Below are 144,179 nucleotides of genomic sequence, written 5' to 3' on the forward strand. Positions count from 1 at the left end.
ATATCTCATAATAAATTGTTTCAAAAATTCAAACAAAATCTAACATAAAACAAAGGCAATCTGAGTAAACACAAATACAGTTTTTAAATGATAATGTTATTTATTGAAGCAAAAAAGTTATCCAATACCAACTGGGCCTGTGTGAAAAAGTATTTGCTCTTAGTTACTAAATCCATAATGGGGTTCAGCCAGACTACACACACCCAGGCCTGATTACTGCCAGCATTTTTCAATCAAATCAACACCTAAATAGAACTTTTTCAGCAGCATGAAGTTGGCTAAAAGGTCTCACCCAGTAGCACACTATGCCAAGGTTGAAAGAAATTTCAGAAATGAGGGAAAAGGTGACTGAAATACATCAGTCTGGGAAGGGTTACAAATCTATTTCAAAGGCTCTGGGACTCCAAAGAACCACAGTGAGAGCCATCATCTCCAAATGGAGAAAACTTGGCACAGTAGTGAACCTTCCCAGAAGTGGCTGACCTTCCAAAATTCCTCCAAGAGCACAGCGACGACTCATCCAGGAAGTCACAAAAAAGCCAAGGACAACATCCGAGAAATTGCAGGCCTCTCTTGCATCAATAAAGGTCACTGTTCATGACTCCATGGAAAAAAAATGCTATCCACGCAAGAGTGGCGAGGCAAAAACAACTGCTAACCCAGAAGAACATTAAGGCTTGTCTGAATTTTTGCCAAAACACACCTTGATGATCCTCAAACCTTTTGGGAGAATGTTCTGTGGACTGATGAGTCGAAAGTGGAACTGTTTGGAAGACAGGTGTCCCGTTACATCTGGCGTAAATCAAACACAGAATTCCACAAAAAGAACTTCATACCGACGGTCAAGCATGGTGGTGGTAGTGTGATGGTGTGGGGATGCTTTGCTGCTTCAGGGCGACTTGCAATAATTGAGGGAAACATGAATTCCGCTCTCTACCAGAAAATTCTAAAGGAGAACTTCCAGTCATCAGACTGTGAGTTGAAGCTTAAACGAAACTGGATAATGCAGCAAGACAATGATCCAAACCACAGGAGTAAGTCCATCCCTAAATGGCTCAAAAGAAGCTAAATTAAAGTTTTGGAGTGGCCCAGTCAAAGTCCTGACTTGAACCCGATTGAGATGCTGTGGCAGGACCTTAAACGGGCAGTCCATGTTCAAAAACCCTCCAATGTGACTGAACTAAAGTAGTTCTGCAAAGAAGAGTGGGCCAAAATTCCACCACAGCAATGAGAAAGACTGATCTCAGTTATCGGAAGCGTTTGGTTGCAGTTGTTGCTGCTAAAAGTGGCACAACCAGCTATTAAGTTTAAGGGGGCAGTTAGTTTTTCACATGGGTGATGTTGGTGTTGGATAACTTTTTTGCTTCAATATAAAAAAATATATATATATATATTTGAAAACAGTATTTCGTGTTTACTCAGGTTGCCTTTGGTTGCAGAAGATCTAAAACAATTTAGTATGAAAAATACAAAAAAAAACAGAAGAAATAACTGCACTGTAACTTGTGTAGCTAACCACTTTTTTAAAAGAGTAACTACTTTTCATTATGGGTAGCTTGTAGCTTGGGAATCAACAGTTTCAAAGCAGCTTCCCGAATACTGGTGACTATCTTTACATAGAACTGGTAGGGATGGGCGGTATGACCAAAATCGAATCACTGTATGAGTAATCTTACACACAGTGATGGAATATACATCACAGCGCGTGTTATTTTAGCTGGAAATTCACCCCAAAAATGTTTTAAGTATTAAATAACCACGTAGTAATGCCTCTTTAAATAATCCAGTAATTTAATTACTTTGCAAAAGAAAGATACTTCATCTTATAAATTGAAAATAAGACCAGTAATACCAGTAAGAATTGTAATAAATTATAAATCCGACTAGATGACTCAGGTTTCAAGATGTTGTAATATAGCTGTCATCCGACCTACTATAATCAATGAAGCTCTCTACACTGAGTAAGCCCATCTGCGACACACTGTAGTTTGCAGAGTAGACTATAGTTAGAAGACTAATGCCTGAACAGGGTCAAATTAAAGGAATATTTCACCCAAAATTTTAAATTCTCTCATTTACTCACCCTCATGCCATCCCAGATGTGTATGACTTACTTTCTTCTGCAGAACACAAATGAAGTTTTTTTAGAAGAATATCTCAGCTCTGCAGGTTCATACAATACAAGTGAATTCAGGACCTAAACTTTAAAGATACAAAAAACACATAAAAGCTATTTTACCTATACGACTCTAGTAGTTTAATCCATGTCTTCTGAAGCGATCCAATCGGTTTGGGTGAGACCAGACCAAGATGTAACTTTTGTCACTATATATCTTGACATCTTTGGTGATCATGATTTCAAGCTCGATTACTCTGTGCACGCCAAGCACTAGGAAGTGTAATCAACCTTGAAATCATGATCGTGCCTAGAGACTGCAATGGCAAGATGTTCAGTGAAAAAGTTACATTTTGGTCTGTTCTAACCTAAAATCAATTGGATCTCTTCAGAAGACATGGATTAATCCACTGGAGTTTTATGGATTACTTTTATGCTGGCTTTGTGCTTTTTTGGAGAGCTGAAATATTCTTCTTAAAATATTTTATATTTGTGTTCTGCAGAAGAAAGAAAGTCATACACATAAATGAGAGAATTTTTGGGTGAATTATTCCTTTAAGTGACCATATTCCTATGAAATATATGATATCCCTAAGAAAAGAGCCAAACATTCTGATCGAACACCTATTAAAACCAGGCACTGCTAATTCATTTGGATACTACAGCGCATGGAAAAACAAGCTATAAACATCTTTTATATTAATCATTTTCAAACCATTGGATAAATCAGTGTTGCAGATTATGTGTTAAAGAAAATAAGCTTAAAGCCTAACTTGATTTGTGAATGGAAAAATCATTCATTTTCATAACTGGGTCCTGACGCCCTCTACAGTGTATGTTAAATTAAATATAAATAATATTTGTATATTTAAAAAAAAATATATATATATATATAGTCTAAGGTTTCTTAGGCACCAAACACTGCAATGACAAAAATTAAATTGCAATTTTTTGTTTTTGCTGGTTCTCAGGAGGATCTCTAACAGCTGACACATTTCTACAATTGCAGGATGTATACTATCACACCGCCCAGTCCTAGCTATAACTATACAATAATTGAAAACAATAGTAAAACATCCTAAAGCTGCCCCTACCCATGCCAGTTGTCTTTTGAAGAGGTTATCTTGGATTTGGCTCCCTCTGGGCTGCCACGTGAAACCAATCTGGAAGCCAGTGTTTCACAGACACGTACTGTGGTTGTGGAACTGGAACAAAATATATACAATTACCTGGAAGTCAAACAAATCTCTCTGCCAAAATGGTTTGTCATTTGCCATTTTGCCAAACAATACTTAAAAGGAATGTTCAGTCAGTGTTTAATACAAGTTAAGCTCAATCCACAGCATCTGTGGTATAATATTGATTATCGCTAAAATAATTTAGACTTGTCCCTTGTTTATTTTTATTAAAAAAAAAAAAAAAAAACCACTTACAATAAGGCACTTAATGGAAGTGAATGGGGCCAGTCTATAAACGTCTCAGAAATGTAACCACAAGATGTAAACATTATACATGTTAACATGATTTTAGTTTGATGAAAATCACTTACTAACCTTATCAGTGTAAAGTTATATCCAATATTATTAACTTCTTTGCCATGATGACAACACCTGTAACCCTGTAAGCGATTTGATCACTCTAAAAGCATGTAGAAAAGAGATTCTGAAATGGTGTATTTTAATATTCATGAACTGGCCCTCACTGTGACTGATTTTTGCTCTTTTAAAAGTGCACTCAGTAATTTTTTGTTCACATCATCTTAGACTGACACTGACACCTAGTGGTGTGGATGTAGCATCATTCAAACACAATATTTTTCAGTTACTGATGTAATTGTAGAAATTCTCTTTTCACAGTGAGCCATGATTAGTTTAATCCATGAGTTCAAGTATCCAATATCAAGGCAGTTACTGAGATATGATTCAAATATGGCCGCCCCCATGAGGGGACCCTCTCCATATAGAATAAAACAGCATGTAAAATGATCATCTCATACGAGTAGGGCTGTCAAATTAAATACGAATTTTGAATATCTGTCGAATTTAAGGACAAAATGCACATTCAAATGCTAAAACTATATTTGAATTTTGGATTTGTGCCAAGCACTGACGATGACTTAAGATCGATCGCATTCTTGCGCTAATAAAGGCTAGACACAGCAAAATACAGTTTAACAGAAAGCAGATGTCTCAAGATGCTTTTTAAAGTTCTTTTTAATCAGAAACAGCATCTAAAAAAACAGTGCTCCTGCACGAGATGCTGAATAAATAAAAAAGCGAAAGATGTTCGTCTAGCGCGTTTACACAGAAAAACAAATAGATGGTTGCAAAAGCGTTCGGTGTGAACAGCCCCTTACAGTTGGTGGAGGTACTTGGCCGTTGCGTTTTGCTCTCTTAATAAGCATTTCTCAGATAAAGCAATGAGTTTAAATGCTTTGTCAGGAAAGGAGTTCAACTTGGAAATGTTTGTCTCCAGATTCTCGCGTTCGGTTCCATTCTGTTGTGCTCCGTTTGTTTGAACAGCACCTGGCCTGGGCTCATAGTCTGAGCCACTTCACCACCGAGTGCAGCCGAATACCACTGCTCTCTGGGAATACTGCTACCCTACATACAACTGTAATGAATAAAAAAAAACAATGTGATATTTTGCTGTTATTATGAAGTTTGAGTCAGGGGTAGTATACTGTGGTATCAGTAAGTGTAACACCATGTGTACTGTCTATTGAAGCGTATTTATTTTATGCACATTAGTTGAAAATGGACTGCTCTTTTTTTTTAACAGGAATGTTATGTGCAGTAATATAATGGTGTTGTATGGTTTATGTATTTAATGACCTCTTGTGGACTAAGGAAACAACATTAATTTAAAAAAATCAGCTGACTTTAAAATATTTAAGGTAAAAATTCAAACTTATTTTACCTGCCAAGTTGACAGCCCTAGATGTGGGTTGTCATGATTTTTTTACATTTCAAAATTACAATTTCTTTTGAAGTAAAACTTTTTAAATGAGGAAATAATTACTGAGTGCACCTTCTTTTAAAAATAAACCGAGGTGCTACACCATTATGCTACAAATGCTGTTTAAGCTTATCTTGTATTGAACACGGTACATTCCTTTAATGACAATGACCATCCATTCCAACATCCAGACAAACTGTAACGGTTACTATTAAAACATCAACAAACCTTTCAGCATCCACACGCAGTTTCTTAAAAGCGGTCTGTAGTGTCTCCTCCTCGCACTCCTTTCCTTCTTTCTCCACAGCAGCCATAACGCTAGACAGCCTTAAAACAGAAACCAAAACCACAAGGCTAAAGTAATATAAGTCACCAGTGTCAATACTGATGTTTTCCATTGAGTTAATGTGACAGTTGTGCATTCTTATGGCCATACTAACACAATAAATTTCCCAACATAAAAAATACACTTAATACATTTTACCAACATTGACATGCATTTTAAAAAATTTGAGAAATGGATACAAATTAGGAAAAACTGCAATGGCTAAAACTTTACTCATGACAAACACAAAATAACATCTTGTAGTTTCTAGATATTATTACAAAGGTTATAACGCACAAGTTGAGTACCATGTTATAAAATATAGACTCATATTAAATGCAGATTTGTTTTCAAACACATTGCACTTTTTTGGCTGTGTTAATGTCAACCGCATAAATTTAGCCAAAGGTGTGTTTTTTGGGGGGGAATATCGATACTTCAACCTCAGTTCCTATAATACATCTATAATACACTGTGTCCACAAAATAGTTATACTCAGGACCCGGAGCCCTGGCTTCAAAATTTAAATTTGTAATATTTTCCACTAGATGACACCATTTTTCTCATGTTTAGCCTATGGAGCAAATACATGCTTTTCCCTATTTTCTGTTTGCTGTATTATAGAGCACTGCAGGCCAATTAAATAAATGATGCAGCTAAAATTGTGTGGGTGTGTTGGTATGAATGTCAGAGTGTGTTATGTATGTGTGTATTGAGAAATGTGTGTGTGTGTGTGTTTGTAAAAAACAGTGGCATTATATAAACAAACTGGCATTTAAAGGGTTAAAATCCTTAAAATAAATGAATATTTGGTAGTTATGATCAGGTCTGATGTTGGTTAAAAAAATCTAAGTCAGTGAAGGGGAAAATAATATTAATATATAATATTTTTATGGCAGTTTTTTTGACACGGATATTTTTGTCCACCAAAGACCTCTGAGTAACTTTTTTTAAATTGATGCACAGGGGCTAAATACCCCTTATCATTTACGTTTCAATCACAGAGCACTAGTAGTGTGTCATGTTATGAAATAGTGATGACATGAACACTTAGCATCATGAAGCTTAGCATTGTGTCTAGCCAGTTAGCGCTGTTTACATTCTATTTGTAAGTTGGCTAAATAAAATATACAAATAGTAACTGACCACAGCAGAAATATACTTACGGCTACAGGGCCCAAACCAGCGTAAAACCAGGGCATACAGGCGTTTGTGTCCTCTGTTTGAGGATCTGTATGTCGCATAAAAGCTAACAGGCTAACGATGGCCAGTGAGCGTGCACAAACTCCTCGACGTCTTTGAGAAACCCGCTTTAAATCGCCATATGACGGGCTGTCCACGGGCGTAACGTACACTGAAATTATCCCGATGTTATCTTAGTACATTAACTACCCAGAAATGACAACGGAATCAGTAAAACATGTCAAATATTCTAGATTTGTCCCTCGCCAGTCCCTTGTTTACACACCAGACACTCAGAGTGACTCTGCAACAACGCAGATCTTGATGACGTAGTACACAAACATATAAAACGACACCAGATTACGACTCTGTTTTTAAAAGATTCGCGTATTGTGTATCTATTCTACAGAGTTGAAAGGCTTGATAATTGTTTATCCCCTATATGTCCTTTAAGGAATAGTTCACCCAAAATGTAAATTCTCTCATTGATTTTCTCACCCTCATGCCATCCCAAATGTGTATCTGTTTTGCTTGCAGAGCACAAACGAAGATTTTTAGAGAAATATCTCAGCTCTGTAACTCCTCACAATGCAAGTGAATGGTGGGCCAGAACTTTGAAGCTCCAAAAAGCACATAAAGGCAGCATCAAATAAACCATACGACTCCAGTGGTTAAATCCATGTCTTGAGAAGCGATGTGATAAGTGTGGGTGAGAAACAGATCAATATTGAAGTCCCCAGTAGGTGTCAATATGCACGAATAATGCAAGTCAGCAAAAACAAAAGAAGAAGAATGTGAAAGTGGACGTTTAAAGTAAAAAATAAAGAAATATCTAGAATAAGAAAATTCCACGCATGTGAAAAGTGGTACTACAGAAGCCCAAAGAGTCTGGTGGTTTGGCATTGCCTAACTTAGTTTAATGTTACTGGGCAGCTAATTTATACCCTATTCTGAATTGGTTCCAGGTGGATCTCAAACACTTGCCTGCTTGGTGTTCGATGGCGTCTGCTTCTTGTGCCCCAGCTTCACTTCCTGCCTTGATTTCATGCCCTCATATCTCCACTGTACCTTGTCATTGTGAAGTCTACCCCACGGATTTGGACACAATTTCATACAAATTTTGGAATCCAGTCGTTACCTTTGTCCATGCCTCTCTGTAAAAACACTTTGTTCCTTCCTTCCCTACAGCACAGTGCATTTGATGCCTGGTCCCAGAAAGGCATATACACTACCGGTCAAAAGTTTTGAAACACTTGACTGAAATGTTTCTCATAATCTTAAAAATCTTTTGATCTGAAGGCGTATGCTTAAATGTTTGAAATTAGTTTTGTAGACAAAAATATAATTGTGCCACCATATTCATTTATTTCATTATAAAACTAAAATGTAATTAATTTTTATTTTTATTTTTTATTTTTTTTAATTGATGACTTGGACCAAATAATAAAGAAAAGCAGCCAATAAGTGCCCAACATAGATAGGAACTCCTTCAATACTGTTTAAAAAGCATCCCAGGGTGATACCTCAAGAAGTTGGTTGAGAAAATGTCAAGAGTACATGTCTGCAAATTCTAGGCAAAGGGTGACTACTTTGAAGATGCTAAAATATAAAACAGTTTTGATTTATTTTGGATTTTGTTTAGTCACAACATAATTCCCATAGTTTCATTTATGTTATTCCATAGTTTTAATGACTTTACTATTATTCTAAAATGTGAAGAAAAAAAATTATCATAAAGAATGAGTAAGTGTTTCAAAACTTTTGACTGGTAGTGTATGCTATTAAAGATTTATTTATTGATGGTAGTTTTGCATCTTTCCAACAGCTAGCTGAGAAATTTGGCCTCCCTAATACTTTTTTTTTTAAGATATCTCCAGGTAAGAGATATCTCCAGGAAAACATTTAAAAGCTTTCTCTATATCCCAGCAGACACACTCCTTGATAAAATCCTTAAAATTCCCCTTGCACTCAAGGATACGATTTCTTTACTTTATACTACAATATCTTCACTCAGCTTGTCATCTGACCAGACCCTGATGTCACTCTGGGCCCAAGATTTAGGGACAGACTTATCAGATCCGTGGGACTCCATTCTTGCGCGTGTCCATTCTTCATCTGTGCAAAGCACAGGCTAATTCAATGTAAACTCTTACGCCATGTGTATTGGACGAAGTCTAGATTGTCACGTATTTATCCAAACAAGACCCTACAGGTGATAGATGTCGACAGTACCAGGGTATGATATTTCACAGGTTTTGGTCATGTCCCTCTCTTCATTCCTATTGGTCAACTATTTTTTCAACAATTTCAGAAGTGTTAGAAACTATCTTTTACCCATGCCCATTAACAGACTTATTTAGAGCTTTGCCTGACACAATATCACACTATAGTTCGAAATCAGGCTTTGTTGCTTTCCTTAGCCTTTTAACAAGATGTCTAATTTGTATTCATTGGAAGGAACCACTACCTCCTTCTCACAAACAGTGGTAAAGAGACATGTTAAAAAAGGACACTCCGTTAAGGGCTGTGAGAAAAAAACTGATAAAGTTTGGAAGCCCTTCTTCCAGTATATTCATTCTATTACTCTAGAACCACCTTCTTCTACCACGTGAATGTGTGATTACAACACTGCCTCACCTGATTGCTTCCATTTTTTATGTGTTTGGTTTACTGTTTTCTAATTTTACATGTTTATTGTTCTATTTTCTTTTTGTTGTGGTTCCATTGCTACAGTTATCCTTTCAATTAACATTACTCAGTGAGAACGGATTTAGTTTTGATTGTTAAACTGCACTGGGAGTGTAGGATGTCGAAGGATTCAAAATCGTCGGCCTGTGGGGACATTAAAATAGCATTTACCGTCACACGTGTCTGACGCCTCTCAAGAGCAAGATGTCAGGGGGTCCGGATGGGAAAGGCAGCGCTCCTCAGGATGTAGTGTAAGATATTGCAAACATTTATGCAGCGCTAATGAAAATCCCAACCGACACGGAGGGCCTCACGGAAATACTTCGAGGGACCACATCTATGAAGGCGAAACTTTCCGCCCTGATCACAAGAATGGAAGAGGCTAAAAAAGCAAATAGAGTCTCTGGAAGCAGCCGGAAAAGAGCTGCAGACTAACCCACTGGCCACCAAAACTGATATGGATCAGGTGTGGGAAAAATGAGAGGATATGGAAAATCGAAGCAGATGTAATAATGTTTGTTTCGTTGGAATCCCAGAGGGAAAGGAAAGTCAAGATATGGTCAAGTTCCTGGATGGGCTTATTCTGAATTTGTTCGACACAGCAGGCTGTCATCTGGAAAAAGAGCGTATGCCCGCACAGAGCTCTCAGTCGGCTTCCCAGAGTGGGTGACAGAGATTCATGCGGTCGGCGGACAGAGATTTTGTTTTACGTGCAGTGAGGAATAAAGGCAAGTTGTGTTGGGAGGTTTACAACTTTATGTTTTTTCCGGACTTTGCCAGTTACCAAGGGCGTAGATTTGGCTTGAACATTGGGTCGGAAACCTATGGCACACGTGCCAGCATTGGCACGGGTAGGGGTAATCACTGGCACCCCAGCAACGGCGAGTAAGGAGTAGACTATTTATTCATATGAAATTCCACAGCTGCATTCCCATCTACATCTTGATGTTGTTCAGTCATTGACCAGGAAAATAAAAAATGGCACTCCATATCAAAAAGATTGCTCACCCCTGCTGTACGTCAATCCTTCGCAGCCTTTCCATCAAAGATGGTGCCGTAGCTGGTGTGGATAAGGTCTATTTGAAAGTTTATTTCAAATGTAAAAGTGGCCTTAACCCAGGTTAATGATTTTTACCCTGGGAGAGGTGCACAGTGAATAGCCTTATGCTAGGAGTCATTAACAGTGATAGGCACAAATGTAATGAATGTACATGTAAATTTATTTAAAATAAAAATACAAAATACCTCAGTTTAAATGTATCAAAATAAAATACCAAATACTGTGTGGAAAAAAATCTATAAAATAAAATACAGTATTTTGTCTCTTGAAAATACACAAAATACATGTAAAATTGGCCATTCCTTAAAGTATCACTATTAGGCTGAAATCTATCTGGACCTATTCTGAATGCAAAGAACATTTTGGTGTATAATTCTGCCTCTTCTGTTCCCCGGTCCAGTAGGAAATAAGATAATTAGATAATTTAATAATTTAATAATAAGATAATAAAAATAATTTTTTGTATGTGTGTGTGTGTGTGTTTTTGTATGTGTAGGTGTTACCATGCTTTTGGACATAGCACCTGATAAAAACTATGATAATGGTTTATATCAAAAGTACCATCTGATGCCATCACTGTACCATAGCACTGCCACAGTACCTTTTTTGTCAAAGTTAGGTAATGTAAGGCAATCAATTAAAAAACAATGATATATAAACAGGTACATGATTACAAACTTACATAGTGCAGAATGCCAAATAGCAGCCATTTCTATACTTATGTTGCCTTCATGTGCTATCGGAATTATCATAAATATGAGTTTCCCACTCGGAAGTTGCAGATGTACAACCCCTTAAGTCATAATTACGACTGGAAAAGTGTTTGATACCCGAGTTTTCAAAATGGGAGAAGTCTTAAACTTTCAACATGGCGGAGGAGAGTAGCCTACAGTTTCTATTCTGAATGCCATTTTGGTCATATTAATTTCTGTATATCAGCAACCATTCTATGCATATTGTAGATTTTTACACCATGAAAATAACTTGTATTTGAACAAACTAACTGAGTAATATGTATAATGGTGTCAAAATAAAAGTCCTCAAGCGATATGTATGAATGAACCTGGCGTCTTCCATGTTTCCTGTTCTTTCCGACAACAAAGCACTTGAACACGACGTACTCGTAATTACCACTTCAGAAGTGGGAAGTAGGATAATTACGATAGCACATGAAGGCAGCATTATTTCTGTCCATGTTACACTGCAGCCTGCTATTACTTCTGGCGAACCCTATAAAAAAATGATGTGTAATCAGTGGTTACTTTTCTTGCTATCTAGCCAGGAGTAATGATTTACACACTTGACTTGCTAGCTAGTAAATACACAAGCAGTTGCTAACACCAACAACTGATTAGCTAGCAAGACTGACTAGCTAGTGCTAATATACAGTGTTGGTGCTAATGGTATTTTCCCCTTGCCAGTGCTGTTTTATTCCTTCATGTTAACTGAAGGAAAATCTGAATGATGTTCCATTTTAGCTTGCTAGATAGTGATCTAGCTGACGACAGCTAGTGAACTCACTAACAATAGTTAGACTAGCTAGCTAGCTGGCGGCTGACTAGTTTTGATTTTCTCACTGTTGACATGCATTGCATTGGCTGGTCGAAAAATATTATAGCTACTTTAATGGAAATGAAATAACAGTTGCCAGCAATTGTTATGCTTTTATGCAAAAAGTAGAATCGACCATCACACCATCACCTTATTTTATTCCATATTTCCTTTCAGGAACGCAGAAAATTTGTTCACTGAATGCTAGATGGAGCCATTCTCTCTTACAGCTGCAGCTTGCATGCATGAAATTTGGGGTTGGGGGGCATGCCTGAACTAGATGATACAGGAAACCAGCAGCCTAATAAAGAGGTTGACTGGCACAAAGTATCTGATGTATTCTGAAGAGACAACAATCTCTGATTGGTCGAGAAAGTAGAATGTTCAGTAGAAGCCGCACAAAGCAACAGGCTCTGTCCATTGTCATTATAGACCAATTACAAAGCCAACAATGCTTCCTTTCCTATGTGCTGCTCAAACGACTACAGGATCTAGAGAGAGTGAGAGAGAGAGAGGCTTACCTACAAAGGCTGCAGAAATTATCAAATTTGAACACATACACAGGTTAGGTGAAACAGTGGTCTATTTTAATGATGTGCATGTCACGTTAAATTTGGGCACCTTCTAAATGAATTGGCCTCTTCAGTGTTCACTTGAACAACATACAGTTGCAGGAAAAAGTATGTGAACCCTTGGATTTACCAGGATTTCTGTAGAAACTGGCCTTAAAATTTGATCTGATCTTCAACTAAGTCTCTCAATAATACTAGACAAAAACAGTAAGCTTAAACAAATAACAAATTCTCATATCTTTAACACACTTTGAGTTTGTTATCCACAAGAAGCATTGCCTGATGTGGACCTCGCCCTGAACAAAGCCAATCTCAGAACACCTAAGATTAAGATTTGTTGACTTGCATAAAGATGGAAGTGTATAAAAACATCCCAAAAAGCCTTGATGCTTACCAAGTACATATCTATACAGCAAATGGAGAAAGTTCTGCAATGTTGCTGTTCTCGCTAGGAGTGGGCATTGTGCAAAGACTTCATTTTTATATTTTTAGTTATTTTGCTTATACTGTTTCACACACACACACACACACACATATATATATATATATATATATATATATATATATAAATAAAAACTGGCAACTGTGGTTGCCAGAATTATGTTAAAAAAAAACAAAACAAAAAAAAAACAGGAAAAATGTAAACTTTACAAAACAACCTGTAAATTTCACAGTTTAAAACGGTTGTCATGAGCAGCTGCTGAGACAGAGGATCTATTTGCAGGCTTTAATAAAAATGACAGTGACACAAACAAACAGGAACTCAAATAAGAACTGACAAAGGAATGCAAAAAAAAACAAAAAACAAAAAAACTAAAGGGTATTTATACAAACAAGAGCTAATGAGGGAATGGAAAACAGGTGACAACAATAAGGAACAGACAGCAGTAACGAGGGCAGTGTATACTGGGTAACGTAGTCCGGGGGAAACACTTCAAAATAAGAGTCCTAGGAAACATGAGGGAGACAGACTTTGACAACTGTTGTAATTTACATGACCATGCTGGCACTGTAAAAAAAAAAAAAAAAAAAAAAAAAAATTCTGTTAAATTTACAGTGAAAAAAAAAAACATCATAAAGTTGATATTAACCTTCTGAAACTGTAAAAATCTACTTTTTTCTATTGTTAATCACCGTAAACATTACAGAAGAGCACATGATGACATGAAGTTCACCAATAGTGGCTCTTCCAGGAGCAATGACCAATAAACATGTAGAGACAGTGCTCCGTTGCACTCATACAAACACTAAACACCATCAGGGTAACACATGTGTAAACATAATGCAGTAAACATTAACTAAACTACATTAAATATAAAACAGAACACTCCAATGTATGTAACTGAAATATGATGGGTCGTGCATGGAATTGTGGGAATTCCTGATTATTGTTTTTTACTGTAATTTTAACAATAATTTACTGTAAAAAGTACATGTAGTCTTTTGCTAAACATAATGCAAATTTTTACCATTAATTAAACAGGAAAATCATAGTTTTTACATCTAAATGTTTTTTAATTTTCTACAGAATTTTATTGTAAAAACGACTGTATTGTCTTTTATGTACTGTAATCTGATCATTTCAGAAGACACTGATTAAATCACCGGAGTCTTATGTATTACCTTTATACTGGATTTATTTTATTTTTTCAGTGCTTCAAAGGCCTGGGCACCATTCACTTGCGCTGTTTGGACCTTCAGAGCTGAAATATTCTTCTAAAAATCTTAATTTGTGTTCTGCAGAAGAAAGAAAGTCAAACACATCTGGGATGGCATGAGAGTAAGTAAATAATGAGACCATTTAAATAATAATTGTCAAAATAATAAAATTATGCATTATATTATTACAACATTACAATTAAATTGGCTGGGTTCCAAAAATAATGATAAAGAAATGTGCAGAGAACCCATCACAAAGTGCACAGTCTCACGAATTCTTGACTGAATGAACCAGAGATTATTTAGCAGAGATGAGCCACTTTTATTAAAATGAATGGGAGAAATTGGAACGCCCAGCAGTCAACGGATGTAGAAAAGAAGTCCCGCCTTAAAAGAGGCAATCACCTTTTAGATACAGACATCGCCTGTCAATCAACTCCACAACGCATATGCGCATTAGCTATACAAGCCGAGTTTTTTAGCGTAATCTAAGGTAAAGAAGCACAATTTATGATACCAGTGTTTTCAGATTTTACTGCTGAGTTGAAATATGTCCTTAGATCGCAATCTTGACCAACCGTTTTGGAGATTTCGGTCTTTTCTCATTCAGGTAGATAGGAGCTGCACTGGCATGACTTGGAAAAAGCCTCCCGAGAGCGTTCCAAAGATGGCCGACAGTGGACTGACTTGCTAGAAAGACTGAATGAACTCACTGAATCAGTGTTCTTCAATGTTCACATGACAATGTGTAGTGTTAAAAATAAACTTTTGCCATCCATTTTTTGGAGGGTTCTTTTGAGAGAACCAAAACATACCTCAGTAGGTATAATCTCACATCAGAACGAATGATTTAATTATTGAGTCTTTTGAACATTTGAAAATTTTTCCTGACAATATTTCAGTAATCACATTGTATTTAAAAACAGAACTAGCGATGCCAGTTTCATGAATGAATCACTCTTTTGAGTCGGTTCTTTTCTATGAATTGTTCAAACGGGTTTACAAAACTGTCTAAATCAGTTTGCGATTCAGTTTGAATTATTCGAAACGCTCACTCATGAACTGAATTGTTTGGAGTTATTTCTCACTCAAACAGGACACTTTAGAGCAAAGAGAACAAAAAGAGCACTGGACGAAGTGCAGTATTTTCCTACTGTATAATCCAACTAAACAAATCCTGCAAGTGCATCCAACTGTTTGTCAATGTCAAAAATGGTCTTTATAAGGTTGTAAATGACTCTTTACTAGCTAGCCACACTAGCTAGTAAGTCTACCTTTTTAAAAGATAATTTTGAAAAATGTGCTGTGTCATGTGAATAAGTATTCAGAGGCTAATATTGCTAAAGGTGTCAGCAAATGTAGTGGGATGTGCACTTGCGCTAATGAGTAGAAAGTAAACAATCCGCTGGTTGCCATCCGTTCTTGAGTGTAAATAGGCCCTACATGTTTAGGTTACAGTTATAGAGAAAGACTGAACTAATGACATCATATATTTTGTTTTTTGCTCAGTTGAATGTGAGGTTTTTTAGCTGTAATCTTATAGCACTCTGAATTTTAGTCTTATCTGATAAATGATGAATGGTGCTGCAATAGACTATATCAACTCAGCAAAAAAAGAAACATCCCTTTTTCAGGACACTGTATTTTAAAGATAATTTTGTAAATATCCAAATAACTTAACAGATCTTTATTGTAAAGGGTTTAAACAATGTTTTCCATGCTTGTTCAATGAACCATAAACAATTCATGAACATGCACCTGTGGAACGGTCGTTAAGACACTAACAGCTTACAGACGGTAGGCAATTAAGGTCACAGTTATAAAAACTTAGGACACTAAAGAGACCTTTCTACTGACTCTGAAAAACACCAAAAGAAAGATGCCCAGGGTCCCTGCTCATCTGCGTGAATGTGCCTTAGGCATGCTGCATGGAGGCATGAGGACTGCAGATGTGGCCAGGGCAGTAAATTGCAATGTCCGTACTGTGAGACGCCTAAGACAGTGCTACAGGAAGACAGGAAGGACAGCTGATTGTCCTCGCAGTGGCAGACCATGTTTAACAACACCTGCACAGTTTATCGTTGAAGGAATAAACGTTACACCGAGGCATGTGCTCTGGAGCGGGATCGATTTGGAGGGTCCGTCATGTTCTGGGGCGGTGTGTCACAGCATCATTGGACTGAGCTTGTTGTCATTGCAGGCAATCTCAACGCTGTGCATTACAGGGAAGACATCCTCCTCCCTCATGTGGTACCTTTCCTGCAGGCTCATCCTGACATGACCCTCCAGCATGACAATGCCACCAGCCATACTGCTCGTTCTATGCGTGATTTCCTGCAAGACAGGAATGTCAGTGTTCTGTAATGGCCAGTGAAGAGCCCGGATCTCAATCCCATTGAGCACGTCTGGGATCTGTTGGATCGGAGGGCAAAGGCTAGGGCCATTCCCCCCAGAAATGTCCGGGAACTTGCAAGTGCCTTGGCGGAAGAGTGGGGTAACATCTCAAAGCACGAACTGGCAAATGTGGTGCAGTCCATGAGGAGGAGATGCACTAAAGTACTTAATGCAGCTGGTGGCCACACCAGATACTGACTGTTACTTTTGGGACACATTATTCAATTTCTGTTAGTCACATGTCTGTGAAACTTGTTCAGTTTTTGTCTTAGTTGTTGAATCTTTTTGTTCATACAAATATTTACACATGTTAAGTTTGCTGAAAATTAAAGCAGTTGAAAGTGAGAGGACATTTGTTTAGTTCTCAACTGTTAATAGGTTGAGCAAGTAAGACCAAGTAATAGGTTGCAGGTTGTTTTGGGGTGAAAAACTTTGGCAAATGAAAGCAATAAAATGCAAATAACGATATAACAGTGTATTTACTATAGCAAAAAATATAGGCTAATCAATTTTTAAAAGGGATGAGAAAACAGCTGATCTAAAATTGGTCTGTGCTTACTGAAATTCGAAATCCTACCCCCAAAAAGTGGCAAAGTGGTAATTGTTGTTCACCTATAATTTTGGAGCAAAACTACAGGTTAAAAAAAAAAAAGAAAATACCTTAGAAAGGTGACAGTGTAATTATTTTTACACAGAGATTGGTAGGTCTTTTAGTAAAACCACCATTCAACATTATTTGCACTTTCAGACATTTGTTTTGTTGGTCAAAAGAGCTTCCTACCATGTGTCTCAAATTTGGTTTTCAACCATTGAAATGGGTCAAATTTAGCAATTTTCGCATTTGGGGATTTAACCATATAGGACCTTAGAACTGAAGATACAAAAAGGAAAGTTTGTTTTGAACCAGAATCTGAAAAGATATTAAGAAGACCTCTGGACTTATAGGCTCTCCAAATTTGGAAAAATGACAAAGTGGTTTTCCCCATTTTTGGTCTGACACCATTAGCATATAATGCAACAAAGCGTGCTCAAGTCAACTGAATTTAGTAATAGATCTACCTATCTCTGTGTAAAAATAAAATAATGATGCTGCCACTTTTCTAAGGTTGATTTTTTTTTTTTATTTACCTCTAGTTTTGCTCCAAATGTATATGCAAATCGTCATTTATGTATGACTTTACCCAGCAAAAAAATAACAAAAACTAAATTTTGAGCCAGGACCTCCATGGATATGAGTTGGAAGAATGACCCGATAGTAACAGTGATGCTTGCCTTAGCAAGCGCTACCTTCAAACTTAATGAGTACATTAAACCGTATATGATTAGATACTGGATTATTTTTTGCTGTGCTGTGCTAGTGAACAAAGAATTTGATGGAGGAATGTTCCCCAACCCTTCAAACAAGTGGCTCCTAAGAGCCCACACACCCACAGCTGCCGGTCAGACCGACGTGTACATGTTGCTTGCACATGTGAGTGTGCATGCTGGGCTGTGGTGGTAGCAGAAAGGCTTACTGACTCTGAAAGAGGACCTGCTTCCTGAGAGGAAAGAGATTCCCACAGGAATACCAGCATACTGCCGCAAAGAGGAGGTAGAAGGATCCAAAGAGATGAGAATGTAGAAGTTTCTTTCTTGGCATCTCATTTCAACCCATAGGAAAGAAAAACTACAAATAAGACATCTTAAGTAGCTCAGTTCTTCCTCCTAGATACAGAGGCCTCAACATATTTGGACACTAAAGGCACACTTAAAATCTCTTAATCTCTATGCATTAACAACATGAGGTGAGTAGGCCTAAATTATGACAGAATTGGAATGCTGATATTTACATCAGGTACACTGCTCTTTAAAAAATGCTTAATTCTGAGAATGCTGGAAAATGTTCACATTATACAACAAGCAATGCTCTACCACGTTGTGGGCTCTCCGCCCATGTTTTTGATCCAGATGGATTTAAGGCATTCTGACAACACAGAAGATTTGTGGGATTGCTGTACGGAGCCATTCTGTTCCGGCCGACGGAAGGATGTGAGGGTCAGCTGGTTCCCCTTCATGTTAGGCATTATTACAGGCGTCCTGTGGAGGCAGAAGGGCTTTCTAGAAAGGACCACTTCCAGGTTCTCATGTACTCAAAACAGAACAGAGACCAAAGAGCTCGAAACTTGGAACTTGGATACTCTATCTCACCTGGAGAGCAATGTGATGTCAAATGAATGCACTGGATTTAATCAATGTTCACATTTAATCGCATCTTTACGAAAGAACAAGCAAAAATAATGGTGAACACCATTATTTCATTGTCCATCCAAAGCTGTCCTGTAAAATCATCTTAAAAATAATCGCAGGGCTCTAGACAAAAAAACAAAAACAAACAACAACAACAACAACAAAAAAATCTTAAAATGAAACATTTAGTAGCCAAACGGCTGTTCTTGGTTGCCAAATTACAGAACTGCTTGTGGTGATAATTTACAGAGTCACGATGACATGAAGCAGTGGCATGAGGTTAGTTACATTGGACTGATTTTTACTCCAAATAGCACTTAAAATGGGTGTTGTTCTCCATCTGGAACAGTTGTTTCAGTAATTTTACATTAGTTCTTATGGTGACGAGAACCAGAAAATAGTCCAGCGGCAATCAGAATCATCATGGTGCCACACAGTGGTTGGTCAGGATAACTGTGGTTTACACTGCAAAGTAAACATTTCCATATAACAAAATGAGCTGTAATTCATCAAAACGTAAATCACCAAAGATCCCTTGTTATAAATGCCCTGTATACCGGTTATCGTGTATTATTAAAACAGACTTTTTTCTTTTCTCTAGCGACACCGTCCACCTAAATCAACATGAAATCTTTAATCAAAAAAGATTCAATAAAAAAACAAAGTCTCCCAAACAAAGTTATCCCTTCAAGACTCAATAATCATTATGCTATACAATAATAATGATTTTATAACATATTGGAATGTTTTAGAAAACATTACAAGAAAATTCAGAATATTTATCTTAAAGGAATAGTTCACCCAAAAATGAAAATTCTCTCGTCATTTAATCATCCTCATGCCATCCCAGATGTGTTTGACTTTCTTTCTTCAGCAGAACACAAATGAAGATTTTTAGAAGAATATCTCAGCTCTGTAGGTCTATAAAATGCAATTGAATGGTGGCTAGAACTTTAAAGGACCAAAAAGCACATAAATGCAGGATAAAAGTAATCCATAAAACTCCGGTGTATAAATCCATATCTTCAGAAGCGATATGTTAGGTGTGAGAAACAGATCAATATGTAAGTCCTTTTTTACTATAAATCTACTTTCACATAGCCCTCCTATGCACATTCACGAGAGTTCTTCTTCTTCTGTTTTTTGCTGATTTGCATTCTTCGTGCATATCGCCACCTACTGGGCTATTGTGCAAATATGATTTCTTTATTATTTTCCTTTGCTTTATCCCTCCCTTTTTTCTTTCCCTGACCAGTAGGTGGCGATATGCATGAAGAATGCAAAAAAATAAAATAAATAAATAAATAAAGAACTCTTACAAATGCATTTAGGAGGGCTGGTGAAGTGCAGATTTATAGTAAAACAAAGGGCTAAAATATTGATCGGTTTCATACCCACACCTATCATATCACTTCTGAAGACATGGATTACACCTCTGGATTCTTATGAATTACTTTTATGCTTCATTTATGTGCTTTTTTGGACCTTCAAAGTTCTGGGCACCATTCACTTGCAATGTGAGGACCTACAGAGCTGAAATATTCTTCTAAAAATCTTCATGTTTGTGTTCTGCAGAACAAAGAAAGTCATACACATCTGGCATGGCATGAGGGTGACTAAATGATGAGAGAATTTTCATTTTTGGGTGAACTATCCCTTTAAATTACACATTGACACATGAGCAATTAATCAGTAATTAGACTGATGTCTGACAAATCTGAAGTACACATTGGTTCTTGTGGTAGACAAGCCTCTCGTTCATCAGGAAAGGACGAAGCAGGAACCGGATTAACAATCAAAAAGACTTTAATTCAACATTAAACATTGATCTGAAACATAACAAAAGCGCACACACAAATCACTGCTGCGTGCATCTCTTTCTCTCTCTCCCCAGCTCCTCCTTTTATCTCTCTCCCGCTGATTAGGCAACTCAGTGCCGGGCAAGAATCCTCTCGGCCTGGTCACGCCCTCCTCCTTGTCACATACCCCCACCGCCTGATTCAGGCCAGGGAAACCTCCGGTCTGACTTACTCACCCCCCTCACTTCCTGGAAGGGAGGAGTTGCCCCTTCGGCCATTCTGTCACTGGCTGGTCTTCCCTACCTCCTGGGTACCTGGGTAGGATGAGGGGAGGGGAGGAGAGAGAGAAAAAGAGAGAGAGGGAGAGAGAGAGAAAAAAGAAAAGAAAAAAACTCTGGTTCCCGACCACACCGCCATTCGGTCCTCAGCCAGCTGTCCAGCGATCCTCCGTGACGGCGGGCGATGGCACTGGATTCCACCTCCTGGTGGCCAGCAGCAGCTCCTCCGTCCCCTGGCGGACAGCAGCGGTTCCTCCACCTCCCGGGAGATGGCAGTGACTCCTCTGTCCCCTGGCAGACGGCAATGGCTCCTCCATTCCCTAGTGGACGGCAGTGGTTCCTCCGCCTCCCGGCGGATGGCAGCGCTTCCTCCATCCCCTGGCGGATGGCAACAGCTCCTCCACTTCCTGGCGGACACTCAGCGATTCCTCCGGCGGACTGCAGCGACTCCTCTGTCCCCTGGTGGATGGCAACGGCTCCTCCGCTTCCTGGTGGATGGCAGCGTTTCCTCTGTCAGATGACAGTGACTCTTCTGTCCCCTGGTGGACGGCAACGGCTCCTCCACTTCCTGGTGGATGGCAGCGGTTCCTCCGTCTCCTGTCAGATGGCAGTGGTTCCTCCACCTCCCGGTGGATGGCAGTGGTTCCTCTACCTCCCGGCAGATGGCAGTGGTTCCTCCACCTCCCGGCGGTTGGCAGCGGTTCCTCCGCCCTTCCGGTGGACGGCAGTGGCTCCTCCGCTTCCTGGCGGACGGCAGCAGCTCCTCCGTCTCCTGGCAGATCGCTCCAGGACCATTGAAACACTCCTCTCCTCGGCGTCGCGATCCTCCGTCAGCAGCGAGGGCTCTCTGACAGAGTATCTTCCTCCAGTCCTGGGTTTCGCCACCAGTGTGGCAGACAAGCCTCTCGTTCATCAGGAAAGAAGGAAGCAAGAATCAGATTAACATTCAACATAAAACACTGAACTGAAACGTAACAAAAGTGCGCACACAAAACACTGCTACATGCATCTCTCTGTCTCTCTAGCATCCCCGGCTCCTCCTTTTTATCTCTCTCCCACTGACTGGGCAACTCAGTGCCGGGTGTGAATCCTCTAGGCCCGGCCACACCCTCCTCCTCGTCACAGTTCTCTCTTCAAATTGGTCATAAAATGACTCACGGAGTCAGTTGTGAACGAATTATTGGCTGATTCAGTGTATGATTCGCTGAGAAACCTCTAAGTCACTCAAACTGTTTTGTGAATCTTTTCGGCCAATTCATTAAAAAAACCCAGTTCAAAAGAGTAATTTGTTCTTGAATCGGATGTCACGGACCGCGCTGTTTTTGTTGTTGTGTGCAGCAAGCTTATCTAAACAGAAAGGGTGAAAAGAGGCACAAAGACACACTGACTTGCACTTTAAAGATGTAATTCAATAAATCACAAGATGATCTCTGACAATCTCGACTGTCGCAAATGGCGACTAGATTTTAAGTTATTTTCGCAATTATTTTCTGTTGTATTTGTGACCATTTTAGTCGCAGTCTGGAGCCCTGGTACTGTATAGGATATTACAATGGCTTCGAACGTGGCTCATCCAACCAGAATTTAGAGTCAGAATTATCCGTTTCATGATACGTGATTTGTGTGTGTGTGTGTGTGTGTGTTCAGAAATAAGAAAAGTACTGGAAAAACCCTGGATTTATTTGGCAAACATGACAAATCTTTCCAAAAATAATAATAATAATCCATTTCTTACAACAGCAAAGGATTAGATATGTGCAAATAAGAGACAAGTTTGATATCATTACTCTAAAGTCTGTCCACACACTACTGTGGTCCACATTGACACACATTTGGCCCTTGAGAACACATTTTCATACTTCTCTCGTCCTGTGTCAAAACGCTGCTCAGAATTGTTCCAGGCCCCTCGGCCCTTAAAAGGGCCTTCTCTGAGCTGTAAACGAGCTGTCAATCCCGGGCGAGATCCTTTCACTTATTGGAGCAAAAGGAAGATATCAGTGGAATGATGTGAGAGTGGTGATATATTAGACAAAAGACAAGCCAAAATAAAGGAACAGAGGTTCCATTATGTTCAGAGGGAGGAGCTCCCAAAGAGGCCAAAGAGACTATTGATGCACCACGTACACGTGCCGAAATATTTCCCACTTTCTATGAATAGGGAACTTTGGTATCCTATTTCGTTTTTTTTTAAAGCATTAGAGGTACAAGTTATATGTGTTTTTTGAGAGAACCATTAGATATGTTAAACTAATATCTTACAAGAGTAACCTAGCAAGAAAAGTAAAATCACTATTAAAACGGTTCCTTCTGGAATGTATCTAACAATTAAAATCATACGTCATAATTTTGATATAATCCTTTGAATTGATATTCATTTCAATTTCAATTTGAATTCAACATAAACAATTTGAAAATGAATTTTTTAATTATTAACAAATTTTAATGAACAAAATTGTAGTAGTTATCCGTTTCCCAGCGTTTTTTTTTTTTTTTTTTTTTTTTTTTTTTTGTGCAAACCTGTGCAAAACACCCAAGAAATAAATGTTTAGGACCCTTTCTACAGCAGTAATAATTATTCAATTTTCTCAATTTGTACACAAATTGTAGTGCTGAAGTTCGGAAAGCTTAACCAATCAACCCTGTTATCCAAGTTATTACAGAAACAATTATCACAGAAATATCTTTCTTTAATTTATGGGAAAGTTTAGCAATCACTACAAACCAACATTTGATCCCAAACTAGCAAGTCTTCACTGAATAAAGAGTAGTCTTTACTTTTATGAGTTTTATCATTAATGTCTATTTAGAAAATAAGATCAATCACACAAATCAAGGTTTTAAACTGTACTTTGACATGTCCCACATTTTGGTAACAAGGTTGAAAAAATTGCAAACCTCATAAAATGAATAGAAAGTATTTATTTTGACCTCCTAAAGTTGACAGTCTACATCCTTACACAGACCATTTGTTGAAAAAGAAAATCATAAGCCATTCCAAGAGTTTCATTTTCAGTCGGTACTGAAAGAAATGTCCTTTTTATGGTATAAAGACTCCTTCCCGTAACATAAGAGAAGGTGTGAAAAACGAAAACAGATAGAAGAATAGCTTCTTTCATATCTCTTGTGTTCTAGTGGAATGGACTGATGAGAAAATGAATTCCAGGGGCCCGTTGGTGATGGTGGACACATGATAAAGATTAGTTGATGTGTTATGCCAGTCCAATCCCTCTCACGCATGTTTGCTTTAGTAATTAGAGGAGGAAACGAGCCAAAGACTTATAAGACCCCACAAAAATTGTGTACACATACAGTTTCACACTTTTCAACACAATATATGGGGTATGTTCTAAGATTTCGACCTTTGAAGATAATTTTGGATGGGGTATCTTGGCTGTCTAATAGATGCTTTGTGTATGTGTAGTTATGTTATAGCAGTTTCTCTAATGTAAGTTGAGATAGAGGACATAATAACATCAATTAATTACATCAACACATATTAGATACAAGCAATACTGAAAATCTAATTAAAATACAAATGTACTGTGAGCACCACCTTCACAAATTAGTGGATAGTTCAAAATTGCTCAAATGAAAACTGACCCATATGAAAAAAACAAAAGTTATACAAGAATCATATGAGATGGATATATCATTGGCAATATTAGACTACCATATTTTGCCATATTTCATACTTATAGGTTTCATACTATGAAAATAACCCTTTGCACGGTATGAAATGTAAATAAGATTAGATAAATAGAGGGTCTATGTGAATCATATCATATCTATTCTAATAAAAAATGTTGTTATGTAAAGGAAGTCTAGATGAGTGGTGCTTGCCTTTCCAAAGTGCGTTGCCATGATGCTAGTGTTGTGGGTGGTTGCTAAGGTGTTGCTATGCAGTTGCTAAGGTGTTCAGAATTATTTTTAATACGTAGAGGAAAAATGCAAGGGTTTTGAAAGTGTTGCTCAATTATGCGACCAAACGTTGAGAAATTTTTGCCTTCAAAGCACTTGGACATTATCATCCGGTGACCTATGAGACTTTTAGAGGGACCGGTCCAATTGCGCTTACAGTAATCCAATTTGCTGTATTCCTCATGAAAATGTTGCGACTGTGGCAACATTTTTGCAAAATAACATTATGTGGTTTCTTTTGCTTATCACGGCAGCAGATCAAGCTGAAATGTCCACTGTGTGGCGCCAAAGTCCCTTTCAAGGCAAGTCAATCCACTCGGCAGCCATCTTTGAAATGCTGTCAGGCAGGCTGGGCAGCTATTTTTCTATGTAAACAAGTGGCATAAAAGTGCAGCTCCTATGTACTTTAATGGGGAAAGACCGAAATCTCCAAAATGGTTAGTCAAGATTCCGATCAAAAAAAATATTTAAATTCAGTAATACAATCTGAAAACACTGGTATCATAAATTTTACTTTTCTGACAGGCAATGTCTGAATCCAAAAGGTGATTGGCTCTTTTACCTGTAAGGCGGGACATCCTTTTCTACATCAGTTGACCGTTCAAATTTCTCCCATTAATTTTAAAATAAGTGACTGTCTCTGACAATTAGTCTCTGGTGGCACTAAAAGCTAGTTAAATTAACTCCAAAACAGATGAGATTTTGAAGGTTAATGCTCTATCGAGTTTTAAATCATCAAAAGCGACCACCCTACTCTGAACCTTAAGCCTAAACCTAACCAACAGAGTCATAAAACACAAACGTGAGATGAAAAACGCAAATGCTGAAGGAACCACGTCATTTAAAGTTGGTTCTATGGCTCTTTTGGTGACTCGCATGCTCTTTAGGACTCGTACCCCAGTCTTTTATATTGCAAATTGTGCAACACTCTATCAGTTGAGCTACCCAGCAATTTTGATTGCACATAACACACTTATAAATGTCTTTGGTTATGTAATACAAACTTATCTTAACTCAAATGTATCACGTTATAACTCATAAGCTACAGTAAAAGTACTTAGATGTCAAAAGATAGCATTGTAAGTGTTTATGAATTGATAATCTGCCATTTACTCAAGATTTATGCGAAACGGAATAAAAGTCATGGTTGTTTTAGCACCTCTAGAGTTCATTTCACCAGGAAACTGCAGCGATTAGTATAATGAGCCACTTTAAAAATGTAGGTATAGGAATGTGATTCAATGAGACCAGGCTGGAACAGGCTCTTTCCACACTCTCAAAACGCATCTTGCGCATTCCTATTCATCAAACGCTTCGTCACTGTTTTCTCTAGGGTGTTACCACATGCTGTGTGAGTTTTTGCTTTGAACTAGAACTGGACATAATCTGACATGAGTATTTGCCATGATGAACTTCTAGTGTAAGGTGTGTGTGCACAATCTCAGCTCTGCATAAATAGGTGAAAGTTTGTCCTTGTGAACTCCTGGTGTATGGTGTCTATAAGTGCGTCTGAGTCCGCGGCCCTTTCTGCAGTACGGTTTGGTTGAGAGGGGGCGCTGTGTTCTGGTGTGTAAGTGAATGAGAAAGAGCTTCTGAAGATCAGGCCGTCCAATCGGATCAGAGATAGGGGCACTGTGATTGGGCTTCTCATCCATCTCCACTCACCACTCAATATAGACACATCAGGGACGACGCACAGTAGAGACCTGGGCGACCTGACAAGAACAATGATTTTTACATTTTTACACTTCAAGCCAGCAATTGTTAATGGGTAATTCTTCAATAAGGATAACTTTCCTTTGCCCTAGGATAATAATAATAATAATAATTATATATGTATATATATATATATATATATATATATATATATATATATATATATATATATATATATATATATATATATATATATATAACTATTGGAAATATTATGGGCTTGTTCAGACTTCACACAGAATTTAACAAGTGTTAAAATCAGGCAAATTATTTTTTGCATATTTTCCAAAGAACGTAAAAGTCAGGTTTTTAATTCATTAGTTTGAAGAAGTTTTCAACATTTCCAACAGTCAAAGTGCCCCTAATTGAAGAATCACTCATGTAGCCTACTTTGGACTTCTGTTTACAGGAAACATGATATACAGTGTTATATTCGAAAGGCCAGTCCAAATGCTGAAACATCACAACATGGGGATTCACTCTTTAGCTCTATGATTGTAAACATGTAGTAGGCTTGATGAGAGTTTTTCAATTGGTGAGGCCAATAATGATATCTGCACAGCATGCTGCCTGATAGCTTTTATAATGCCAGTATATAATAAATGAACATCTATTTTACACAATTTTACAAAAGTACACCACCAGGCCTCTTTATGGACGGCAAAATCCTATGAATTGCACAAAAACATCTTTTATTACCGTTTTAACTTGCATAACTGTCTCTATGGTTTGGTGCAGAGTGAAGCCACCTCTCTTGAGTTAACGTGTTGTTACTTCGGCCAATGACAAAAAATAGAAAAATACTAAAATTTTTGTGCTATTTTGTGATTGGTTGGGGCAGTCCCTCAAAGTTTGCAACATGCAGTCTGCCCCCAAACTATTTTTAACCAGTGGACAGATCTTAAAAAATAAATTATTTTATTTAATACCGTCTTTGCCTAATGTTTGATCGGGTGGGCAAAACTCACATTTGGCTGGGCTCAGCCTACTCCTGCCCATGCCTCACTGATTCTTGAGATAAACGATAAAACATGTCCAAAAGTCCTCTATGTTAAAAATCAAGAAATTCATAATAAAAATACTGCAAAAGTTCAGTCTAAAGGAAATGTGTATACTCAGGGGATTTATTACTTATATTTGTACATAATTTCATTATATATTTTTAAATGCAAGCTCTGTACTTGAAGCACATAAATTAAACCTGTCCTCAGCAAATGGTCACAATGTTAAACTGCCAAACAAAGTGTTTAAAAATGCAACAAATTCATAAATATAAATATCAAATGAAAGGTAGGGATCTGTAAGATTTCAAACAATACATAAAGTGAACTTTAATTTATATTTTCCATAAAAACAGCCTATCAAAGTTGTGTCCTCATTTTGCATCAAGTCCGTCATATTGTTTTATAATCCTAAATAAATCAGACGATGTCATGCTCAGCCAGAAGTCTGAGAACCCCTTTCCCACCTCGTGCTCATGGTGGATGCAACAGTAGGACACGTGGTCTGGTATGTTTTATATTTCAAACAAACAATGTTTAAGTCTCTGCAGTCACAGCTTCAAAATGTCAACTCCGTCATTCCAATAATGATCATCTGTTAGAATTGTGGGATACATTTTGGCATCTTAGTTTAAAATGGTTATAGAGGCAGCTTAAAATTAAGAAAAAAAAACAAAAAACAAAACGGCTCCAATTCACAAGACATGGTTAAGATGGAAAAATATTCTATTTTGTCAACTCTGTCTGAATTTTCAGAATAGTTTGAAAACAGAAAAAAAAAAAAAAATTATAGAATGTACTGTATTTTATCTATTAACTACTTTAATGAACATTATTATTAGATAATTAAATACTTAACACTCTTTTTGTATGAATCAAATTAAAATAGCATGCTTTTAGTGGGTTTATAAAAACCTGTTCCCTTTTTCTACAAATATATACATTTTAAATTAACTTAGTATAAAAACATAAAAACTAAGATTTAAAAATTTTTTCTCCCTTATTTCAAGAATCAGCAGCCTACATCCTGCAAGGACCAAGGTTAGAACTAGACTGTGAGTGCTGAATGTAGGAGAAGGCGGAGGACCCAGTTGCAGAAATTAGAGCTCAGTCAGGGAATACACTAAATGTCTTTAATTAGTCCAGAAAGTAATTCCAAAACAATCCATAATGTAATTCCAAACTGAAACTCCAAAACGTTCCAAGAGTCAATAGAAAAATGATAAAGTAATTCCAACAGAAGATCCCAAAATATTCCACAAAGTCAATGCAAAAAATGATAAAGTAATTCCAAAAATAGAAACTCCAAATAGTTCCAAGGAGTCAATACAAAAAAAGCAAAAGAGAGTTTAGAACCTCAAAGGGGAAATGGGTGTTTCCCAAAAAGGTAAATAAAAAAAATCCAAAAAAAACTTCAAGAGAAAAAGTTTGGACAACAAAAAGCAAAAGTCAGAAAATCAAACAGAGCAAAAGAATCCAGAGACAATCACAAGAGGGATTTGCCAAAAGACTGGAGAGGCCGGTCTCAACATACCAAACACTGAGCATAGAACAGAGGAATAGAGCAACTTAAATACACACAGAAAATGAGGCACAGGTGAGAACAATAACACATGATACAATGGCGGAAAACTCAAATGAATCACAATAAGGGCCTCTAATGGCCAAAACTGGTCCATAAACCTAACAACATCCGACCCTGGTTGTTTAGTGTTTAGGACTTTAATATGGTTACAATTCCATGCTGTTTTTTTGTTGTTGTTTTTTTTTATCCCCTTTTCTCCCAATTTGGAATGCCCAATTCCCACTACTTAGTTGGTCCTCGTGATGGCGTGGTTACTCACCTCAATCCGGGTGGCGGAGGACAAATCTCAGTTGCCTCTGCTTCTGAGACAGTCAATCCGCGCATTTTATCATGCGGCTCGTTGTGCATGACACCGCAGAGACTCCGCATGTGGAGGCTCATGCTACTCTCCACGTGCCCCATTATGAGCGATAACCACTAATCACGACCACGAGGAGGTTACCCCATGTGACTCTACCCTCCCTAGCAACCGGGCCAATTTGGTTGCTTAGGAGACATGGCAGGAGTCACTCAGCACACCCTGGATTCAAACTCGCAACTCCAGGGGTGGTAGTCAGCATCCATACTCGCTGAGCTACCCAGGCCCCCATTCCATGCTGTTGTTAAATAAACATTCAAGACTCCAGCCAGGTCTCCTTAGCAAACAAACCGATTGCTAGGGAGGGTAGAGTCACATGGGGTAACCTCTTCGTGGTCGCTATAATGTGGTTCTCACTCTCGGTGGGGCATGTGGTGAGTTGTGCGTGGATGCCGCGGAGAATAGCGTGAATCCTCAACATGCACTACATCTCTGCGGTAATGCGCTAAACAAGCCATGTGATAAGATGCATGGATTGACGGTCTCAGACGCGGAGGCAGGGGCGGACTGGCCATTGGGAGAACCGGGACTTTTCCCGGTGGGCCGGCGCGTAATGCAGAATGGGACACAAAACGGCGCCACGATATGCTGAAAGGGGCAGCGAAATGCAGAAAAGGACAGCGACCCCCCACTCAACAACTTTTGGGCCAGTTTCTATGTAAAATCCCAGGCCGATTTCTCTTCCCAATCCGCCTCTGCGTGGAGGCAACTGAGATTTGTCCTCCGCCACCCGGATTGAGGCGAGTCACTACCCTGCCACGTGGACTTATAGCGCACTGGGAATTGGGCATTCAAAATAAAAATAAACATTCAATAATGAATCTTAGATGTTCACGTCTTGTAACTTAAGATGTAGGAAGTTACACCTCACTAAGTTGCAGTCATCTACGTTGCAGATCACCCACTGACCTTCCTGATAACTAATGCTTTACTACAGCCTTAAGAAACTCCCTACAAGGACCTGAGAGAGACCATCATTCCAATCCAGCATGCTGAGAGAGGAATGTCACACCATGGCATCCCAGGAGCCTTGGCAAGGTGCTCACAACAAACTAAAATGATTGCACAGGAAATCATGCACATGTTTAGTTCAGGATGAGTAAGAACTTGGTTATTTTTCTTGCACTGGAAATGCAGTCACATAGTGACTAATAACAATTATTACAGGGCTCTCTGGAATACTTGATTCTGACTGGTCAGTCGTGGCATTCTGTGGTCAAATATTTTTTGCATAAATACCACTTAACTGTAATTATTGTAGTGTTCTACTATGTTTAAGGGGGCTTTCAGTAGTCTGCTTTGTACTGTGCTCATCAACAGCCCTTACCCGTGGTGAATTCACTGTAATGCAAGTAGGTTTCTAACTTGTAAGTTTTGAGAAATATGTTAGTAAAAAAAAGTTTACTAAAATGATTTTATATGAAAGAGTGCAATGGGGCTATTTTTTTTTTTAAATACTTTAAAAAGTATGTTACTCCATTAATATATTTCAATATATACTGTATATTGCCCTCATTATTATACACTTTGAGGCCACAATTAAACAGATTTTCATTAAGGGGTGTCTTTAGTGCCATTCTACACTAATCGAGAATTTATGCATTTTGAAGGGTTTTCAATACCGGTCAAAAATGACCCAATGGATAAAACGAGGGTGTATTTTCTTAAGACAACAGGAGGGTTAAATTTGCTTTTAAAATGGTACCATTTCTCACTTGAGTGTATTAACAGCCAAAGACAAAATATGATTTTTACAAGCATTTGCTTGGACCTTTAGTTGTTCAGTTATCTGAAATTGTATTTTTTTATTTAGCTTTTTATTAAGTTATACTGTACTTAAGATCGCTCTTTGTGACAATTGTACTTGTGCATTTGGGAAAGGATGAGATGCATTGGATGCTTGTCAAAGGAGCACTATTTGTTTACAAAGCTTGTCGTATTCTAACTCAGCCAGAATAAGTCAACTTAATAGCATTGGGCTAACACGAGAAAAAGAGCGATTGTATAAACACATTTAACAAGTTCTCAGAGAGGAGCAAATTGGGGAAACAACATAAGTTAAAATAAAGTTTAAAATATGGAATTCCCTTTTTTCAAGATCCAATCAATACCTGTTGGATAAAGTCCAGCCCAACTGTTTTTGATTTTTGTTAATTTTTTTATAAATTTGTTTTATTATCATTACATGCATTTCACTTGAAAATATGTTACTGAAGTAAAATGGGTTGCAAATTCAATTTCATGTTGACTTTAAATATTGCTGTTTAACACTACACTTTCAATTCAGTTATAAAAATTAGGGTGATTCTTTTAGTTTTTATTAATTTTTAGTGCAAAGGTGTTTAAGTTTGATATTGTTACCCAGTTGAGATACTCATTGTTTTTGTACCATAAAATACTGCTCTGATTTAAAAAAAAAATACATAAATTATATAATCTGACAGTTATAGGTCTACATTTAAAAAGATATTGCCCTCTTAAAGGAATAGTTCACCCAAAAATTAAATTCTCTCATTTACTCACCCTCATGCAATCCCAGATATGTATGACTTTCTTTCATCTGCTGAACTCAAGATTTTTAGAAGAATTTCTCAGTTCTTTTGAGCCATACAATGTAAACGAATGGGTGCCAAAATTTTGAAGCTCCAAAAAGCACATAAATCATCATAAAAGTAATCCATAAGACCATAAGAAATGATAGGTTTGGGTGAAAAACATATCAATATTTAAGTCCTTTTAATAAATTCTCCTCCACTTTAACTTTCACTTTCACATTCTTCTTTTGTTTTTGATGATTCACAATCTTAATGCAAATCAAGAAGAATTTCTTGCAAAAAAAGACTTAACTATTGATCTGTTTCTCACCCACACCTATCATATTACTTCTGAAGATATGGATTAAAACACTCTAGTCTTATGGATTACCTTTATGCTGCCTGAGCTTCAAAGTTCTGGCCACCATTCAGTTGCATTGTGTGGACCTGCAGAGCTGAAATATTCTTCTAAAAATCAGAATTTGTTTTCTGCAGGAGAAAGAAAGTCATACACATCTGGGATGGCATAAGGGCGAATAAATGATGAGAGAATTTTCATTTTTGGGTGAACTATCCCTTTTATTAGCTTAATTAAGTTTTTAGTAGCTTGTAGTCTTGCTACTTTAAATTATGAGTAGCTTATAGCTTAGGAAGCCAGAGTTTAAATTCAAAGTAGAAGTACATGAAGATGTTATTTATGCTTTAATGCTAACCTGAACATGGTCTCGGCTTCCATGTTCCCAAACCAGACCTTCAAATGAGGGCTGAAGTTCTCTCCATGAAGCTCCAACGTGGCCACATGTCCCCCGCCGTTCAACTAAATCGCAAAGCCATAAGTCCAAAATGAACACTCAATGCTTGTTTAGCTTCTAAAATACAAACAAATTTAAAAAAATGGGGTGTTCACACCTACAACAATTAGGTTGGCGGGTCTCTGTGATGTTGATTTGTAATAAGCATTCCTACTGGTTTCTGCTGGCTAGAACATATTCTGGTAACCAGCAATGCTGGTGTTTTCAACAGGGTCAATGAAAATGAATGACTTCTGGATGCTCGTTGTATGTGTGAACATCCCTTAAGAATTGTTAACTTGTAACAATTGTAACTTGTATTACATAAAAACATATAACTCATAAACACAATCCGATTAGTCTATAAGTCAATAAGTCTATGAAAATGTATCCAGAATTTATTTAAACTGTTGAATTGTTCAAACCACTAAAACTCAATGGATCCTAACCCGTGTTCCAGCACAATATGGAACTTGGGGCTATACTGGCAATTATTTTTCAATAAGAAACTGTTGGCTTGAATGGTCTCATTATGTTCAGTGGCTTCTGGATTCTGACCTCTAACCCATTGATGACAGGTACAGGGCTGATGATGGTGGGATGACAGGTGAGGCTCTCACTGAAGGTATACTCCACCACCTCTGTTCCTATGATCGTCCAACATGATCCATCATTCAGTAACACTTTATTACCCTCTTTAGGGCATGGAGATGCCTAGACAGAGACAAAGAGATACTGAGACTTTATTTGCTCAGTAGCTTTGCACCTTCATTTATATATCCTGACTTGGGTATGCCTTTGTTAACCTGGTACTGTATGATTTTTTCATTGGAGAGGCAGAGGTACATGTGGTTGCTGTCTTTGAGCTGGAATGCACATTTATGAAGTTGAGAAACAGGCTCATCCACGTCTAGACACACATGCTGCTTATTCACTTTATGTATGACCTACGAGGAGAGAAAACATCATAAGGTACAACTTTTCAGAGAGCTGACCCTTTCTTTTTTACATTTGGCATCCCTAGAGTGCAAACCAACCATCTTTTTCAGCAGACTTGATTCTGGAAATATTTTTCGCTTTAATTATTTCTTTAGGGATCCAAAAAAACCTTATAGGGATAGTTCACCCAAATATTTTTAGAAGAATATCTCAACTCTGTAGGTCCATACAATGCAAGTGAATGGTGATCAGACATTTGTAGCTCCAAAAATCACATAAAGGAAATAGAGAAATAATCCATATGACTACAGTTGTTAAATCCACATCTTCAGAAATGATATAATAGGTGTGGGTGAGAAACAGATCAAAATTTAAAAATGTTATTCTCAATCCTCACTTTCACTTTTACATCTGAAAGTCACATGTGGTGCCTGTTTAGTTTTACTTTCATATCTGAAGATTTAGAGTGAAAAAGGACTTAAATATTGTTCTGTGTCTTCTTACCTACACATTTTATATCGCTTCTGAAGCTATGTATTTAACCACTGGAGTCTTATGGATTACTTTTATGTTTCCTTTATATGATTTTTGGAGCTACAAAGGTCTGATCACCATTCACTTGCATTGTATGGACCTACAGAGCTGAAATATTCTTCTAAAAATCTTCTTTTGTGTTCTGCTGAAGAAAGAAAGCCATACACATCTAGGATGGCATGAGGGTGAGTAAATGCTAAGAGATTTTTAATTTTTGGGTGAAATATCCCTTTGGGTGAAATAAGCCTAACCAACCGACTTCAAAATTAATCATATTATTTGATTCTATGCATAAATCAATCACATTATTTGATTTAAAAAAAAAAGAAACAAATGATTCATAGCTCTTCCATCATGCAACACTGCACCTGGTTTCATAAGACTGGCCCCCCACAGCCACCGTAGGTTAAGCACAATATGGCTGACTGTTTCGCCCTCCTCCGAGACAGCGGCAGAACTTTCAAAAATCCTTGTACATTAAGGTTTTAAAAGGAAAATACCAAACTAAAATAAACCAGTCAGCTATTTCAACAACTAAAACAACATTGTGTAGGTCAGTTCTGTAGGTGTGTGTTTGCTAGTCCACAACATCTGGTATTTAAACATAAACCTTGGCATTTTAATAAAGTGCTTTATCAGCAAATTGTGATGCAGGTTGGTAGCAGATTGTCTTAAAAAAAAAAAACACCACTAGAATGGGAATTTGGCAATAAATAGGCTTTAGATTAAAAACAAGTTTTACACTGTTAAAATGCAATGGAGCACCTAGTATTTTCCAGTTGAATGTTGTGCAAATGTGGAACACATACACTGTTACTATACACCAGCATATGTGTTCAATACTATACACAAACACAGAATCCCACTGCTCATAGTGTCCCATTTAAAACAAACAAACAAAGGGTTTCTGCATTTGCAATTTCATAATGCAAACTTTTGTAGTTAAATATGTTGTATTCTTTCTTACTTTCTCCTGTCCTAGTTTAATGTGCAAAGACAACAATATTTCTATATTTTCTGAAGAAAATGAATTCACTGATCACATTTGAATTCGCCAACAGTAGGTCGAAAGTTTTGCTGCTGAAATCTGTCTGCGCTTACCGAAAATCTAAACACTGCCCCCGGTGGTTGAAGCTGGAAGTGTTGGAAGAACATGTGGGCACATTTGAGCTCGATTGTCTAGGTGAAATGTCCACAGAGTAGCACCAAAGCGAGTTGTTTTTCTAGTTGTAAATGATGTAACAGGAATGCATATTTTATTAACTCTTTCCCCTAACCCCAATCTTAAACCTAACTGTCAGTGGAGTAAAAATGTAATCTTAGTGTGAAAATGCAATCTATAAATTGCACTCAGAATTGTTTGTGAATGCGATTACTTCCTGGTTCCCACAGGACCAGAACCTGTGTCTCTGAGGATTTGACCCAAGTCAAAAGGGCACCCCCAAATCTCAGATATTCTGGTCCCTAGATACGGCTGGAGTCACCCCTTCAATGTAAGTCTACAGAATTTTTTTGTCTTTTGAAAAGTACTTTATAAACATATTGTAAACTGTAATAGAAACATCAGAATTGGTGTATCTGCATACCATTGGTGGCAATGCAACTCCAGTATCAGTGCATACCAGCTGAACCACACAGCCATAACAAAGGTAGCTGTCACACACAGTGTATTCACTGCGATCGGCCTGCGTCTCCTCCACTACAAAGACAACAGAGCAAGTATTAGGAATCAGCATTGTGGGCATTGAGACTGAAAAATAGACTTTTTACTCCATGAATACCCCTCTCAACCTTCCACTAAACACCTTCAAACTAAAAAAAATTTTTTTGGGGGTTGGGGTATTGAGTTGGAGTTGTTCTAACAATAATTTTATGAGATCAGTTTTTGACTATAACCCTTAACCTATCACACTAATCATAAACAAGAGTCTAAAAGGGATCCATTGGAGATTGGTGGAGGTATTGTTATATGGGGTGGGCTTTGATGATGGACTCTAATCCCCTTTCCTACCCTTAGTGAGAATTTTGAGATGGCTGTAAATATCCTCGAACAGAGTGGGGTTTTTTTTTTTTTTTTGCACTAAGGGAAAGGGTTTGGAAAATGTAAGAAAATTTATGTTGGCAGTGCTAATTCCAATTTAGAAATTGAAGGATTGTTTAACCTATCTATCTATCTATCTATCTATCTATCTATCTATCTATCTATCTATCTATCTGTCTGTCTGTCTATCTATCTATCTACAGTTGAAGTCAGAAGTTTACATACACTTAGGTTGAAGTCATTAAAATTAAAATATTAACCACTCCACAGATTTCATATTAGCAAACTATAGTTTTGGTAAGTCGGTTAGGACATCTACTTTGTGCATAACATGAGTAATGAATACCCCTCTACCCACATGGGGACAAAGATCTTACTTTCTGGAGAAATGTCCTCTGGTCTGAACAAAAATTGGACTCATTATGTTTGGAGCAAAAAGGGTGAGGCTTGAAAACCAAAGAACAACATCCCAACCATGAAGCACGGGGATGGCAGCATCATGTTGCGGGGGTGCTTTGATGCAGGAGGGGCTGGTGCACTTCACAAAATAGATGGCATCATGAGGAAGGAAAATTATGTAGATATATTGAAGAAACATCTCAAGACACCAGCAAGGAAGTTAAAGCTTGATCGCAAATGGGTCTTCCAAATGGACAATGACCCCAAGCATACCTCCAAAGTTGTGGCAAAATGGCTTAAGGACAACAAAGTCAAGGTATTGGAGTGGCTATCACAAAGCCCTGAACTTAATCCGATAGAAAATTTGTGGGCAAAACTGAAAAAGCGTGTGCGAGCAAGGAGGCCTACAAACCTGACTCAGTTACACCAGTTCTGTCTGGAGGAATGGGCCAAAATTCCAGCAACTTATTGTGAGAAGCTTGTGGAAGGCTACCTAATATGTTTGACCCAAATAAACTATTTAAAGGCAATGCTGCCAAATACTAACAAAGTGTATGTAAACTTCTGACCCACTGGGAATGTGATGAAATAAATAAAAGCTGAAATAAATCATTCTCTCTACTATTATTCTGACATTTCACATTCTTAAAATAAAGTAGTGATCCTAACTGACCTGAGACAGGGAAAGTTTTCTATGGCTAAATGTCAGGAATTGTGAAAAACTGAGTTTAAATGTGTTTGGCTAAGGTTTATGTAAACTTCTGACTTCAACTCTATCTATCTGTCTGTCTGTCCATCCATCCGTCTGTCCATCCATCCATCCATCTATCTACGTATCTATGTCTGTCTATCTGTTTGTTTTCTGTCTGTCTTTCTGTCGGTATCTGTCTGTCAGTGTCTGTGTATCTATCTGTTTGTCTATCTATATGTTTGTCTGTTCGTCTGTATCTGTCTACCTTTCTGTCTGTCTGTATCTGTTGGTCTATGTATCTGTCTGTCTGTCTGTTTGTCTGTATCTGTCTACCTTATTGTCTGTCTGTATCTATTGGTCTACAGTCATGTGAAAAAGATAGGACACCCCATGTAAACCTTTGTCTTTTTCAACATATGGACGTTAGATCTTCATTTTAACAATATTGAGAGATGGAGGTAATATAAATAAACTAATAAAACTGAAGAAATGTCTTTTTAAAATTATTTGTAAAATGTACTTAATAGAAATGCAATTTTTGGTGAAGAAAATGATAGGACACCCCCACATTTATTTACTACTTAAAATGCATAAAATTAGAATCAGGTGCGCCACATCAGGTGCAAAAGATTAGAACATCATTAGAGAGGATTGTAGAGGAGCCATTCCACTTTCCAGAAAAAAATGTACAAGTGGAGAACATTTAAAACAACTGCCAATATGCCCAGGTCAGGCCATCCTAGCAAGTTCAGCCCAAGAGCAGACCGCAAGATGCTTAAAGAGGTCACCAACAATCCTAAAATGTCAACTCGGGACCTACAGGTAGCTCTTGCAACAGTTGATGTCAAAGTACATGCATCTACCATAAGAAAGAGACTGCACAAGTTTGATTTGCATGGGAGGTGTGCAAGGAGGAAACCCTTGCTGTAAAAAAAATAAAAAAATAAAACAAATACATCAGGGCAAGACTAAAGTTTGCCAGAGAACACCTAGACAAAGACCAGGACTTCTGGAACAATGTGCTTTGGACAGATGTTTGGGCACAGTCACAGAAGACATGTGTGGCGCAAACCAAAGACAGCATTTGAGCACAAGAACCTCATACCAACTGTGAAGCATGGGGGTGGAAATGTCATGGTTTGGGACTGCTTTGCTGCGGCAGGGCCTGGCCAGCTCACTATCATAGAATCCACTGTGAATTCTTCATTGTATCAGAGGGTGCTTGAGGAAAATGTAAGACCATCTGTCTGAAAATAGAAGCTGAAGCGGATGTGGACTATGCAACATGACAATGACCCAAAACATTCCAGTGAATCCACCAAGGAATGGCTCAAAAGAAAGAAATGGAGAGTTCTGGAATGGCCAAGTCAAAGCCTGGATCTTAATCCTATTGAGATGCTGTGGGGTGATTTGAAACGGGCTGTGCATGCAAGAAACCCCTCAAACATCACACAGCTGAAAAGATTCTGCATGGAGGAGTGGGAAAAACTTTCTCCCACTCGATGTCAGAGACTGGTAGACAGTTATAGGAAATGTCTTATTGAAGTCAAAGGGGGCAATACCAGCTATTAGGGCATAGGGTGTCCTAACATGTTCCTCAGTAGGAATTGGCATCTTTGTAAATTTTTTGTTAAATAAATGATATCATGGTCATTGTTTTTGGTTCAATTACATCACCTTTATCTATAGATATTGTTTGAAAGAAGATCAAATATTGATATGTCCATATTTCTTAAAAAAATAACGAAATATTTCATGGGGTGTCCTAATTTTTTCACATGACTGTATCAGTCTGTCTGTCTATCTGTTTGTCTATCCATTTGTATCTCTCTGTCTGTATCTGTCTGTCTGTATCTGTCTATCTATCTGTTTGTCTGTCTGTCTGTCCGTCTGTAACTGTTTATCTATCTGTCTGTATCTATTGGTCTATCTGTCTGTCTATCTATGTGTCTGTCTATCTACAGTATCTGTCTGCCTTTCTGTCCATTTGTATCTATCAGTTTGTCTGTCTGTTTGTCTTTTAACACTTCAGATTATTTTTAGGTCGAGTTATTTGAATGAGGGTGTGAGTGTATGATAAAGAGGAAGAAATCGAGAAAAAAAGAGAGACAGAAAAACAAAAATAAATTGTATTTCAAACCTAAAGTGACAGTGAAGGCTGTCCATTTTCTTGCGCTGGCAACAAATGCTCCATCTTCCACCGCCAGGTAACGTGTACTGACCGTCTGCGACCGTAAGCGGTTAAACAATGACACTTTTGAGCCTGAGAAAATACACACTGCAAAAAAAAAAATAAATAATAATAAAAAATAAAATAAAATAATAAATATATACATGCAAGAGAAACCAAAGGAGCAACAGAATATTTACAAAAACATTAGTGCACCAACCACTGGCAAACAAAATAAGGACAAAAGAAACCTTAATAAATGAAACATGCATCTGTACATGTATGCATGTATACATATTCAGACCGACAAGATGAGAGCAAAGATGAGCAGCTTTTTCTAGAACTTTGTCTCATTGTCTCTTGCTTCCTCAAGATAGTGAGGAATTCGACGTCACTTGACAGTGGCTCTCAGAGGTCAAACAGTTACAGCGTCTCTTTCTTCCTCTTTAGAATCTCTTTGTGGATCCAATGGTCAATGTCAACAGAAGATGCCCTCTCAGTATGTGCTTTAGGATCAAAAGGTTATAGGTCAAATGTCTGACTCCTGTGGCAATGGCTGCTGGGTGACACCATTTAGGTTCTTGACCCCACTTTTCTTACACAAAGACATGCAAACATGCCAACACAAACTTACAAGGGCTCGGCTCCTATACTGGTCAACCCTTTTACATAATGGACTTTATTTAGGGTAGACAGCATATATAATTTGATGCAAAGTTGTGTACCTTGGTGTTAATTGTTTAGCCAAGAGAACATTTGAAACAAGAAATTGGACATATCAAAGGGCTTGTCACATATTTAAGTAGCTAATCAAAAGAATAAGTAAACTTTATAAATACATTAGCTTATAAATTACCTCAAAGGTAAAAGTAGGGCCTCATTTTAATAGCATTAGCGCTAAGCGCAGCACTATGCTTTAAGTCAGTGGGCATGGCAATGAAGTTTTGGTATTTTTGTGCAAGCTTGCGCTAAGTCAAGGTGTAATTGGGTTTGGTGAAATTGTCCGCGTAAGTGCTATTGGGCTGTGTCAAGTGCAATTAAATTCTGAGGTTCTTCTCCGGTTATTGCACCGTCTGCATCCTATTATATAGTCCATTTCCTGTCAAGCACCACCGATAAACAAAGACAGCACATTCATAAGAATTTGGTAGTGTAAATGGACTGTATGCAATGAATTAGAAGAATAGAAATATGGACTTATACGTTCTTTGTGTGTATTAACTGCATCCTAATTGAATGTCAGGCATATTTCTGTGACATGCTCCTTTTATACGCATAGAAAATGTGATTCTCCTCAGGACTTTGATGTACATTCCATTAAATTATATTGAATGTAAGTATTATTACAAAATCTACTGACAGTGATTGTATCTGCACGTATTTAACTTCTTACGGTCATTTATTTAAACACGAAAAAATTAAACCAAAAATTACACTTAGAACGAAACGAAAATATAATCAAAATAACAAAGTGGTCAAAAAAATAATACAAAATCCAAACATTTTACCATCTCCAAATTTTTCCACCGGCCTTTTGCAGTGACTTAAAAATGACTCTAAGACAACAGGTATAAAAACCCCAATAAAGATTATATCATGAGTACAATTGAAAATATAAACATAATAATAATAACTGAAAAATAAACCACGACCTATAGATAGTTTAAAACAAATCTCATACATTTTTGTTTCATAAAACGGCTACAACTGTTATTGTCAGGGACATAATTTGATGTTCCACTATATTGCACTATAGTTTGGACATGAACTTTATCTGCAAATGTAGGAATTGAATTCAGACTTTGCTCTGAAAACAGACGTGGTTCTAAAACATCTTAGAGCAATTAACTATTTCTCAGGAAAATAGCAAAATGCGCTCCACTTCATTAACATATACATCCACAAGCAACGAAAACTGTGCTTAGAATTAGCACTCTCACAGAGCCCATAGACAAAAAGCCACAAATCTCCACAAATATTGATTTAATTACAGTAGGTCTTTAAGACAGTATGACATATCGAATGCACTGTATGTCTCTATCCCTCACAGCTCCATTTCCATTTGTGTGAAATTATGATATCTAACCTTACTTGCGTCCATGGCCCTTTTAAATAAGAGGAGACATTGAAAATTACACACAGACTCACGGTCAGCATTTTTCATGGACTGCCTCTTCTGTGATGGTTTAGAGATGACTTTAATGAGTCTGCCTTGAAACGTGCCAATTTCTTGCCTTCCGTTGTGAAACAGGTGGAGCAGCAGCCGAAAATGCTTTCTTTTGTCTGTATCTGAGATGTACAAAGTCTTGGCACAAGCAAACATCTGAAAGTTCAGAAAAATATTCCTTCAGAGAAATAAAATGAGAAACAAATGTTGTTGACATATAATTGTTGGCATTTAACATTTAAGCTCACATGGAGAAACAATTGAGGTATTAAAGAGATCATTTCTATGGGCAGGAAGGATAAAACAACTAACAGATCAAGTCCATATTCTCTATGTTCACCCAACTGTCATCCTTGTGTAAACCTGGTTGTAATCCAAGTAGAGTAAACATACCAGTCCATCTCCAGGTCTATCTGTATACACAGCAGTCATGTTCACTCATAAACCTGACAGGCCCTCTTCTTTTTGATCACTGTACTTTGGCAATATCTCACCCTCTTGTCTGTCTGCTCCTCAAAGCTCAGCTTGAAGCTGTCTGTCTGCGGATCAGTGGAGCTGTCCAGACTCATGTACCCAAAGAGATGACAATTGAACTCACCAACACCTGATGCTGGATTAATAAAAATGGAAAAGTCCTTTGCAGATCTCTTACAACCTCTTCTTATGTTTACTCTCATACTTTGGTAAGAATGACAAAAGTCTCTCATGGGTCACTGACCTTTAAATTGCTCCTGTCTGAGTTTCCACCCATGCCCACTGAGATACACACAAGGAGGCGGACAGAAGAACCTTCAGAAAAACAGATTCTGCCAGTAAAATGATCTGATATGTGAGAATACAACTCTATTCTAAATCGTCCAGATGGAAAATCCAGCTAAAACTAGCTTAAAGTGGAAGCTGTGTTTTGGGACATGGTAGTTATTTTCACATTTTTAGCTATATTAAGTTGGTGTAGGTGGTTGACCAGCTAGACCACTAGCTGTCAGGGTAGCTATTGACCTGGAAGACCCTGATCAAGCAGGTTAGGTCTAGTAGACCACCTTGAACCAGCAAAAAACCTGCTGCAATGTTCCACAAACCAGTTTACAAAAGGAACTGTCTCAGTAAAGCCAAAAGTATACTTTGGTTTTGTGTGAACGCTCGGTTTATGCGTACAGGGCGAGTGACGTAAATTTCATCATCAGCTGAAGGTGCGGCCACTGTATGATTTCGGCCTGATTTGTCAAACTGTACATACTCTGTACACATTGCCTGGAATTATTTGCATCAATTAGTGGGTCCACAAGGTGGCAACATTCACCATTGGGCTGTTGCTTTCACGAAAAAGTGCAAATAGAAGATGTAATCACAGGAAACTCTTTGATCTAGAGTCTGAAGAACTGAAGACATTTAGAGAAATAATTTAGTATTTATAGCATTTGTGGCTCGCATGCATCAAACAGCCTGTGTATGCACTCACACTCAAATGGAGTAGACTTTAAAAGGCATGACTGTAGGCATATGCTAAGTGTTCACGTCAAAACCGAAGTGTACTTTGTACTTATAACCTGGTATAACCTTGTTTTTCAACAGGGCCCTTGACCAAAATGGTCTACAATCTCATCTAGGTTCCCACCAGCTGGCAGTCCAGCTGGTTAACCAGTGTGGACCAGCTAATGACCAGCTTGGACCAGCTAGAAACCAACTACCACGCTTAAGCTGGTTTTAGATTTTCCAGTATAGTGTATTTGCTGTATGTGCGTATGTGCATGTACAGTCCAGGATTTATTTAAAGTGTTCACTCAAACTCTTGATTAAACACTTTGATTCACATCGACTTAGATTGCCCTTTCAGATGCCCAAAAGAAAGACTGTGTTTAATACTTATTTGAATAGAGAGGTTTGTGATGACTTGGGGATGCCCTTATCTTAATAATAAAGGGTAGATTCAAAAGTGGACTTGGGAAAGTGGATCAGTGCTGCATAAGTAATAAGTTTACATCGTTCTTACCTTTTCTCATTGCCATAAGACTTCTGAGCAACTTTGGCATGCAAGATGATCACTGATTGGTCAGGCCTCACTGAATCTCTGGTTTCCCTTTGCAACAGGGAGAAATTTTGCTCCTCCCTAATGACAATGTACAAAAGTGCTTATTTTAAAGTAAGCATCACTTAAATTCTTCAAATGACAAAAACTTTGCAAATCAAAATGCATCCAAAGTCCATTTACCCCTTTGAATAAACTATTGATGAATTTCTCAAAGATCCTATAATGGAACAGTTCCTTTAGTTGCAACACAATTTAAATTTAATGTAGTCCTACTGCGTTTGCTGACATTAACCATACTGCTAAAATTAGCCTTGTGGGACACAGTAATGGATATGAGTGATAATGGTTGGGTACAGTATATACTGAACCAAATACCAGTCATGTTTTCCATGGGTGGTTTGAAAGTGTAGACAGTGACATTTACTTCAGCTCGCTTTCAACATGTAAATTACTCTTCTAGAAAAATATGTTCTACTTGATACTTTCGACCATTTATGTATATTATGTACAACCGAAAAGGTATCAAAAAGATGGAACCTAATGCATTTTTTGCAAGAGCCTGTTTCAATTTGCAGAACAAAGCGTTCTCACTCTTGGATAATGTATCCCAAATTGAATAGTACTATTCATGATAGATGCAAGTGGCATGGAGGGGGACGTCCCTATAAAATTGTTTGATTCTATCAGATCTTATAATGGATGTTTTGATTAATAATTTTGATCCATTATGTACTAAAATCAAAGATAAAAAAACTGTGAGTGAATGTGAATTGTTGAACACCCCTTTTTATAATTTTTGATACATACTGTGTATTCAAACATAAAGTACTAAAGTACTGGAAATTCTTCCTTTGATTATGACCCCAAGGATTTAAATGTGGAATTTGCTAAAAGAGTAAAGTTCTTAAAGTGAAATATCATGTAATTCCCCAGACTTACGATGTTGCAGTCTGTCTGTCTGGGTTTTTATTGTGGTGTTTCCATTTCCCAGTAGGATGCAGGGGTCAAAGAGCAGTCGTGATGTTATTTCCCCACGTAGAGCACATTAGGCTGGTCAAACTGGACTCATATTTTAGATTTTTTAATTATTGTGCACTGTTAAAAATATTTCAAATGCTGCTAATGGGTTGCAGACTGTGCCCTGCAGTGTGGCATGCTATACTCCATCTGAAAATTAATTTTTATTTTAAACAACAATTATTAATTCTTGCATAATTATAATGCCTGCAGTTCTTGTGACCTCATTTTAATCGAAAGGCTACATGCATAGAATATATCCACTTTTACAAATTAATTTGCCAAACTGCTAACTGAAGAATATAAAAGAAATGGTGACCAGTTAAATCACCTCACACCTACACTGGCTGGGTTTCCCGACAATATTGCAAATTAAGCTTTTACGATCATCTTAAAGGCGCTATTCGTAATATTTTTAAGGTACTAAATCATAAAATGACCATAATATGTTATTAGAGAATTAGGAATCATGCTAAGCTGAAATACTGGCTTCTCCGATAACAAAGCTACAGCCAGTATATTCTACATTTAAGTTTCCATTCCGGGCTGGAATTTCTGTTTATGTTTTGGCCTGTGTGATCCCGCCCACTGCCCACTCACCAATAGTATTTAGACACCGCCAGGTTGCCAGATTTGAACAACTTTGCAGGCAAACAACACTGCGTGCTGCAGCCATGGGAGCCAGCAAACGAACTGGATCAGAGATAACAGATTCCACCTGACCTAAAAAGCCTCGACATCCGTCTAAAAACCACCATGACCAGAGGCGTAGTAAAACGAGGATAAATACTGGAGATGCCTTTGGTAGATGGAGACAGCTTAAAGCCCAGAAATCCTTTAAAATGGATGCTGAGTTGGCTAATTTGCGTGTCAACATTCTGGCAACCCGCATGAGCTTCGAGTCTGGGGTGAGGCGGACAACTCTCCAATATTTTGAATTTGGACTGCAGTACCCATTTCAAATGCTGGTTGTCAATCTTACATATAGCACCTTTAACTAACGTCGCTTGTTATTTTACAATGGAGTAACGCATGTTTCCCAAACCATCACGTAGATCGCTTGTTATAAAGTTGAACTTAAGTGCTTCCTTATGGGAGCTGTCCTGTCCAAAGGTGCTGATCACTTTGGCAAATATGTCCAGAGTTTGTCTTCTCAACATGAAAATACTATGGAAATACTAACAAACATTGAAGTTGTTTGTAACCTTGTCGAGGCGCAGAAATGTATTAACTATACAGAACTGAATTATAGAAATAATAATGGCTTTAGTAAGACAGAGTTTCTCATGAAAAGTCGTATATAATTTACGAGTTGGCTATTTTGTATGGTCTCGCATGATGTTACTGGCATAAACTCGTAGGACTTCATCATATGCAAATTCCCGGATGTCTAATGCAGAAGTAAGCACGAGTTCCGCGCATGATGCGTAAAGGATATACTTATTAAAATTATACCCTTACCCAAACCCCTTATCTAAACTTAACCAATCAGTAGAGTGTGTAAACATGATAGGAAGCTGTTGTGTGTGACAGAAGCAAGTAATTGTCTCGTATTAGATGGAAATGATGTCCATCGACCTCATTGGCTGTAGTGAAAGTCGTAGGAATTCAAACGAGTGCATTTGCACGATATTATATGAATTAGCCAAATTTAGAAAAATCGTACGAATCCTGACGATTTCGCCATGAGAGTGTGTTGGATGTATTGATGCTCAATCATAGAGATTAATGAAAGTGACGCAATAAATGCATGTAACCTGAATGTACGCGAATGTAAGCGACTCTCAGGTAGCCTAAATATTTTTGGCTGGAAACTGAACAAATGCACACAGAACAGGATTAAAATGACAGAGATCAGTATTAAACTACTCATATACCTTAATATGAATAGATCATCTGGTTAGATTTCAAGTCACTGTGTACTTGTAGCCTTTAAACTGCAATTATGAAACATGCAATTTGTTACTGCCTTGTAAAAAGAATATAGGCAGCCGATTTGAAACATCCATTGGAGGAAGGAGGAAGAGGAGGAGGAGGAAGAGAGAGAGAGAGAGAGAGAGAGAGAGAGAGAGAGAGAGAGAGAGAGAGAGAGAGAGAGAGAGAGGGAATCTCTCATTGCACACTCTCACTCTAATCTCCTTTGTTTACCCATTTTTAATTATTTATTAGCCATATTTATTTAAGTTTTAAACTGCATGGTCACATTACATTAATCATGTCAACAATTTATTCAATGTCCCATTGTCTGTGATAAACTGTGTTTAAGATGTGAGAAAGATACGTTTAAGTTGCACTTAATGGACTTAAGAGCAGCTTTGGGAAATCCAGCCAGTTATAGAAATTATAGATCTATATAAAATAAAGATCCATATTGACTTAAAAGCTTAACGATGAATAAAAAAGTTAATGTGCATTATTTAAAATTATATTATTAAGTGTTATATTTCAATATCTTGGACTATGACTTGGACTATATATATATATATATATATATATATATATATATATAACCTGTAATGAAAATGTTATCACAAAATTAAATTCGGTCATATTCTCTGTTCATTCTGTAGATCAATGGAACACCAAGATTTCATGGATGCAAAACTGCAAGGAATTTCTGCAGGCTCACCGAAAGAAAGCGTTAATGTTCTCTCTCCTGCACAGCAACCCCCCAAAGAAATCCTGCCTGTTCTTCCAATTTCGGACGGGGGTGGGCTCTACATTTTTAAACGTGCATAGATTTAATAACTGCCCAGTGTCTTGACTATTCACTCTATGCCTGAATAAGAGCTGTAACTACTCGACTGAAGGGACTGATTCATTTTTATTTTAGCTTTATTGAACCACTTGCGCAATTTTTGCGCAAATAGATCAGGACTGGATACCATTGTCAAACTCTGTAGGAAATATTGTACCTGTCCCATTCCGGTGAGCGCGTGACTGTTGTGAGGTGAGTGAAGCTTGTGTCTGGTGTGTACAGGTGAGACGCGTCTGCTGCAATGGGCAACCCTGGAGAATTAAGAAAAAAATGTTGCTTGATATTTCATCGTTTTATTGAGTTGGAAATGCAAGAAGACTGCAGAAATTGTTGGCGTTTCCAGCATACGGATAACTGACCCTATATAATAACAAAATGTTTTAAAGTGAGATTTATCAAAAATGCATAGCCTGTTTGTTTTCTTCACTTATTCTGCCTTTCAAAATGATACCCTGCTACTTTTTAACTTTGGATGACGTCATCAGCTTTGGTCAAATATATTACATTATTTTCGCGCTGTTCTTTCCATTATTTTCCTTCAGGATAGACAGCCTAGGCTATTTAAGCTATGTTTAAAATAAAAATAAAAACATAGCCTAAATGTCAAAATCCGATCCATCACTCAAATATAGTGAAAACAGTCTTAATTCCTGTCTTTTCATTAACCTTTCCAAATGCGTTTATTGTGGCATGACAGTCTCAAAGCATTTTTTTTTCCCTCCTGCATTTTATTGGCCTTTCTTGAGTCTTTGTAAAAATGTCAAATCTTTATTAAAGATTTGCGTCTCCTTTTATTGCGGACTACAGATGTTGCTCCCTCTTTGCTAATGCCAAGTAGCCTATTCTAAGGGGCCGTTCACATCGTAAGCGTTTTTGTGTCCGACTGCGCTGTTTTTAATAGTTTTCCTATGTAAACATGAGCTAGATCATTGGTTCCCAAACTTTTTTAAACTGTGGCACCCCTTTTTAGTGTTTCCCCTCATGGCACCCCAGCCACTGAAATAATAAAATAAACAAATAAAACAAATATGCGATTTAAAACACTTTTTTTAGGCTATATAAAAGTTTATTAATATAAATCTTAACAAAATAAATTAAAATAATGTAGCCGCCAAGTGTTTCTCCTAAACACTGCTTTAAGTTTTTAAAGGAATTATTCAAGGACTAGTAAAAAACAGAGTAGCTAATAAAATAGAGAAAGGAGTTCAAACAGAGAAAAGGTTTTTTGTAGGAACAGCAGCAATTAATCATTTAAAAATTGTGATATAAAAACATTTTTAAAAAAAATTATTCGATGATAAATAGCATAACTTACATTTACTGTGTGACAGTGGAATCGTGGGAACAGTGGAAACACAGCAATGCGTCTAGCTTTTTTAATTGTTTTAATTTTTTTTTTTTAAATGTTTTGTGCAAGTACGTGTGCGTTGTGAACAGCCCCTAAGTATTCCAGCACTCTAGACATCCCATCTGCATGAGCGAGGAATGAGCGACGCTCCCATTATAAACAACGAGACTGTCTACACTACGAACACGATGATTTTAATGGCCGCGTTTTAGTTTTGTCGCGTCGCATATCACCTCCCTTACGAAAAATCTAGAGTTCTGGCAAACTAGCTGCAAACTTGCCTCAAATTTGGCGCAAATTGGCCACTAATTGTTTTTCACATGCAAATGAGGTTGTGATTCGCAGCAAATGTTTGCAGCTCGTCACCGGTTGTGGTGAACCTGCAGCAAACTTATGCAACAATGGACAATTTGAGGCAAGTTTGCTGCAAAACTCATTTGCATGTGAAAATAATCAGTGGTGAATTTGCAGCAAACAGCACATTGGCACGTTCCAAAATGCTGTCTAGGTAGACCGCTCACTAGATTTTGAAAAAGCCATTGTTACATGCTTTAGGTGCACAGTGGTTGGCTGGAGGTGAAACTGCTAATCAGCAAAGTGTCACATCTGCTTTCAATCCGACTTTAACAAGAAGCTGCTGTTACTTAATCTAACTCTGTGCTGCAGCTGTCAGTCAAACCGGTGCCAAAGCAACCATGCTTGTCATTTTCCTCTCTACGTCCTCCTCCTCTAATACTCTTGTCTTCACCGTAACTCACTCACAGTGGGTTTTTCTTTTGGTCTGTCTCTGGCCCAAGTCAAGCTGAGAGAAATGTTTACACTGCAGTACTTTACTCCATGGAGATCCCTCTAGACAGATCTGGGAAGCTTAAACAGTCTTCCAAAGATATACACAGCACACTGGACAAAATGTGCCGTCTCTCTTTATCTGCCTCTCACCCTTTCTCTATTTCCATTGTGGTGTGTCTGACAGGAGGCTACTGTTTCGCTTGATTTAGGTTCCTAAAAGGAGCTGTGGTTCTTACACCATCTACCTCCCTTGCTCTCCATTTTTTATGTGTACTGCTTTGTTTCCCACTTCCACATGCTATTCATAATGATCATTCCTCACTACTGGGTATCCTTTTACTGTCAAGTTTTTCTTTCTGTCTTCATTCACTCTTTCTTTCTTATGTCCGTTCATTCTCGTATACGCTGTTAAACACTTTTTCTAAATTTGTCTAATTTCTAAAGCTTAGAGGATGAATCTTCCAAAAAGGATGTGGTCAATATTTCACTATGAAATCAAAAGGGGAAAAAAACAAGAAGAAGAAGAAGAAAAAAAAGCAATTAGGTTTTGTTTAAAGAAATTTAACCATTTAAATTTTATTTCAATATTTATTTTTATGACAATCCAGCAAACCTTTTAAATGCCAAAATATCTTAATCATATTACTTTCATGCAATTACTTACCTTGTTTAATTTCCTTAAGACTTAATGGTAGTATTTGTTGTACTGCCTTTAAAAATGCTGATTTAATTTTTAAAACGTCCTACTATTTTACAGTAATTTTAACTGTAACAGTAAAAAAGTTTTGTGAAACTGTAATATGTCATACAGTAAAAATGTATTGTATATATTTACTGTATGTATAATGAATAATACATTTATTATATTTAGAGCTGTCAGTCGATTAAAATATTGAATCACGATTAATTGCATAATTTTCCATAGCTAATCACATTTTGAAAGTGCTTAAACTTGACTGTATATATATTATATATACTTCTTTTCCTGTAAAATATTCATTTAGTTCCTTCTTAGAAAAGAAAACTGAACAATATGTAACAATAATGTTTTATTAACATTTTCAGAACAAACTATTCCACTATATAAAGACATAAATGCACTAAAATAGCACCATTTCAAGTAACATTAAATGTTTACTGAAGTGGGGTATCAAATAAAATGTAAAATAGGTAAATGCATTAATCGCGATTAACACGCTAAACGTTTTAAATTAATTCCATACGCTAACTACGACAGCTTTAATTAAGTTATGAAAAATGTACTATATTTCACCATAAAATCAAAAGGAAAAAATTAAAGATTATGTTTTGATTAAAGAATTTAAGCCTTTTTTGGGACTATTAAGATGGTGACATTATGTAAATATTTTTATGACAATTAAGCACACCTTTATAATGTAAAACAAATCTCATTCTTATAACTGTAATGCAATATTTTAATTGTTTAAATCGTTAATAAATCCTTTGTTGTTCTGCTGATTTAAATAATAAAGAAACTTTATTTAAAAGTAATTTTACTGTAATAGAGTTAACCATTTTGTGAGATACTGTAATGCTAAAAAAAATGTAGATACTGTATAACATAAAAACGACTGTACTAAACAAATGAGAATCAAAAGTTGAGAGTTACAAATACTAATAAATAAAACATATTTACAGTAATTTTTTTTTATTTATTTATTTTTTTTGCTTTATAGTAATTAGAATTTGGGGGGGGGGGGTGGAAATGTGTTTAACTGTCATGAACATTATGTCACAATGCAAAAAAAAAAAAAAAAAACATTTCTACATTTTCAATATAAAATCTATTTTCTATTGATTTTGGAGTGAAATGTGACCTGCTTTCATGAGACTCACCCCTGAAAACAGAATGTGTGCCATTGTTACCATACAACACTTACTCACCTGTTTTTCTGTCTTCTTCCATTAGTTCCAGCATTTTTCTCAAATGTACAGCAGCCACTTTGAAATCTTTACAAATTCCTTTACAGTATCATACAGTCCTCTAGAGCTCATTCCACCTGGTTTTATTTTCTTGTCTCTTCTTGCAACATGTCCCTGTTGTATGAGCGTCACTCCATCTCCTGTTCCAATAGCTGTTATCAGCCTCATAGCAGTATTTGTAAATCCATGTGCATATTTGTTTTTAAAGAGTCACATGTACCCAGGTGCCAAATTCTCACGCCTCCCTCAACGTGGCAAACATTTCCTGATACAAGTCAACATGAAAATAGGCGTCAAGTCCAAATAGAAATGCAAAGTCTTTATTATTCCATTAGAACACGATATTAAGGTTTAAAGCTTGTTAAGGCTCTATCACTTTATTCTGTATGCGATATAACAATATAAACTTATTTTTCCTTCATTATTAGTGATGTTTGCTATAAGCCCCACTATTACTACGTACGGTTTGAACAAACCTATAACATTAGTTTTAAACTTTGGCGAGCATTTTCTCATAGACCATTTGTGCTACGGACATCAATGATAACTCAAATTGTGCTGCTTGTTGAAGAGGGTAGTGCTATTACTTTTCTAAATTATCATACTTTCAGCTTTCGCCTGGCATAAAACAGGCGAAAAATTACATTGAAGGAGGGACCATATAGAGCCATATCTAGGGATCACAATATTATTGAGACTATAGGAGTGGGCTCTTTTGACATGGGCCAGTAAGTAACCATCCAGAACATTCTAACAACCACCTAACAATGTCCTAGCAACCATCCAGAACACCCTAGCATGGTGTTGGCAAGCTTTGTCTTTAGAAAATGTAAAAATGTAGTTGCCATCATTCTTTGCAAAGCATTAAAACTCTTGACAAGTCATTGAAGACTGTTCAGTGGAAACCATATCAATACAGATACGAAGAAGATCAGTAAATACAAATGGATTGGATTAAACCCCCTATATATGCTGAATGCCTGCTGCAACACACTCCATTGAGTTGTGTAGTTAAAGGACACCATTCAAAATCTTGCTTTTTGTAAGCATTGAAAAACCAATTTAATCTTCTGAATTTTTTGGCTGTCTGCCTACTGTATATGATGTGTGCATATATGTGTGTGACCATGCAGCGCTGAAATAATCAAGGCAGAGTTAAAGGCCACCGCACTCACAGCTCAGTGTACACACAGCACAGAGGGGTTCATTGTATTAGTTATACACCGGGGACTGAGGCCTGCCGTTTACCTGGGTGCCGCTCAAACCGACAGTTATGTGCAGAGTCTTTATCAAAGCCACAAACTCCCAAAGGTCTCTGAGGTCACTTCAAATGAGAATGACTCTCTCTTTCCTTTGTAGGGTGTATAGGAATACAAATTAATTAGTTGCTCTCCTTTAAATGCAACATCAGTTTTTAAAATGGTTTGTTCACGCAAAAATTATATTTCTCTTAACATTTAACAACCCTCATGTCATTCCAAACCAAAATGGCTTGCTTTCGTCTGTGTAATATTTGAGTAGTTATTTACAAAAAGAAAACATTTCCCTCTGTTGTAAGTTTTAAATCTTATTTGCGAATATTAAAATATGCTGTGTGAAAACGTGTTGTGCCAGGTTTGACGTCAAAGATGGATTTGATTGCAATGTGGCAAGGTTGAGTATGCAGAAGTGTGAATGAGATTTCAGAGTAACGGCGGAGAAGTGTGATGAGGAGGAGGGCATAGCCGGGCCGTGAGAATGCACGCCTGGCGCTGAGTTGCCCCAATTAGTGGGAGAGAGAGATAAGGAGGAGCTATTTTGTGTGTTGGCCATTGCCTTATTTGACTTGCCTTTGAAGCTTCACCGTTGTGCCTTATGCGAACGTGTTTATGTTTATGAGAATAAAGATTGACATACCAGAGTTGGAATCACCATCTCCCGCTTCCTCATTCATTGAACCTTGTGACAGGAAGATTTTCAGTGTGTTCAATTACTCACACAAAGACTTGAAATATATCACTTGAGTCTTATGGACTACTCTTATGGTTTCAATTTCATATACCTCTTGGCATCAGACTGATCTCACAGTGAATTTGGCGTCAGTAGGTTGAAACTTCTGTGACTAAAATTGGTCTGTGCTTACTGAAATTCTAATCACTGCCCCCAGTGGCTGAAGCTGGAAGTGTTGTTGAACGTATGGGCATGTGTGAGCTCCATTTTCCGGGTGAAATATCCACAGAGTGGCGCTAAAGGAGAGTTGTGTTTTTAATTGTAAATTACATAATACAGTCAACAAGGGATGCATATTTAATTTTCTCTACCCCCAACCCTAAGCTTAACCATCAGTGGAGTAAAAATGTAATTTTAGAGTGACAATGCAACCTCCGTATCGCGCTCACTTTGAATGTAATTACTACCAGGACCGCCAATAAGTGGGGACAACTTGACCTTTTGTCCCGGGCCCAGGCTTGAGGGGGGGCCCCACAGAAAGGCTGTTCCATATTATAGAGTGCATTCAAATGCAGTCTGCGGGAGACGTGATTATAAACACGGAGACGGTGCGCAACACCGAAAGCCACAGGGTACCGCAAGTTGATGAAATAGCTGTCTGCACCCCCCTTTGTCACCCCTCTGTAGACATTACACCGGGAAAATGAAGCTCACATGTGCCCATTCAACCAACAACACTTACCGCTTTAGCCACTCGGGGCAGAGTTTCACATTTCAGTAAGCACAGACCGATTTTACCTATAGAAAAGTCAACCTACTGTTTACGATTTCACTGCGAGATAAGTGTGCCCTGGATTCCATGGGACTAGAACCCGTGTCTCGGAGGCTGCTTGCGCAAAGCACATCAGTAGTGCCACAAGAAAAGGTAAACCCATTTGAATTAATGCAAAAATGTCTGATGGGAAATGGTGCTTGTCAGTAACTTGGCAAGAATGCGGTCAATGTCATGGTACCAGAACATTCAGTAGAAACATGTTGATTTCCTGTGTGATCATATTGTAAGAAAATCAGTCGCTCCTCTACAGCTGTATATTTTAAATTTAATTAGATAAATAGCAGATCGTAATGCAGTACAACACTAATCTGTCTAGCTTTTCATCTGCTGGGCTCAAAGACAGTACAATTTGTGCCAAACCATGACACATGCCACTGTTGCAGTGCCACTGATAATGATAACCCTATTAAGCCCTTAAAGAGACGAACCTCTTTGTGAAAGTCAAAGTAACTGATAGCATGCCGTGTACAACACAGTGTCCCAGACATGTTATTTTCCAGCAATTACTTCACACAGCATTTGAACTAAGAGCATGTAATGATGTGACAGGCCCAGAAGTCTATTAACTCTTCCATGTTATCGGCCTCTGTTTAGAGCGACTGTTGTCAACCATCTGTTTGGTGACGCCGTTTTATGGCAAGCCCTGACTGGAATGTATAGTTGGGTCATTCTTGTTATGCAATAGTATTTAAGCTCTGTAACATTAAAAATAAATATGCTTGTGATTGTGATTGCCTGGGATTGTGATTTAAGGAAGTATTTCTAAAAAATCCCAGACTTTCAGAAATATTCTCTGGTCAAGCTCTGGCACTTCAACTTTTTGGATGGAACCTAACAGGATGGAAATAAAGAGCTAAAGTTGAGGGATTAGAGTTAGCGTACACAAGGGTGTGAACATGAAGTTAGTTTTTATTTTGTTAGTATCATACTGATTTCTGAAATCTTATCTAACAGGATGGACTATTGAGACAAACCAGCTTATACCACAAAACATCACAGAATTCATTGCTTATACTTACTGATGTTAGTTCTTTTGTATTCCATCCAAAAATGACACCACTTCCTGGAGGATGATGTCATTATGGAACTGGCTTTTGCTTGTTAAAGGGATATTACAAAAGACTCAGGATAGAAGTGATATTGAGAACATGGAAAAAAAAATATGAAAAGATTAGCAATTAAAGCAATATTCCCAAGAAAACATGTTTTATATGAATCATTTCTGTTATAAAAAGGGAAAACTGTAGAAATGTAGTTTTTACTGTTACAAATAAGTGCATATCACCTGCGGACATGGCAAAAATGGCAATATCGACTCAAAGTAGTGAAAATACTTGAAATTCAAAAACTGTAAGTTTAAAATTTTAGCCAATTTATTAACACATACAGTATATACTGAGGACCAGGTCCGTAGCAAGGTAATCTGGGACCCCTGACTGTACATTGCTCTGGGCCCCTTTACTATGAAAAAGTTTAGAATTTGTTGTGGGGCCCCCTGGACCTTTGGGCCCCTAGAATCATTACCACTTTTCACCCCACTAGCTACGGCCCTGCTGAGGACATAAAAGTGTATTGTATAACAGGAATGACCAAGCAAGGAATTCCCTTCACCTGCAATTTCATTTTCTTTCTCTTCTCCTTCTAGTGGGATTTTGTGGTGAGGTTTGGCCTTTGTTGACGAAACATGACACGTGTGTTTGCGTATGTTGGCGTGCTAATAGCCATCATGGCTGTGACAGGAGCAAGGCCAAAATCAGGTTGGTTAAATCCATTTTGACAGTAGCAGCAGCAGACACTACCTCAGCGTTTGTCAAATTACACCTTAACCACTTAGTGGTAGAACAACTACTGTTGTTATTATTAAGTAACCAGACGTATATAACAGATCATTTTTACAATTTGATATACAATATTGTTTTATTATAAATTTAAGATGAGTGATAAAACCCAGCTGTATTCATATCTGCCAAACTTTGCCTTGTGTGGGATGATTTGAATTTGAACTTGGAAGAACTTTATGTTTTTTGTGAACACTATAATGCTCCAATTGTATTATGTAGATAACTTATTCAACCCTGCATAAAATGTTATTCTTGATCAGTATTTCTGTCTTGTTTTGTGTTAAAAATATTGAAGCATCCTTAAAACAAGATAAATCTCCATGAGAAGAAAATTATGCAAGATATATCTATATCTTGAATGAAGATTAGTTTTCCCAATTGGCAAATATAGTTTTAATTTTGTGAGGTTTACGTTTTAAACAAGAAAAAAACAGTTTGTTAAGATTATTTTCTTACACAGTACTTTTGTATTGTTTTGGAGTAAAAATATCTAAACATCTTTAAAACAAGACACATTTCCTTGAAAACCAAAATGACAAAACTATGCTAGAAAATAAAATAAAGAAAAAGTAAGGAAAATAAACTTGTTTCCCCTTTTATAAAACAATAAATTAAGTTAAAAAAAAAGAAAAATCTATCAAAATGGTTTATGCTTAAAACGAGAGAAAAAAAACAGTTTGTCAAAGGGGTACTTGACATTTTTTTATTACTCGGTATATTTGTCTTGTTTTGCAGTAAACATATCTAAACATCTTTACAACATGATCAATTTAAATGAGAAGAAAATCATTTAATATAATAAGGTTTTTTTTCAGAAAATATATTATTTATTCTTCTTACCCTATTAAACATATAACTAAATTTAGCAAGGTTTACCTTTAAAACAAGAAAACAATTTGCCAGTCATTTTAATATTTTTTTTGTTTGTTTGTTTGTTTGTTTGTTTTTTTTTTTTTGTCTTTCTTAAAATAAGATACCTTTCTTTGAGAACCAAAATAAAAAATATATATTAAGTCAAATTCTTAGAGAAAACTTACAAAATGTGGTAAGGATTATGCTTAAAATAAAACAAATAAATAAATAAATATATATATATATAAAAATTTAATTATCCTATATTTAGTATCCCACTGGTCAGCAGTTTCTTTTCTTGCTTTAAGCACAATACTCATACAAAATTCTGATATATTTCTCTAAAAAAAACAACAATTACAATTTCATGTGAATTTGCTTCTCTAGTTAAATTTTTTATGGATATTTTTACTTAATTCAAGATATATTTTTTGAAAAAAAAAAAAAAAGAAAAAAGTCTATGGCATCTTATATTTCACAAATTTGCTTCTGATGTGAAGTTATCATGTTTAAAGGTTTCCACATTTTTCCTGAAAAACATTGATTAAGAAATATTTTGTGAAAAAAAAAAAAAAAAAACGTGGATGTTTCTCTATATAATGGAAGCATATAATTGCCGATACATGGTACTTTTTTTAAGATTTGGCCCCTCCAACGCAGGCTTTTGATATTGGAACTCCTCATTAGTGCCTGGATATTGATTTATGTCAATGTTTTTTTTAAAGAATTTTTTTTTAGTGAAATTGCATATTCATATTGTCTTGATATTGTAGAAATCATGTACTTCCCTTAGAACCCCAAAGTCAGTAATGTAGTAATTAAATCTAATTTTCCTACACTATCTAGTTGAACCAAAGTGTAAATCTGGCCCGGTCGACCTGGTCTTCATTATCGACAGCTCCCGCAGCGTCCGGCCTCATGAGTTTGAGATGATGCGCAAGTTCATGATCGACATCATCCATGAGCTGGACATTGGCCTGGATGCTACGAGAGTTGGCGTGGTCCAATATTCCAGCCAAGTCCAGAACGTGTTCTCCCTCAAAGCCTTCAGCAAGACTGCGCAGATGGTTAAAGCCATCAATGAGATCATTCCATTGGCCCAGGGCACAATGACCGGCCTTGCCATCCGTTACGCCATGAATGTTGCCTTCTCCACTGAAGAGGGCGCCCGTTCTAAAGTTCCCCATGTGGCTGTTATCGTGACCGACGGTCGCCCGCAGGACCGTGTGGCCGAAGTGGCAGCGGCTGCGAGAGAGTCTGGGATTGAGATCTACGCCATTGGTGTCGCCAGGGCCGATATGACATCACTCCGAGCAATGGCGTCTCCACCATTTGAGGATCATGTGTTCCTTGTGGAGAGCTTTGACCTTATTCATCAGTTTGGGCTTCAGTTCCAAGACAAGCTTTGTGGTAATTGTGAATCTCATGAACATGAAGGCTGTTGCCTTCATGCTCTGTGCAATTAGCTTTTCTTGCATTGTGATTCACAATATTGATGTGTGCATTGGATTTTTCAGGGATTGACTTGTGTCTAGAATCAGATCATGGCTGTGATCACATATGCGAGAGCTCGCCTGGCTCCTACCACTGTCTGTGTCTGCCTGGATACACACTGAACGAAGACGGCAAGACATGCACACGTGTGTACTCTTACAAACTATAGATTATATTATAATGGTATGATAACCATTCCACTGGTGCTCAACAGGTGTGTGTTTGCTTCCTGCAGCCATTGATCTATGTGCAGAAGGGAAGCATAACTGTGAGCAGATCTGTATAGCTTCACCTGGATCCTTCACATGTGACTGCAACACAGGATTCACACTCAACGAGGACAAGAGGACCTGCACAAGTTAGTCATTCAAGATGTGATTCACTAATGAAAATGCTTCTATTTTTCATTGTTTCCTTATTTAATGCTATACTTTTAATTGTATTACATTTTTCATTGGAGCCCACTGTATATTTTCATAGCTTAAAGTATTAGTTCACCCAAAAATGAAAATTCTCTCATCATTTACTCACCCTTATGCCATCTCAGATGTAGTTGACTTTCTTTCATCTGCTGAACCCAAGTGAAGATTTTAAGAAGAATTTCTCAGCTCTTTTGGTCCATACAATTCAAGTGAACGTGTGTACAAATTTTGATGTTCCAAAAAGCACATTAAGGCATTATAAAAGTAATCCATAAGACTCCAGTGGTTAAATCAATGTCTATGCGATATGATAGGTGTGGGTGAGAAACAGATGTCTTTCACATTCTTCTTCTTGTGTTTTTGGTGATTCACATTCTTCATGCATATCGCCCCCACTGGGCAGGGAGAAGAATTTCTTGCAAAAAGAACTTAAATATTGATCTCTTTCTCCAGCCTGATCTCACAGCGAAATCGGAAAGAGTAGACCGACTTTTCTGTCTTCAATATCGGTATATATTAAACAAAATTTCAAAACACTGCCCCCAGTGGCCAAAGCGGTAAGTGTTGTAGGGCATATGGGCACGTGTGAGCTCCGTTTATGTCCAGGAGAGGTCGCCATAAGCTAGTAGTGATGCAAGTTGTTTTCAGCTTTACAGGACGTTACACAATGAAGAGAAAAGCATATATTTATAGATTCTTTCCTCCAACCCAAACCCAAACCTTACCTTAACCATTAGTGGAGTAAAAAAAGTAATGTTAGGGGGAAAAGTGAAACTTCCTAATCATACTCATCATTGATTATTCAAACGTGGTTACTGCCTGGCTTTGAACCTTAGTCTCCCACACAGCTGATGCAATGCACTGCCAATCGTGCCAGGTGGAAAGGTAAACACACTGAAACCACTGCAAACATGTCTGATAAGAATCCTTGGGTACCGAAACTATCAGAGACATCATGCCGACTTTATGTGTGATCATGTTGCTTTCTCAACCACACCTATCTTATCACTTCTCAAGATATGATTTAAAACACTGGAGTCATATGGATTACTTTTATGATGCCTTAATGTGCTTTTTGGAGCGTCAAAATTTTGGCACCCATTCACGTGAATTGTATGGACCTGCAGAGCTGAAATATTCTTCTAAAAATCATAATTTGTGTTCTGCTGAAGAAAGAAAATCATACACAGAGATGTTGTACATTAATCTATTCATAGAGCATACAAACAAAGGCTATGTATATGTACTGTAAACTCAACATATTGGTCACCAAAAAGATTCTCTCACTGTTCTCTGCCTGTTCTAGTGATTGACTACTGTTCATTCGGGAATGACAGCTGTGAGCATGAGTGTGTGAGTGTGCTCAATGGCTTTAATTGCCGATGTAACGAAGGATACTCACTCAATGATGATCTGAAGACCTGCACAAGTTAGTGAGGGCAACCGGGCCACAAAAAACCGGGTTGTTTTTTTCCCTTCACAACACTTACACATTTGGATGGTGTTTTAAATTACTTACAACACATAGAAGTACACACACAAAAAAAAAAAAAAAAAAAAAACACATTTGAAGACTTGCGGCATCAAGGTAGTCTTTTCCTCTACTGAAACATATATTATGTTTGTAATGTCATACTAAAATATAACTATTCCTAGTATGCAGTATGTATTCTGTGCACATTATGGACACTTAAATTTTTTTATGCCTTGAATTCTTAAATAACATTCTACACTTGCCAAAATGTGCAGTATACCAGAACAATGCGAGGAGTACTGTATCCCACTGCACTTTAATTTGACCTTCCTTTTTGTTAATTTTGATGAATTACCTGAAAGCGTTGTAACCTGCTATTTTTACATTTACTTCATGGCTCATTATTTTGTTTCGAACTGCCCAAAGTTTTTATATTTTAACACAATATTGGAATTAGAAATGCAAAATTACCCTATTTATTTCTGAGACGATATCTAGTCGCTCACTGATGTAAACATGCAACATAGTCATGTGACAATGCAGCTTACTAGAGTTTTAATTTATTAATGATTTGTTGCATATTATCTGGCATAAAACCTGTGCCAGGTCGGATATGCGGATCGCGGATGGTCTGCTGTGGCGACCCATAACGGGAACAGCCGAAAGTAGAAGAAGAATGATTCGTTGCATATTGCATACTACTTCAATACCATTTTTGCAAACTATTGTGCATTTGGGACATTAGTTCTATGCTGGAATAGCCAATTACAGAAGCATACTACATTTAAAAAAAATGTATTGTTGAATACTGCATACTATTTAGCTATTTTTGAAAAATAGCATGCAGTATACAACATTAACTGTGTATTGTGATGTTTATTTTATAGAAAAAGCATGATTGCACAGTAGTTCTGTTCTGGAATAGCCTAATGCAATTATATAGTACATTTTAAAACATTTATTGTTGCATACTGCATACTATTTCACTGTTTTTAATACTAGCATGCACTATACAGTATATACTGTGCAGTAGGCAGTATGTTAGTATTCCATTCTGATTATACCCTATTGATACAGAAAAGGTTAAACAAGTAGCAATAAAAAAATGACATGTTTTGCATAGCAGCTTTGTGCTGGCATAGCCAATTGCAAACCTATAAACAACGACAATGAATTTGCATATTTTTCATCCCCAATGTCTCACGTCTTTGTCTGCCTGTTCCAGTGATCAACTACTGTTCATTTGGGAATGATAGCTGTGAGCACGAGTGTGTGAGTGTGCTTCAAAGCTTTTATTGCCAATGCCGTAAAGGATACACACTCAACGAGGATGAGACGACGTGCACAAGTTAGTGAGAGACAAGTACACACACACATATACACACTCATATATGGAGAACTGATAAGTACCCACAAGTTAATTTAGAGACCACAACATGACTAGCTTTTAAATACATGCTAGACACAGTGATTCTCTTAACTAACATTTCTCCAACACATGGCACAGTCTCTAATGAAAAAACAAAGCTTCTGTAATGTTGTTGCAGCTATGCACATGGCCTTATGTTGCAAAATAGCATATCAACAAGCATATCTATCCATTTCCTGCTGTGAGCAGCTGCTGTATCTGTTAAGATACAGCAAAAAACAAAGTGATTCACAGTCTGCATAGGTTCTAGAATTCTCAATGTTATCAAGTATAGTCTTTTGGACAAATACAGAGGTCATCTACTGTACACAAGGTTATTTACGGTAATTTACGGACAATGAAAAATTCAGGTAGTGACAACCATTTTTGCATGAATTCAGCATAGTTCAGCAAACAAAATATGGCCTCTATGTTGATGACAGTTTACTAAATTGATAGTATATTACCAGTTGCCAGTGTTGGGTAGTAATGGACCATATATGGTCTGGATTACACTATTAGTCAGATTACAGTTGCTTTTTCATGGATTACATAATTACATATCAAGTTTTGACTTTCAAAGGAACGTTTAGGAGTTGGGACTGAGTTTTTTTTTAATTGCTATTTGATTTCATATTTAAAAAATAATGATTTATTAAAACATGCAATAGGTAATCCAAAAGTAATCTTAACCCTTATGTTGTGTTCCAGTCATTTTGTCTTTGTTCACATATAGTATCTGAAAACACACACACACACACACACACACACACACACACACACACACACAAAAACCTGACCATTTTCTTTACATTTTATTGGTGTTATTTCTCTTTGTTACACTTGTTATGTTCATGGTCAAAAATGACCGGCCACTGGAAATTAATGGCTTAGAGTGCAAAATACAGAAATATTAAGTGTTCAGGGGCATCCCAATCACTTATCACTTACAAAGTCCTCGGACATGTACACACACACACACACACACACACACACACACACACACACGCACGCACGCACACGCACATATACATACAAATACACAAACACATTGTGTGTTGAGCGCCCTCTTTCTATGTACACTCTTTGAGGAATAGTTCAAGATCTGCTCATCATATTATGTTGCATTTGTGCTTGTTTGAATATTGGTAGTCTGCTATAAGTTATGATATGTCTATGTTATATGTATGTTGACTCTCCTTTTAGATTTATGTGAGTCTGTGGGGAATTTCATACACTAATACTCACAGCAGTTTGGCCTCTGAGTGAAACAAACTTCCTCATTGCATTCTACTAATTGAGACCTTTCCTACAATATATAACACATGGCTCTGAATATAATTGTTGTGATTACAAATTTGCGAATGATGAGAACGAATCAGTTCTTATTTGTCAGGATCAGCTATATGCATTATAAAGTCCAGATTGTAAGCTTTAAAAAGACACTTATATTGGTCAGATCAAACAAGTGGTTAAAAATGTATTATGTAATATTTTTATTTATTTATTCTGCAGGGAGTGCCCTCCACTAGCCCTGTATAAGCTCAGTTCAATGAATCCTTCTATCTATCTATCTATCTATCTATCTATCTATCTATCTATATATATATATATATTTAAATATGTTCAAAAAAGGAGTACAAGGAGTCATAATTACTAAAACAGAAGTTGATTAAAAGATCTAATGCAATATCTTGTGATAATATATGCAATATGAGAGATTTATAAACAATCTTAGTGGGCCGGTCATTTTTGACCGGGAACACAAAATGTGTTAGCACAAAACGAACACAACACAAGGGTTAAAGTAATCAGACTACAACAGCTAAAAAGTGTCTTATCTAATTTCAGTTGTGTAATTTGTAATACCAGAGAACATTTCAGAAGTAATCCACCCAACACTGCTATTTGACAATATTACTTGTGTTTTAACAGGAGTGACTCTTGTATTCTGTACACACACGCAACGATAATTTGCACGATTCACTTCCACATTTAAATGTCGTTGTCACTCCCAAAACCTTGTAGTACGTTTTGGGGCCAAACAGTAAAAAGCATTGCCAAACAATCCAGACTTCCTAGCGCAAGATGCACACCATCATTTCAGCATCTTAATTAACTATTCTCAAACAAGATATACACAGCTTATATGTTGCTTAGATGTGGTTTGCTCTTCCTGCTTTGCCAAAAGCTTCTCTCACTGTTTTCTGCCTGTTCTAGTGATCGACTACTGCTCATTTGGGAATGATAGTTGTGAGCACGAGTGCGTTAGCTTGCTCAATGGCTTTAACTGCCGGTGTAATGATGGATACTCACTCAACGATGACTTGAAGACCTGCACAAGTTAGTGACAGACTAAATATTGTTCGGAATTCCTTTCCAATTCAATTTCCCTGCAACTTCTCACAATTGTTTACTATTAGCATTCGGGGAAGTGGTTTTTCTATGTTGTTTGAGACCAGAAAACCTCCATGCCTCCTAGAGGTTTTGACACACTACCTTATTTCTCCATCATGGTAGAAAATTTAGTACAATTTGGAAGAACTCTGTAAACACTGTATGTCAGTAATAATGTTATATCTGAGGTGGATCTAATTGAATATTTATGATATTCTGCACTACATGTCAAAGCCTCAAAATCTACTTCATCTAATCCATAATTAGTGATCGACTACTGCTCATTTGTGAACGACAGCTGTGAGCACGAGTGCGTAAGTGTCCTCAAAGGCTTTTACTGCCAATGTAACATTGGATACTCACTCAACGATGACAAGAAGACCTGCACAAGTTAGTGAAGGCCCAACTTTGTTAATCTCACAATCACTTTGACTAATTTAAAGGAATTCCTTAGAAATCGATTTCCCTGCTATTTTTCTCAATTGTTTACCATTAATATTTGGGGCATCCATTGCTAAAATGGTAAGGGCTTTTGGAACAGAGATAGAGTGTTTTCGAATTGAACACCAACAGATGTTTCTCAGGGTTTCTGGTTAGTAAAAAGCTCTACTCAAAACCTCTGCATTTCTTATGTTAATTGGGGCTAAAAAGACTGTATGCCTCCTTCAGGTTTTGATACACTGTCTTGATAAATATGCCATTTAGTAGTAGACCTTTGTAGTCATCTTGAGGGCCCCAGTGAGAACACGTGATGGCCCAATACAAGTTCTTCGACATATTTATGGTAGACGTTTGAGAAAATTTGGAAAGAATTTGAAAAATGGCACCCAAAAGAAAAGCAAAAGTAATCTCATATCTGAGATTAATTAAATATTTACCATATTCTGCACAACATCTCATATAATCTAATCCATATTTAGTGATCAACTACTGCTCATTTGGGAACGACAGCTGTGCGCATGAGTGCGTGAGTGTCCTCAAAGGGTTTTACTGCCAATGTAACGATGGATACTTGCTCAACGATGACAAAAAGACCTGCACAAGTTAGTGAGACCCAACAACATTTATCTCACAATCAATTCGTACATTCTTTTTGATATTAGGAATGCATTTACATAGGAATTTCATTTCCGCTGCAAATTTTCTCAATTGTTTACCATCAATATTTGGGATATTCATTGCTTAGCTGGTCCATGGACTTTCCTACAGTAACAGAGTGTTTTCAGTCTGAACACAAACAAATATGGATCCTAAACGGGCCGAGGTTCTAGTTCGAGTTCCTTACCATTCCTCCGACCACCCCTGCTCTGTTTTTTCTCAAAGCACTTAATTTCAACTCATCATGCTTATGCAGTCCTGTCACCACTCTTCCCATGTTTCTTCAGGGTTTTGTTGTACACAACACATTTTGCTATGTTGATTGAGACCAAAAACCTCTAAGCTTCCTTCAGGTTCTGCCACACCATCTTGTTAAACGTGCCATTTAGTTGCATGTAGACTTTTTTGGTTTGACTAATGAGATGTGGTTCCCAACCAATCATTGGCCTAACAAGAGCATGTGATGTCCCAAAACAAATTCTCCATCATATTCATGGTAGACAATTAAGAACATTTTGGAACAAATACATTTTTACATAAGAGAAATGTTTACCCTGTTCGATAATATCCTTAAATTCTACTGCTATTCTAATCTATACTTAGTGATCGACTACTGCTCATTTGGGAATGATAGCTGTGAACACGAGTGTGTGAGTGTCCTCAAAGGTTTTTACTGCCAATGTAATAGTGGATACTCACTCAATCGTGACAAGAAGACCTGCACAAGTTAGTGAATGCTACATAATCAAATTGCACATATAAAACTTCTTAAACAGTATGCATATACTTAAAGTCAACATGAAATCAAATCTGACACGATTTATTGTTTTAATACACTTCGCTCATCTTATTGTGCACATTATTCCAAATAAATACATAACTTTCTGTGTAATCTTTCATTAAAAATCTTATAACTTCCTCTACCTCTGAAACAACTTTCCTTTTTGGCTGACATCACCAAGCCTGCTCTCTTTTCAACCTCTGGCACCATTCCGATATGCAACGCCCACTTTTCACCATCAAATAAATTCCTGATGGATCAAGTCAAGTCTTACCCTACATTTTTTTCTCATTGAATATCCTGTTTCACTTGCGAACGGTGTTTCATGTTGACTTTAATGGCCTGAGTGAACTTCAGTCAGTGCTTGCTATATCCCAAATCAAAAAAATCAACCAAATCTCAGAAGAGAATCAAACTTTATAACATTTTTACAGTTTTCCTGTCTATGCCTTTGCCCCTTGCAAAATATTTTGCTGTTTGCCAACTACTGGCTGCTTGTCTTACTCAAAAATTTGAGCCTGTCTGCTTTTTTCTGCCTGTTCCAGTGATCGACTACTGCTCATTTGGGAATGATAGCTGCGAGCACCAGTGTGTAAGCGTGCTTAAAGGCTTTAACTGCCTTTGCAATGATGGATACTCACTTAATGATGACAAGAAGACCTGCACAAGTTAGTGAGGACTATATATGGAACCCCACACACATACACTGTTAGGCGCACTCATAAAACCAAAAACACATATGTTTTCTTAAAGGAATAGTTCACCAAAAATTTAAATTCTGTCAGCATTTACTCTCCCTTATGTCATTTACAAACACAATATAACTTTCTTTTTTTCATAGAAAATATGAGGAAATAATTAAATGAACGTCCAGTTGGCTAAATTCAGTACAATGGCAGTATATAGAAACTCGCTTTAATACTTCATGGGTCTGTTCCAAAATCCAGTGAGCATCCTCCAGAGGCAGCATTTTAAGGCATCATATATGCGCATCACTTTGTATGATAAGCAGACCATAATTAAAGTCTATATTCACTCTCAAATCAAATAATTTATAAAGCACATAACCAGCATTGAAATCCAATATGACGGCTACATTGATAACATCAAACCTCATTTGTTCTTGCTCATTAGCCATTAAAGGTATATTCCAGGTTCAGTGCAGGTGACCACAAAAAATAATTCAGACTCTTAAAAAAAAAAAAAAGAAAAAAGAACAAATTGTGGTTACAGTGAGGCACTTACAGTGAAAGTGAATAGGGCCAATTTTTGGAGGGTTTAAAGGCAGAACTTTCATTTTTGGTGGAAACAATCCCTTTATGCTGCTAAATTAGGTGGAAATGTGTCATCATAGTATGTGAAAAGGGTCCATAAAGTAGCTTTGCCTCATATTCTTCAAGTTTGGACCAGTTGGTTTAACTGCTAACATGCTACTTGTAGTGATTTTTACACAGACATAAGACCACAACAAAACTATGAGGCATTACTGTGGCTGCTGAAAAGACCAGCTTAAACCAAGCATGAATTGCCGGTCTTTTCAACATGTCCATTGCTGCTTGTCTGTGTGTACTTAATGTATACTGCATACTGCACACAACTTGTGTATTGCTTGCACTGCTTACTTCTTCTACAGTACATTTCCTGCTGTCCTCTCTTCTAGTGATCGACTACTGCGCATTTGGGAATGATAGCTGTGAACACAAGTGTGTGAGTGTGCTCAAAGGTTTTAACTGCCATTGTAACGAAGGATACACTCTCAATGATGACAAGAAGACCTGCACAAGTTAGTGAAGGCAACCGGCCACACAATCACCATTTCAGATAAACACAACACTAACACTAAGCTAATCATGCATGCTTGCCCCGTTTGACTATGCCTCAGACTCCTTTAATTGTTTAGTTCTCAAAATGTTGTTTATTCTTTTTTCTTGATTCAATCATTACATGGTTTCTAGGTTGTCCAAGCTGTATGGTCAACTTGTCTAGCAGCAGCTTGAATTATGATCAAACCCCTCAAATCGACAGTATTCCCTACTCTTGAGGGCAGTTAAGTACTGATTGCAAACTAAATATTGCCATTGTTTTTGTCTTGTAGTGATTGACTACTGTTCATTTGGGAATCACAGTTGTGATCATAAGTGTGTTAGTGTGCTCAATGGCTTCTACTGTCGCTGCAATGAGGGATACACTCTTCAGGAGGATGGAAAGATCTGCCAGTGTAAGTATGAGGCACTGGAGAGGTGTTATAATGCTTTATGATATGTTTCAATGGCTGCAGAAATACTCTGTAATGTTATTATAGACCCCATGAAAACAAAATTGAAGTTTTGTGGCTTTGGTCCATTTCTATTGGCTTTGAGGTTATATATACTGTATAGTATATACAAGTGTATTCATAACGGTTGACAATCAATGTATTTAAAATGAACAAAAAACTAACAGAAACTATTGATGACTCATCTTGCACTTCACAATTTTTGTCCAAACAAATGCCCTCTAGAATGAGAATGTCCCTCCCCCTTATACCACCTGCAACCAACTAGCAAGAAGCAAATCTTGGTTCATGAAACTAAACATAACTAAACTAAAAAAAAGGGACAAGTCCTTTGACATGCTCTGCACAAATGTCATGTTTCATTAAGACATGCATCAACACATTTCATGGGGTCTTTAAAGTCTGTTCATTGGTTTCAACAAGAGCCAACTGCTTAAGTAACTGCTTTTTAAGAGGAAATGTGAAAAACATGAACTTTGTAAACTATCATTAAATTTTTTTTTGTATTTACCTTTAGAACATGTAGATAAAATATGATATTTTGTATATAATATATGATTAATTCACCCACACGGCACTTTCTGTAAGGTTACACTGACCCTTTAAAACACTTCAAAACTATTTAGGATCATCATCAGAAGTGAAGCACCCCCTCTTCAGGCCTCATGGACGATACAGTTGGAAAGGCCAAAAGTGTGCCATTTTTCTTTTTTTTTTTCTTTTTCTTTTTTTTTTTAGTCTACTTTAAAATGCTCTGGACATTTGTTTTAAATGACCCAGTCATTCCTATCATCTATCTATCTATCTATCTATCTATCTATCTATCATCTGTCTGTCTGTCCGTCTGTCTGCCTGCCTGCCTGCCTGCCTGCCTACCTGTCTGTCTGTCTGTCTGTCGGCAGACATGATTTATTCACAGTCTCTCATGCCCTGTTGTCTTCTTCTACAGCGGATAACTTGTGTAACACAGTCGAACATGGTTGTGAATACCAGTGTGTGAGCACTCCAGGATCATACCACTGTATCTGTCCTGAGGGCCATCTGCTACAGGATGACGGCAAGACATGCGGAAGTACGGCACTCTCTCATTCACACTAACTTTTATGACAGCTGTGATTTCCCTAAATATTATTTTAAAGGGGGAAATCTCTTAAAGCTGTATACCTACTGAAATAGTTATAGTTCTTCATTCCAAAGCCTACATTTAAACTTTGTGCTTGCCATTGTTAAAAATGATTTGATGATAAAATATCTTCTCTTATCCCATTTTAAAGAAATAGTTCACTCAAAATGAAAACTGGGACATAATTTACTCATTATTTACTGTTCACGTAAGAACTTGAGTTGTTTTAGCACTAAACAAGATCTAACGAGCCACTTTGAACAATCTTCTCTCGTACACTCATGATCATACAAGCTTTTCACTGAAAAAAAGACTTGGATTTTGGGTCCTTTTTAAGTTTTAAAGTGAGTCACTATCAGCTGCCATTGAATTGAAAAGACAGACTGGTATATTCAAATTTTTCCCCTTTTTCTCCCAATTTGGAATGCCCAATTCCCAATGCGCTTTTAAGTCCTCGTGGTCGTGTAGTGATTCGCCTCAGTCCGGGTGGCGGAGAATGAATCCCAGTTGCCTCTGCGTCTGAGACCGCCAACCCACGCATCTTATCACGTGGCTCGTTGAGCGCATTACCACGGAGACATAGCGCATGTGGAGGCTTCACGCCATCCACCGCGGCAACCACGCTCAACTCACCACGCGCCCCAATGGGAACTAACCACATTATAGCGACCACGAGGAGGTTACCCCATGTGACTCTACCCTCCCTAGCAACTGGGCCAATTTGGTTGCTTAGGAGACCTGGCTGGAGTCACTCAGCACGCCCTAGGATTCGAACTAGCGAACTCCAGGGGTGGTGACGGACTGGTATATTAATTAAATAATCTCCTTTGTATTTTCATTTTTGGGTAAACTATTCCTTTAATGTTAATGAGACAACAATAATTAAGCGATTCTTAGGATGACTTCAACAACACTGTGGCTCTGTAGCACTTTCAAATCATTGGCTATTTTCTGCATAGCATATAACGATACCACTCTTACTATTTCTGTTGTAGAGAGTATTTGTACTGTATACACAGTATGCACATTTTGATGGAATATACAGTAGATGACCAACAACAGTTGCCAAAATTGCACAAAACATATACAACCAGAGCACAAAAATTAAATATTTCACTTTTAAAAACACAATTACACACTTTCTCTACTGACCATCAGTCAAAAACTGTTCTTTTTTTAACTGATTTCTCAAACTCCAGAAATACATGTTTTATCATTCTCTTTCCTTCTCTAAGCCTGTCGATCTTCTAACATTGACCTGGTCCTCCTCATCGATGGTTCCAAAAGTGTTCGACCGAACAATTTTGAGCTCGTTAAGCAGTTTGTAAACCAGGTGGTGGATCAACTCGATGTCTCCCCTAAAGCCACACGAGTGGGTCTCATCCAGTATTCCAGCCGTGTGAGGACAGAGTTCCCACTCAGCATGTACCAAAGTAAAGAGGAGATCAAGAAGGCTGTGATGAATGTGGGATACATGGAGAAGGGGACCATGACAGGCCTGGCTCTCAAACACATGGTGGAGAACAGCTTCACTGAGGCTGACGGAGCCCGTCCTGCCAAAAAGAACATCCCACGGGTCGGCCTGGTGTTCACAGATGGACGTTCACAGGATGACATCACAGAGTGGGCCAATAAGGCCAAGGAAGCAGGTATTGTTATTTAGGACCAGATAGGAAAGTTCCAGTCACAGAAAAGATCCAAGTGTAGTTCCAAATTATATTTTGGGAGGAGCTTGTTCATGTAGGCCTGCCAATCATATCCCAAGGATACATAAGGGTTTCCCTCACACTGCTGACAACACTTCCAGCATCCCTCCATCTCCCCATCTCCACCTTTATATTTTATAATGCTATAGACTTATAATTAAAAAATTGTCTTTCTATTTCTTGCTTTAGTCAGATAGTCTTTGTATCTCAGACCTCAGGCCCCTGTGCTTGAGCCCCTCCGTTATGGACAGCACACCAAATTCGCTAATTCTTTTATAATTATTATGCATGCAGCTTTATACTGATAGTCTACATGGAGTATTTGTACTTTTTGAAATTCAGTTGTCACACCACAGGACATTTAAGATTAAATAGTGAAGGTGAAAGGTGATTTAGAATGGTGAAAAATACACTTTTTTCAGGACATGAAATATACACTTTCCCCTAAACTATAATATAAATTTTAACCTAGACTGCATGTTGGTTTACTAAAAAGTCCATGGACCTCTTACGTGTCAATTACCCAACCTAGAAATGGACTCTTCTCGACTGTATCCAACAATTATGACCATACATTGTCATAATTTTGACATGATCTGATGAAAAATATATATTTTTAATTATTTACTTATTTTGATAACAAAAACTAAGTATTTAGCGATGTCACACATTTTGCTTGCAAACCCTGTTACCGCATGATAATGGATAATTCCCATAAAATGGGGGCCGTCCCCCCACAAGATGCCGCCCTGGGCAACTGCCCATGTCGCCCAAGCCTAAATCCGCCACTGACTTGCATTCCTTTTACCTATTCTGACTTTTGCTTTTTTATTATTCTTTTGTAAATTTTATTTATTTTTTATGTTTATTTAATTTTTATTGCTAGACAATAATGATATTATAAAAAATTGCTAACCTCATATAAAATTTGTAGAAAATATAACGGCTCATATAATTTCATTTTACGTCATGAGTCGGACAAACAACATTTTCTAAAGTTTAAGCACCTCCTTTCACTGACCCTTTGTTGAAAAATAAAAAGTGAGAAATTCCTTTTGTAAGAGTTTCAAGACCCTTTTCCCCTCTTTCTTTAGAAATTGTCCAGTATGTTCTTTTGAGATTTGCCACTGATAAGACTTCAGAAGATGTGTGTTGTGTGTGTTCCAGGTATCACAATGTATGCTGTTGGAGTGGGTAAAGCCGTGGAGGATGAACTGAGAGTAATCGCCTCTGAGCCCGTGGAAAAACACTTCTTCTACACCGCAGACTTCACAGCCATTAGCCAGATTGCTGAGAACCTCAAACTCAACGTCTGCGCTGGTGCGTCTGAAACAACGTCAAAACAGAATAGACAGTTACTTGGAAAGATGTAAAAGAGATCATAGTGAAATGAATTCATGAATGCGCTCTGTGATAAAACAGAACACGCACTTGCACAGTTACAAATTGTTCTATAGTGCCATCTAGAGCCTGTTATGGACACACACAATTTTTACCAAAAGAAGTATGATGCCTATTTGTGGCACTTAGCAATCATTTGAGACAGTGATAAATCAACTGAGAAATCAATAAGAAGTTCAGCAAACAATTATTGCCATGTTATTATCAATTTTTATCATTATATTAAATAGAGTCTAAAATTTGAAACAAAAATAACATATGAACAAACTGAAAATAACAATAGGACATAATGGTATAACAACATGCAATAACAATAAATTCAACAATATTAAAATTATCTTGATAAATTATTTTAGTTTATTTTCCTATTGCTTCTGCTATTGTTTTCAGCTGAGAGTCAGGGGGAGGTCGAGGTGAAGGAACCCTGTGCTTGTGAAAGTCTCGTGGAGTTCCAGCGGGTCACCATGTCCACCCTCGATCAGCTCAACCAGAAACATATCCTTTATATACTGGTCGCTTAAATGCTTCTCGGTCTCCTGTGACCACTTGTGTTCGGATTTGGAGGGGAGAAACAAGACATACATCAATCACTATGTCAGCTTGTTACTGCATGACATTAAAGCACAAGAAAGTCAGAAAAGACAAAGAAAGTGTGAATTGTTTTTTTGCACTGTTTCTCCCAGATTCAGCTGAGATTTAATCTAAGCACAAATGCAACATTTCAAGCAGAATTATCCATTATTTTATGGATTAGTTGTATTAACCTGAGCTGCAGATGTTCGTGCTTCTCATAAGTGTCCTTTCATTTTGATTTCAGACACACTGATGAAGATCCGTGAAGTTCTCATGATTGTGAATGTATCCGCTTTTTAATTTTTCCGATCAGACGATTATATCCTAGCCGCTCGTAACCGTCAAAGTTTAAACTCTTGTTTTAGTGCAGTGGTTGATTGACAGGTGAGGGGTGGCACTTGGTGGTCTTGTGACATAGTTGTGACATTGGAGATCCCCCCAAAGTCTATTTTTTATTTCTTGTGGGGGGGTTCCTAATGTCTAATGGGGGGTCCCGGATCCCCCCAGCCCCCTCTCAATTCGAGCACTGGAACAAACCTCTTTCCCTAAGTACTTTAGTGCGTAACTCGTCCCACACCATTTGTGCAACAGATATGAATGATAGGGTACATCTTGTCCTAAAAAAGGTCCCCTCACCACCTGTTTAATTTTTTATTTTTTTGTTTTATGAATTTTAAACAAAACATTCTTCCGTTATTATTTATTTTCACACAAATTCTGTTGCTCCATCAATATTCAATAAAAAGTCATGTATTTTTCCAATCTTGATGTACTTTGCTTCCAGAATAAAAGCTATTTTTTTTTAAAAGGATAGTTAACCCATAAAATGAAAATTTTCTAATCATTTACTCATCCTCATGCCATCCCAGATGTGTATGACTTTGTTTCCTCTGCAAAACACTTTTCTTTTTTTTTTAACCAGATCGATATTTAAGTTCTTTTTCCTTCACTTTCACTTTCTCCTTCTTCTGTTTTTGGTGATTCACATTCTTTGTGTATATCACCCCCTACTGGGCAGAGAGGAGAATTTACAAAAAAATTACTTAAATATTGATCTGTTTCTCACCCACACCTATCATATCGTTTCTGAAGATATGGATTTAACCACTGCGCTGTAAAAAAATCCAGTTGTTTTTACAACAAACAAAAAAACTGGCAGCAGCGGTTGCCAAAATAAATATGTAAAAAATACAGTAAAAATGTAAACAACTCTACAGAACAACCTGTAAATGTTACAGGTTAAAACTGTTGTTTTTGCGGTATATTTTACGGTGCAGTACTGTCATTTATATTAGTGGTTCTCAAATGTTTTTGGATGAATGCATCCCTACTTTATTCCCATTCATATATATATATATATATATATATATATATTACTGAATTCAAGCAGATGGAGGGCTATATCTGGGGCCTATAAAATGAAAATGCGGAGACAGAAACTAATAATAAAAGTGATGTTTTTATTATATTTAAAAAAACAAGTGAAAAGACCATTAATATTGCATAGTTTGTCCCACTGAAATGCTCATTCTAACCTGGTTAGATGTAACATTATTTCTATAAGACAAACTAGCAGTTTTGTAATTACAAACAGTAGACCTACCCTAAACACATTTAAAAACGATAAATACAAAATATAAACTTTTATAAGTTATCAATTTTGGCCCTTCCAGAAGCAATGACCAATAAACATGTAGAGACAGTGCTCAGTGTCACTCACACAAACACTTAACACCATCAGGCTAACACATTTGTAATTAAAATAATACAATAAACATTAACTAAACTACATCAGATATAACACACAACACCTCAAAGCACATAACTGATATAAAAATAAGAAGAAACATAACTATTCCCATAAAATATTATGAAATGTAATGGGTCTTACAGGGAATTCTGGAAATGCCTGATTACTGTTTTTTTACAGTACTCTCTTGTTAAACATAATATACATTTTAACCGTTAATTATATGGGAAAATCCAAATTTTTACATTAAAAAAAATAAGAAATTAATTGTTACAGCATTTTACCATAAAACTACATGTATTGTCTTTTTAAATATATATATAAAAAATTATGTATATTTTATGGTAACTACTCGTTAACCAATTTACTTTTTTTTTTTACAGTCTTTTACCGTTAAAATTAGGGACATCTTTTACAGTGGGAATTTATATGGATTACTTTTATATTCCCTTTACATGGATTTTGGAGCTTCACAATTTTGGCACCCATTCACTTGCATTGTATGGATCTACAGAGCTGAGATATTCTTCTACAAATCTTCATTTGTGTTTTGCAGATGAAAGAAAATCAAACACATCTTGGATGGAATTAAGTTGAGTAAATGATGAGAGAATTTTTATTTTTGGGTGAACTATCCCTTTAAGGGGTGCTTTTAGCCCCATTGTACCCTACATCAAACCGTGCAGCTTGTTGAGGACAGGTGTGTGCTATTACTTGATCAAATGTATGATTTTCACCCAGACTTGCATTGATGGAGCAACCTGAGCCATATCTTGACTTTGGCTTGTAAGCAACCACATAGGAATCACCCCAGATACTCTAGTAAATGACTCAAAAAATGTCATTACCCTTACCTAGTTGAATTGTAGAATTTTTACAAGTAATTTAAAGTCTTTCATTCAGATCAAGTTTCATTAAGCCAACATAATGTAGCTGGATTAGGTAAAATGAATGAACAACAGTAGTTTTAACTCAACTTCATTAGGTTCGCCAAACTCTGTTTACTAAGGTTTATTTAATACAATTTCTTATGTTGGACCGACTTAATTGATTAGTAAATCCCAGGTGAGCAAATGTAAGACAGTGAAACTGTTGCACTGCTTATAGAGCTAATCAGCACTTAAACCAAGTTGAAATTGAAAGTCCATCCTTAACGTAAGCACAAGCGCCATTCTTCACCACATTGGTAATTCCCAAAACTCCAGCATATCAGACACCTTCAACCTGGTCTCATAGAATGAACATTACGCTATATACATTTTTACAAACAGACTTTTATGTGCCGCTTTCTATGTTTCGTTGCAGTTTCCTGGTGAAATGAACACTAGAGGCGCTACAACAACTGTGCATTTTTATTCATTGTCACACAAATCACGAGTACAATTGCCGATTTTGATTTTATGAAAACGTATTTTTCACTCTATTACTCACCCCCGCTATGTTATGATATCAAAACACTTTTACTTTAACGAATGATTTGAAAAATTATACATTTTAACACTTGTATTACAGACCTACCTATATATAGACACTTATTTCTATATCATTAGCTTGCTTGGATGCTCACATGATAGAGTGTTGGAGTTTGGACTCGACGGCCACGGTTCGAGTCCAGCCAAAGATGCACTAAAGTGAAAGTGGCATTAGAGAAGCAATATGAAATCACATGGTTGCTTCAGCAAATATTTTTTTATTTTTTTTTATTTGCATTTTAAAACATTATCGGGTAGAGTTAGGAGTTGGTTAAGGTAAGGATGTCTGTTTAGTAAGACTCATTTATCTTTTCGGACACTTTTGGTTAGGTTTAGGGTAAATTTGTAGGTTAGGGAGGTACGTTTAACTCGTCTGATTACAACCTCATTTCACTCGATTTTGGCACCCCCCGCTGGACATTTCACTTGAAAAATGCAGCCAAACGTGTAATGAAGCACACAATTTCAGTTTTGCAAAAATGTTACAATGCTCACGTAAATTTCATGAGACCAGGCTGGACACGCCTTTTAAATGCCAATATAACAGAAAATTAATCATGCACTAATCCCTATTCTCATCTTGCTCAAAAATTCATAATATAACACTTAATTTCAACACTTTTTCTTCCTATCCAGTCTCATGCAAAGCATGCTGGGAACTGAAATCCGCAAAAAATGGCCTTGCAATCATACACAATACACCCTAGTGTTGTGGTGGTGAATTTTGCATGGGCAAGCACCTTTTAGTTATACAGTTATTTAGAGAGCAAATATTCAGCATAAATATATACAGTATATATATATATATATATATATATATATATATATATATATATATATATATATATATATATATATATACTGAATATATTTATGCTGAATATTTGCACTCTAAATGACTTGCTTTAAATGATTGTACACTTTTGGTGCTTCTGATGGCATATATAGCCTGTAGATTTATGCATTATTACAAAGAAGCTAAAGGACAGGGGCCCCTTCTATATAAAGAGAGTCCAAATTGTGTCTGTTGGTCCAGTGTGTTTCAGACCGGCCCCTTTGGTTTGGCTCCTCACATAAACCTCTATGATCACAGGCTTCAATGGCTCTTTGTAATGGATCTCTCACTCAGCATCATTCATCAACCCTCAAAAGATCCCTTGTACAGTTACTGAGTCCAGAAACAGATGTTTCTCAACTGGATGTTGATGCACGTTGCCACATTGCATCCATTTAGCTAGAATTTGATGAGCTGATAAAGAAAGCATGCTGTCCTGTGACAGGCTCTTATCATAGGTTAAGTACAGATCTTACTAAGTGAAGTCCTGTCTAAGCTATGGTCTGGTAGTTAGTGCACATAATCAGACATTTTGACAACCTGGTCACATAGAATCACATTAATATCCTTACAGTTTTGCTAAATGATTTTTATGTGGCTCGTTTGATGTATCGCAGCACTTTCCTGGTGGCGCTACAACAACAATGACTTTTATTCCCTTTCACACAAATCACGAGTAAAACGACAGGTTATCAGTTTATAAACACTTACTTTTTGCCCTGTTCTAACAGAATGTTCTCTTATGATATCTAAACACTTTTTAAATGGCATGAATTGAAAGGCGATACATTTTAACCTTTGCATTACATAACCAACTGCATTTACATGCTTGTTCAAGTGTGTTCAAATTGCGCAGTTGCTGAACTGATAGAGCGTTGCACTTGCGATGAAAAGGACTGGAGTACAAGTACGTGAGCCAATACTGTCATAAAAGCACCCCAAAATTATGTGGTTGCTTCAGCAATTGTGTTTTCTGTGTCACATTTGCTTTTTCTGACACTATCGATTAGGTTTAGGTTTAAGGTTTAGGGTAGGGAGGTAGATTTAAAACTTGGTAGTGCATTAACCTCAATAATCTCATCTGTTTGGGATAACTTTTATTTTTAATTTAATTTTAAAATTTACATTTTTATGAGATCAGGCTGCATATTGAGCTCTATTGCAACTATTAAGTCAAGAATATTCATATTCACTATTACTATTTGAACAAGCGCCCAACCTTTCTGTAAGTATTAAACTAATACTTAATAACTCGTCCTGCACCATTTGTGATATGGACATGAATGATACCTCATTCTCCATGAATGATACACCTACTGTACTCAGAAAATGTAACAATTGACAGTAGTTTCAATATACAGTATAATGCCTGTGACAGAAGCATGCATAGTAATTATGGTGTACTGACTGATAATTTATTCTTATTCCTTGACCTGATTTCACTGTCAGCTATGAACAAGCGACTGGAAGTTCTGGAGAACCAGTTGCTCACGAGAAAATGAAACAGCACTTCATACAAACCAACTAACGAGGAAGGGTCGCGTATGGTGACAAGTGTCCTTCAATGAAACCAAAATCGTAAAGGTGTAGACACCTGTGACATGACAGTAGCAGACCCATTATGTGCCATTTTCGACATGGCTGACAATTTTCCCTATTTATACATGATCTGTATTATTTGGTTTATAGAGAAGTCTGTATTTATGGCAAGTTTTATAATAGCATTTATCCACTAAAAAGGGAAATGAAGTCTTGTAATCGTACCACTCAGAAATGTTATCATCTCCATCATATTTGCATTGTTTTTGGCTTTGCACAAGTGCAGACTTGGAAACCTGTATGAAACTGGGACCTGTGCCATTTGATTGTTGCAGTTAAATTCTAAGTAAAACACATTTCAATTATGTACAAATTTTATACTGGAAAAAAAAACCCTATTAGTTACACATTATACTGTTGTAAAAACTGTCTTTGAATCAGTAGTTTACAATCAGTACAAAATACTGATACCAAGTGAGTCTAATACAGCAAAATGTTCTGCTAGAAAGCTGTTTCCGTCAATATTGTGCCTGAATATTTAAAACAGTCAGAGAAATATGTCTGATATTTGATAATTGTTTGACTGGACTGCAAAAAAAAGATATGTAAATCAACAACTGCCTGAATGGTTTTTATCATTTTAAAGATATAAAAGAAAATTTGAGGAAATAGGGTGATATGTTTAAGTGCCCCTTAAGATTGCAGCTTTTATTTTATTTTTTACTATTAAAGTGTAATTTACACATTTAGAAACCAGTTAAAAGTACCTCAAAATGCTCTGGCCTCAGGATCTTAATGTTTTTATGTTTTTTAGACATTTGCAAAAAGGCCCCATTATAAAGCTTTTATATGTGAATTCTTGTACTTTTGGATATTTCTTAATAACACTCTTTTTAAAAAACATTCAAAGTGTCTCTGTATTCTTTTACTGTGTAAAACTATGTATAAAAACTACCTTTCAGTTGTTCCAAAAACTTTGAAAGAAGTTTGAAAGAAAATTCTATTTGTGGCCCCAGAAAGTATTTGTACACTTTAGGATACTTTGTCACACTTAAAAATGTATGAATGTTATTGTATAAGATAACAAAATAGAATCAGAATGAGCTTTATTGCCAATTGTGCTTACATAAAGAATTTGTCTTGGTGATAGAATAAAGATAATAAAGTAAAAATAAGTGAATAAAGGCTTGACCTGGTGCAAAAATTCAAGCAGCTCGGCTTTGTTTTATGGCTTGTGGCCATCCATCTTCCTCTTGAATTTTTGTGCCAGGAGTGGCATAAAGTCACCCAACAGCAATGTGAAAGACTGGTAGAAAGCTGTGATTGAAAATCAGAGTTATTTCACCAAATATTGATTTCTAAAACATTATTCGAGGTCTGAAAACACTGCATCTTTTTTGTTATTTTGACCAGTCATTTTCTGCAAATAAATGCTCTAAATGACTATATTTTTATTTGGAATTTGGGAGAAATGTTGTAAGTACTTTATAGAATAAAACAAAAATGTTCATTTACTCAAACACATACCTATAAGTAGTAAATCCAGAGAAACTGATCATTTTGCAGTGGTCTCTTTTCCCAGAGCTGTATATAGAAATACACAATAAGACAAAAAATAACAAAAAATAATGTATGTACAAATATGCTATATATTTGCTATAGAAATATCAACCAAAGTGGCATCTGTAAACAATAATAGCTAATAGCTCCCTGGGATATGGGCTTCTCAACAACAAGTGTTCCTGGTAGGGTTTGACCTTTGCCTGCAGATCTTAATGAGAACTCAAGGGCCCAAGAGACTCTTGTCTCTCATGTTTTCACTTTCACTCGCTCTAGACTCAGTGGACATTGTGAAATGTCAGCGAGTCCCGCTAGCCTTATTAGAAGTGTGTTAATTACCTCAAACATACCCTCGCTTAGAGTCCAATACTCAAGACGTTGAAAAGACAAATGTCTGTTTGTCTCAACAAAGACGTCTTTTGTGAGTGATAACTTTTTTTAGTGACATGAACTCATGTTGAGAAAAGGGCAGGATTTTCAATAGAGGCTGGTGTTTTGTGTTTTGTTTTTCACTATTGTGTGACATAATGATGAAAATGTGCAGCCTTATGCATTGATCTCTTTGATGGTCTGATAGACGACTACTGCCGGGGTTTTCAAAAAGGGGTGTCCACAAAGTTCCTGCAGGAGGGGTGTGGACTGATAAACAAAGCAGGAATTTCTTTTAAAAAGTATTAAATAAACAATATGTTTCTAAATATTTTAAATGATCTATATTACTTTTATTGCATTAGGAAATTTATGTTCAAATGAAACAACCTCTTCTATAATATTTATTACCTTAAATCTGTGGTTGATTCGGTTGCTTCTATGGAGCATAAAATGCAGTGGCAATAAAACATATCTACATTTTCTTTAAATATGTTTCTAAAGGTTCCAAATATTCTACATTTTTAAAAATGTGGTTTATGTGTTCTACAGCTCTATATGAAATTTAAATGTTCTAAAGAAACAGCCTTATATATAGTAATCTTTAGTTGATTCAGATGCTTCAGTTGCACATGAAACAATCATTACTGTAAATTTCATAAAATGTATTTTTGCATAAAATACAGAGACAATAAAGTAGCAGCGATGTAACTATGATTAAACTTTGTGTCAAAATCACAGCGTTTTCATAGTTATTTCAAAATTACATTTTTACATTTGACATTTTACATTAAGTAAAATTGAGTAGAAGGCTTTCCCAGGTCTCATTGAGTCTATGGTGACGATAATATACAGACTGAAGCAGTCTGGATGTGTTAGTAGATCTGGTTGCCATGTACAATACTATGTTATCAGGTTCATAGAGGGGCATGTGCTAGATGGCCATAATTAACTGTTGTGCCACATCACAAATGTATTTAATTTTTTTGCTTGAACGACATGTTTTTTAGATGCCATGTCAAGTTATAAGAAAACTTTCAGGGTGCCTGCGCTCTTTTATATTTGTTGCGCTGCATCTAGCTTTTTTTAAATTATTATTCAATAACACGTTCTGTCTGAATGGCCCCTAATAATGGTGAAAAGCCATTGTGTACAACAGATTATTGTTGTGGGAAGGGCCACACTACCAAAAATAGTACTGCAACTGACTACTCTGAATACCACATCTGGAAAATCATTTTGAAAGTTTACAGGTTGTATGGAGGCCATCAGTATTTGATCACTACTGTACTCTCCATTTGTATACTATCAGCGTAGGGGTGTGTTGTTTCTTTATCCTTATGGCTGTGGAATTTACTTCTCGCTGGTCTTCTAATGCTGCTATATTCGCGGCCTGTGCGCTCTACTCCAAAAGAACGTCAAACGGGCGACCAACACCATTTTGCTTCATGGGGTGCAGTTACTTATGTGTATGCTCTCGTACGTGTCTCCCAGTGTGGAAGGCGTACGCATATCATCTTCCCAGGACGCTTTCTCAAAATTCGATTAGCAAACTATCTAACTGTCTTTATCCTCCCACATTGTTTGAGTCCAATCATATATGGTGTCTGGGATAAAAAGTTCTGGAAGTATCTGAAGAAGCATTTGTGTGTGATCACCACAGAATAGACAGGATAGAGTGTAAAGATGAAGAAGACTAACTGGCTTGTTTGTTTACCACTGTTTCAAAGTGCCAACGGTTAGGAATCATAATCTTATATGTAATGCAGATAGTACATCTGCGTTTCATTTGGAAAGCGTTTCATTCTAATTAACATCTGCTAAACATCTTAAAAAGATCAGATTTACAAACATTCTAAATCATAAAATTCTCAAGACATCTGCTGAATGTTTTATTGACATCCGAGACAAAACGTCTTATAGACATATTGCAGATGAGCAAACAACAAAAAATTTTTTTTTATATATATATATGTAAAGGATAGAGTAACTCCAGTCGGAGTGCTGTGGAAAGCAGGTAGGAGTTTCGCTGAAGCGCTGCATTGATCAACGACGAGCGTCTGAAGCGAAGAACCCGTTCACCAAGAGCATCTTCGACGGCGATGTGGAGAACTATTCACCAGAACACACAGGGGAACGGAAAGCCACTCGGTGCAGGCACTGAGACCAGGCGACGAGTCCTCCTGTTCGCATCTTGCTGAGAAGTTCCGTCTGCTGTAAGTGTATATCGACAGCAAAGCAGAAAGGGTTCCAAGACGAAGACGAAGTTTGCAGTCTTGAAGGAAGAATATTCAGAAGAAATGGTGACAGATTTCCCGCTTATATAGGCCGACTGCGTGCCTACAGGGGCGGGGCACAGACACCATTGCCAATCAGAGGATTGGTGTGATTGTATAAGGGTTTCAACAAGGTTGTGTCGTAGGACACTCCCCCATAGTGCTTACAGCAATGTCAAGTGAACTGAATCGAAAGGAAACAAGAGTAACCATAAATAAAATAAAATCTTCCCAATAGGAATATTTTCACGTATACTATCGGTCGCTGAATTTCACCTGAGCGCACAAGGGCAATGAATTCTACAATGTTTCAGTATAGCACACAAATGATTATAAATGGTTATAAATTATATGTTAATGGTTTGTATCTCTGTAATTCGTTTTGTGATGGCTTATGCATGGCCTAATGTACCTGTTCCGTTTTGTTTACACTGTTAATTATAGCATCATCAACTCATAAGAACACTCCATTGGCTTTGGCCGGTATGGCCGTTGAGCGTTACATTGCCATCTGCAAACCACTGCATCACTCTCAGATTTGCACAGTGCGCAGGACATACCTCCTCATCTCTCTGATTTGGGGGGGTCGGAGTTATACCTGGATTGGCTGACTTGGTTCTCATTTCAATTGTTCGTCCTTTATCTATTTTTACATCAAATGCTCTCTGTATTACAACCAATCTGTATAGAACACCATACCATGAAGAACAGAGCAAATTTATGCATGGTCTGTATTCATCTGTTGTGTGGCTAATTTTTGTATTCACATATTGTAGGGTGCTGCTTACAGCCAGAAAAGCCACCACTGATAAATACTCAGCTAAAAAGGCCCAGAGCACCATCCTGTTACATGGAGTACAGCTAATGCTCTGTATGTTGTCCTACATTATTCCAGTTATAGACAAGATTTTCACCCCAGTTATACCTGAATGGCAGTTAAAAAAAAACCTTTTTTAATTATCTTTAATTACCAGGTTTAGCATTGTGTTCCTTACCTTGGATTCAATCAAGGATGTGTACAATGAGCTCCGTGAAAACCTTGAAAGCCGAAGAATCAACAACATATCTCCCGATGTTCTAGATGTCCTGTAGAACTTCTTCAACCATTCTACAAGGCTCAGAGGAAGCTAGAGGGCGACCAGTACCCCACTCTCAACCTGGTTGTGTTGTGGCATGAGAGGCATAAACGCCACTGCAAACCAGTGGCTACATGCAGCCCGCACCAAGCTATTATCCGTGAGCGACATCTTGAATGGCAGAACCGCAAAATTAAAATCACTACACAAACTTGCCATATTCCTATGGCCAACATTCTGAGAGCTCTGCATGCTGTCCTGGCATGAAAGAGTATTCCATATGGTCATCATGAGAACTATATGTACAAATCTTATATAAATCTATCTATCTATCTATCTATCTATCTGTATGTCTGTCTGTCTGTCTGACTATCTATCTATCTACTGTATCTGTCTGTCTGTCTGTCTATCTATTGTGTCTGTCTGTCTGTCTCTCTCTCTCTATCTATTTATCTGTCAGTCTGTCTATATGTCTGTCTGTCTGTCTGTCTGTCTATCTATCTTTCTACTGTATCTGTCTCTCTGTCTATCTATTTACTGTATCTGTTTGATTGTCTGTCTGTCTATCTAATGTGTCTGTCTGTCTGCCTCTCTCTCTCTCTCTCTCTTATCTATCTATCTATCTATCTATCTATCTATCTATCTATCTATCTATCTATCTATCTGTCTGTCTGTCTGTCTATCCATCTACTGTATCTGTCTGTCTGTCTGTCTATCTATTGTGTCTGTCTGTCTGTCTCTCTCTCTCTCTCTGTCTATCTCTGTCTGTCTGTCTGTCTGTCTATCTATCTATCTATCTATCTATCTATCTATCTATCTATCTATCTATCTGTCTGTCTGTCTCTCTCTTTCTCTCTTTCTTTTTATCTATCTATCTATCTATCTATCTGTCTGTCTGTCTGTCTATCTATTTACTGTATCTGTATGTTTGTCTGTCTGTCTGTCTAATTATTGTGTCTGTCTGTCTGTCTCGCTCTCTCTCTCTCTCTTTTTATCTATCTATCTATCTATCTATCTATCTATCTATCTATCTATCTATCTATCTATCTATCTATCTGCCTGTCTGTCTCTCTCTCTATATATCTATCTCTGTCTGTCTGTCTGTCTATCTATCTATCTATCTATCTATCTGTCTGTCTGTCTGTCTATCTATCTATCTATCTATCTATCTATCTATCTATCTATCTATCTATCTATCTATCTGTCTGTCTGTCTGTCTCTCTCTCTATATCTATCTCTGTCTGTCTATCTATCTATCTATCTATCTATCTATCTATCTATCTATCTATCGATCTGTCTGTCTGTCTGTCTGTCTGTCTATCTATCTATCTATCTATCTATCTATCTATCTGTCTGTCTGTCTGTCTGTCTATCTATCTATCTATCTATCTATCTATCTATCTATCATTTGTCTGTCTGTCTGTTTGTCTTTCTATCTGTCTGTTAAGGGTAGTTGGATGGTACAATGAACTATATTTACTGCATTTAAATTGCAATGCTAACTCTGCAATGTAACTGATTCAAAGGCAAATTATGTTTGAATAATTTCAGTTGACCCCCGGGCAATAACCTACAAACTTAATATTCATGATCTCTGCCCTATTTAGCACATATATAGGGCATACAGTACCACCCCACTCACTCAGGTGAGTTTTACATTGCCAGCAAGTTATAACTAGTTCTTCCACTCTAATGTAAGTCTATCTATAAGACTTCTGAAAGGAATGGGCTGGATCTAGTATTTGAGAAGACAGGAGGACAACATGGAACAAATGAAAACAATCTTGCAGCAAACACTCTAATTGACTGTGCAAGTAAATGGTTATAGCCATGCATTCGATTTTCCTGTAAATAGTGATTTTTAGTCTAAAATCTGCTTGGACTAAATAAAGTTTGTGTCTACAGCACATCCCTTTTTAACTCTCTCTGTTACAGATCACTGCTTTCAGAGAACAGGAAAATGAACTCAACATCTGTCTGGATTGTGGATGGTTATGAAGAAGCTCTTGCCAAAAACATTGTGATTGTTTCTCTCGCTCTGATCATTAATTTAATCAATGGAATGCTAGTGGTCACTTTCTTTGCCAATCCAATGTTTTCAAGAGACTCCAGATATATTTTATACATTCACCTTGTAATCAGTGACATGCTCATGATCTGTATATCAGTAACTTTATATGTGTTGACCTACGCTTTGCCGCTTGTGAGTGTTCCAATTTGTTGCACACTGGTGGTCTTTGGCACAACCACCTATATGATTACACCCTTGAACCTGGCTGGCATGGCCATAGAGCGTTACATTGCTATATGTAAACCATTGCATCACTCTCAGATATGCACACCACACAGGACTTACATCTTTATTTGTTTGCTATGGGCTATAGGAGCTATACCCTCTCTGGCAGACATCATTATTTTAACTGCAACCCAGCCGATATCTTTCTTTAGTTCTTTTGTGCTTTGCTACCCATTTAGTGTGTTCTCCTCCAAACGCCACCAGGACCGCACTACTGCTTCACAAGTAATTTATATGTCATTGGTGTGGATCATTCTCATCTACACTTATTGCAGAGTCTTTTTTGCAGCCAGAAAGGCAACTTCAGAGGGTTCAGTAAGAAAGGCTAGGAATACAATATTGTTGCATGGCATTCAGTTGCTTCTTTGTATGCTATCCTATATCCCTCCTGTATTGGATATGATTCTTGTTCCCTTTTTCCCCATTCACAGAACAAAGATCACTTTCTTTAATTATCTGCTCACAAATATTATGCCGAGATTATTGAGTCCATTGATATATGGTGTGCGAGACCAGAAGTTTGTGAAAGAAATTAAAGAACATTTTACTTGTAAAGTTATTATTGTACAAATTGTGCCATCAAAAAATTGATTTTAATTTGACATTTTTAGTTAATTAAAATTTTATTTAGTCAAATAATTGTATTTATTTGTTATTTGTATTTACAGATTTGCTAGATTTGGCAATGTTTTGTTCAAATTAATAAGTGTAAACAGATGTATTATGGTTGAATCCAAAAGTCTGAGACATCACTGATAATCTGAGATGTGGAATCTAAAACCAGGAAATAAACATTTTAGGATTTAGAACAATGTAAAACAATGAAATAATATAAAGTAAAATGAACACAAATGGAATATTAAATTAATAAATGCAACATTTTTGGAACCTGCTATTGAAGAATCTGCAAAACACTATCACAATTGTATATCAATTGTACATTGGCTACTAGTCTCAACATACATATGTACTGTATGTGTGTGTGTATGTGTGTGTGTGTGTGTTTGCGTGTGTGAAATCATTTATTAAATAAATTACAAATGACTGTGATTGGGCCATCCTGATTAGCGGTTGAAAAAGTAACAGATTTTGCGTGACAACACTGTCACCATCATAGGTATACACATACTATGGTCACCATGCCGCGGTCTGTGGACATAATCTCATTGAGAAATGAAAGGAATTGTTCATCTAAAATAAAAATAAATGCTCTCATCATTTACGCTATCCCAAATGTGTACGTCTTTCTTTCTTTTGCAGAACACAAACAAAGGTTTTTTGAAGAATACCTCAGCTCTGTAGGTACATACAATGCAGGTGATAAACCACAAGCAATTTGAAAAGTATGCAAATGATGACCAAAATTTCAAAGTTTCAAATTCCAAAGCTCCATAAAGCACATAAAGGCAGCTTAAAGGTAATCCATACAACTCTGGTGGTTTACTCCATGTCTACTGAAGCAATCCAATTGTGTTTTGGTGTGAACTGACCAAAATATATCTCCTTTTCCACCATAAAACTTGACATCAGCAGTCTCTTTGGCGATCATTATTTCAAGCTTAATTACACTTCCTAGCGTCAATCACTAGAAAGTGTGTTACATTTTGGTCTGTTCTCACCCAAAATCGATTGGATTGCTCCAGAAGACATGGATTGAACCACTGAAGTATTATGAATTACTTGTATACTGCCTTTATGTGCTTTTTGGAGCTTCACAATTTTAGTCACCATTCACTTTCATTGTATGGAACTACAGAGCTGAGATATTCTTCTTAAAATCTTATATTGTGGTCTGCAGAAGAAAGAACATCCTGGTTACTTTCGTAACCTCCGTTCCCTGATGGAGGGAACGAGACATTGTGTTGATGTAGTGACACTAGGGGTCACTCTTGGGAGCCCCAAACACCTCTGCTTTTTGAAAAAAGGCCAATGGGAATTGGCGAGTGGAATTTTCATGCCACTCCCCCGGACATACGGGTATAAAAGGAGCTGGTATGCAACCACTCATTCAGGTTTTGTGCTAAGGAGCCGAGACAAGGTCCCGGCCATTTCAGCGGGTAGTTCAGTGTTGTGGCAAGAGGGACACAACGTCTCGTTCCCTCCATCAGGGAACGGAGGTTACGAAAGTGACCAGGACGTTCCCTATCTGTCAATCACTCAACGTTGTGTCAATGTAGTGACACTAGGGGTCCCTATACAAAACACCACAACTAGCTGAACTGTGTTACGTGAACTGGCGGTGCGAGACGGGCAGACCATTGCGTGCCTCGTAGCCAGCGCACCAGGCTGTCATGTAACCTCCCCCAACACTCTTATGAGCGTCGAACGGTCCTTCGGGAACAAGTCGACTGCCCAACCAATAGGGAGAGGCTAGCCCAGCCGTGGCCTCTTTTCCTCTTTTTTCTCCCCAAAAAGAGTGGAATTTGTTAACCGACTGGGTGCCATAAATGTCTACGTCGGGGGGGGGTTTCACTCCTAAGAGGAAGTCACCGCGGAGACCACACCCCGCCCAGAGAAGGGGGGGAGGGGGTATTTTGAGTGGAAATACGTCACATGGTCTTACCGAGTCTTGTCGGAAGTATGTCATGTGGAGAAGTCGCATGGTAGATCCTACCCGAGGGGGGAGGAGTTTCTACAAGCATGGTGACGGGGGGCAGAGGCGGAAGAAACAGTTTACCAACAGGGAAATGATTTAGCGGAAGATATATCACATGGGGTCACCTATGGGGAACCAGCGCATGTGGAGCACCTACCCCAGTACAGGGCTTAGTTTGCACATGTACTGGGCCGGCAGCGAGTTTCTCTGCAAACTCATCTGCCACAGGTCTAAGGAGGAAAGTCATCCAGGGATCACAACTTGTGAACATGACTGGGAGTCAAAGGCGCATGTCTTCACCTCATGGGAGGGGAAAGGCGCTATATGCAAGCGGTACACCCGGCCAGCTGTCCTGGAACTTACTAGTTCGGACCTGACAACACACGGGACGAAACCAGCTCAAACTGGAGATTATAGAACCTCACAAAGGTGTTGGGTGTCGCCCAGCCCGCTGCTCTGCAGATGTCTGCCAAAGAGGCGCCACTGGTCAGGGCCCAGAAGGCCGCTACACTCCTAGTAGAGTGGGCTCGTAGCGCCATGGGGGGCAGCATGTCCTGAGCATGATATGCCATCATGATGGTGTCAATGACCCAGTGGGCGATCCTCTGTTTGGAGACAGCGCTTCCTTTCCGCTGTCCACCAAAGCAGACAAAGAGCTGCTCGGAGCTTCTAAAGCTCTGGGTCTGCCTCCTCCTGGGACAGCGCTTGCAGGTTCACCACCTGATCCCTAAATGGGGTTGTGGGAACCTTGGGCACATAGCCCAGTCAGGGTCGCTGACAGAGAACACCTGCAGGTCCCCTACCCTCTTGATGGAAGTGAGCACAGTCAGGAGGGCAGTCTTCAAGGAGAGTGCCTTAAGCTCAGCTGACTCCAGGGGCTCAAAGGGGCTCCCTGTAGAGCCCGAAGGACTACAGAGAGGTCCCATGAGGGGATGAGATGCGGTCTGGAGGGATTCAACCTCCTAGCACCTTTCAGGAACCTAATGATCAGGTCATGGTTCCCTAAGGACTTACCGTCCACTGTGTCATGGTGTGCCGTTATAGTGGCTACATACACCTTCAAGGTGGAGGGGTACAGCCGCCCCTCCAGCCTCTCCTGCAGGAAGGAAAGCACCGATCCGACTGCGCATCTCTGGGGGTCTTCGCGTCGGGAAGAACACCACTTAGCGAACAGACGCCACTTCAAAGCATACAGGCACCTCGTAGAGGGAGCCCTAGCCTGGGTGATCGTGTCTATCACCGCGGGTGGCAGGCCACTTAGGTCTTCCTCGTCCCGTCCAAGGGCCAGAAGTGGAGATTCCAGAGGTCTGGTAGTGGGTGCCAGATGGTGCCCCGTCCCTGAGAAAGAAAGTCTTTCCTCAGGGGAATTCGCCGGGGGGGGGGCTGTCGCGAGGAGCGTTAGGTCCAAGAACCACATCTGGGTGGGCCAGTAGGGTGCTACTAGGATGACCTGCTCCTCGTCCTCCCTGACCTTGCACAGGGTCTGTGCAAGTAGGCTCACTGGGGGAAATGTGTATTTACGTAGTCCAGGGGGCCAGCTGTGTGCCAGCGCGTCTATACCGAGGGGGTGCCCCGGTCAGTGCGTAACAAAGCGGGCAGTGGGAGGATTCCTGGGAAGCAAACAGGTCTACCTGTGCTCGACCGAATCGACTCCAAATCAGCTGGACCACCTGGGGGTGGAGTCTCCACTCTCCCCTGAGTGTAACCTGTTGTGACAGCGCATCCGCTGCAGTGCTGAGGTCGCCCGGGATGTGAATGGCTCGTAGTGACTTGAGGCGCTGCTGACTCCAGAAGGAGGAGACGGTGGGCGAGTTGTGACATGCAACGGGAGCATAGACCGCATTGAAGGTTGATGTACGCTACCGTTGCCGTGTTGTCCGTCCGGACCAAAACTTGCTTGCCCTGGATCAACGGCCGGAACCTCCGCAGGGCGAGCAGTACTGCCAACAACTCGAGGCAGTTGATGTGCCAACGCAGGTCCCAAGAGTGACCCCTAGTGTCACTACATCGACAACACGTCAAGTGAGTGACAGATAGGGAAAGTCAGACTTATCTGTGATGGCATGATGGTGAGTAGGCCTAAATGACGAGAGAATTTTCATTTTGGGGTAAACTATTTCTTTAAATTAACTACTAGCCATTCAATATTAACAATAAAAAATGTATATACAGATAAGAGTTAAGATTATTTCAGAGAACCGGAAAATGAACTCAACAACTGTCTGAATTGTGTTTGGTTATCCAAAAATGTATGATGTCTCCCTTCAGGACACTTTTGAAGGGAGCACAACAATAGTAGCCATGCTGTGGGGTCAAAACAAATTTTCCATTCGCCTTTAAGCCATCTGAAGCTGTCACAGTAGAGTGCAACAGTTTGGTTCCGGAAGTAAAAATCCCATTCATTTATTCCACAGATGAATTGATTTTCAACGATAACTTATAAACCTTTAAAGACAGACCTACCATGAGCTCCGAGGTTGCTCATCGATGGTATATGCTTCCATTGAAGCCACCCATCTGCGTTATCTCAACTTCATTGTTTAAAAATCGTGTTTGATAGCAGAATTCATGGCAAACAACAACATTAGCCATGGTACAGTAGCAGGGGCAGACTGGGAAGAGAAATCGGCTGGGATTTTACATAGAAACTGGCCTAAAAGTTGTTGAGCAGCGGGTCGCTGTCCTTTTCTGTTTATCGTTGCCCCCTTCGGCATATCACGGCACCATTTTGTGGCCCGTTCTGCATAACGTGGCGGCCCATTTCAGCTTATTGTGGCCCATTCGTCCCCGTTTCGCGGCCGGCCCACCGAGAAAAGTTCCAGTTCTCCAGATGGCCAGTCCGCCCCTGTACAGCAGAGAAAGATCCACCAATCGGAGAACCGCATCCGAAACGTGTCTCGGAGCTTCCGCGCGCTCCCATGACACACTGTGAATGACGTAATCGTGTCAGTCTCCCTTTACCCTTAAACTACTTATATATTTGTACATATCGGGATATTTTGCAATAAACTTAAAATATATTGGTTAAATACTTACTACCAACAACCTAAAATCAATAGTTTTCTATATTCCCATCGTTTTTTACTCAATGACATTATTCGCAATGACACGATAAGTACACATCCTTGTACCTTTGTCTTTATGTCCGATTTTCAAGTTCTTTTTGCCTCAAAACAAAGTTCGTGAGGTTGTGATTCACCTCGGAGCTGGCTGGTTTGGTTCATGGCTCACAACTCTTTTATGAAGGATTTTATTAAAAGTCTATGGAAGAAATGAATGGGGAAAATACTTCCGGAACCCAGACGGCTGAAAAAGTGGGCGGTCACTGTTGCGCTCTGTTGAGAGTCTTCGAAGGGCATAGGGATGATCACTTCTGAATTAAACGCATATGCATTATATGCATTTATCTTTTATTCATTCCCAGGATATGAATTTTTGAAAAGAAGAATTATCCTTTTTACTAGTTGAATTTCTATTTTTGATATCAAGAATGTTAATTTCCGCAAGTGATCGCATAATTTCTGATATTACGAATTTTCTTTTTTTTTTTGACTAGTTGAAATGTAATTCTTGATATCAACAATTGACATTTCCACTAGTGAAAATTACATTCTTGACATCAAGAATTAGCATTTTAACTAGTAAAAATTTAATTGTTGATATCAAAAATTAATATCCTGGGAATTAATAAAAGTTAAAACTGTTTGCCATAAACGCACCCTAAGATTCCCATACTGACTGAGCTTCAGGGGCGCCATCCTATGGTTGTTCTCGGTTATTCACAGGTGACTAATCTGGAATCTGAGTGTCAGGTAAAGTGGGAGTTTGTGAGGTTAATTACCTATTATATTAAATATTAATATATTAACATGTAAATAACAGGTAGTCGTTAAAACATTTAAAGTGCCGAATATGGCCGAGCTTGAGCACGAGCTGAAGTTACATATTGACAGAAACGAAAGTGAAATGCTCCTCAGAATCTCCTCACTTTCTGTTTTGAAAGAGCAACCTAAACCAAACACTTACTGTATATTCTCCACTGACAAATAGGTAATGTTTAATAATAATTCCTGCACTTTGACTATACATGTCAATTATAGATGATTGTAGTCGATTTCATGCTGCCATATACACAGATTCGGCATTGATAGCATTGCTATTCGCTAAAATAACTCTGACAATTCTCAATAAAAAATACAGTTAACAGCAGGTGCATACATTGACAAACACATACATAACTAAAATTATAATTAATCATTCAGTATTACCATCTAATACCATCACTGTACCTTTGTACTTTTCAGTAAATGGTACAGAATAGCATTCTCAGATGCTATTCTTCTCACCACAATTGTACAGAGTGGTTATCTGAATTACCATAGACTTTGTCAGTTCAAACCAGTCTGGCCATTCTCTGTTGACCTGTTACAGAAATACTCAAACGAGCTCATCTGGCACCAACAATCATCCATGCGATTATCTAATCTGCCAATCGTGTGGCTGCAGTGCATAAAATCATGCAGATACGGGTCAGGAGCTTCAGTTAATGTTCACATCAACCATAGAATGGGGAAAAAATGTGATCTCAGTTATTTGGACCGTGGCATGATTGTTGCTGCAAATTACTGACATTAAATTTTTTCCCCATTCTGTTGGTTGATGTGAACATTAATTGAAGCTCCTGACTCATATCTGCATGATTTTATGCACTGCACTGCTGCCACACAATTGGCTGATTAGATAATCGCATGGATGATTGTTGGTGCCAGACGGGCTGGTTTGAGTATTTCTGTAACTGTTGATCTCCTGGGATTTTCACACACAATAGTCTCTAGAATTTACTCAGAATGGTGCCAAAAACAAAAAACATCCAGTGAGCGGCAGTTCTGTGGACAGAAATGTCTTGTTGATGAGAGAGGTCAACAGAGAATGGCCAGACTGCTTTGAACTGACAAAGTCTACGGTAACTCAGATAACTGCTCTGTACAATTGTGGTGAGAAGAATATCATCTCTGAATGCTATTCTGAGATGTGGGTCGGTGCTGTTTTGGCAGCACGAGGGGGAGCTACACAATATTATGCAGGTGGTTTTAATGTTGTGGCTGTATATTGTGAACGAAACCTGTTTTTGTTCATTTTAAGGCTTCATGCCCAACGATTGAACAGGTACATAAAGAGAAAAAGCCCTTACCACTGTAGAACTAATAATTATTGTTCAATCTTGCAGGAATATGGAGCAAAGTGATATTGACGAGGGGTTATATTCTCGACAACTGTAAGTATGCAGATAAGTAGGCTTACTCATATTAAACATGGAACTCATTTCGTGATTTCTATTTTTATTCTTTTAGGAGCATTTTATTGACAGCAGTTACCGCTGCATACATTTTATAAATACACTTTGACATGACTGGACTTGGTCCAAAGAAACTAAACAGAGACTAGTAGAACGAAATAAAATAGTACGTTGTTCTCTGAAGGAATTTTTTACTGTTGCACAAAAAAAGTTTGGGAGCAAACTTTTTCCTCCAGTGAATATTTCTCAGGTTAGGTTTATTTTTGAAAGTGAATTTGTGTATAGACGAATACCTTATAAATTCTTGGCTTGAAAAAATATATAAATAAAAGTTTAAGCCATTGAACATGTTCACCGTTATTGCCTGGTAAAAAAAAAAAAAAAAAAGGTACAGTTAATTTAACAAATGTAACCTTTTGTGACAACATGCCTCAATAGAAAACTTGCCATTGAATAATTGCAAAAAAAAAAACAAAAAAAATACTTCAAATTAAATATAGTTTTCATCTAGGTGTTACAAACCATCAAGCACAACCACTAATATAAAAAACAAGTATTTGAGTAATTGGACTTTTGACTCTACCTTGTAGTTACTGAAATTTAGCTCTTGTACAACTAGCCTCTCTGCAATTAAAAAAATCACTTATAGCAGAGATTTAACCTATTTTGGATTCCAGATCATAGTAAAGTTTAAAAGCATTCTCATCCAAAAATATAATACATTAGATTGACAGCTGGAGAATTTTTACTTTATCAACAGTGCAATTGTTAATTTCACTACAGGTATGTGATCGACCATGACACGATACGTTGAATGGGAAAGGCTGATGTCCTCATCGCCGGAATGAGAGGTCTTGGTGTGGAAATTGCCAAGAATGTGATAATGGCTGGGGTCCGATCAGCCACCAGGACGAAGGAGCAGTGGAGTGGCGAGATCTGTCTTCTCATGTAATGAGACCTTCTCATGTTATTAAAGGGATAGTTCAGCCAAAAAATTTAAAGTCTGTCATCATTTACTCACCTTCATTTTGTTCCAAACCCATTTGACTTTCCTTCTTCTGGGGAGCACAAAAAGTAGATATTTTTCAGAAATTTCAAGCTGCTCTTTCCCATACACACACAATGAAAATGGGGTTAGAGCTGTTGAGCTAAAAAAAAAAACACACACACACACAATAAAAAGTCCATACGACTTGTGCGCTATATTTTAAGTTTTATGCAGCCCTATAATAGGTTTGTGTGAGGAACTGACAAAAATGTTATCAGCTATTTGCATGGAAGCCTTCCTCTTTGCTGTTGTTTTTCGCACATATATTTTTTAATACAATTGATGCCAAACAGTTGTGTGTTAAGCAGCAATTGTGCCACGCCAAATTTGAATATCCTAATACATTATGAGAGCTATGGTGGAGGGGTGATTGTCAGTGAATACCAGTGACTTCATGGTTTCTCACACCAAGCTATTATATGGCCTCAGAAGGATCGTTTAGACTACTTTTTTTATACTTTTATGACTCAACAGCATACTGTACATCCCCATTCTTTTTCATTGTATGGAAAAAAATCCTTGTCTTCCATGGAAGAAAAAAAATCATAAAGGCTTAGAACGAAATGAAAACAAGTATAATTTTTTAGCAAACTACTCCTTTAATCTATAACAATTAAAACTAGGTTTGTTAATCAAATGAATTACATTATATGCTGATTAATTAATCTAATTAAACATATAAATTAAAAATTTCAAAGAAAGAGCCACAAAAAACTATAATTCAATATACGATGATTAAATAATTATATTTAAATGATTCAAAAATATATATAATATATTATTGTGGCAGACAAGTGAATTTGCATTGATAGTACAATACAAAATGTGGCTTTAGAATGCAAAATATTTTTATTTCCACATTACTGAACATTGACATACATTACGTGTCAAGCAAGCCCGAGAGTGTTCTCTGTACAACTGTGCATTGCCTATACAGCTGGAGTTTTGCTTACTGCCCCCTGCTGAAAACTGGTAGTACTTCAAGCTTGAATTGCTCTTATTGACATAAGAGCAATTCGGGGACATCATTTATTGCGTTTATTTTTGGATGCATTATTTTTTAGATAATTAATCGCACTGAATTAACTTGTTAAATTAACAGCCCTAATTAAAACTGATATAGAAGTGGTCACTTTTTTGAATGTTTACATGAAATTCTCCCTGTAGTTTTACCTGAAGGAAACTGATGTGGGTCAGAACAGGGCCCTGTGCTCTGAGAAACAGCGCTCTAGTCTAAACATGAATGTTCGAGTGTCTGCAAGCACTGACAAACTCAGTGAGAACTTCCTGAGCCAGTTCCAGGTGGGTTGGGATTCCTGTTCTAGCATGTCCGTTCAACAAAGTCTCTGACTGTAACTATCCTCATTGTTTGGTGTATTTTATATCAACAGGTTGTGGTGCTCACAAATTCACCCTTTGAGGAACAGTGACGCCTGGGAACGTATTGCCACTCAAACAATATAAAGTTTATTGTGGCTGACACCAGAGGACTTTGTGGGTAAGAAGAGCTAATTCCTTTGAATCAACAAAAAAAGTTGTCTTTTCATAACTGTAGTTAGTTAACAAAAAGTAGCAACATGAAAATAAACAAAACAATGAATGCATTGTCCAATCAGCTGGACTAGTTGGGCTGCGTCCCAAATTCCTTCCTTGCGAATGCACTAAAATTTTGCATTGTAATGGAAATGGAAATGACATATTTTTGAGTGTGTATCAAAAGAGTATGCCAGTACAGGGACATACTACAGTGCCATAAAATTATGCCTGGATACCACAGACCCCTTTGTTGCATACTAACTGAATCGAAAAGGAAATGGAAGCATAAGCGGTAGTTCTGCCAGGGAGACTTGTGCGGTACACGTCATCGGTTTATTCATAATTTCCTTTAACCAATAACTGTTCACCTCTTGCTTTAAAGGTCTGCCAGCAGCCAATCATTCTGCTGCCTTCAGGTGTCAATGTGGCAACTGCCTCCTCCCCACCACCACCAGCAAGTCTTCGTCTGACTGGGGGTAGGCTCCTCGCTCCTGCCGTCTTTTATTTTAAACCCTCTGGTACGCTGGCCCCATAGACTTCCATTGTAAGTGCATTACTGGAAAAAACAAATACAAACTGAGGGCCAAGTCAAAATGATATTCTGTGGCAATTGACAGCATGTCATAGATGCTGTCAGTAGTGTTAAGTTTAACACAGAATATTTCTTGCTTTAGAAAAATCAAAGGATTTTTAGTTGCAATTATAGCAAAGCGACTCAGTTGGGTGATATTTTAATGCTCACAGAAACCTTTCAATGTGGCTTTAGAAGAAGTGCTCATAGATCTTGAGCTTGTGGAGATGAGTAAAATACACTGGCTACCACCCCTGGAGTTCGCTAGCTCGCTAGTTTGAATCCCAGGGCATGCTGAATGACTCCAGCCAGGTCTCCTAAGCAAACAAATTGGACAAAAATAAAGACACCTGTCTCTGCACCTGGCCTTTACAGCCCTGCATCGATTCTCTCAGGAAAACAGGCAAACATCCCATCCTAGATCCCAGGTCAGTAAATGAATGACACCTCTACAGTATGTTTAATAATGTTCATGATTGTATGTTTATGAAACCCCTCAGACCTGCAGTGGTAAATTCACTCCTCTCAGACAGTGGCTGTACTTCAATGCTCTGGAATGCCTGCCTGACGAAGAGGAGGGTGAGGAAGGTGTCCTGACTGAAGATGCTTGTGCTCCTGTAAGCAATAATTTTACTGCAATCTTATGCAAAAATTACTCAATGCAAAGTGTCATTTGTGATATGTTTGTGAAGAGTATAGTAGTATAGGCAGCATAAAGTTATTGTAGTGTATGTGTAATGTGTCTGTGTTGCAGAGACAGTCGATATGATGGACAGATCGCTGTGTTTGGATCTGCTTTTCAAGAAAAATTGAAGAAACAGAAGTATTTCCTTGTGAGTGCGTTTCTTTATGTTCACCAGCAGAGGGAGACATTACCCTCACTGCAAAGCTGTTACAGTCATCCTAGTCCAACCAAAGACGTATTAATTTAATTTTTAATTTAATTTAATTTTTTTTTTAATTTTCTTTATTTATCACACATTATACATTTGCACATATACGGTGAAATTCTTCTTTTTCACATATCCCAGCTAGGCTGGGGTCAGAGTGCAGGGTCAGCCATGATACGGCGCCCCTGGAGCAGATAGGGTTAAGGGCCTTGCTCAAGGGCCCAACAGTGGCATCTTGGCGGTGCTGGGGCTTGAACCCCCGACCTTCTGATCAGTAACCCAGAGCCTTAACCGCTGAGCTACCACTGCCCATAAGGGTTTACAGAGCCATCTAAGGAGCAGATCTGTGGCTCATTGGTGTGGAATGTAAGATAAATAGTTTGTGTCATGTGGCATGTCATGTTTTTTTTTTTTTTTTTTGGATAAATATTGCTAATATATATATATTCATTGTCAAGCCACGTAAATCCAGAGAAACTGATAATTTTGCAATGGTCTCTTAATTTTTTCCAGAGCCGTATATATTTCTAGTGATGGCCAGCTCTAAATTATTTCATTAGGAGATTTTGGTTTGAGGTATATATATATATATATATATACAGGTGCATCTCAATAAATTAGAATGTCGTGGAAAAGTTCATTTATTTCAGTAATTCAACTCAAATTGTGAAACTCGTGTATTAAATAAATTCAATGCACACAGACTGAAGTAGTTTAAGTCTTTGGTTCTTTTAATTGTGATGATTTTGGCTCACATTTAACAAAAACCCACCAATTCACTATCTCAAAAAATTAGAATACATCATAAGACCAATAAAAAAAACATTTTTAGTGAATTGTTGGCCTTCTGGAAAGTATGTTCATTTACTGTATATGTACTCAATACTTGGTAGGGGCTCCTTTTGCTTTAATTACTGCCTCAATTCGGCATGACATGGAGGTGATCAGTTTGTGGCACTGCTGAGGTGGTATGGAAGCCCAGGTTTCTTTGACAGTGTCCTTCAGCTCATCTGAATTTTTTGGTCTTATGTTTCTCATTTTCCTCTTGACAATATCCCATAGATTCTCTATGGGGTTCAGGTCTGGTGAGTTTGCTGGCCAGTCAAGCACACCAACACCATGGTCATTTAACCAACTTTTGGTGCTTTTGGCAGTGTGGGCAGGTGCCAAATCCTGCTGGAAAATGAAATCAGCATCTTTAAAAAGCTGGTCAGCAGAAGGAAGCATGAAGTGCTCCAAAATTTCTTGGTAAACGGGTGCAGTGACTTTGGTTTTCAAAAAACACAATGGACCAACACCAGCAGATGACATTGCACCCCAAATCATCACAGACTGTGGAAACTTAACACTGGACTTCAAGCAACTTGGGCTATGAGCTTCTCCACCCTTCCTCCAGACTCTAGGACCTTGGTTTCCAAATGAAATACAAAACTTGCTCTCATCTGAAAAGAGGACTTTGGACCACTGGGCAACAGTCCAGTTTTTCCTTCTCCTTAGCCCAGGTAAGATGCCTCTGATGTTGTCTGTGGTTCAGGAGTGGCTTAACAAGAGGAATACGACAACTGTAGTCAAATTCCTTGACATGTCTGTGTGTGGTTGATGCCTTGACACCAGCCTCAGTCCATTCCTTGTGAAGTTCACCCAAATTCTTGAATCGAATATGCTTGACAATCCTCATAAGGCTGCGGTTCTCTCAGTTGGTTGTGCATCTTTTTCTTCCACACTTTTTCCTTCCACTCAACTTTCTGTTTACATGCTTGGATACAGCACTCTGTGAACAGCCAGCTTCTTTGGCAATGAATGTTTGTGGCTTACCCTCCTTGTGAAGGGTGTCAATGATTGTCTTCTGGACAACTGTCAGATCAGCAGTCTTCCCCATGATTGTGTAGCCTAGTGAACCAAACTGAGAGACCATTTTGAAGGCTCAGGAAACCTTTGCAGGTGTTTTGAGTTGATTAGCTGATTGGCATGTCACCATATTCTAATTTTTTGAGATAGTGAATTGGTGGGTTTTTGTTAAATGTGAGCCAAAATCATCACAATTAAAAGAACCAAAGACTTAAACTACTTCAGTCTGTGTGCATTGAATTTATTTAATACACGAGTTTCACAATTTGAGTTGAATTACTGAAATAAATGAACTTTTCCACGACATTCTAATTTATTGAGATGCACCTGTATATATATACATACAGTGCATCCAGAAAGTATTCACAGCGCTTCACTTTTTCCACATTTTGTTATGTTACAGCCTTATTCCAAAATGGATTAAATTAATTATTTTCCTCAATTCTACAAACAATACCCCATAATAACAACATGAAAGAAGTTTGTTTGAAATCTTTGCAAATTTATAAAATAAAAAAAAACCCACACATGTACATAAGTATTCACAGCCTTTGCTCAATACTTTGTTGAAGCACCTTTGGCACCAATTACAGCCTCAAGTCTTTTTGAGTATGATGCTACAAGCTTGGCACACCTATTTTTGTGCAGTTTCTCCCATTCTTCTTTGCAGGACATCTCAAGCTCCATCAGGTTGGATGGGGAGCATCGGTGCACAGCCATTTTCAGATCTCTCCAGAGATGTTCAATCGGGTTCAAGTCTGGGCTCTGGCTGGGCCACTCAAGGACATTCACAGAGTTGTCCCGGAGCCACTCCTTTGTTATCTTGGCTGTGTGCTTAGGGTTGTTGTCCTGTTGGAAGATGAACCTTCGCCCCAGTCTGAGGTCCAGAGCGCTCTGGAGCAGGTTTTCATCAAGGATGTCTCTGTACATTGCTGCATTCATCTTTCACTCGATCCTGATTAGTCTCCCAGTTCCTGCCGCTGAAAAACATCCCCACAGCATGATGCTGCCACCACCATGCTTCACTGTAGGGATGGTATTGGCCAGGAATGACGCTTGCCATTCAGGCCAAAGAGTTCAATCTTTGTTTCTCATGGGCTGAGAGTCCTTCAGGTGCCTTTTGGCAAACTCCAGGTGGGCTGTCATGTGCCTTTTACTGAGGAGTGGCTTCCGTCTGGCCACTCTACCATTCAGGCCTGATTGGTGGAGTGCTGCAGAGATGGTTGTTCTTCTGGAAGTTTCTCCTCTCTCCACAGAGAAACGCTGGAGCTCTGTCAGAGTGACCATCGGGTTCTTGGTCACCTCCCTGACTAAGGCCCTTCTCCCCCGATCGCTCAGTTTGGCCGGGCAGCCAGCTCTAGGAAGAGTCCTGGTGGTTCCAAACTTCTTCCATTTACGGACGATGGAGGCCACGGTGCTCATTGGGACCTTCAATGCTGCAGACATTTTTCTGTACCCTTCTCCAGATCTGTGCCTCGATACAATCCTGTCTCGGAGGTCTACAGACAATTCCTTGGACTTCATGGCTTGGTTTGTGCTCTGACATGCACTGTTAACTGTGGGACCTTATATAGACAGGTGTGTGCCTTTCCAAATCATGTCCAATTAACTGATTTACCACACGTGGACTCCAATCAAGTTGTAGAAACATCTCAAGGATGATCAGTGGAAACAGGATGCACCTGAGCTCAATTTTGAGTGTCATGGCAAAGGCTGTGAATACTTATGTACATGTGATTTTTTTCATTTTTTATTTTTAATAAATTTGCAAAGATTTCAAACAAACTTCTTTCACATTGTCATTATGGGGTATTGTTTGTAGAATTTTGAGGAAAATAATGAATTTATTCCATTTTGGAATAAGGCTGTAACATAACAAAATGTGGAAAAAGTGAAGCGCTGTGAATACTTTCTGGATGCACTGTATGTATATATATAAATTTTTGTGTAAAATAAACTGTTTAAACTAAGAATATCAGGGTTTCTGCTGTTATTTCCACTTCCAAATATCAGCGTATAGTTATTTAGCATTTTACTATACATTTGTGGAAAAATGTCTTCACTTTTGGGATTACGATCTAATAATGAAGAGTTTAATAATCTGATAGATTAGATATAACGATCTACTAATGATACGATCTACGTCAAAAAAGCAATTGCTGTTGAAATTAATTCAGATTCATCTGTCACATTGTAAATGCAAGGAAGTTGAGTGCATTTCCATGCTCTGTGTATGTACTGCACATTTTGACAAATGTAGTAGATCATCCGGGTATTCCATGCATGTAAAAATATGCACAGAATATATGGAGAGAAACCCATTCCCCTCTGTACCCTGAAGAACTTCCCACACCATATAGAGCACACACTACAGGTACTAAAACAAGACTGAAATATTACCATAATGTGTCTATCTGAAAATTAGATGCATAAATATTGCCTACAATATCCATATCAGGTCATTTTAAAAATTTGAGAGAGAAAAAAAGATAAAAAAAGATTTGTTTAAAAGGATGGCACCAGGATGTAAAACTGTTGTCTGCTACTCCCAGTTTTGATAATATTTAGTGAAAGCTTTCAGGCTTTTTTTTTGTTTGTTTGTTTGTTTTTTTTTTTTATCAAAATGCATGTGAAAATTTGCCAATACACAGTGAAAATTTTAATGCCAATTTTGCTTTCTCATATGCACTTCTGAAAACAAAGGAAGCTGTGTGTGAATCACGCATTAAACCCTTGTCATTTTCAATGGGCAAGAGACCAGTTTGAGGGTCTCTTCAAGTTGCAGAGAATGTGAACCAGTATCTCAGGTATTTAAAATATAATTCAATTAATACCTTTAGATAAACAAAAGAAAGAAGAGGCAATGTGGAGAGAAAATATGGAGTTCTATGGCTATCTGTTTACTTTGTGTCCACACACTGCTTTTTAATTGGTTCCGTATGTCCAGGCTTAGCCATCCATTACTAGTGCAACCCAAGGCTGTCCACTGGCTTCCTGCCAGAAGTGTCAACTGTTGTCAGATCTGAAATGAAGTGTAGGATGTTTATAGAGAGCCAAGTGTTCAGGAAGTTGAGGTGGCATGTGCATCAGACAGATACTGCAGAGGAAAGGCAACACATAACTGCCTGAATCTCAACTACTTCCTGTTGGCAAACAACAGCCTTTTAGTGAAGTCCAGGAAGGTCCCACCCATCAAACCAAACCCCTGACCAAAACTTAACAGCTTACTGTGGTTAAAAACTCCCATTTTGAGGATACACTAAACAAGCTTTTACAAGCCAACCTCAGTATTTGTACACTTGTTATTAGCCTTGTCTGTTCTGATATACATATTTGACCAACTTAATACATAACAGCAGTTAATAAATGCCAATAAATTACTATAACAATACTTACAGGAGCTCCAAAAAGTATTTGGACACTTAAGCCATACTTAAAATCATATGTATTTTGTCATTGAATTAAATACTGTAACACGATTTCAAACAAAGTGGCATCTGTGCTCAAATGCGGCTAGGGCTTTTCTCAGAATTAACTTCTCTTTTCGGACCCATTTTAGCAATAACTTGAATTGAGCGAAGTTTTGCATGTCCTGTAAAGAATCTCATTTGAGTGTTAAGGGAACAGTTCACCCAAAAATGAAAATTCTCTCATCATTTACCCACCCTCATGCCATCCCAGATGTGTATGACTTTCTTTCTTCTGCAGAACACAAAGATTTTAGAAGAATATTTCAGCTCTGTAGGTCCATACAATGCAAGTCAACAGGGTCCAGAATTTTTAAGCTCAAAAAAGCACATAAAGGCAGCATAAAAATAATCCATATTACTCCAGTGGTTAAATTAGTGTCTTCTGAAGCGATTTGATAAGTGTGGGTGAGAAACAGATCAATATTTAAGTCCTTTTTTTACTAGAAAAAAGAAAGTCATATATATCTGTGATGGAATGAGGGTGAGTAAATTATAAGAGAATTTTCATTTTTAGGTGAACTATTTTTTTTTTAGTTTGAGTCTTTGATTTGGTCTTTCCATGCTGTTTCTGTGGTGATCCAGCGTTTGTGGAGCACACAGTCACCCATGGGGATGTGGAGGCTGTGGAAGTGTTGGAGGGCATCTATAGGAGTCTGACGCAGGAACGGCCTCAAAACTGGATGGACTGTGTCAGCTGGACCCGCAGACAGTGGGAAATACTCCACAACAACCACCATAGGCAACTACTGCACTGCTTTCCCCCTGACCAGGTAACACAACAGATTTATAGTCCCAGACCGGTGTGGTGGTAAGTTTAAAGCTCCCAGACTAGAACCAGTAACTTTCTGTTTACTATGCTGGAGCAAGCTGTGAGCTATCATCACTGAGCCTATAGTAAAAACCCACATTACTTCTAGTGGATAGTTTCTGTAAATGTACTGTAAGGGGCCGTTCACACAGGACACATTCTTGTGTTAAAACAAATAAGGTTCTGTTCGTGAACATTAGTTCTGCATTATGTATCACGGACTAACAATGAACGATATTGTTTACAGCATTTTTTAATCTTGGATGGTTCATGTTAGTGCATATTTCTTTAATATATACATATAAATCTTAAAAAGAAATCATTAATATATGTACAATTCATCCATCAAGCACATGTTTACATAGACTAATAATTTCAAAATAGCACAGATCGAATACAAGAATACATTCTTAGTGAATGGCCCCTGAGATAAAAAATATATTTATTTATTTATTTATTTTTTGCTAAATGACTGCTTTCTAGTTGTCTCTACATACAATAGACAGTTTACAGTGTAATTTTGTTGGAAAGTCAGTTAGAAGATTGTGGATTCATTTCAGGACTCTCAAGTTATGGTTGAATGTGTCAGTTGCACTTTTAACCAGCAGGCGGCACTGTTGTCTTTGTCAACAGAAGTTTCTGACTAATTATAATGTCTGGTGGGGGTACTGTTCATTGTTTAAAGTAACAGAGAGAGGTCAGTACATGTTTACATGGTTTTACATGATGACGTACCAATAATTAACATGGATTGATATAACCAGTTGTTATTTTCTGAATGGTGCCAATTTATGCCCAAACATTGGTAACCAGTGTACAGTGTAAATTAAGGAGTGCTTATCAGAACTGGCTAATTTGATTAAAATTCTGAATTCATCCCCCAAATAAGTTTAAATCTTTGCCCATTCGATTTTACGAGATGATTTTGTCGATTATAGATTGGGCCCTTTAATGCAAAGTTGTTAAAACACTTAGATATTAGTATATATTCATTCATATTACGTATTGTATACAACATGGCAATTGCTGCACATTATGGCACATCTTTTATAAATGTGTTAATCTTATTGAACTTAAAAGAGAAAAACACAACAGATCAATCTTCTACTGGCTGTGCATCTGTGGTTGAGTAACTGTATAGATGTGCATGATCAAATCCATAGCACTGGTTCCTGCACACCAAGATAAACATTCAGTCAGAGGAGGGGCGATATGGACAAGACACAGAGTGTTGAAACCCAGAAATGTCCACTATCTTACAAGCCCAGATAGTTGCAAAACCTGAAGGAATTTAGATCATAGTTCTGTTCGATGCAACAATGTATCACTTTTCTGTGTCATACACTAAGCATTCATGGATATATTGCAGCAGAGTAGGTCTGATTGTAAAGAAAATTCTCGGTCTCTCAAGAAATAGCATGTGAGGTTTGGATGAGCTTTGTATAACTGTTTTTGCACTGTTTGAAAGGTTTACTTTCCTGCAAAGCCAATTAATAGATGTTACTCACATGCAAAGATCTACACACCTAAGTCTAGACTAGTGGAAAACACATTGAGTCACAGTTCTTTTGGTCTGCCTTTGGTCTTTTCAACAGTCACTTCTGTTTTCTATTTGGAGACTTAATTTTATTGAACACACACACACACACACACACACACACACACACACATACATATGATAAAGTCATTACTCTGTCTGTCTGAGCAAAAGGTATGGAGACAGGGGCTTTATGGTCACCAGTCACGTCCCATTCACATCAGCATGTGACTAGTGGCTGCAGGGACCCCATCTGGTCCACAACACATCTAGATGTCTTTCAATCTTGTTTACTGTAGCCTTTCATCAAGAGGCTTTACATGTGTCACATGCTGTGTTTGGGGAAGTTACTTTTTAAAACAACATTACATTATTGCATTATTACATTACTTTTAATAAAAGCTAATTTCATTTATATACAGTTGAAGTCAGAAGTTTATATACACCTTAGCCAAATACATTTAAACTCAGTTTTTCACAGTTCCTGACATTTAATCGTAGAAAACATTCCCTTTCTTAGGTCAGTTAGGATCACTACTTTATTTTTAGAATGTGAAATGTCAGAATAATAGTAGAGAGAATGATTTATTTCAGCTTTTATTCCTTTCATCACATTCCCAGTGGGTCAGAAGTTTACATACACTTTGTTAGTATTTGGCAGCATTGCCTTTAAATTGTTTAACTTGGATCAAACGTTTTGGGTAGCCTTCCACAAGCTTCTCACAGTAAGTTACTGGAATTTTGGCCCATTCCTCCAGACAGAACTGGTGTAACGGAGTCAGATTTGTAGGCCTCCTTGCTTGCACACGCGTTTTCAGTTCCGCCCACAATCGGATTGAGGTCAGGGCTTTGTGATGGCCACACAAAAACCTTGACTTTGTTGTCCTTAAGACATTTTGCCACAACTGGAGGTATGCTCGGGGTCATTGTCCATTTGGAAGACCCATTTGTGACCGAGCTTTAACTTCCTGGCTGTTGTCTTGAGATGTTGCTTCAATATATCCACATAATTGTCCTTCCTCATGATGCCATCTATTCTGTGAAGTGCACCAGCCCCTCCTGCAGCAAAGCACCCCCACAACATGATGCTGCCACCTTCATGCTTCACGGTTGGGATGGTGTTCTTCGGCTTGCAAGCCTCACCCTTTTCCTCCAAATATAACGATGGTCATTATGGCCAAACGGTTAAATTTTTGTTTCATCAGACCACAGGGCATTTCTACAAAAAGTAAGATCTTTGCCCCATATGCACTTTCAAACTGTAGTCTGGCTTTTTTATGGCAGTTTTGGAGCAGTGGCTTCTTCCTGGCTGAGCAGCCTTTCATGATGTCGATATAGGACTCATTTTACTGTGGATATAGATACTTTTCTACCTGTTTCCTCCAGCATCTTCTCAATGTCCTTTGCTGTTGTTCTGGGATTGATTTGCACTTTTCGCACCAAACAATGTTCATCGCTAGGAGATGGAATGTGTCTCCTTCCTGAGCGGTATGATGGCTGCGTGGTCCCATGGTGTTTTTACTTGCATATTATTGCTTGTACAAATGAATGTGGTACCTTCACGTGTTTGTAAATTGCTCCCAAGGATGAACCAGGCTTGTGGAGGTCCACATTTATTTTATATTTTATTTTTATTTTTTTCTGATGTCTTGGCTGATTTCTTTTGATTTTCCCATGATGTCAAGCAAAGAGGCACTGAGTTTGAAGGTAGGCCTTAAAATACATCCACAGGTGCACCTCCTGTTGACTCCAATTAACCATATAGCCTATCAGAAGCTAATTGGCTAATTGCCTAAAGGCTTGACATCATTTTCTGGAGTTTTCCAAGCTGCTTAAAGGCACATTTAACTTAGTGTATGTAAACTTCTGACCCACTGGACTTGTGATATAGTCAATTAAAAGTGAAACAATCTGTCTGTAAACAATTTTTGGAAAAATTACTCGTGTCATGCACAAAGCAGATGTTCTAAACGACTTGCCAAAACTATAGTTTGCTAATATGAAATCCGTGGAGTGATTAAAAAAGTTTGAATGACTTCAACCTAAGTGTATGTAAACTTCTGACTTCAACTGTAAATTGGTTGGATTACAGTTTACAGTGTTGTTAAATTACTGTAGGATGCACTCAAAAAATAATAAGATTTACGCATATTAATTTTATAGATAAATTCCATCCAATTTAATTGTGTAGTGTTTAACAAAGATAAATGAATAAAACTTTAATAAAACTTTAATTGTATTTTATTAAAGATTAATTTGATGTAATTTTGTTAATAAATTGAAATGTGTAAATCTTAAAATATATATTTTTAGTGTGCTTTCCTTGCAGATATTTTTTTTATTTGTTTCAATTCAGTCTTTTAACGTCATGCATTTTTACACTTTATTTACTGTATGTTTTTTATTTTCATTTTTTTTTATCATTTACTTTGTTTTTGTTATTTTAAGTCAACTTTATGACCATTGTTGATTTTAGAAAAAAAAGGAACAATAAATTACTACATTTTTGTTTATTAATTGCGTGTATAGTTGTAAAAAGTACATTACAATTTTGCATTACTTCAAATAAAAGTAATATTTACATAAATTGGTTGAATCTTTTCTCTTTGAAAATTACAGTGCTATGCTTAGCATGCATATTTTTTTATTTCTTTCAATTCAATATTTTATACATCATGCATTTTAAATTTTTGTATTTTATTCTTTCATTCTTATTCTTATTTGTATTTTATTTTTACATTTATATATATTTTTACTTATAATTTAATTGATATTTCCTTTATAATGTCAAGGCAGTTTAACTGCTGCGCTTTGCTTGTAGATATATTTAAAATTTGTTTAAATGTAATTATTTTTCATGTCACACTGTTTTAAAAATGTTGTTTCTTTGTTTGTTTGTTTTTACATTTTAAGTCAGTTAACAATGTTGATGTTAGCAAAAAATTTTTGTTTTTTTTTGTTTTTTTGTTTATTATTAGTTGCATGTTCTTATTTGGAAAAATTACCTAGTTTCTTGGTTCAGTATTCCCTAAATGCAATATAACATTACACCCAACTCGTGTATGTTAGTTTACTGATAACATTATATGTATTATGACACCTTTTTATATCTTAAATAACTCTATTGTTTTTTCTTTCTTCTCTTGCTGTTTTTCTGAAGGTAACAAGCTCTGGACGTCCATTCTGGATGGGTGCAAAGAGATGTCCACATCCTTTGACCTTTGACACCAGCAATGTAAGTTTTAGCCAGTAAATCCCAGCCCACAGCCCCTGGGATCTCCCATCACCCTCTTCAGACTTTCTGACTTGTGTTTATCTGAGCTGCTCAAAGTTTCTCTCTCAGTTGGAATTGAATCTGGTATCAGTGATCACCTGAGATTAACAAAGCAAGCTGTAAACGTGTTAACCACCCCCACTCTCACACACATGAACACACAGTGCCAAATTAACAAACAGGTCGTGCTTTTCACTTTAAGAATACCTTACAGACAAGCATGTAATCTGGTCAGAATAAAGAGAATGTCTTAAAGGGATAGTTCACACTAAAATGGAATTTCTATCATAATATCCTCACCTTTATGTTGTTCCTAACAAATATGAATTTCTTTTTCCATGCAACAGAAAAAGAGATGTTAGGTAGATTGTTCAGTCTCAGTCACCATTATCTTTCATTGAATGGAAAAAAGATTAAAAGAAAGTGAAGTGACTTCAGTTCAGAAAGACTATCAGTTCCTGCCATTCTGCATAAGATCTCCTTTTTGTTCCATGAAAGAAAGTCAGTCATAGGGGTTGTAATTGATTACAGAAGTCAATTTAAATATTTTAATTATGTTTTCTTTCAACTGGCTCCATTGTAGCCATTCTGCAACAATCATACACTTTTATCACCCATTGTTTCCAGTTCTTTCTAAATGTTACCTGGCCATTTGGAAAGGGTTCCTTTTTTATTTGTCATGGTCTATTTGAATTAAATGGTTTCAAAGGTTCACCTAAATTGGGAATTTTGTTTATTTTTTATTTTTTATTTTTTTATGTGTTGCACACTTTCCCTCTCATCATTTCACCTCTGCTGTTCCCCCCTTTTTTCATTTCAGTGATCCTTTCATTCCAAGTCAAACAAACAGAAAGATTAAGATTTAGTTTCACCTCAATGCAAAATATATCAAAACAACTCTAAACAAGATCCATTTTCAATATCCCTGTTCAGATAATATATCTTGAATTACATTTATTTTTCAAACTTCATTGTCATTGTTTTTCTTGCTGTTTAAGCATACACTGTATCTAACCAAATTTGAGGTTTATGCTTAAAACAAGAAAAAAAGATAATTGCCAATGGAGTAAGCAATGAAAACGTTGGAATAAACATTGAAAAGAAGTCTTAAAATCTTCTGCAAAAATTTTGCTTCTCAAGTAAATTGATCTTGTTTTATGATGCTTAGGTGTTTTTTCTGTTAAATGCTTTGTAGCTATAATAAAATTATGCAGATTTGGGCTGATTGCGTGAGTGTCCTCAAAGGGTTTTACTGCCAATGTAACGATGGATACTCGCTCAACGATGACAAAAAGATTTGTGTTTATCTTGTCCTTTAGACTACACATATGGACTTTATTATGGCAGTGGCCAATTTATACAGGCAGATCTATGGGATTGAAGGCTCCAGGAATCTTGTGGACATTCAGAAAATTCTGCTGGGAGTAAAAATACCAGAGTTCACTCCTAAATCTAGCGTAAAGATTGCAGTGACCAATCAAGAGCTGAAAGAGGAGAATGAGGAAAGAAGAGAAGAGGGTGAGCCTTTTAGATTTGAAAGATATGAAATTACTTACTACAATAGTTTCTTTATAAAATGAACATATTAAACATATCTAACATGTTGGTGTCCGCTCTCAGGTAGGAGGTCTCAGTGAACTACAAAATTACTCATTAACCGTCCAACCCCAACCGCTGTTTTCATCAAAACGTTTGCCAGCTTCACCCATAACAGACCAAAGCAAACAGAGTTCCTCTCTGTTCAGACTGTTCTTCTTCACAGAACCTGCTCAGAAGGTAAGCGTCCATGGACAGACAGGACTTATGAAAAGCTCTGGATGCATGCTGCAGTAGTCAGTGTCCTCTTTGTCATACAGAGCGAGTGCATGATACATGGACTTCCTGAATAAAAGCCACACATACACATATATGGAATGGGCAGCAGTCTCTGAACAACATCTCAGTTGGGTTTTCTGTTTTCTGAAGAAGATTAGTCTCAGTGTATGAGCCCGGTCCAATCACCCGATAGTATCCTGCAAAGTGGACTTCAGAGGGTGTTCAGGCACCTTAAAGGAATAGTTCAGCCAAAAATAAAAATTCTCTCATTGTTTACTCACCCTCATGCTATCCCAGATTTTGTAACTTTTTTTCTTCAGCAGAACACAAATGAAGATTTTTGGAAGAATGTTTCAGCTCTGTAGGTCCATACAATGCAAGTGAATGGTGACCAGAACTTTGAAGCTCCAAAAAAGCATGTGAAGAAAGCATAAAAGTAATCCATATGACTCCAGTGGTTTAATCCATATCTTCTGAAGTGATCCAATTGGTTTTGAGTGAGAACAGACCAAAATATAACTTTTCACTGTATATCTTGCCATTGCTGTCTCTAGGCACGAACATGATTTCAAGCTCGATTACACTTCCTTGTGCTTGACGCATGTGCAGAGCTCTAGATGGTGCTAGGAATTGTAATTGAGCTTGATATCATGCTCGCCAAGGCAACTGCTGTTGTCATGATTTATAGTGAAAATGAGTTATATTTTGGTCTGTTTTCACCCAAAACTTATTGGATTGATTTTATGCTGCCTTTGTTTGGGCCAGTCCACACGGTCTCGGGTACGGGTCTGGTTCTGGTTTAATTTTAAGGCCTGTGCTGACCTCTAGTACTTTTTGGAACTTCAAAGTTTTGGTCACCATTCACTTAATTGTATGGACCTACAGTGCTGAAATATTCTTCTTCATTTGTGTTCTGCAGAAGAAAGAAAAGTCATACACATTTAGGATGGAATTTTCATTATTGGGCAAACTATTTCTTAGGGATAGTTCATCAAAAATGAATTTTTGTCATCATTTACTCTCATGACTTCTTTCTTCTGAGGAACTCAAAAAGGGATACCTTTTGCAGATATCATAATTTGTAATAATGTTTGTGTTAAATTAGAAAGATGGAAAATATAAGTATTTTCACTAGTGCTCTCAGACATTTGGACCCCCACTGCATGTATCAAATGGCCATATGCATGTTCTTAGTGTGTGTATGTGTGTGTTTTTGTGTGTGTGTGTGTGTGTGTGTGTGTGTGTGTGTGTGTGTGCGCGCACGCACTTTCAGCAATGACACATTCTTTGCCAGATCAATTTTTTTTTTTTTTTTCGTTGGAATGTGTGTTTGGGTGATTCTGTTGGCATCAGGTTGCCTGATTATATACTGGCCTGAAAAACACCTGCAGTTACCCACAACACACCCAATACTCCACAGCCTTTGTAGTGCTGCAGTGCCTGGGGCATAAGAAGGCTGCCAAAACCTCAAACCCAATGTGTCTAAGCACATCTGCAAATATGCAATATCACACCTTAATTTCAAGTCAATACCGAGTTAAAAGATAAAATAAAACAGTATAACACATTCAAAAATGGTTCTTTTTAAGAGAATTTATGTGCTGTACACGTTGTTGTAAGTAGTGGTAAGTTTGTAAGTAACAAAGTCTATTTAAAAATAGAAAAAAAAACAGAGTATTAATCTATTAAATATGTATTAAATATAGATTCTGTTCAGCTCATTTATATAATATTAAAGAAAACAAACTTTTTTGTATTATAAAAAGATGTTCATTATACTAAAGTGTGCCTTCCTGCTGTCTGCATTTTAGAGTTTCCATATTTAAGTGTGAAATCATGCGCAGTGTCACGTGAGCATGGGAAATTACATGACATTTAAGCCATGACATAACATCTTTATCAGTCTAGTACCTGTTGTACTAAAGTGTGCAAACATACATGTGGGACAAATGATTTTCTGTTTATGCTTCTGTTTTTGTATTGTTCTTGTTCTTTATGTACTGTAAGACTAAAATATAACAATCAACACCAGACCAAAAACGAACAAAGCTGTTGTTTCAGACTGGTCGTTTGTTACTGTGTTATTTGCCCTTTGGTAATGAATGAACAGATGGCTGGTTGGTGCTGATTTGGTCAAGTCAAGTCATTTTTATTTGTATAGTGCTTTTCACATCACATATTTTTTCAAAGTAGCTTTACAGAAAATGATGCTTTTACAGAAAACAATGCTGTAATGTCTTCAAGGCATCATTGTGTGGTTTAAATGAATAACGTAATTACAAATCATGCCTTATTTAGGCCCCTAGTGAGCCAGCCAAAGGCGACTGTGGCAAGGAACACAAAACTCCATAAGATGTTATATAATGGAAAAAAATTACTTTGGGAGAAACCAGGCTCATCTAGGGTGCCAGTTCCCCTCTGGCTATAGAGCATGAATATAATGCCAGTATTAGTTATCTATGTAGTACAAGTCTTGTTTTATGTAAGTAAACTGGGTAGATGTTGATGAGCAATGTTTAAAACTAAAAGATTTTGTATGAACTGTAAGAATAATTATTATGTGTCTTTGAAGTCTTTGTCTTTGAATTTGGTGAGTTCAAATCCATGGTGTGCTGAGTGACTCCAGCCAGGTCTCCTAAGCAACCACACTGGCCCGGTTGCTAGGGAGGGTAGAGTCACATGGGGTAACCTCCTCGTGGTCATGATTAGTAGTTCTCGCTCTCAATGGGGTGCGTGGTAAGTTGTGCGTGGATCGCGGAGAGTAGCATGAGCCTCCACGTGCTGGGAGTCTCCGCGGGTCATGCACAGCAAGCCATGTGATAAGATGCATGGATTGACGGCCTCAGAAGCAGAGGCAACTGAGATTTGTCCCCCACCACCCGGATTGAGATGAGTAACCGCGCCACCACGAGGACCTAGTAAGTAGTGGGAATTGGGGATTCCAAAATTGGGGAGAAAAGGGGATAAAATACAAAAATGTATGTTGAGACACTTGTATTCCTTATGCTGTTCTGTGTCAAGCTGAACACAAGAACGCATCCTGTGTGAACACCCCCTAATGGAACAGAGGTGTGTTTTTAAAAACTGAACTGTTTCTTTTTAACTTGACATGGCGTCCTTAAAACACAGTGCCCATGGAACGCAAAGAGACTCGACAATGAAAGACATCTGTCTGATGCATGTGTATAGGGATCAATCATTTAAAAATAGCACATGCAGTATAGCACAGATTAAATGTAAGAACACACTCTGTGCAAACACCCCTTATGTGTCAGTGCTTGTAATAATGCAATTGTATGTGCATTTCTCTATGTTCTTTTTCATTCTTTTGTTCCAGGATGATGACAACAATTTCCACATGGACTATATCATTGCAGCCTCCAACCTGAGGGCAGAGAATTATGATAAACCAACAGCCAACTGCCACAAAGTGAATGAATCTTTGTCTTTTTCAAACAACATTTGCTGTGCTTTTGTTTGTGAGATCAGTTCTAAAGTGATGCATCTTTCCCCTATGGGCATTTGTGTCCTCACTTTAATACATGCACACTCATTTACAAGTCCTTCAGACTCTTCGAGACCATAGAGTCTCTATCCGGAACCCCTACAGAACAGCCTCTGTTTTGGCTTAGATGATAATACTATATTACGTGGTTTATTTGCACCATTAAATGTGTATCTGTAATTCACACACTGTGCATTAAGATGCCCTTTCTATGTCATAAAGTCCTGCCAGTCAAAGGCCAGTCAAAAATTTGGACAAACCTACTCATACAATTTTCCTCATGTTAGAAATATAGTCAAGTCGTCAAAGCAATAAAATGTGTGTCAAAATGTTTGACTTATAACTATTCTGGAGTCCTAGGCAAGATCCCTAGTGCCCCCGTCGAGGGGGTGGGGGGTGAGTGGGGTGTTTGGGGTGTGTGTTGGCGGCTTCCTATTTGGCACCCTATTTGACAGCCTAGTTCGCCTATGCCTAGAAACGGCCCTGCTTATAATACAGAAATAATATCTAAGACCTTTCTCTATTCTATAGAGAAAGTTGATTGCTGGCCATATCTTTCCAGTGATCGCCACAACAACAACTGCAATTGCCGGACTGATGTGTTTTGAAATGTATAAACTCATCCAGGGTCATCGGCAAATCAAATCTTACCACAACGCACACGTCAACCTGGCCACTCAATATTCCATCCTCTCACAGCCTTGTGCGGTCCCAACATTTACAGTAAGCGACAAAGCTGCTTGCTTACATGTATCTCTGCGTATATCGTCTACTGCTACATACAGTACATACATACAACATATTCAGGAAAAAAAGTATTCTAGTATAATTTAGACACTTGCAGAAGACTAATATGTTTTTATTTTTTTTAATTTTTTTAAATTTTTCACCCAATTTGGAATGCCCAATTCCCAGTGCGCTTTTAAGTCCTCGTGGTGGCGTAGTGATTCGCCTCAATCTGGGTGGCAGAGGATGAATCCCAGTTGCCTCCATGTCTGAGACCATCAACCCACACATCTTATCACGTGGCTTGTTAAGCTTGTCGCCACGGATAAATAGCGTGTGTGGAGGCTTCACTCCATCCACTCACCACGCGCCCCACCGAGAACGAACCACATTATAGCGACCACAAGGAGGTTACCCCATGTGACTCTACCCACCCTAGCAACTGGGCCAATTTGGTTGCTTAGGAGACCTGGCTGGAGTCACTCAGCACACCCTGGGATTCGAACTAGCAAACTAGCGAACTCCAGGGGTGGTAGCCAGCATCTTTTACGTTTTTAGTTTAAGTTAAAGTGCCAGTTGAACAATGTTTGTTCCTAATAATCACTCTTGTGCTGTGAACAAAAGATAATGACTACTGAGGTTGAGTTGTGGGGTCGAGAGTGATGGGTCGGAGTGAAAGGGTGCAGCATCAGTCTGGGTCTAGACCACTGTAGGCTTTAGTTAACTCAGTTTCATCCTCAGGGGCTTCAACCAGTTAGTAACTGTACACTCACCCCCGCAAACCCCTCTCTTGCTAAACTGTGGTGTTTGCACAATTCAGGGGATTTCCACTTTCAAAGGGAACAAATTCAGATTTATACAGTGGAGTATTCAGACAGACACATTCATGCATTATCACAGCCAACCTTCAAATACATTGCATGCAAAGCCTGGAGTTTAAGTTTGGGGCTTATAGGTTTATGAAGGTGAGCAAGCACATTACCTACAGACAAAAACATAATTGAAAGATGCTTTCCAAGATTTCTGCTTGCTAGACTTCATAAATGAGGTAATGCAACCTCAGACATGGTCGTCCACATGGAGGAGGGAATGTTGTTTCAACCCACATGTACAGGGTCAGAGCTGAGGGTAATATTCACCAGAGGGGACAAGCGGTGAGCTGCGCTTTGAAACACACAAGCTCAGGTTACTGGTGAGATGTGGCCGTTTTCTGGAGTGTCCAGACTTTTCCTTTCTTAAAACACTCACCAAAATATACACTGCTGGCTTAGTGGACACATTAAACATATTCTGCAAGAACATACAGTGGCCCCAAAAAGTATTTGGACACTTAAGACGCACTTCAAATGCATTAATGTCATTGTATTAGATTAGATATCAAACCAAGTGGCATCTGTAAACAAAACAAATGATAGCGCTTTTCTTAAAACTAACTTCACTTTTTTGAGCTATTTCTTACGGTTAACAACCAAAACGTATCTAAATACTTTTTGTATTTATTTTTAACAATATATATATATATATATATATATATATATATATATGATGATATTATTTATAATTTAAAACCTAACAAACATTATTTTGTGTAATGTTTTCCTTCAAAAGTGTGTTTTATTATCTACTGCAATGACACTCATGCATGGCTTAAGTGTCCAAAAACGTCTTGGGGCCAGGGTTAGGTGAATGCAGCTATTAAGTGGAAAACTAAATACAGAGTTTGATTAGTTCATTTTTCAATTTTTAAAACCTTTTTTAGACTCTGGTGGCAATGCAGCAGTTGCCATGTGAGGCTTTGACAGCTGTCATTGTATTAAACTGAGCTGTGGAAATATCTATTAGTCTCTTTTCCTGCCACGTGGCTTCCAGTATTATGGATTTACAGTATATAGACAGAGAGATAGACCACAATGACTGTCCAGAAATATTAAATGTGGAACCAGGACTATATTTTGTCCTTTATGACAATGGAATTATTAAGCTGTTTTTCTTTGCATTGGTCATTGACACTCGCAGCATGAGTCAGTTTTCATCTCTTAGTGAAATTGTCACAAAAGCATGATTGCTTGGGGGGGGCGGGACAGACGTTCTAGACATCCTAGACAAACTTATAATGACAAATCTTCCACTAAGGAAAAAGCAAAGATGCACAAAGATATACACTTTATGTAATAGATGGTTTTGGTGATTGATTATAATTGTGCACATCACTTACCTCAGCGATGGTCAGAATATCATTCCTACAATACAATATCATTTTTAGACCATGTAATAATAAGTTTACCAACGAACTTGCAAGTATTTACTTGAGAAAGCAATTTTTACGTGCATTTTGCTGCTTGGTTAATTTTGGACCCTGTGTGTTACAGTCAGTTGCTAAAAGTAAGTCACATGGTCAGCACATAGGCCAAAAAAATTTTTGACAGGTCATATGCTAACAGCGTTCTGCTTTGAGTCTAGGAAGCAAGATTACACTTGTCTTGTGATACTGTCATCGTAAATAAAAGATGTAGTCTGAAGAAGAGTGGAACAGAGGACGGATATGCGCCTCAAGCATCCTGTTTTCTATCAAGGACATCCTTGTCTCCACTATATTTACACTCTCACGAGACAGTAATTCAGAGAACTCATCTACCGATCACCATATCATGAGAATGATTTGAAGAATAGAGCATTACAAATCATTTATTGGACTGAATAAATGGTAACTTCTATAAAATAATAAACTCACAACATGGCACTTTTTTCTTTTTATGTAAGATGCTAATCCCATTTTAAAACAAAGAAGCACGTGTTTAGTCCATTTAGCCCTATGGTACTCCGTATGATGCAGTTGCAGTCCTTGCAGGGTTAAGTGGTACTTGTGTTTTACAGTAAATTATACTACTTCATGTTTGAACCTGCTTCTGTTAATAAATCCATATCTGTCAGCTCAGCCCTTTGCCTGTAGGTATTAAAAAGCGGCTCATCAGCATTGAGGGAACATCTGGCAGTGCTTGTGATGCTTTTGATAATTGCATTCAAGCCTTTTTCTCTATTATAGCCGCAGTGGATACATTTTTGTCCCATTAAGTCATCATATGCTGTTTATGACTTGCAGGGATTTTCAATGATGCTGATATTGATTGGTAGTGTTTCTAGTAGTGTCCTGGGTAGAGGTCGACCTATATAGACCATTTCAAAGACTGTTCGTTGGTTGAGATGTCATTGTTCCATGAACATTTCCTGCTTTCAAAATAGAGACTATTTAACAGAGACAGGCCACTTCTATTTAAACGAATGGGAGAAATTTGAATGCCCAAGAGCAGCCAACGGTCAACGGATGTAGAAAGGAAGTCCCACCTTACTGGTAAGATAACCAGTCACCTTTTAGATACAGAAATCGCCTGTCAATCAACTCGAGAACGTGCATGCTATTGTATATAGCTAAACAAGATGGTACATTTTTTTTTAGTATAATCTGAGTTAAAGACGCACAATTTATTATACCAGTTGTGACGGAATGACACGCCCCTCCCGTGGATCATCGTCACCCACAGTGACTTTTACCCATTTGGTGGTGTGTGACAGGGCTCACCTGAATCCAGTGAAGTGCCTCATCACCGCTGCCTTTAAACACAGAGCACGCCTCTCCTCAAAAGACTGATCTCTTCCTGCTGATGTCTTTGCAGGTCCAGGAACAGAGCGGGGAGGGTCTGGTGCGAGTTAGATGCATGGCAGGACCTGTGCCCAGGAACCCCGGCATGAATTAGATGCGACACCACACCCCGCCCATTATCACCTGGACCTTCCCCTGTCTTCACTACTCTATCTTCACATAGCCCTTTCCACCACGAAGGCCCCAGATTCCCCTTTGTTTTGGACTTTCTAAATAAATGCCTCTCCGAGGCCTGATGCCATACCCACTCTGTCCGTCTCTTGCTCAGAGAAACACAGTGTTTTTAGATTTGACTGTTTATTTGAAATATGTTCTTTTATCGTAATCTTGACCAACCGTTTTGGAGATTTTGGTCTTTCCCCATTCAAGTAGATAGTAGAATGCTAGTTTACATAGAAAAATAGCTGCCCAAACTGCCCAAGAGCATTCCAAAGATGGCCGCTGTGTGGACTGACACCTTGAAAAAGAGACTTTGTTGAAAGGATCCAGAAATATGTTTAGACCATTCTAAATTCTTTGTTTTTGTTTACATTCTTGAAATGGTCTATAGATTTTTTAATGGCTGATACTGACATCCAGAAAGCAGGGTGGGAGATAGGCCGATATAATACCAACAAATCACACATTTTAATGTAATAGTAAATGACATACATACAATTTATAAAAAATGAATTAACTTTTATTTAGCATTATATTTACTCAAAATTTCACACAAAATGGGCTACCACCCCTGGAGTTCGCTAGTTCACTAGTTTGAATCCCAGGGCGTGCTGAGTGACTCCAGCCAGGTCCCCTAAGCAACCAAATTGGCCCGGTTGCTAGGGAGGGTAGAGTCACATGGGGTAACCTCCTCGTGGTCGCTATAATGTGGTTCGTTCTCAGTGGGGCGCGTGGTGAGTTGTGCGTAGTTGCCGCAGTGGATGGCATGAAGCCTCCACAGTGCTATGTCTCCGTGGCAACACGCTCAACAAGGCACATGATAAGATGCGTGGGTTGACGGTCTCAGACATGGAGGCAACTGGGATTCGTCCTCCACCACCCAGACTGAGGCGAATCACTACGCAACCACGAGGACTTAAAAGCACATTGGGAATTGGGCATTCCAAATTGGGAGAAAAAGGGGAAAAATCCCCCCCCCCCCCCCTTTGTGTGTTTTAGATGGTGTGTAGCAGTTTCTCCTGGTTTCTGTTAGTCTTCCCATTTTAGAAATTGTTTGCAGTGCACATAAAGAAATTGCAATACATTTGGAAGAAGGAAATAACAACGATGCACACAGAACTCAAGCAACCACAGACGGTATGTGCACATTAGCAATCGCATTTTCTCACAAAAAGACAGAGTCTAACTAATCGTACGTACAGTGCACAGTGAATACGACATGGACTTTTATTTTGAAGTTGCTGTATCGCTCTTGTGAAGATCCAGCGAGCAGGAATCTACTAACATTTTCCAGTTTACTCAGGCTATGTCTCAGAAGGCTCCTTCATGTGCACACAGGTGATTCTCAAAGAAACTAATCAGCCAAATGGGGAAAATTATGGGCCGATGCCAATAATTTAAAAATACCAAATATCATTTATTATATCGGCCTTGGCGATAGGTTGTCAACCACTAGTTCTGGTATTCTATTCAAGGTTTTTCTTCTTTATTTTACTCTATGTAGATAGTTATTGATGACACACAACATTGTAAGTTTAAAGCATTTATTTATAACAATTAAACTAAAGCTAAGACTAAGTATCATGACAAATTGTGTTCCAACTATAACCACATTGCATGCATGCGGGCATGAGATTTTTCCAATTTTATTGGGGACGGCTGGTCACCCTGCTCTGTTCTGCACAGTGTTTTTAAATGTATACTGTTGATTTTAAGAATTGTACACTCTTGGACACTGGACTGTTTTTGTCAGTGATTTGCTTTGCTTAGTGGGAATAGTTAGTGTTAAAAAGGAACACATATGTGAGAATGCTGTTTGTAGACTACAGCTCAGCATTCAATACCATAGTGCCCTCCAAGTTTGATGAGAAACTCCGGGCTCTGGGCATAAACAGCTCACTGTGCAGCTGGATCCTGGACTTCCTGTCAAGCAGACGCCAGGTGGTTAGAATAGGCAGCAACATCTCATCACTGACCCTCAACACTGGAGCCCTGCAGGGCTGTGTTCTCAGCCCACTCCTGTATTCCTTGTACACACATGACTGTGTGGCAATACATAGCTCCAATGCCATCATTAAGTTTGCTGATGATACGACGGTGGTAGGTCTGATCACTGACAATGATGAAACAGCCTACAGAGAGGAGGTGCACACTCTGACACGCTGGTGTCAGGAGCACAACCTCTCCCTCAATGTTAGTAAGACCAAGGAGCTTGTGGTGGACTTCAGGAGAAAAGACAGAGAACACAGTCCCATCACCATCAATGGAGCACCGGTGGAGAGTCAGCAGCTTCAAGTTCCTTGGTGTTCACATCACCGAGGAACTCACATGGTCCGTCCACACTGAGGCCATTGTGAAGAAGGCTCACCAGCGCCTCTTCTTCCTGAGACGGCTGAGGAAGTTTGGAATGAACCACCACATCCTCACATTGTTCTACACCAGCACTGTAGAGAGCATCCTGTCTGGCTGCATCACCGCCTGGTATGGCAACAGAACCACCCTCAACCGCAAAGCCCTGCAAAGGGTGGTGCGAACTGCCAGACACATCATCAGAGGTGAGCTTCCCTCCCTCCAGGACATCTATACCAGACAGTGTGTGAAAAAAGCTCAGAGGATCATCAGAGACTCCAGCCACCTGAGCCATGGGCTGCTCTCACTGCTACCATCAGGCAGGCAGTATCGCAGCATCAGGACCCGCACCAGCCGTTTCCATGACAGCTTCTTCCCCCAAGCAATCAGACTTTTGAACTCTTGATCTCTCACAATATATATATATCATATATACTTTATTAGCCTCAGACTGGACTCACATTTTATACTTCTCTTAATAACACATTGGCAACTGACTATCAACTGACAGCTGAATGTCAACACAACACTTTATATTTATTTCAAGCGGGAATTTATTTTTATTTTTATTATATACAGTCTTCTTATTTTGTGTATACTATATATTGTATATTATTATTATAATTTGTATACAGTCTTCTTATTTTGTGTATACTGTATATTGTATATCATTAGGTGTATATTGTGTTGTGTAACAGATGTGTAAAAAGGTTGTGTGTAAATCAGATGTTTATTGTAATTGTCATACTGCTATGTTGCTTGGAACCACACCCAAGACTTTCACCCACTGTTGCATTTGTGTATATGTCTGAGTGACAATAAAGTGATTTGATTTTGATTTGATTTGATAGTTTGGGGTGAGAATTATTGGATGATATTTTTCCAGATTTGCTTCACTTTGTACTCTGTTTGACTAGTTTTGGGGCGAAAATGTTTGGTGGATTTTTGTCAGCAATTTGCTTCACTTTGTACTCTGTGTAAATAGTTTGGGGGCAAAAATTGTTGAATGATGTTTGTCAGCATTATTCTTTGCTTTGTGCTCAGTGCGAGTAGTTTTGGAGCAAAACTTGTCGGCCGTTATTTGTCAGTGATTAGCGTTGCTTTGTGCTTGGTGTAAAAAATTTTGGGGCAATAATTGTTGGAAGATACTTTTCCGAACGATATACTTCGCTTGGTACTCTGTGTAAATAGTTTGAGGTGAAGATCGTTGGTCGATTTTTGTCAACAATTTGTTTTGTGATTGGTGTGAATAGTTTGGGGTGAAAATCTTTGTACGGTTTAATTGGGATGGCTGGTTACCCTCTCTGTTCTGCTCTGAAATTTTCTCTTGTTATTTTTCAGAGTAGCGCATATGTTTTTATATATGTATATATATATATATATCACACACAAACACATTTTTACAAAATGGATTAGTTACCTCTACAGCACGGCTGGTCTTGACAACCAAATGGAGCATAGATCATGAAATATAAAGTGAGAACTTTTATGCCAGTTATGAGTTATCAGAATCAGAATGAGTTTTATTGCCAACTATGCTTACACATTCAAGGAATTTGTCTTGGTGACAGAAGCTTCCAGTGCACAAACAATACAGTAACAAGACAGAGATAATAATAAAAAAATAGAATAAAAATAAAAAGTGATTTTGCCATATGCGCCGCCTTATTTTGCCATAAGGAATTATGACTGTGCCTGGAAAAAGTGAGAATAAAAGAGGAAAAGAGTGAGGAGAGAGAGAAAACTCTGCAGAAATGACAGCTATTTCCTGCCATCGCAGGAAACTCCTCTATTAGAAACAGACTCTCTAAAGTGCAAAGCTTCATTGCGACTGCCTCTTTATTCCTTTAATCGTTCACAGCTTCTTGGAAAGGCATAGAAACAGAGGGGGTTGAGGTGAAGAAATTATGAAGTTTCAAAGCGCATCTGCTCAGCCCCAAAGCCTTTCCCAACTACTTTTTTCTTAAGCATTCCTTTTATGATGGAGTTTCAAAACATTAAGTCTTTGCTTGTTCTTTCATTCATTTATTTTACCATTGTGTTTACTGTAGAGGGTTCTCACTTGCATAATCAGCTCAGAAAATGTTTGAGTTTGGCAGTGTATACCTTCATCAGTGAGCATTTTGTCTTGGTTAATGCTTTCCCTAGTTAAAGACACACAAATGCACCAATCTAACCACTTCACTTGATAATGTTAGGAGATTTTTGGGGGGGAATAGTTTGGGGTGAAAATTGTTGGATGATTTTATTTCAGTAATTTGTTTTGCTATGTGCTGTTTTTGGCCTAAAATATTGGGCGAATTTTGTCAGCGATTTGCTTCGCTTTGTCGTGTGATGTGAGTAGGTTTTCAAAGAGGTGTAACTCTATCTGTACTCTGAGCAGAGTGATTGATCTGGAAACACATGGCTTGTGCCCTGTTGTGCCTTTCTGTTGACGAACTCTTGAATTTGCACCTTTAGCACTCTCCTTACTTACTGTAAAGCATAATTAAAATTGTTAAAGTACAAACATTATTTGAGTGCATGTATTTAACTGTTCTGCACTTTAGACTGTGGTGTTCCTAGACTGTAGACAGTTGTATGGCTGAGTGAAAACAGAAATGTCTGGTTTTCATTTTAATAAAATGGAATCTTTTCATATGCCTGCACCAAAAGTATTTGTGGCCACACTCCAAAAAGTTGCGTGTGGCCATCTAATGTAATTGCTTTACAAGTAATGGCATGAATCACAATTTCCATATGTCTGCATGGTGAAGTCATTAAAACATATTTCATACGGCACATATAGTAGAGCCATACGAGGGTCCTGGCCTGCCATTGCAAGACCACACCAAGAGATTGAAGTCCTGTAACCTATCCCTGGTGGTTAAGAAATGAATGTATATTTTGCTGAAAAGGAGTCCATTCACTAACTGTCTGATGCATGCTTAAAGGAATATTCCGGGTTCAGTACAAATTAACAACAGCATTTATGGCATAATGTTGATGATCACAAAAATTAATTTTGACTCGTCCGTCCTTTTCTTTAAAAAAAGCAAAAATCGAGGTTACAGTGAGGCACTTTCAATGATAGTGAATAGGGCCCATCCATAAACGTTAAAATTTCAAAAGTATAGTCACAAGACATAAACAATATTTGTGTTAACATGATTTTAATGTGATAAAATCGCTCACTAACCTTTTCTGTGTAAAGTTATAGCCAATTGTACAACTTCGTTGCCATGACGATGTAATGTCTACAAACAAATCAACATTATGCCACAAATGCTGTCGATTGAGTCATCTTAAAATTGGCAGTTCCAATCTGATTGAATGGTTTTACGCAAACTTTCAGAAGTCAGAGTGCACCAGTCCACCTGGAAACAAAGTTGCATTCACAAGGTACCAGAATGATACAATTCGTGCTTTTGGGGAAGGATTAGTGTCTGGATTTGCCAGGTTTGGATTTGCCATCAAATCACTGAAAGACACATTCTTAGTTTTGTTTGAGGCACTTAGTAACAAGTAAAAATCCACAAGCAGAATTGTATATTCTTATTTATCTTCTGTATCATGTTTGTGAAATATTTAGAACTTACTCATTTTTAGGGGGCCTGGGTAGCTCTGTGGTAAAAGATGCTGACTACCACCCCTCAAGTTCGCTAATTCGCTAGTTCGAATCTCAGGGCGTGCTGAGTGACTCCAGCCTGGCCTCCTAAGCAACCAAATTGGCCTGGTCGCTATAATGTGGTTCGTTCTCGGTGGGGCACGTGGTGAGTTGAGCGTGGATGAAGCAGTGGATGGCGTGAAGCCTCCACACACGCTATGTCTCCGTGTCAATGCGCTCAACAAGCCACGTGATGAGATGCGCGGGTTGACGGTTTCAGATGTGGAAGCAGTTGGGATTCGTCCTCCGCCACCCAGATTGAGGCGAATCACTACATGACCACGAGGACTTAAAAGCGCATTGGGAATTGGGCATTCCAAATTGGGCGAAAAAAAACGTACTAATTTTTGAACAGAAATTCTGATTAAATCTTCACACATTTCTGCCAATTTCTTGTTTTCTGCACATTTGGTTGCTGTCAAACAATGCTGTGCAATTTTTTTTATTTTTTCGCAGCAGTCTATTATTGTGGTATCATCACCTTGGTTGGTCGCTTTAAATATCGATCAAAATGTCTCTTTCTGTCTAAGTAGCTGGTTTTTGGACAGAATTAGCTTCAAAGCGGACCAGACTTTATGCCCATAGTCAAAAGTCTGACTCTAGCAAGACAAACTGTCTTTGTCTGCCCATTTTTTTTTCTTTCTTTCAAAATGCTCCCCAAAGCACACACGTGTCAAGCCCATTGTGCATTATTGTAGCATTCTTATATAACATCCAGTGATCTACACAGGTCTGGAGTGTCTTGGCTCTGTACTCTTTCTCCCAGCTATGATTTTCAGTCAGCAGTTGGGATCAAACAGACCACAGGCCCAGTTATTTTAAAAACCTGCAGTGTTGAGTGCAGAAGAGAGGGATTTTCCCATAATTATCTCTCCGTGCTGAAATTGGAATCAATGTTTAAATTAGATGTGAAATTTCTGGTTTGGAATAGTCAATCTACTGTAGGTCTACAAAACCATGTGTGTAGCTGATGGAAAAGGCTGAGAGAATACTCGAGTAAAGAGAAGACAACATATAACATTAGATTGGATTAGATTCGTTCTACAATAGATAATAAAATTATGAAGATTCATCTTTGTGCAATTGATATTCATAATTGATGATCATCAATTGCACAAGTATCAGTTGTCTGAAATCGTTTATTAGACACTTTTATCCAAAGCAATTTGCATTACATGTGCTTTTACTGGGATAGAATCCGCCTGGTGTCATCTGGTTTTTAAGTACTTTTTCTCAAGGGAACAGTAGTCATAGCTCGTGACTTGTTCCTTACTGGACTCAATTCAGAAATGTTTAGATTACCAGCCCTAGGCTTTAGGGTTAGTTTACCCAAAAAATGTCATTTGCTAACCCTCATGTTGTTCCATACTTGTATAATTTTCGATTAAAGAGATAGTTCACCCAAAAATTACAATTCTCTTATCATTTACTCACCCTCATGCCATCCCAGATGTGTTTGACTTTCTTTCTTCTGCAGAACACAAACAAAGATTTTTAGAAGACTATTTCATCTCTGTAGGTCCATTCAATGCAAGTGAATAGTGACCAAAACTATAAAGCTCCAAAAAGCACATTAAATCAGCATAAAAGTAATCCATAAGACTCCAGTGGTTTAATCCATGTTTTCTGAAGCAATCTAATCTGTTTTGGGTGAGAACAGACCTAAATGTGACTTATTTTTCCACTAAATTGTGACATCAGCAGTCTCCTTGGCGATCATGATTTTAAGATCGATTACACTCTCTAGTGCTATCTAGCACTCTGCATATGCATTAAGCACTAGGAACTGTAATCGAGCTTGAAATTATGATGGTGCCTAGAGATTGCAATGGCAAGATGTAGATGTATATTTTCGTCTGTTCTCACCCTAAATAAATTAGATTGGTTCAGAAGATATTAATTAAACCACTAGAGTCTTGTGGATTACTTCATGCTTCCTTTATCTGCTTTTTGGAGCTTCAAAGTTTTGGTCACCATTCACTAGCATTGTATAGACCTACAGAGCTCAGATATCCTTCAAAAAATCTTTGTTTGTGATCTGCTGAAGAAATTAAGTCATACACATCTGGGATGGCATGAGAGTGAGAGAATTTTTGGCTGAGTCATTATTCCTTGATAATCTTTCCCTCTGCCATAGCTTTCAAATTCTCATTTTCTAATGTGCATATTCAAATATGCTGCGTCGAGATGCATCGCTCAAGGTTTGACATCAAATCCATTTGGTTCTTGTCTGTCTCGTAACCTTATGTGAAACAGACAGTCTGAATATGCGCAGACGTAAATGAAATTGGAAATCTATGTCGGAAGGGAATATTATCAGTGAATAAAGTTGAAATAGACATGAGATATTGAAATAAGTTGAAAGACTTGACATACAGTATGTGGACCAGTTTTATTGGGTTCATTTTGTCAAATTTGGAGCTTTGGAAAAGAGCAGGTAAGCATTTTGCAAAATATCTTCCTTTGTGTTCTACAGAAGAAATTCTTATGGATTTGGAACAACATGAAGGTAAGTACATTTTGACAATTGCGTTTTATGGGTGAAATATTCCTTTAAGACACTTTTTATTCAGGAGATTCAAGAGATCAGAGTTTTAAAGTCCAGACTGTTGCAAGGTGGCATGATCTTTGTGTAATCAGTGAAATTTTGTGATAATACCTTAAAAGGGGAAGTAAATAACTTATTTAGTCTACTGCCTTCCATAATGATAATGTTTGTTTGTATGTTCTTCGAAGCGAATGTAGTGCCATTTGATGAATATAGATGAATGTGACCATGAAAAGACTTATTCAATTAAGATGGTTTTCATGTAAACATATCCCCCAGGAATCCAGGCTAGACCGTACAACCCACAGCATGACAGGATTGTCCCTTGAGTCCAGTGAAAATAACAGATCTTAGGTCAGTTCTGATGTGACACATGACAATGTGAACTACAAAATCTTGTTTTAAGGATGTTTAAGTGTTTTGCTGGAAAACAGGACTAAAATACTGATTAAGAAAATTATTTTTGCAGTGTGTATGGTGCACATACACCGTATGGTTTTATAGCACACAACTTAGCAGACTTTAAATTTTTTGGCAAATGGCAAACCATCCCCCATTGACGTAACATGCTCTATAAAAGTAGATTCTGTAGTAAAACAGGCTTTTACAGTCATTCCCATAGGGCAGATATCTCAAGCTACTGTTCTGTTAATCTATTTATTGTATTATTACTCTATTTATGTATTTAGTACTGTCTATTTGTGAGCGACTCAACTCGCTCATAACTAGTTCACAAATCTGACATAGTCACACCCAGCACACACTTCAAATCCCGACCATAAATGTAAAGACATTATCTTATAAAGTAATCAGCTAAGGAAATGGAGAGTGTTTCCTCAGAGCAAATTCACTGTAATTCTATGAGAAAACTGGAATGCTTTGGAATGCTCACGCAGTACTTTTTTTTTTTTTTTCAAGCATATCAGAATGTCTGTGCTCTATTAAAACCTCAACAGCAAGCCAGGTTTCCAGAAAGCAACTTTCACGTCTTGTTGAGAGCTAAATGTGTTTCTATGAGTGCCAACTCAGACAAATATGTTTTCGAGACCGCTGCCATCTCTTACAAATGGAATAGTACATATTGTTGCCTCATATGCTATTCAGCCATTGATCTCTACCTTATGTCCAGTCCTAAGGGCACAGTGCCAGTTTGAGAGAGTATCGAGCCTGTGCTGTGTTGTCACTACATCTTATAGTACATTCTTTAATCACATGCATGTGTTTTTACACCTTGTGGATTTAAAGTTTGGTTTTTTTGTGAGGGATTGAATATTGATGTAGAAATTCAGCTAACTTATACGTGATTCTGTCGAAATTGCAATAATGGTTTGTGATACTCTTGGAAGCATCAGTTAGAACAGATGGACAATTAGTAACAAATCACTGCATGCCATTGTTTTCCAACAAAAGTATAGGGATTTATAGCTTTAATGTAGCTACATTATAGTGGTATAATTTACGCTATTACTTTTAACATCTAATATTTAATTGTGATATTTTATATTATAACTGTAGCTTATTTTCTAGTAAAGATAAAACCTCCATATTGTTGAGGCTTGAACAGGGAAGATTTTGATCATTTTAATTTAGGAAAATAAATTAAAATTAGCACTTTTATGTGCGTTTAAACATTAACAGTACGTCAGCCACAAGCAAAGCAGAACTGAAACTCATGATAGAGGGGAACAGAATAAAACCTTTAAAAAGTGTGTGGTTAGTTTCTGTGCCACTGTACATGTATCAGTTATCTTTGTATCAGTTACATAGGTCATAAATTCATGTAAACAAACAAGTGCATTACCATTGCAGTTTGAGGAACTGTAAGTGGTGTTTACGAAGGCAAGTATCTCTATTATACAAAGCATTATGTTAATACCATGGTCATTGTTGATATCTGCCCTTCAAAAATGACAATAGATCTCCCAAAACAAGAATGCAAGGCAACTGGATGTTTATTGTTTAACTTGATACACAAACCGATATAACGTCATTCTTTTAGCCTTACGAATGAAAACCTCAAGCAGAAACGCCACTTGAACTGTCCTCGCTGACCCTAGAGCTGTGCATGAATCCAGACACCACGTCTACACTTCCCAGACTCACGGCTTTATTTCCTGTCTGTTTGCCTGCAATCTCTCCACTATCCTCGGCTTTCATTCAGCCATATCATCTGAGGGCAAACATTAGCACCGTTTTGTGTAATTATGGCCTCTGTACCGTTTGTGCAATTACATAGGCATGCAACATGAGTTGTTCCTTGCTAGCACCTCTGTTCTCATGATGCTTGATGTTTGGTGGTGACTTGACATTTTATAAGCATTTTACATCTCCGTTTTAAGCTTATTCTGAGCCAATTAGAAGCCTTTTAAATTTTTAATATTCAAATATTTGACCACAGAAGGCAGAGATTGACCAATAAGAATCAAGTATTGAGAGATACACTGAGAGTTGTGTAATAAATAATAACTTTTAATTATATAGCTCATTTCAAATCCCAAGGACCTTTAAAGTAAACAATGGTTACCATGGTAAAGGTTTAAAAGGGTTACATGTTTGCATATTGTCTGATTCAACATGTATTTTTATATATATGCAAAATGCATTAATATGTTTAACTCAGTTGTCAAACTTTAACACTAACCAAAAAGTGCCGTGGTATTACCATGGCAAATAAGTGTTGTAATCATTCAGTACCATGTTGATACCAACACTGTCCCATGCCACCACCACAGTACTTTTTTTTTTTTTTTTTGGTAAGGGAAATACTGTTTAAACACAAAACAAACATCTGTGATGAACAGCTTTAGTTCCAAACAAACAGCTGTGGTTGGTGCACCCATGTGTGACCAGTCTAATACAGTCCTGTTACAATGCACAGCACAGCATTATGACACCCACGACACCCTGGTCTGTCCAATAGAAACTGATCAATGATATTGATGTACAGAGCAACAATTATTGATCACAGTCAGCAGGTTATTCTAATGTACTCACTGAAAAAAAAAAATACAACAGGAGAGTTGTATAAGGGACAAATGTAAAAAAACACAAAATACAAAGCATGTTGTCATGTACTTATGTGACTATTAAGTAGGCTTCTGATTTATGAGACTAATGATTACCCCAAGGACAATTATACACTGTTAGCAGAGGTACTAGAGAAGGTTATATGGGCTTTATTTGCCACTGTTTTACAACTCTGTGTGTGTCTGTGACCTATGTAGGCAGCATTTTTAAGGTGTTGTTGTCACACTGCAGATGTGAAGCCTGATTATGCTGTTTTGGAAGATACCTTCTTTTGCCAAATGGTTAACTTAAAGTCTATAGCAGATAACTTCCATAGCAAATATTATTTTTGTGTTCCCATTTGCTCCTACAGCAGAGGGGAAAAAACACTTTTACATTTCCATGACTTTTCCAAAAGAAAAAGAAACGGAGAGTCATAGATTACGACAGCCAGAATAGAGAAAGATTGCAAATAGGGCTGCAGATAACGATTATTTTGATAATCGACTAATATAACGATTATTAGAACGATTATTCAGCTTGTGCCCCAACTTAAAAGGTTGTATTAAACATGCTTACTAACAATAGAGGATAAAATCATCTTTTAAAAATACCTCTAAATGACATTCACTGAATTACAAGGAAAAATAAATTTATTAAGTTTAATTCAGTAAACAATTCACTGCAAAAAATCCTATTGTTATCAACTGTTTTTGTCTTGTTTTCCATTTAAAATGGTCTAAAAATAAATGTACTTGAGAAGCAACATATACGATATTTAGACTTGCTTTAAGAGACAAATATAAGTGTATTTTGTATACAAAATATACTTATATTCAAGACCTGTTCTCTAAAAGCAAGTTTAAATATCTTATATGCTCCTTCTCAGGTGAATGCATCTTTTTTTAAAGGATTTTTTAGATATTTTAAAATATTTGTATTTTTAATATTATATTCAACATTCTCAGATAAAAAATGTTCTTCTGCAGTATAGCTGCTAAAGTAAATGTTCGTTGTTTTAAAGGAGTTTTAGATATTTATATAGGAAAACAAGCCAAAACAAAAACAAATCAAAAACGTATTTTGTTGCAGTGTATAATGGGGCGAAGACTACCCTCTCTCACCTTTCTGTTCACTTCAATCCATCTTTAACTCACAAAAAAAAAAAAAAAAAAAAAAAAAACTCTCTTTTATTAATAAAGTTGCGTATTGCCAATTTTCTTCATGATAAGAAATGCACAGTGACTCATAAACTGTATTATGATTCAATAAGTCACAAGCCATCACGTTATAATCTAGCTGCAGCAAGTCCCCACGCCAGAGTGTGCATCAGCCGGGTGCAGTTTCAATCTCTCCCCTTTAGATCGGGACATTCAACTCATAGAAGAGGCGCTGACCACACAGAAATATGTCAGTTTTGGAGTTTGTAGTTATTTACATGATCTGTTTCCGTATATATTTAACACATTAAATATAGCTGCATTTATGATGTAACTCCAGGGTGTTTTCTTTAAAGAGCTCCGGCTCCACTTATTCCACAATGAGAGTACATCTGTATTTACTTATTTTGTGGATGAAAGATGTAAGCATAGCTAAATAAATGCATTTCAAACCCAAAACGTATTAGTGTGGAGGGTAGCCGTATATGTATACAGAGGATTTAGAACAAAGCCTGTGTGTGTGTGTGTGTGTGTGTGTGTGTGTGTGTGTGTGTGTGTGTCACTCAAAGGGCCACTCAACCAAAATGTGCCATTTGCAGGAAATAAATTCGATTGATTGAATCCTTCTGACACGAGCCGTCAGTCAGGTGGGTGCGCCTCACTGGCAAGACAATCAGCCTGACTTCTGTTTGTTATTTAACACATCAAAGGGTCTATTCAGAACGGGACTATAGTTGGAGTGTAAGTGTCAAACCTCTGGGGACTGCCTGCCATGCTGTCACCCCTCCGTCTCTTTTGTTACCCCGCTTTGTTCAAACAGGGGATCTGCATGAGTTTAAAGAGATTAAAGAGAGAAAAACAGGAGAAATGGCTGAAGTATAGTCAATCTGGAAGACAGTGCTGTGGCTGATGACAGAATGTGCAGTATACAGTGGCCCCAAAAAGTATTTGGACAATATAGCCACACTTTAAAATGTTTAACAGCTTTAAGTGTGGCCTAAGTGTCCAAATACTTTTTGAGGCCAGTGTGCTTCAAGGGCTGATTGACATCTTGTGTCTTCTAGTGGACAAACTTCATGAAATGTGTTGGTCTCCGCCATCTGTCCCTCAGTTGTTGTCCTCAGGGGTCTCCTGTAAGACACATCAATAATCATTTCCTAACGGCAGACACACTTTCAGATCTCTCACTCTCTCTCTCAACATCCGTTGATAGTTGAGGAAAGCGAATTGTGTTGATGAAAGAGAATTGAACTAACCCTGAACAGCTTGGGACTGGTACATTACTTAAATGTGGCTTTGTTTGTACTTTACACTTGAATTACTTCTCTTTTCTGCATTGATTGCATGTTTATTTGCAAATGCAATGCAACATGTTGTTAATACAAATTGCTTCTGATTTTTTTGTATGTATGTAGCTGACACAACATTTTTATGTAATTCAGCATCTAGATTTTAGGTTAAAATGTACAAATATCTATAAGGGAAAGTGTATACTTTTTTGCCTTCATTTGTTTATTTTTAATGGTCCTGCAGTGTGACAAAAGTATTTTTAAAAGTACAAATATTCAGTAACACTTTTCAATACGGTTCCATTCGTTAGCATTCGGTATCATGAACAAACAATTAACAATTTTTACAGAATTTATTAATCTTTGTTTATGTTAGTTAAGAAAATGCAATTGCTATTTGTTAGTTCATGTTAGTTAATAGTGCATTAACTAATGTTAACATGTACAACTTTTGATTTTAAAATTGTATGTTGAAATTAACATTAACTAAGCTTGATAAATGCTTAATAAATATTGTTCTTTGTTAGTCATGTTAACTAATGTTGTTTACTAATGTTAACAAATGAAACCTTATTGTAAAGTGTTACCAAATATTCCACAAAGTCACTTAATATGAGCTCATCAAAAACCACATGTAGAATAATGTTAGGAGAACGAGAAAAATTGTTTAAAATAGTTTGAGATGAATCGTTACATATCACACCTCAGGATACAGCTAAAACTACTCATGCACATACTTTTCCACTACTTGTCTATGCGAATAGTAGAGCTGGGTAAAAATTCTGATTTTCTGATTAATCGTGATCTTCTGTTTAAATATCCCAATATCGATTCTTAAAATCCCAAGATCATTTTTTTTTTTTTTATTTTTACTTTGGTTTACTTAAGTTTTGTTTATTATATATGTTAAATGTATAAATGTTAAATAAATAGCAATTGAACTGTATTGTTTGGGCCCTGTTGTTAATTTGTAAAAGTAATATTTTCATAATGTACCAAGTTAGAAGGTTCCCTGTATAATTTACAGCATTAGCCTGTGCTCGCTTCTGGTTTGTGCCGTGTTTGGTATCATTAAAGCATTAATTTTGGGGCAAAGATTTGATTTTTCACCCCATCAAACTCCAAATGCAAAAAATAAATAAATAAATAAATTGTACGTGTTTGTGCTGCCAATTATGATTTGTTTATAAGCTATATGTGACATTGCTGAACAAAGCTGTACATAATGATTATATAGGTTAATTATTTTTATATTCAGCTCTGAATATGATTACATTGAAATCAATTATAAAACAGCGTGGAAGGGCACAAAAACGCGCTCAATTTGAACAGCCCCTCAGTATAAGACTAGAACCCTTTAGAAAAGTTTGATCGCACTTGCCTATTCTTTATTAACTGTTACTGCACATTTAATATAAAGTCATCAAAACTAAGAAGTAACACACAAGTATGAAAATTATACAGTGACCAAAACAAATTCTTCTATTTGAACTTCTGCAGTGTAGCCTTTTGTCTGTTTCAGCTCAGCACACAGTTCATTTTCTCAGTCAACTTCAGGTGCTTTTTAAACAGCATTGAATGATTTCATATGCTGGACAATTGTTGGCTACTTTTCTTTAAAAAAATAAATAAATAAATAAATAAATAAATAATACTATTAAATAAATAAATAAAAGGTTTGTTTAGACATCTATAATTAGGCACGATTTATTTTTAATTACAGAAATAATCCCAAGCGTTTGACCATAAACCTTTAGATCAAAAGGTTTTAAGATTATAAGAAACAAACTTAGTAAAGGCTATATTTATTTTATATTTATATGTTCTTGATATTAATTTTATTTACTAACTTTTACTATTTTTTATTTGTTTTGCTAATGATGAAGATAAATCTAGGAGAACTGAGTTTCAAGTTTTCAGTCTTAAAGTAACCATTTAAAGTGATTATAATAAGTACAATTTAGAAATTTTACCAAACAATTAGGTCAAATTACCTTCAGAAAATGTGACTTTAGCTGAAAGGTGAGTAGTTTGCATCCCTGGTTTAAATATCAGACCAAATCTGATATTTCCTGACAGAGAAAGAGAGATGTGTTTGAGTTTGATGGGGAGAAAAATTTAATCTGCCCAAAAATGAATGCTTTAACGACACCAAACACGGCACAAACCAGAAGCGAGCACAAACTATGGAGACAGGTGAGAGTGATTGACATGGGGTGTTGCCTGCACTATTTCACAGCTCCCAAAAGCTATCTTGTTAAATACAAAGAAAGGAATATATTATGATGTTTCTTTTAATGGCACAAACCGGCACAAATCGAACACAAATGGACAACACTGGTTCGGAGCGATTTGGAGAGACGTCACTGCTCCCGAAAAGTTTCATGCTATATCTAAGGAAGATAAATAGCTACAGTGTTACTTTTAAGGGCACAAATCGAGCACAAAAGACGACACCGGTTTGGAGCACATAGGGTGGAAAGTGACGTCACACAGCCAAAAAAATAATGTCTAATATCTAACACCGAACCAGTACAAATGTTCATTTTTCGGCACAAATCAGCACAAATGAATGGTATAGATTTATTAATGATTTAATTATATGGGGTGCCAACTTCACAGAGGTTATCAATACCCATGAAAACATTTGATGCATGCATTTGCATCATAAACTTAGCAGACAAAGCTCAATATTCTACAAAACTCTGTGGATACCCCCTGCACCCAGTGTGTGTGTGTGTGTGTGTGTGTGTGTGTGTGTGTGTGTGTGTGTGTGTGTGTGTGTTTTGCCACTGGTATTGGTTTTTGGCATAGCTTTGTGGATCAGCTTTCTACCATATTCTGCCCCTTAGGCCATGTATTGACTTTAGGAGATTCCAGTTGCGTCAAGGGACCCATTTAATCACTAGAATACCTTTTCCGTGACGTTAAAGAATGCCACTAGCAAATCAGCTGATCATTTTTATTCTGTAGCAACAGAGTTAAACAGCATAAGAGGAAATGGATTGTTCACCTTTTTGTTTAGGCCGGGAACCATGTGTTTCCTGAGTTACGCCTGTGCGCTTGCATTTACTGGACCTTTGTGGGTGATTCAACGCAATGAAATTTGGAATTTCGAACACTGTCGAGGAGCATTGCAGTTGCAGTTACATTACAGATCACTGTTAGCACACTTGGCAAGATGATCATAGACTTACTTAATCCTAAAAATGAACATCCCTGCCTAGCTGACGCTGCGGCTCAGAGTAAGCAGACACTAACTGTTCCATGTTCTGAAAGCAAAAACAAGTTAGAACTACTTCCCCAACTATAACTGATGTTTTTTTGTCTATTCAGCAAACTTCACTATTCATATGGCATTCAAAAACTCCTGGATGTCGAGGGAATGAAACTCAAAAATCCGTCTCAGTTGTTTAGGTTGTAAAAACGAGTCCATTGTTACAGTTTTGGTGCTGGCTCTCTTTAGCCTTAGAGGTGGTGAGCTGTTAAATATCAATTTTTGTTCCACAGGAAGGGCGACTTATCATGCTGCATGCTTTGCGTCAGGTTTCCTGTCTCTGAGAATCAGCCATTGTGTTGCAGGCCACATCGAGCAACCACACAACAATTGCTGTCAGCCCCCTTCTCAGCCCCTAGTGGTTTACCTATCGCTATAGACCTATACGTGCTTTGTGATGTGTAGCAACAATTTTTAGAGTGTGGTCTTTCTTGTTGTTTTTGTTGTTCGCTTTTAAACAGTTTAGACTTCCAAAACTTTATTCACCTTTAAACGGTTTAGACTTCCAAAACTTTATTCGCCTTTAAGCAATTTAGACTTCCAAAACTTTATTCGCCTTTAAACGGTTTAGACTTCCAAAACTTTATTCGCCTTTAAGCAATTTAGACTTCCAAAATTTTATTCGCCTTTAAACGGTTCAGACTTCCAAAACTTTATTCGCCTTTAAGCAATTTAGATTTCCAAAACTTTATTCGCCTTTAAACGGTTCAGACTTCCAAAACTTTAATCGCCTTTAAACGGTTCAGACATCCAAAACATTATTTGCCTTTAAGCAATTTAGACTTCCAAAACTTTAATCGCCTTTAAAGGGTTCAGACATCCAAAACTTTATTCGCCTTTAAATGTTTCAGACTTCCAAAACTTTAATCGCCTTTAAAGGGTTCAGACATCCAAAACTTTATTCGCCTTTAAACGGTTCAGACTTCCAAAACTTTAATTGCCTTTAAACAGTTCAGACATCCAAAACTTTATTCGCCTTTAAGCAATTTAGACTTCCAAAACTTTAATCGCCTTTAAAGGGTTCAGACATCCAAAACTTTATTCGCCTTTAAATGTTTCAGACTTCCAAAACTTTAATCGCCTTTAAACAGTTCAGACTTCCAAAACTTTATTCGCCTTTAAAGGGTTCAGACATCCAAAACTTTATTCGCCTTTAAACGGTTCAGACATCCAAAACTTTATTCACCTTTAAAGGGTTCAGACATCCAAAACTTTATTCACCTTTAAACGGTTCAGACATCCAAAACTTTATTCGCCTTTAAACGGTTCAGACATCCAAAACTTTATTCGCCTTTAAACAGTTTAGACTTCCAAAACTTTATTCGCCTTTAAGCAGTTTAGACTTCCAAAACTTTAATCGCCTTTAAAGGGTTCAGACATCCAAAACTTTATTCGCCTTTAAATGTTTCAGACTTCCAAAATTTTATTCACCTTTAAGCAGTTTAGACTTTTTATTTCCAAAACTTTATTCGCCTTTAAAGGGTTCAGACATCCAAAACTTTATTCGCCTTTAAGCAATTTAGACTTCCAAAACTTTAATCGCCTTTAAAGGGTTCAGACATCCAAAACTTTAATCGCCTTTAAAGGGTTCAGACATCCAAAACTTTAATCGCCTTTAAGCAGTTTAGACTTCCAAAACTTTATTCGCCTTTAAGCAGTTTAGACTTCCAAAACTTTAATCATCTTTAAGCAGTTTAGACTTTTTATTTCCAAAACTTTATTCGCCTTTAAAGGGTTCAGACTTCCAAAACTTTATTCACCTTTAAACGGTTCAGACTTCCAAAACTTTATTCGCCTTTAAACAGTTCAGACATCCAAAACTTTATTCACCTTTAAGCAGTTTAGACTTTTTATTTCCAAAACTTTATTCGCCTTTAAAGGGTTCAGACTTCCAAAACTTTATTCACCTTTAAACGGTTCAGACTTCCAAAACTTTATTCACCTTTAAACGGTTCAGACATCCAAAACTTTATTCGCCTTTAAGCAATTTAGACTTCCAAAACTTTAATCGCCTTTAAAGGGTTCAGACTTCCAAAACGTTATTCGCCTTTAAACGGTTCAGACATCCAAAACTTTATTCGCCTTTAAACGGTTCAGACATCCAAAACTTTATTCGCCTTTAAGCAATTTAGACTTCCAAAACTTTATTCGCCTTTAAGCAATTTAGACTTCCAAAACTTTATTCGCCTTTAAAGGGTTCAGACATCCAAAACTTTATTCACCTTTAAACGGTTCAGACTTCCAAAACTTTATTCACCTTTAAACGGTTCAGACATCCAAAACTTTATTCGCCTTTAAGCAATTTAGACTTCCAAAACTTTATTCGCCTTTAAAGGGTTCAGACATCCAAAACTTTATTCGCCTTTAAGCAGTTTAGACTTCCAAAACTTTATTCGCCTTTAAAGGGTTCAGACATCCAAAACTTTATTCGCCTTTAAAGGGTTCAGACATCCAAAACTTTATTCGCCTTTAAGCAGTTTAGACTTCCAAAACTTTATTCGCCTTTAAATGGTTCAGACATCCAAAACTTTATTCGCCTTTAAATGGTTCAGACATCCAAAACTTTATTCGCCTTTAAGCAGTTTAGACTTCCAAAACTTCATTCGCCTTTAAATGGTTCAGACATCCAAAACTTTATTCGCCTTTAAATGGTTCAGACATCCAAAACTTTATTCGCCTTTAAACAGTTCAGACATCCAAAACTTTATTCACCTTTAAATGGTTCAGACATCCAAAACTTTATTCGCCTTTAAACGGTTCAGACATCCAAAACTTTATTCACCTTTAAATGGTTCAGACTTCCAAAACTTTATTCACCTTTAAGCAGTTTAGACTTTTTATTTCCAAAACTTTAATCGCCTTTAAAGGGTTCAGACATCCAAAACGTTATTCGCCTTTAAAGGGTTCAGACTTCCAAAACTTTATTCACCTTTAAACGGTTCAGACATCCAAAACTTTATTCGCCTTTAAATGTTTCAGACTTCCAAAACTTTAATCGCCTTTAAAGGGTTCAGACATCCAAAACTTTATTCGCCTTTAAGCAATTTAGACTTCCAAAACTTTATTCGCCTTTAAATGTTTCAGACTTCCAAAACTTTAATCGCCTTTAAACAGTTCAGACTTCCAAAACTTTATTCGCCTTTAAAGGGTTCAGACATCCAAAACTTTATTCGCCTTTAAACGGTTCAGACATCCAAAACTTTATTCGCCTTTAAACGGTTCAGACATCCAAAACTTTATTCGCCTTTAAACAGTTTAGACTTCCAAAACTTTATTCGCCTTTAAGCAGTTTAGACTTCCAAAACTTTAATCGCCTTTAAATGTTTCAGACATCCAAAACTTTATTCGCCTTTAAATAGTTTCAGACTTCCAAAATTTTATTCACCTTTAAAGCAGTTTAGACTTTTATTTCCAAAACTTTATTCGCCTTTAAAGGGTTCAGACATCCAAAACTTTATTCGCCTTTAAGCAATTTAGACTTCCAAAACTTGAATCGCCTTTAAAGGGTTCAGACATCCAAAACTTTATTCGCCTTTAAACGGTTCAGATATCCAAAACTTTATTCGCCTTTAAACAGTTTAGACTTCCAAAACTTTATTCGCCTTTAAGCAGTTTAGACTTCCAAAACTTTAATCGCCTTTAAAGGGTTCAGACATCCAAAACTTTATTCGCCTTTAAATGTTTCAGACTTCCAAAATTTTATTCACCTTTAAGCAGTTTAGACTTTTTATTTCCAAAACTTTATTCGCCTTTAAAGGGTTCAGACATCCAAAACTTTATTCGCCTTTAAGCAATTTAGACTTCCAAAACTTGAATCGCCTTTAAAGGGTTCAGACATCCAAAACTTTATTCGCCTTTAAACGGTTCAGACATCCAAAACTTTATTCGCCTTTAAGCAGTTTAGACTTCCAAAACTTTAATCGCCTTTAAAGGGTTCAGACATCCAAAACTTTATTCGCCTTTAAACGGTTCAGACATCCAAAACTTTATTCGCCTTTAAGCAGTTTAGACTTCCAAAACTTTAATCGCCTTTAAAGGGTTCAGACATCCAAAACTTTATTCGCCTTTAAACGGTTCAGACATCCAAAACTTTATTCGCCTTTAAACAGTTCAGACATCCAAAACTTTATTCACCTTTAAGCAGTTTAGACTTTTTATTTCCAAAACTTTATTCGCCTTTAAAGGGTTCAGACTTCCAAAACTTTATTCACCTTTAAACAGTTCAGACTTCCAAAACTTTATTCACCTTTAAACTGTTCAGACATCCAAAACTTTATTCGCCTTTAAACGGTTCAGACATCCAAAACTTTATTCACCTTTAAACTGTTCAGACATCCAAAACTTTATTCGCCTTTAAACGGTTCAGACATCCAAAACTTTATTCGCCTTTAAAGGGTTCAGACATCCAAAACTTTATTCGCCTTTAAAGGGTTCAGACTTCCAAAACTTTAATCGCCTTTAAAGGGTTCAGACTTCCAAAACGTTATTCGCCTTTAAACGGTTCAGACATCCAAAACTTTATTCGCCTTTAAACGGTTCAGACATCCAAAACTTTATTCACCTTTAAACTGTTCAGACATCCAAAACTTTATTCGCCTTTAAACGGTTCAGACATCCAAAACTTTATTCGCCTTTAAAGGGTTCAGACATCCAAAACTTTATTCGCCTTTAAAGGGTTCAGACTTCCAAAACTTTAATCGCCTTTAAAGGGTTCAGACTTCCAAAACGTTATTCGCCTTTAAACGGTTCAGACATCCAAAACTTTATTCGCCTTTAAACGGTTCAGACATCCAAAACTTTATTCGCCTTTAAGCAGTTTAGACTTCCAAAACTTTAATCGCCTTTAAACGGTTCAGTCTTCCAAAACTTTATTCGCCTTTAAACGGTTCAGACATCCAAAACTTTATTCGCCTTTAAGCAGTTTAGACTTCCAAAACTTTATTCGCCTTTAAAGGGTTCAGACATCCAAAACTTTATTCACATTTAAACGGTTCAGACATCCAAAACTTTATTCACCTTTAAAGGGTTCAGACATCCAAAACTTTATTCGCCTTTAAGCAGTTTAGACTTCCAAAACTTTATTCGCCTTTAAAGGGTTCAGACATCCAAAACTTTATTCGCCTTTAAGCAGTTTAGACTTCCAAAACTTTATTCACCTTTAAATGGTTCAGACATCCAAAACTTTATTCGCCTTTAAAGGGTTCAGACATCCAAAACTTTATTCGCCTTTAAGCAGTTTAGACTTCCAAAACTTTATTCGCCTTTAAATGGTTCAGACATCCAAAACTTTATTCGCCTTTAAACAGTTCAGACATCCAAAACTTTATTCACCTTTAAATGGTTCAGACATCCAAAACTTTATTCGCCTTTAAACGGTTCAGACATCCAAAACTTTATTCACCTTTAAATGGTTCAGACTTCCAAAACTTTATTCACCTTTAAGCAGTTTAGACTTTTTATTTCCAAAACTTTATTCGCCTTTAAAGGGTTCAGACATCCAAAACTTTATTCACCTTTAAATGGTTCAGACTTCCAAAACTTTATTCGCCTTTAAGCAATTTAGACTTCCAAAACTTTATTCGCCTTTAAGCAGTTTAGACTTCCAAAACTTTATTCGCCTTTAAAGGGTTCAGACATCCAAAACTTTATTCACCTTTAAACGGTTCAGACTTCCAAAACTTTATTCACCTTTAAACGGTTCAGACATCCAAAACTTTATTCGCCTTTAAACGGTTCAGACTTCCAAAACTTTATTCGCCTTTAAGCAGTTTAGACTTCCAAAACTTTATTCGCCTTTAAACGGTTCAGACATCCAAAACTTTATTCGCCTTTAAACGGTTCAGACATCCAAAACTTTATTCACCTTTAAGCAGTTTAGACTTCCAAAACTTTATTCACCTTTAAGCAGTTTAGACTTCCAAAACTTTATTCGCCTTTAAAGGGTTCAGACATCCAAAACTTTATTCGCCTTTAAGCAGTTTAGACTTCCAAAACTTTATTCGCCTTTAAAGGGTTCAGACATCCAAAACTTTATTCGCCTTTAAGCAGTTTAGACTTCCAAAACTTTATTCGCCTTTAAAGGGTTCAGACATCCAAAACTTTATTCGCCTTTAAGCAGTTTAGACTTCCAAAACTTTATTCGCCTTTAAAGGGTTCAGACATCCAAAACTTTATTCGCCTTTAAGCAGTTTAGACTTCCAAAACTTTATTCGCCTTTAAATGGTTCAGACATCCAAAACTTTATTCGCCTTTAAACGGTTCAGACATCCAAAACTTTATTCGCCTTTAAACGGTTCAGACATCCAAAACTTTATTCGCCTTTAAATGGTTCAGACATCCAAAACTTTATTCGCCTTTAAACGGTTCAGACATCCAAAACTTCATTCGCCTTTAAATGGTTCAGACATCCAAAACTTTATTCACCTTTAAACGGTTCAGACATCCAAAACTTTATTCACCTTTAAATGGTTCAGACTTCCAAAACTTTATTCACCTTTAAGCAGTTTAGACTTTTTATTTCCAAAACTTTATTCGCCTTTAAACGGTTCAGACATCCAAATCTTTATTCGCCTTTAAACGGTTCAGACATCCAAAACTTTATTCACCTTTAAATGGTTCAGACTTCCAAAACTTTATTCGCCTTTAAGCAGTTTAGACTTTTTATTTCCAAAACTTTATTCGCCTTTAAAGGGTTCAGACTTCCAAAACTTTATTCACCTTTAAGCAGTTTAGACTTTTTATTTCCAAAACTTTATTCGCCTTTAAACGGTTCAGACTTCCAAAACTTTATTCGCCTTTAAGCAATTTAGACTTCCAAAACTTTAATCGCCTTTAAAGGTTTCAGACATCCAAAACTTTATTCACCTTTAAACGGTTCAGACTTCCAAAACTTTATTCGCCTTTAAACGGTTCAGACATCCAAAACTTTATTCGCTTTTCAAGCAGTTTAGACTTCCAAAACCTTATTCGATAACACTACAAAAATGCTGTATATGTTAAAAATAGTAAACACTTTAGTAAGCATGAACTAACAATAAACAATACTTTCACAGCCTTTGATCCTGGTTAACTTTCATTTCTACATCTACAACATTGTTCCTCTTTTGCAATTCACTTTGGATAAAAGCATCTGCTAAATTATTAAATATGAAATGTAAATGTACAGCTTTTACTGTTAAAATGTATTAGTATATCTTATAGTTTATGCATTATGAATTATACACTAGAATAAATTTAGCCTATTGTAAAGATTTATGCATTTCAATTTCATAAAATTTCATCAAATTAAATGTAGTAATATTCAACAAAATTAAATTAATAAAGCTATAAGCATTTTACTCATTTACCTTTAATTCAGATACATTTTTTATTTATTTAATTTTGATCAACTTTACTCAATTCAGTTTGATGGAATTTCGTTATGAATTGAAATGCTTAAATCTTAAAAATATAAGTGTAACAATGTTTACAAATTTAAATTAAACAAGATAAATAAATGCTGAAAATTGTTCCAATTTAGTTCATCATACCTAATGGATTACCCTATTGTAAAGTATAACCTTCTTTAAAACATTGAGTGCTGGGTAGATTTTTTGCTGTAATTGATTATATTTTTTATAGTGTCGGCTATTCAACATTTGCTCCTCTCCATGTTGTAAGCATGGACATTTCCCATACTTAATTGAACTTGGAGGGTTTTTGTGTTTAATTGAAACTATTTTTATCTTCAGTATTAACATCCTTTAATAAGAACTTGTTTCTGACAAGCAAATGATTTCCTGTGTTTAGGTCAGTAAGATCTGAACTGTATTTCACAGTTAGTCTTTGCAGAGAGTGTGTAGTTCAGTT

The 144,179-nt window shown here is 37.4% G+C and overlaps 4 protein-coding genes and 2 pseudogenes across 24 annotated transcripts in view; 4 read left to right on the forward strand and 2 right to left on the reverse strand.

Moving 5' to 3' along the window:
• The window catches only part of LOC127449489 (oxidative stress-responsive serine-rich protein 1-like), a 9,514-nt gene extending 2,212 nt beyond the window's left edge, over window positions 1-7,302 (reverse strand). Inside the window, exons 1-3 of one of the 2 annotated variants that reach the window (XM_051712961.1) lie at window positions 7,080-7,302; window positions 5,303-5,401; window positions 3,211-3,321 (exon numbers count right to left, since the gene is read on the reverse strand). In XM_051712961.1, the coding sequence (XP_051568921.1) occupies window positions 3,211-3,321; window positions 5,303-5,388 (197 nt within the window). In that variant the 5' untranslated portion in view covers window positions 5,389-5,401; window positions 7,080-7,302. Of the gene's footprint in view, window positions 1-3,210; window positions 3,322-5,302; window positions 5,402-6,565; window positions 6,905-7,079 lie in introns of those variants that run through there. The other variant, XM_051712960.1, reaches the window with a different exon arrangement.
• A 16,449-nt stretch (window positions 7,303-23,751) lies between these two features.
• On the reverse strand, window positions 23,752-51,625 carry LOC127449484 (recombining binding protein suppressor of hairless-like protein). The gene is made up of 12 exons (XM_051712951.1): window positions 51,499-51,625; window positions 47,614-47,707; window positions 43,643-43,759; window positions 42,371-42,441; window positions 42,147-42,262; window positions 41,634-41,808; window positions 39,456-39,593; window positions 35,771-35,883; window positions 33,518-33,658; window positions 33,270-33,425; window positions 32,634-32,737; window positions 23,752-26,441 (listed from the first exon to the last, which is right to left on the reverse strand). The coding sequence occupies exons 1-12, from the start codon at window positions 51,530-51,532 to the stop codon at window positions 26,168-26,170; spliced, it is 1,533 nt and encodes a 510-aa protein (XP_051568911.1). The 5' UTR covers window positions 51,533-51,625; the 3' UTR covers window positions 23,752-26,167.
• Window positions 47,465-79,635, forward strand: LOC127449477 (matrilin-4-like). 20 transcript variants are annotated; one of them, XM_051712941.1, is made up of 19 exons: window positions 47,465-47,648; window positions 55,947-56,058; window positions 57,841-58,404; window positions 58,512-58,634; window positions 58,724-58,846; window positions 60,217-60,339; window positions 61,610-61,732; window positions 64,013-64,135; window positions 64,457-64,579; window positions 65,110-65,232; window positions 65,891-66,013; window positions 66,614-66,736; window positions 67,729-67,851; window positions 68,164-68,286; window positions 69,293-69,415; window positions 70,702-71,115; window positions 72,340-72,492; window positions 72,964-73,066; window positions 78,645-79,635. In XM_051712941.1, exons 2-19 carry the CDS (start codon window positions 55,986-55,988, stop codon window positions 78,703-78,705), a joined length of 2,844 nt encoding a protein of 947 aa, XP_051568901.1. In that variant the 5' UTR covers window positions 47,465-47,648; window positions 55,947-55,985; the 3' UTR covers window positions 78,706-79,635. The 20 variants fall into 20 exon arrangements, with proteins under 20 accessions (XP_051568901.1, XP_051568881.1, XP_051568887.1 ...); XM_051712921.1 differs by lacking the exon at window positions 64,457-64,579; XM_051712927.1 differs by lacking the exons at window positions 64,457-64,579; window positions 67,729-67,851.
• Window positions 79,636-83,283: 3,648 nt separating this feature from the next.
• Window positions 83,284-84,290, forward strand: LOC127448814 (odorant receptor 131-2-like; annotated as a pseudogene).
• Window positions 84,291-85,983: 1,693 nt separating this feature from the next.
• LOC127449488 (odorant receptor 131-2-like) lies at window positions 85,984-86,910 on the forward strand. Its single transcript, XM_051712959.1, has one exon. It carries the CDS (start codon window positions 85,984-85,986, stop codon window positions 86,908-86,910), a length of 927 nt encoding a protein of 308 aa, XP_051568919.1.
• Window positions 86,911-94,146: 7,236 nt separating this feature from the next.
• The window catches only part of LOC127448815 (ubiquitin-like modifier-activating enzyme 1), a 60,333-nt pseudogene continuing 10,300 nt past the window's right edge, over window positions 94,147-144,179 (forward strand).

The sequence above is a fragment of the Myxocyprinus asiaticus genome, chromosome 12 (genome assembly GCF_019703515.2).
Source record: "Myxocyprinus asiaticus isolate MX2 ecotype Aquarium Trade chromosome 12, UBuf_Myxa_2, whole genome shotgun sequence".
NCBI classification, from domain to species: Eukaryota; Metazoa; Chordata; class Actinopteri; order Cypriniformes; family Catostomidae; genus Myxocyprinus; species Myxocyprinus asiaticus.

Excerpts from the sequence above, each read along its gene's own strand:
- LOC127449484 (XM_051712951.1), bottom strand. The coding sequence starts at position 51,532 with ATGCTGGAACTAATGGAAGAAGACAGAAAAACAG. Across the intron at positions 43,760-47,613 it reads CGCTCACCGGAATGGGACAG|GGAGGAGCAAAATTTCTCCC; the intron begins GTACAATATTTC and ends CATTGTCATTAG. Across the intron at positions 42,263-42,370 it reads CAGACAGGAGCAATTTAAAG|CATCAGGTGTTGGTGAGTTC; the intron begins GTCAGTGACCCA and ends TTATTAATCCAG.
- LOC127449477 (XM_051712941.1), top strand. The coding sequence starts at position 55,986 with ATGACACGTGTGTTTGCGTATGTTGGCGTGCTAATAGCCATCATGGCT. Across the intron at positions 64,136-64,456 it reads TGACTTGAAGACCTGCACAA|TGATCGACTACTGCTCATTT; the intron begins GTTAGTGACAGA and ends ATCCATAATTAG. Across the intron at positions 68,287-69,292 it reads GGATGGAAAGATCTGCCAGT|CGGATAACTTGTGTAACACA; the intron begins GTAAGTATGAGG and ends CTTCTTCTACAG.
- LOC127449488 (XM_051712959.1), top strand. The coding sequence starts at position 85,984 with ATGAACTCAACATCTGTCTGGATTGTGGATGGTTATGAAGAAGCTCTT.